Here is a 144,179-nt window from a genome sequence, read left to right as displayed (position 1 = left end):
CGAAATTGCCGCCACGTGCACACGGATGGAAAAATATGAGAGTCCAGACCTTGCTAGGTGTAACAAGTACGGTAGTATCTGTTCTGGAAGAGAGGAGATAGGATGGATCCCTTCAGCTGCGCACCACACACAAAAAAGCTTCCATTTCAACCTGTAGGTCCTATTGGTAGTGTCCGCTCTAGCTCTGGCTAGAATCTCCCTACATTCCGAAGAGATGTTTATGGTGGTGTACTCATGGAACTCAGGAGCCAGGCCGATAAGTGGAGAGATGATGGATCTGGATGTCTGACTTGGCCCCGGTGCATCGTCAACAGGGATGGCTTCCGTTTGAGCAGCACATGTGGCTGTTCCGAGAGCATGAGGAGCTTCGTGAACCACACCTGTCTGGGCCACCTCGGTGCTATTAATAGGAGGCGACAACCCTCCGCCTTCATCTTGCTGATGACTCTCGGTATCAGTGGGATCGGAGGAAAAGCGTAGGCATGAACGCCGGACCATCTCATCGAAAACGCATTCCCCCACGATCCTCTCTGGGGAAGCCAGCTTGCGTAGTAAGGGCATTTCCTGTTCTCGAGCGTGGCAAACAGATCGATGTTTGGTCTGCCCCATAACTGGAAGAGTTGGTCGAGAATTTCCTGGTCCAGTTCCCACTCGTGGTTGGGCGTAATTGTCCTGCTCAGCACGTTGGTGTGTCAATTAATCAATCAAAAAAAATTATAAAGCGCGCTACTCACCCGTGAGGGTCTCAAGGCGCTTGGTGGGGAGGGGGCAGGAGGGTCACTGTTCGAACAGCCATGTTTTGAGGTTCTTTCTGAAGAGCAGGTCGTCTTTGGTTTTGCAGAGGTTGGTGGGGAGGGAGTTCCAGGTTTTGGGGGCGAGTTAGGAGAAGGACCTGCCTCCTGTGGTGGTGCGTTGGATGCAGGGGACTGTGGCTAGGGCGAGGTTGGCTGATCTGAGGTTGCGGGTAGGAGTGTGAAAGTTCACTCTTTCATTGAGGTATGTAGGGCCGGTGTTGTGGAGGGATTTGTGTGCGTGGATGAGGATCTTGAATGTGATTCGCTTGTTTATGGGGAGCAGGTGAAGGGTTTTGAGGTGTGGTGAGATTCGTTCGTGGCGGGGGAGGCCAAGGACGAGGCGCGCGGCTGTGTTCTGGATTCTCTGGAGTTTGCGTGTGAGTTTGAGTGTGGTGCCGGCATAGAGGGCGTTACTGTAGTCTAGTCTGCTGCTGATGAGTGCATGGGTGACTGTCTTCCTGGTCTCTGGGGGAATCCATTTGAAGGATTCTTTTAGAGTGCGGAGTGAGAGGAAGCAGGAGGAGGTAAGAGCATTGATTTGCTGTGTCATGGAGAGGGAGGGGTCCAGGATGATGCTGAGGTTGCGTGCGTGGTTTGCGGGGGTGGATGCGGGTCCTAGGGCGGTGGGCCACCAGGAGTCGTCCCATATGGTTTTGTTGGGGCCGAAGATGATGATCTCGGTTTTGTTGGAGTTAAGCTTGAGGTGGTTAGTTGTCATCCAGTTGGCGGTGTCGAGGAGAGCTGCGTGTAGGTTGGTTTTGGCGGTGGTGGGGTTGCGGGTGAGGGAGAGGATGAGTTGGGTGTCATCTGCGTAGGAGAGGATAGTGATTCTGTGTGATCGGAGGATGTTGGCTGTGGGGCTGAGAGAGGACCCTTGGGAGACTCGGCAGATGATCTTGGTGGTGGTGGAGTGGAAAGGTGGGAGGCGGACTCTGTGGGTCCGGTCAGTGAGGAAGGAGGTGAGCCAGTCTAAGGCTTTGTGGCGAATTTCTATATTGTGGAGGCGTGTGCGGAGTGTGTGGTGGCAGACAGTGTCAAAGGATGCGGAGAGGTCTAGGAGGATGAGTGTGACGGTCTCGCCTTTGTCGACTTATGTCGTCAGTGCATGCGATGAGGGCGGTTTCCGTGCTGTGGTTCTTGCGGAACCCGAATTGAGAGGGGTCAAGAGTGTTGTTTTCTTCGAGGTAGTGGGATAGGCAGGTGTTGACTAGTTTCTCGGCGACCTTGGCGGGGAAGGGGAGGAGGGAGATGGGGCGATAGTTGGAGAGGATCTCCGGGTCGGCTTTGTTTTTTTTTTAGGAGAGCGGTGATTTCCGAGTGCTTCCAGGGGTCTGGGTAGGTGGCGGAGTCGAAGGAGGAGTTGATAATGTCGCGGAGTATGAGGGCGATGATTGGGCTGGCTTTGTTGTAGATGCGATGTGGGCAGGGGTCGGAGGGGGATCCGGAGCGGATGGAGTTCATGGTTTTTTCGGTTTCTTCATGTGTGGTGGGGGCCCAGGTGGTGAGTGTGGTGGGGGGATCATGAGTGGGGGTTGATTTGGGTGAGTGAAGGGTGTGTGTGGTGGGTGTGTGTGTGGTATGAAGCTGTTGTGGATGTCCAGGATTTTGTGGTGGAAGTGGTTGGAGAGGGCGTCACATAGGGGCTGTGTGTGTGAAGGGTCTATGTTGCTGGCTTTGGGTTTGGCTAGTTCATTAATGATGGTGAAGAGTTCTTTGCTGTTTTGAGAGTTGTTGCCAAGGCGTGTCTTGTAGTGGTCTCTTTTGGCAGTGCGTATGAGTTGGTGATGGGTGCAAATGGTGGCTTTGAGGGTGGAGAAGTTGGTTGTAGAGGGTTCTTGTCGCCATAATTTCTCCGCTTGGCGGCATTTGCGCTTGGAGTTCGGGGGTGAACCATGGGGCGTTCTTGATGTTGCGGGTGGCGATGTGTTTTCTGAGGGAGGCTAGTGTGTCTGCGCAGGTGGTGATCCATTTTGAGAGGTTGTGGGCTCCTGTGTTGGGGTCGTTGGTGTGGGGGGAGGTTGTGAGCCAGTTGGGAGTTCAGGCGTTCTGTGGGGATCTTGTCCCACATGCGGTAGGGTGTGGTGTGTTGATTGTGGTGTGCGGGGGGTTTGGCGAAGGAGAAGTGGATGCAGTGGTGGTCGTGTCCTGGCACGTTCTCCGCCTTTAGAGAAATGTTGTGCGCTATGGCCCATTTCCAGATGTTCTGAGCCTGCTGCGAGAGCTGTAGGGACCTTGTGCCACCCTGCTTGTTCAGATAAAACATGCTTGTGGTATTGTCCGTCCTGATTAAGACATTCGAGCCCTGAAGCCTTGGCAAGAAAGCTTTTAGAGCGAAATCTATTGCCTTGAGCTCCAGCTGATTTATGTGGAGCTGACTGTCCTTTGGAGTCCAGGATCCGCTGATCCGAAGATCTTGAAGGTGGGCACCCCAACCTTCGAGGGAGGCATCCATCGTCACTATATAGCAAGGTACCTGATGAAGAAATGTGAGACCGCTGGACAAATTTGCCGGTGTCGCCCACCAAGCCATGGCTGTTCGCATTTCCGATGTGATGAGAATGTTGGCCTCAAAAGAGCCCTGTACCTGGCACCATTGGACATCCAATTGCTCTTGCAGGGGCCGCATATACAGTCTGCAGTCTGGAACCAGCGGAATGCATGACAAGATCATTCCCAGCAATGACTTGTAAGTGCGAACTGAAACGCACTTTTTTGCTGAGAGGTTGCGGGCCAACGTGTTCAGCTTTAGTTTCCTTTCCTGAGACGGGTACGCCTTGCTTTGGACAGTGTCTAGTACCGCTCCTAAGAAGTTCAATGTCTGTGTGGGACGAAGATGTGACTTCCTGTAATTGACGGTAAGCCCCAGTTCGTCGAACAACTGGAGGCAGAGAGAGATGTGACGCACCACCTGGCCTTTTGAGGGTGCTTTGATGAGCCAGTCGTCGAGATAGGGAAACACCTGCATGCCCGACTGGTGGAGATGAGCTGCCACTGGAGCCAGCATCTTTGTAAAAATTCTGGGGGCTGATTGCAAACCAAAAAGAAGGACCAGAAACTGTAGATGCATACCAGCCACCTCGAACCTGAGAAATTTCCGATGGTTGCGGTGTATTGAAATATGAAAATACGCATCCTAGAGGTCTAAGGATGGCATATGATCTCCGGTACACAGGAGGCGCAAGATGTCCTGCAGTGTTACCATTCTGAACAATTGTTTCTTCAGAAACTTGTTTAGTGACCTTAAGTCCAGAATGGGGTGCCAGCCTCCTGAAGGTTTCTTTACCAGAAAGAAGCGTGAATAGAACCTCTTGTTCCTGTGAGGAACAGGGACCAGCTCTATTGCGCCCTTGCGTAGCATCACCTGTACTTCCTTGAGGAGTTGGGTTAATCGTGGAGGTGGAGGGCCCGACGGCGGGACGTCTGGTGGCTTTTGTATGAACTCCAAAGTATGCCCCCTGGTCACCACATCCAACACCCATCTGTCTGATGTTATGGCCTTCCAACGAAGGAAGTGAGAAGTGATGCGACCCCTGATCTTGGAGCCCCTGGTAGGGTAGGAAGCTGGTATGGCTAGCTGGTAATTTTTTTCTGCCGGTATCTCTTCCCCATGGCGCCGGCCTTCCCGTCGCTGGGTGTCTATATGCAGCGGTAGGTGGCAATCGATAATGCTGCTGATGCTGGCTGTATTGCTGTCTGGGTCCTGTCGCAGAGGACTGATACTAGGGTCTGTACTGTTGAAAGCCACCTCGAAAGGAATAACTTCCTCTACCCCTTGGCCCACGAAAGGGCTGCTTCCGGTACTGCAAGGTACCAAGCGATTTTGCCGTCTCAGTATCCGTTTTGATGGACTGTAGCATGTCGTCCACATGCTTCCCAAACAGACTTTCCCCATCATACCCCATATCCAGAATGTGGCTCTGGACCTCCGGACAGAAGGATGTAGACTTGAGCCACCCCTGCCTACGTAAGACCGCTGCTCCTGTGAGCTGTCGGAATCCTGTTAAGGAAATGTCTATTGCGCAGTCAATGATCTCCGCTGCGACTCGCTCACCCTCCTGCAGCACCTTCTTTGCTTCCACTTTGACATCCTCAGGCAAGAGATCTACGTAAGCAGACATGTCCGCCCACATCTGGCGATCGTACCTCCCTAGTATGACCCAGGAGTTGTCCGCCTTTACCGTGATCGCCGCCACCGAGGAAAACTTCTTACCAATATTGTCCAATCTCCTCCCGTTCTTGTCTGGAGGCGCTGCGATACGTGCTGAAGGGTTTTTTGATCGACGCTGCGCTGCCTGGGATATTATGGAATCCGGCTTTGGTTGTGATATTAAGCAGGCTGGAGTGTTGTCAGGGGCCTTTTACTTCTTTTCCAGCTTTGGCATTTGGGAAGGCACTGTAGCTGGATTTTTCATTGCCTTCAATCCCTCCTGCCATAGGAAATCCACTATCGGGATCGCTCTTACTGATCTCCTTGACTGCTCTTTGAAGTCATATAAGAAACAATCTGTTTCCTGAGAAATAATAGGCAAGTCGAATCTCTTTGCTGCCCTTTCCATTAAATTGTGAAAACCCCCGATGTCCTCAGGGGGTGAATCAACTGGTCCTGCCGGCGGCGGTGACGGTGTGGGAATGACACTCACTAGGAGGCGCCTCCGATATCTCTCCTTCTTCCCTCTCGTCATCCGTCGAGATATGGTCATCTTGTGGTTGGAGAACCAATGGGACCCTTCTTTGCGGTGTTCCCGGGAGACTGGTAATAGGGGTTTGCATAGGTGTCCGCTGACTGTAAGGTCTGGATTGAGTTACAGGCGTTGACGGTGGAAAACGCCGATAGTAGTCTTTTAGCATACCCTGGAGATCCGTCACCAATGACCTAGACATTGGGAAAGAAGATTCTTGTTCCCTCGTTGGGTATGAAGAGTCCCGGTGATATACAGTTGAGGAATAATAGAGCTGCTGCTGCCCTTCCTCCTCCTCATCGAAGTCCTGGCATTTTACATGCAGCTGTGATGGACTGCTGGCTGCACCAAACATTCCGTCATCCTGGGAATAAATGTCCTCATCATCATCCAGGAGATGTTGCGGGGAATATGGCAAGACTTTGCTTGGAGACTTATGTCTTGGAAGAATTGGTGATGTTCTTTCTCCCGTGGTGATAAACGAAAGAGGGAGGAATCTTGCCGAATCGTGCTGTACTCCGAAATCCCCAGAGGGGGGCATGATGGCCGACGATTGAGCCAACAAAATTTCCATCCTTGCCGTCGACAGTTCAGTTTTCGTCATCGACAGTCCCTTCGTCGACAGTTCTCTCGTCGACGGTGGTGCCGTCAACGGATCCCTCGTCGGCGGTTGTCTCGCCTATGACGCAGGTGTGCTCGTCGACGGCGCCTTCTTGATACTCGCCGACAGGTGCTTCGTCGACGATAGTGTCATTGTTGACGGATGGACTATTGCTGCTTCCGCTGTCGACGATGTGTTCGTCGACGATGCCTTCTTGAAGATTTTAGCGGTGATAATCGTCGTCGATGAAAGCGGCGATTATGTTATTATCATCGGAGACACCGCCGTAGTAAACGTCAACATCATTGTCGTCGTCGTGACCGTCGACACCGTCGTCGACGGACATTTTTTGGAAGCATCAGAGGAAGGACTTACCGGATCCCTCGTCGGCGACAGGGACAGAGAGGCACTTTTTGTGGGTGCCTTTTTTCCCACAGGGGTCGTAGGCTCTGAGAGAACCTTTTTTAAGAGTTTTGCCTGGGTCTCTGATCTGGAAGTAGCAGGTTCCTGGCGCCCCTGCTTCTCCATAGATGTATACTTTGCCTTTTTAACCACTTTCTTCAGTGGTTCCTCAGGTAGTCTTCCCTTCTCTCCAGGTCGTTTGAGGGAGCGAGATGATGTTTCACTCTCATCTGAAGATGGGTTTTCCATGGCCTTCTGTCTCTGCAGCCACAACAGAAGCCTACCCTCACAGTCCTTGAGGGTTTTCTGATTAAAGGTGCAACAGATTTTAAAGTCTCTCACCTTGTGGTCAGGATGCAGGCAGTAGATACACTTTTTGTGGGGGTCATCAACGTGAAGTCTCTTCTTCCCACAGCTGCCACAATCCCTAAACAGACCCTTCCTAGTCTGCTGAGACATACTGAGATTGTAAAAGTGAAATTTTCTGAGAGAAAAAATCCTGTCAGAAAGGTATACTGAGCAGAGTTCAGGGAAACTCCCTTCACACGACATGCAGTAGAAAATCTGAGGGAAAGAGCCTCTGTTGGGAGTGCTCTAGAGGGTGTGGACGCCTGACTGGCAGAGGTTCAACTTTGGGGCTTTTTTGCAAAACGACATGGATAGACTATTAAAGAACCTAGGGGGGCCCTTGGGGCCTATTGTGTAAATTGTCCTGCTATGTATATTTGAGGTTACCGTGAGCCTCCCACCTCGACGACTGGGATGATTCAAGCATGTAAATCTTGAAAGATCCAATACTGGAGAACTGTAAACAACTGCTTGCAAAACGGTGACCCAGAGAGACGCCTCAGGCACCATCGCCACGGCCCTGAAGGAGGGTCGTGGGCACAGGCTAGTGCCTACATTTCAATTTATGCAACTGTGGATTTGGTGGTGGCACTAAGGGAACACTTCACAAGGGGGGGAACAAACGAGGAGAGAGGGGAGAGGGGAGCATAGGGTATAAAATACAGCACTCACAAGGAAGATGATGGTATCACTTAAGAATCCTTGGAGGAAAAACAAATCACTAATTCGCTCTTCTTGGTGACCAGACCGTGGGAAGAAGAGGGAGAGCCATGTACGGAAACATCAGTCAGAACCAGGAGAAGCCGAACCCATAGCATCCTCTGAAACTGAACCACTGAAAGGCTTTGTGACTGAAATACCCTGACACCCTAATAAAACCCCCAGAAATATATCCCTGTGATTGCGTGATTTACACTGTATGCTAACAGGGTATTAATTTGGTCATTTTCTCAACAACAACAAAAGGAAAATTAATTTTGGCAATACAAACCTTTACACTTGCTATAAATGTATTCTATATTGCCCTTTAGATATGTTGTTATCCATATTCATTTGTATATTGATGAAATAAAATGTTCCAGAATTCTGCACAGAAGCCAGTCTATTCACTGTTTATGACTGACACTAATGATCTCACGAAGGAGAAGTAACCATCTCTGGACATTCGTAGTAGTGTTAGAAAAGGGTACAAAGGATAGTGGGTCAATTACACATTTCAGTCTCAATTCACAAAGATGTTTCTGTGAGTAGGTGTAAATTACTGCTGAAGTTTCAGGTTTAAATCACACCTATGCACAGTCACAAAGTTTTCTGAATCAGGTCGTATTTGTGGGGCAGAAAGAAAGAAGCATGCCTAGCAGCATTGGTAAAGCAGAGGCATTCTGAAAACCTTTGTGAGCATTAAACTTGGTGCAATTTGTAAGATACTGTAGCAGAGTGAAACATGGAAAAAACAGCTTCTAAACAAATCCCTAAGATATTATTAAAGAGGGAAGTCAACTACTCGAAACCTTATATTCCGCAATATAGACTAGACCCACCAAGCTGCTTCAGCATTTTGAAGACGTGATGGTATGGCCTACATTGCAATGGCGCTTATTTAAATTTTTAAAAAGCAATTACATAGGAGATGCACCGAAATCTGATATTGAATGAAACAACAGAAGGGTTATCAAAAGAAATTAGAGAACATAAAGTATTTGTGACAATTTGGAACATTCAAAGTGAAAATGACAAAATTACTCTTCAAGGAAGTATACAGAAAAGTAGATGATTAGTTCTAGCCTCATGCACCCATGTCGCAGTGGGATACTATAAGCTTTTCAATGAGGATTTCTGATTCTGGTGCTCAAAATGTTTCTTTCAATGTAGAAACACAGGAAATACGCAGAACAGCAAAATTCATGTGTTGTCCCACCTGAGCTTATCCATCCATCTACAAGAATCATTCTAGCACTAACTACTGCAGTTGACTAATAAGAGTGACTTGTGTTCAATGAAAATCATCACAAGCTACTAATATTTTAGTGTTGTAATAGTGACCACATCAGACACGTTTACATTAGTGGCCACTATAGGTGAAATTACTTGCAGTGATCATCTCAGTGCATCAGGAAGGGTTGCCAGCAGTAATGTAAACAATGCTTTGTCAATTTGAAATACCTCTACCTAGGTAATACAAAACAGCCATAGCTAAAAGGCTCCTGTCACAAAAGTAATGATAATAGTAATTCTTCCCATATACTTTATCACTCACAAATCAGTTTTAAATGTAATTTTGAAATTCAGACATTTTTCTCCAAACATCACCTCTGTGAGTTCTGAAAAGACACATTTTTGTCATAAATACAAAATCTTGGCATATATACATTAATTCAACTAAGAAAAAGGTTCTTAATTAGGAGGCTAGGGTGTGTGCAGGAGAGCTACTTACAGGCCACCTACCAGTAACTCACAAGCTACTCATTGAAGAAGCCTGAACTACTGTAACATAGATGTTTAGAGGAGATCGTCAGCAGAGATAGAAGGCGTGAGAAGCAGACACCAATCAAATGCCCTAGTGAGTTACAACCCAAATGTCATTCACACTGGTGTAATTTCGACTCTTTCTTCACAGAGGTAACAGCCAGCTGGAAAAAGTTGATTTAGAAACATCTCTCAAAACATCAACTAAAGAGGGCATTCGGCTGGTGGATATCTGCTATTCCATGGTCGCTACAAGGATAATCGGGTTGTTTTTTAAATCTGTGGTATTGATATTTTGGATTCCCTATAGGAGAACCACTTCAAGTAGTCTCCGACAGTGTTTCTTGCACTGAAATTTTTTAGACATAGTTGCACACCAGACAGTATGGATAGCAAATGTGACATCATGTGCCCTTCGACATCCGATATTACTTGTAGTTACATTACATGAAAGTCGAACCTGATAAATGATCATTGTGTGTAGCTTTCTTTATGGAAAACATGAGTCTGTAAGACGTTACAGAACAATAATTCACAGAAAGCACAGAGAAAAATACCACAACTAATGGCATAGTAGTTGTAAAATTGACCTTAGAAGTGTTGCAAACTGCAGGATAGGCACAGGGTAAGAGTTGCTGCTCTTCCCTAAATATGCAAATAGATACCCGATCACATTGCTGAATTGACCCTTTTCCTCACTCATGCCCTTCAACAGTTCCTATTTCGTGCTTTGAGACTAGGTGTAAGAGCCCTGTTTACCTTTTTGCCTCTGCCTTCATGATCTAAAACTAGGAGAAACAAGGGCAATGAGAGGGACGTCACAGGAGACGAGTAGCAGTCCTGCTGACCCATATATTACCACCATGTCAGGCATTCCTGAGCAGATTTTGAAGGAGGAAGTTGTTTGGATGACGTGCATGATTAATAGCAAGTTTGAAATTGAAATTACCAGAAGAGTCAGGCCCTAACCTACAAAGAGCAAGGCACTAGAATTCAAGCGAACCATCGTTCAGAAGATTACAGTTTTTTTTTTAAGGAGACACTATAGTAATCGCTTCTTATGGCATTTAAAATGTGTGGATGAAATATATGCCTCTATTGTGAACATGTCACTTGAATAGATGAAAGATCCATTGACTATAAATGTGGCAACACCTAAGAGCTACAGTACTGCTAAAAAAAAATAATTCTAGAAAATCGAAGCCCTGCCTCCTGACAAAAAGGTGGGAAGCTACCGGGACTGGTAATGTGGTTGCTGACGAACTAGTAGAGGTGCACTTCTTAACTGCAGAGATGGAGTCTTCTTTGTAGAGGGCATAAAGTAACACCATTAGTTTGAGAAGATTTTCCAGATCTGCTTCTTGGCGCAGATAATTCCCGACCAGATGCAGAAAGGATAAGCAGGACCTCGTGAGTGAAATACATTTATCCACATAGCAGATATGTTGGCATTTGTGGCAATAGGAATGTAATTGCTGTTGCTTACCCGGTCCCACATCTCTTCACCATCACTTCCAATCATCACTCGGAATTGGTGATAGGAAAGGTCACTGCTGATGAAAATGCAATCAATTGGTTCTGTGCTCGATTTTCCAACCGAGGTCGCTTTTGAAACCAATAACTGAAGTTTTTTTAAGTGTTATCATACGTTCACTGAGAAGACATGTGACACTACTCCAATAAGAAAACATACCAATAATGGTTCAGTGGGAAAATATTCCAACACACATCATCAATAGAGATTATGTCAAGACTGGCCCAGTGGGAGAACGTATCGGATAGGGTCCAGTGGGAAGGAGTATCAACATCAGCCCACTTGGAATTGATGTGAGCACCCAACACTGACTCATTGGAAGAAATGTAAAAATCGGTCCAACAGGAAGAAATATCAATGGAGAAGTGATAGGGAGAGATGACAACACAAGTAGGTAGAGTGGAAAGAGATAGAACTGTTGAAAATATGTCAACATCAGTCACATGGAAAGAGATGGCAACACTGATCAAGTGGAAAGAGAACAAAAAATGACAAGTATTTTCAGTCAATGCCAATAAATCAGTGGTTTCTAATTCTCATCATACTGGGATTATTTCCTACACCACCTATTTTCATATCAATATAAGGTGGGTTCTCTGAAAACATAGCCTATTAAATTGACAAGATGTGAATATGTGGGTGGAAGCTCTAATGACGTTTGTGTGTGTGTGTGGGTGTGTGGGTGTGTGCGTGCGCGCATGTGTATATATTCACAGAAAAAACAAAGGTTAAAGTAATGTTCTAGTTAGGTGAAGTGTGCAGTGTTCAGTAACAATGTAATGTTTTAAACTCTAAAAAACTCTGACATTCACCAGTTATAGTTATCTAAAGTAACTACATCTCGTGCCCGCAGTTAACTAACTCGTCCCCGCCATGCACAGTTTTCTTAATAATGTCACTGCAAATGTTGCAGTGCTATTATCAATGATGTCAAAGAAGATGCCATGAGTGAAACAATATGTGGGGTAAATAGCAGTGCATGGCATGGGCACGAGTTGTAGTTACCTTAGGGCGCAAGTTATAGCTGTCTGAAATAACTAAACCTATAACTGGTAAATTTCAGTGGTTTTTAGAGTTTAAAATGTTACATTGTTACTGGAAATATCACCTAACTATAATGTTACTTTAACCTTTGTTTTTTCCAGTGATTTCTATAATTTATTTAACGTAAAGTAATATTTAATTACCTTATGTTAATCCAACTCCCTGCGAAAGGCCGTGTACATGGGAGGGCACTCGGTGTTGGCTGCAGAACCTGACCCAGCGATTGACTGTAAAGACCCTGTCGCTGGAGCCATGATCGTGAAGAAAATGAGACATTTAAAATATCGGTGAGAGAGTATCGGCTGAGCATCTATCTGCTGAGTCTTATGAGCGCATAGAGAAATTGGAAGTTACAAAATTACAAAGTTACAAAAATATTCATGAGTCATTTTGTGTTAGGTGTTACCTGTAAGGAAATGCCTGCTTGGCATGGTTACCCCCTGACGTTTTGCCTTTGCTGATGCCAAGTTATGATTTGAAAGTGTGCTGGGACCCTGCTAACCAGGCCCCAGCACCAGTGTTCTTTCCCTAAACTGTACCTTTGTCTCCACAATTGGCACAACCCTGGCACCCAGGTAAGTCCCTTGTAAATGGTACCCCTGGTACCAAGGGCCCTGATGCCAGGGAAGGTCTCTAAAGGCTGCAGCATATCTTATACCACCATGGGGACCCCTCACTCAGCACATGCACACTGCTTACCAGCTTGTGTGTGCTGGTGGGGAGAAAATGACTAAGTCGACATGGCACTCTCCTCAGGGTGCCATGCCAACCTCACACTGCCTATGGCATAGATAAGTCACCCCTCTGGCAGGCCTTACAGCCCTAAGGCAGGGTGCACTATACCACAGGTGAAGGCATAGGTGAATGAGCACTATGCCCCTACAGTGTCTAAGCAAAACCTTAGACATTGTAAGTGCAGGGTAGCCATAAGAGTACATAGTCTGGGAGTCTGTCAAACACGAACTCCACAGCACCATAATGGCTACACTGAAAACTGTGAAGTTTGGTATCAAACTTCTCAGCACAATAAATGCACACTGATGCCACTGTACATTTTATTGTGAAATACACCCAGAGGGCATCTTAGAGATGCCCACTGAAAACATACCCGACTTCCAGTGTGGGCTGACTAGTTTTACCAGCCTGCCACACACCAGACATGTTGCTGGCCACATGGGGAGAATGCCTTTGTCACTCTGTGGCCAGGAACAAAGCCTGTACTGGGTGGAGGTGCTTCTCACCTCCCCTTGCAGGAACTGTAACACCTGGAGGTGAGCCTCAAAGGCTCACCCCCTTTGTTACAGCGCCACAGGGCATCCCAGCTAGTGGAGATGCCCGCCCCTCCGGCCACTGCCCCCACTTTTGGCGGCAAGGCCGGAGGAGATAATGAGAAAAACAAGGAGGAGTCACCGGCCAGTCAGGACAACCCCTAAGGTGTCCTGAGCTGAGGTGACTCTGACTTTTGGATCCAATGGAAAGATGGAGGATTCCCCCAATAGGATTAGGGATGTGACCCCCTCCCCACCGGGAGGAGGCACAAAGAGGGTGTAGCCACCCTCAGGGCTAGTAGCCATTGGCTACTATCCTCCCAGACCTAAACACACCCCTAAATTGAGTATTTAGGGGCTCCCAGAACCGAGGAAGAGAGATTCCTGCAACCTGAAGACGAAGAAGGACAGCTGACCTGAAGCCATGCAGAGAAGACAGAGACACCAACTGCTTTGGCCCCAGCCCTACCGGCCTGTCTCCCCACTTCGTGAAAAACTGCAACAGTGACGCGTCCCCCAGGGTCCAGCGACCTCTGAAGCCTCAGAGGACTACCCTGCATCTAAAAGGACCAAGAAACTCCAGAGGACAGCGGCCCTGTTCAACCAACTTGCAACAAAGAAACAACTTTTAAAGACCACACGTTTCCCGCCGGAAGCGTTAGACTTTCCACTCTGCACCCGACGCCCCTGGCTCGACCTGCGGAAAACTAACTCTCCAGGGAGGACTCCCCGGTGACTGCGAGCCCGTGAGTAGCCAGAGTTGACCCCCCCCGAGGCCCCACAGCGACGCCTGCAGAGGGAATCCAGAGGCTCCCCCTGACCGCAACTGCCTGCTTCAAGGAACCCGACGCCTGGAAAACACACTGCACCCGCAGCCCCCAGGACCTGAAGGAACCGAACTCTAGTGCAGGAGCGACCCCCAGGCGGCCCTCTTCCTAGCCCAGGTGGTGGCTACCCTGAGGATCCCCCCCACCTTTTGCCTGCCTGCATGGTTGAAAAGACCCCGGGTCTCCCCAGTGAATCCTATTACAAACCCGACGCCTGTTTGCACTCTGCACCCGGCCGCCCCTGTGCCGCTGAGGGTGTACTTTCTGTGCCCACTTGTGTCCCCCCCGGTGCCCTACAAAACCCCCCTGGTCTGCCCTCCGAAGTCGCGGGTACTTACCTACTGGCAGACTGGAACCAGGGCACCCCTATTTCCATTGAAGCCTTTGCGTTTTGGACACCACTTTGACCTCTGCAACTGACCGTCCCTGAGCTGCTGGTGTGGTAACTTTGGGGTTTCCTTGAACTCCAAATGGTGGGCTACCTTGGACCCAACTTTGAACCCTGTAAGTGTTGTACTTACCTGTGAAACTAACATTTACTTACCTCCCCCAGGAACAGTTGATTTTTGCACTGTCTATTTTCAAAATAGCTTATTGCCATTTTTGCCAAAACTGTACATGCTATTGTGATGATTCAAAGTTCCTAAGATACCTTAGTGAAATACCTTTCATTTAAACTATTATTTGTAAATCTTGAACCTGTGGTTCTTAAAATAAACTAAGAAAATATATTTTTCTATATAAAAAACGTATTGGCCTGGAATTGTCTTTGAGTGTGTTCCTCATTTATTGCCTGTGTGTGTACAACAAATGCTTAACACTACCCTCTGATAAGCCTACTGCTCGACCACACTACCACAAAATAGGGCATTAGATTTATCTCTTTTTGCCACTATCTTACCTCTAAGGGGAACCCTTGGACTCTGTGCATTCTATTTCTTACTTTGAAATAGTACATACAGAGCCAACTTCCTACATTGGTGGATCAGCGGTGGGGTACAAGACTTTGCATTTGCTGGACTACTCAGCCAATACCTGATCACACGACTAAATTCCAAAAAATTTCATTAGAAATTGATTTTTGAAATTTGAGCTATTTTTCTAAAATGTTAAAAGTCCTGCTAGGGTCTTGTGTTAGTCCCTGTTAGCATTTCTTTTAGAGTTTAAAAGTTTGGATTAAGTTCTAGAGATAGTTTTAGATTCTTAAAAAGTATTCCAACTGTTAGAGAAATAATGTCTGCTGTAGAAGAGATGGTGGTGGAGCTCAACCTCACCCCTTACCTGCATCTTAGGATTTCAGAGTTAAGGACTCTCTGCAAAATCAAAAAGATAAACACTGGTTCAAACCCTACCAAAGTACAGCTCCAGGAGCTCTTGGCAGAGTTTACTAAAAACAACCCCTCTGATGATGTCCTAACAGAGGGGGAAACTAGTGATGTGGAGGAATTCCCACCTTCAGTCCTAGTTAGGGAGACCAGGGTTTCTCCAACCCTGACTCCAGAAGTGATAGTCAGAGATGTTGCTTCTCTCACAGGAGAGTCCAACAGATCTGGAAGCATTGAGGGCAGCCTCAATGAAGATGGCCTCCTGTTAGCCAGGATGGCCATAAGATTGGCTTTGGAGACAAGAGATGGGCTTAGCTCCCATCAATGGTGGCAGCAATTTAAATAGGGTCAGAGATACTCCTGACATGCTAAAGATCCCCAAAGGGATTGTAACTAAATTTGAAGATGGTGATGACATCACCAAATGGTTCACAGCTTTTGAGAGGGCTTGTGCAACCATGAAAGTAAACAAATCCCACTGGGGTGCTCTCCTTTGGGAAATGTTCACTGGAAAGTGTAGGGATAGACTCCTCACACTCTCTGGAAAAGATGCAGAATCCTATGAACTCATGAAGGCTACCCTGATTGAGGGCTTTGGATTCTCAACTGAGGAGTACAGGATTAGGTTCAGGGGGGCTCAAAAATCCTCGAGCCAGACCTGGTTTGATTTTGTTGACTTCTCAGTCAAAACACTGGATGGTTGGATTAATGGCAGTGGTGTAAATGATTATGATGGGCTGTACAATCTGTTTATGAAAGAACACCTTTTAAGTAATTGTTTCAATGATAAACTGCATCAGCATCTGGTAGACCTAGGTCCAATTTCTCCCCAAGAACTGGGAAAGAAGGCGGACCATTGGGCCAAGATTAGGGTGACCAAGACTTCCACAGGGGGTGACCAAAAGAAAGTGGTCACAAAGACTCCCCAGGGGAAGAATGTTGAGACATCAAAGGGTAAAATTAAAGAGTCTTGTACAGGGCCCCAAAAACCTGCTCAGGAGGGAGGGTCCAAAGGCTCTTCACAAACCAATTTTGGGTACAAGGGTAAAAACGTTGATCCCAAAAAGGCCTGGTGTCGTAGCTGTAATCAGCAGGGACACCAAACTGGAGACAAGGCCTGTCCCAAGAAAGGTTCCACTTCAACTACTACTCCAGTTAGCACTGGAATAGCCAGTCTCCAGGTGGGATCAACAGTGTACCCAGAGCAAATCAGGGTTCACACTGAAGCTACATTAGTTTCTGAGGGTGGGGTGGACTTAGCCACACTGGCTGCCTGGCCCCCTAATATGCATAAATACAGGCAGCAACTCTTAATTAATGGGACTAGTGTAGAAGGCCGGAGGGATACAGGTGCCAGTGTCACAATGGTGACAGACAAACTGGTTTCCCCAGGACAATACCTGACTGGACAAACTTATCCAGTCACCAACGCTGACAATCAGACTAAAGTACATCCCATGGCTATGGTAACTTTAGAATGGGGAGGGGTCAATGGCCTGAAACAGGTGGTAGTCTCCTCAAATATCCCAGTAGACTGTTTGCTTGGAAATGACCTGGAGTCCTCAGCATGGGCTGAGGTAGAACTCAAGACCCATGCAGCCATGCTGGGTATCCCTGAACTGGTGTGTGTCAAGACAAGGGCGCAGTGCAGAGCTCAGGGTGAAAAAGAGGTGTTGGAGCCTGGAATAATGGCCCAACCCTCCAAGAGAAAAGGAAAGAAGACGGGGGAACCAGCTTCAACACAACAAAAGAAAAAGAACCTCTCTTCCCAGGTAGAAGTTCTGCCCTCTGAGGGAACTGAGCCCATGGAGTTGGAAACTTATCAGGTTGAACTCTTAGGGCCAGGGGGACCCACAAGGGAGCAGTTGTGTAAGGGGCAAGAAACCTGTCCCTCTCTTGAAGGCCTTAGGCAGCAAGCTGCTGAAGAGACCAAAGGAAAAATCACTGGAACACATAGGGTCTATTGGGAAGATGGACTCCTCTACACTGAGGCAAGATATCCCAAACCTGGTGCCACTAGGAGAGTGGTAGTGCCTCAGGAGTTTAAGAAGTTCATTCTGACCTTAGCCCATGATATTCCACTTGCTGGGCATTTGGGACAAACCAAGACTTGGGAGAGGTTAGTCAACCCTATTGGCCCAACATGCCCCAGAAAGTAAAGGAGTTTTGTGTCTCCTGTGCCACCTGTCAAGCCAGTGGTAAGACAGGTGGCCATCCAAAGGCCCCCCTCATTCCACTTCCAGTGGTGGGGGTCCCCTTTGAAAGAGTGGGTGTGGACATAGTGGGTCCACTGGAACCTCCCACAGCCTCAGGGAACCAGTACATACTAGCAGTAGTGGATCATGCTACTAGATACCCTGAAGCAATTCCCCTTAGGTCCACTACTGCCCCTGCAGTAGCTAAAGCACTCATTGGTATCTTTACCAGAGTGTGATTTCCTAAGGAGGTGGTGTCTGACAGGGGTACCAACTTCATATCAGCATACCTGAAGCACACATGGAATGAGTGTGGGGTGACTTACAAATTCACCATACCATCCACAAACCAATGGTCTTGTGGAAAGATTCAACAAGACATTGAAGGGCATGATCATGGGGCTCCCTGAAAAGCTCAAAAGGAGATGGGATGTCCTCTTGCCATGTCTGCTTTTCGCCTACAGAGAGGTAGGGTTCTCCCCCTTTGAACTTCTGTTTGGCCAGCCTGTAAGGGGACCACTAGCTCTTGTAAAAGAAGGCTGGGAGAGACCTCTTCATGAGCCTAAACAAGATATAGTGGGCTATGTACTAGGCCTACGTTCCAGGATGGCAGAGTACATGGAAAAGGCAAGTAAAAGCCTTGAGGCCAGCCAACAACTCCAGAATATGTGGTATGACCAAAAGGCTGCTATGGTTGAGTTTCAGCCAGGGCAGAAAGTCTGGGTTCCGGAGCCTGTGGCTCCTAGGGACTTCAGGACAGATGGAGTGGCCCTTACTCAGTGCTAGAGAGAAAGAGTCAGGTCACCTACCTGGTAGACCTATACAGGACCCCCAAAAGGGTGATCCATGTGAACCGCCTCAAACTCTTTCATGACAGGGCAGATGTAAACATGTTAATGGTTACAGATGAGGACCAGGAAGCTGAGAGTGAACCTCTCCCTGATCTCCTCTCCACTGACCCTAAAGATGGCTCAGTAGATGGAGTGATCTATTCAGACACCCTCTCTGGTCAACAGCAAGCTGACTGTAGGAAAGTCTTACAACAGTTTGCTGAGCTCTTTTCCCTAACCCCTGGTCAGACACATCTGTGTACCCATGATGTGGACACAGGAGACAGTATGCCTGTCAAAAACAAAATTTTCAGACAGTCTGACCAAGTTAAGGAAAGTATCAAGCCATTGGCTACTATCCTCCCAGACCTAAACACACCCCTAAATTGAGTATTTAGGGGCTCCCAGAACCAAGGAAGAGATATTCCTGCAGCCTGAAGACGAAGAAGGACTGCTGACCTGAAGCCCTGCAGAGAAGACAGAGACACCAACTGCTTTGGCCCCAGCCCTACCGGCCTGTCTCCCCACTTCGAGAAAAACTGCAACAGCGACGCGTCCCCCAGGGTCCAGAGACCTCTGAAGCCTCAGAGGACTACCCTGCATCTAAAAGGACCAAGAAACTACCGAGGACAGCGGCCCTCTTCAACCAACTTGCAACTTTGCAACAAAGAAACAACTTTTAAAGACCACACGTTTCCCGCCGGAAGCGTGAGACTTTCCACTCTGCACCCGACGCCCCCGGCTCGACCTGCGGAAAACTAACTCTACAGGGAGGAATCCCCGGCGACTCCGAGCCCGTGAGTAGCCAGAGTTGACCCCACCTGAGCCCCCACAGCGACGCCTGCAGAGGGAATCCAGAGGCTCCCCCCGACCGCGACTGCCTGCTTCAAGGAACCCGATGCCTGGAAAACACACTGCACCCGCAGCCCCCAGGACCTGAAGGAACCGAACTCCAGTGCAGGAGCGACCCCCAGGCGGCCCTCTTCCTAGCCCAGGTGATGGCTACCCCGAGGAGGGTGTACTTTTTGTGCTCACTTGTGTCCCCCCGATGCCCTACAAAACGCCCCTGGTCTGCCCTCCGAAGTCGCGGGTACTTACCTGCTGGCAGACTGGAACCGGGGCACCCCTATTTCCATTGAAGCCTATGCGTTTTGGGCACCACTTTGACCTCTGCACCTGACCGGCCCTGAGCTGCTGGTGTGGTAACTTTGGGGTTTCCTTGAACCCCAAACTGTGGGCTACCTTGGACCCAACTTTGAACCCTGTAACTGTTGTACTTACCTGTGAAACTAACATTTACTTACCTCCCCCAGGAACTGTTGATTTTTGCACTGTGTCCATTTTCAAAATAGCTTATTGCCATTTTTGCCAAAACTGTACATGCTATTGTGATGATTCAAAGTTCCTAAGATACCTTAGTGAAATACCTTACATTTAAAGTACTGTTTGTAAATCTTGAACCTGTGGTTCTTAAAATAAACTAAGAAAATATATTTTTCTATATACAAAAACTTATTGGCCTGGAATTGTCTTTGAGTGTGTTCCTCATTTATTGCCTGTGTGTGTACAACAAATGCTTAACACTACCCTTTGATAAGCCTACTGCTCGACCACACTACCACAAAATAGAACATTAGAATTATCTCTTTTTGCCACTATCTTACCTCTAAGGGGAACCCTTGGACTCTGTGCATTCTATTTCTTACTTTGAAATAGTAAATACAGAGCCAACTTCCTACATTACCCCTGAGATTTTAAGAGAGAGTGTTGGAATATGTGTGTGTGTTTATAGATACATATATTTCTTTGTGTTTCTCACATACTTGTTTCGTTTTTATTCTTGTTTCTTTTTTCATTATAAAGAGAGAGATGTGTTGCAGGCCCTGAGGCCAAGCCACCACATGCATCCAACCCCATGGTGCACACAGCCTTCGGCCAAGCCCTGGGGCACTTGGCCACAAGGCCTGGCCCCTGTAGCCAACCCCCATAAAAGCAGCCAATACTACACTGTGCAGTGCTTTTAGTCATGCATGGCTAGGCATTGGCATAGGGCCTGGCCTGCAGCCAGGCCCTGCGGCCAACTCCCCACAAGCAGCCATCTCCACACTGCACATGGCCTTCATCCGTGCTCAGTAGGAGGTTGGCTACAAGGCCTGACCCTGGGGACCTCATCCCCCAGGGACTTTTTTTTTTTAAGTGGAGGATGGCTGAGTGGTCCCCTTACACTAGCCTCATTGGGTCCTATCACCCAGGGCCATTTTTTTATTAGAGGGGAGGAGGGTATGTTGCCATCCACCTTAACCTTTTTAGGCCCCGGGGATCCCACCCAAAAGCCCCATTACTAAAAATAAAAGAGGAAAGGGAGCCATGTGGCCCTCTCCCCAAGCCTCATGTTATACTCTGGAGTCACGGGAGAAACCCAAGGCCCCCACAGCCCCAGACGGCTCTCTGCATGCAGCAGGAGACAGCATTGCTGCTTCCCAGAGGGAGTAGCTACTAATGTGGCTTGCTCTGGCCAGGAGAAATATTTTGATCTGTTTTCCTGCCCGCATCAGTGTGGGCAAGGAAACAGATCCAAAGTCTGCTCCAAGCCAGCAGGAGCATTGCCAAAGCTCCCACTGGCTTAGAGCAGATTTTGTGTTTGCTCCAGCGTGGAGGAAGAATAAAAAATGATGCCCTTGAGGGCAGGGAAACTGCTATGTCCCAGGGTGGGCTCCCGGTATATAGCTAGTTAGCTGGCTCTGGGAAATGTTTAGTGGCCTGCGAGACCTTTAGAGGCCCAGGAAGGGGGCTGTCAGCCCCATCCCCCTTTAAAAAATGCGTCTGGACCAGGGGATGCGGTCCCCAGAGCCAAAAGCATATTTTAAAACAATCTAGTCTTTGCCAGTCATTGAAAGGGGTGTACTATTAGAATGCTCAATGGAACAAAACGGAACACACACCACAGATGCAAGCAGCCACATGTAAAAAGAGATAATTTAGATTACGTATGTCATGTGAACCATATTACCTATATAAAATATATAAATATATATATATATATATATATATATATATAAATATATACACACACATAGATATATAAACATAAAATTATCTTTCTAAAAGTGCATAGAGGATGGAGGGTAAGAGGTTATTGGCTCACCGTATGCAAATAAATTACGTAATACTGCGTGTCCTACCGCAGCATCCATTCTGTCCGTAGCTTCCAGGCAGTAGTGCTGGGTAAATGTGTGAGCACGTGTCCATGTTGCCGCCCTGCAGATCTGGCTCAGAGGGACTCCTGCGAATAGAGCTGCCGAAGTGGATACCGCTCTAGTGGAGTGCGCTCTGACACTGGATGATAATGGCTTCCCTGCCAACTGGTGGCACAACTGTATGGCAGAAGAGATCCAGCGCGCTATGGTCTGCTTAGTAACAGCTTTACCCTTATTGATCCTTCCATAACTGACAAATAGTTGTTCAGATTTACGGAAGTCCCTTGTCCTTTGTATATAAAATTTTAAACAGCGTTTAATGTCCAGAGAATGTAGTGCGCGCTCCGCTGCAGTCTGTGGATTTGGAAAAAAAATTCTGAGAACCACTGCCTCATTTAGGTGAAAAGACGATGGAACCTTAGGTATAAATTTTGGATTAGTTCTCAAAATGACCACCTCTGGCTTGAATTGGAGGAAAGGTGGAGAAATTGTGAAGGCTTGGATATCGCTAACCCTCTTCGCTGACGTCAAGGCCAGAAGGAGGGCTGTTTTAAAAGAAATGAATTTGAGGTCCACCTTATGAATGGGTTTAAACGGATGTTTCATTAATTGGGAGAGCACAATGTTCAAATGCCACTGCGGTGAAGGACGGTGAATTGGCGGAAACATCCTAAACAAACCCTTGAGAAATTGTTTTATTATTCTGGACGACCATAAAGAAGGTGACTGAGACGTTAGTCGGAAACGGGATATGGCAGCCAGGTGCACTCTAATAGATGAATGTGAAAGGCCAGATTTAGCCAAATGCAATAAATATGGCAGAATCTGTTCAGGAGAGGACCTTAGAGGATGAACATTGGAAGTTGAACACCATAAGCAAAACCTCTTCCACTTGAACTTATATGTCCGGTTTGTAGACTGAGCCCTGGCACAGGCAAGCACCTCCCTGCACTCTGGAGGGATATCTAGTCCATCGAATTCATAGAATTCAGGAGCCAGGCTGATAAACGAAGAGATGTTGGGTTGGGATGACGAACCTGACCCTGGTTCATTGTTAACAAGTCCGGTATTGTCCTTAGTTGAACGTGAGGCTGTTCCGAAAGTAATAGAAGTTCTGTGAACCAGAACTGGCGTGGCCATCTGGGAGCAATTAATAGAACTCTGCATGGTTCCCTCTTCATCTTTTGCAGAAGTCTCGGGATGAGTGGAAGCGGGGGAAAAGCGTATGCATAAATCCCTGACCATCTGATCACTTCTGCGGTCGCCAGCTTGCGAAGTGTTGGCATTTCTTGTTGTCTCTGGTCGCGAACAGATCTAGACTGGGTTTGCCCCAACGACGAAAGAGACGGACGAGAACTGACTGATTGAGTTCCCACTCGTGGCAGCTGGTTCGGGTCCTGCTTAGGGCATCTGCCCAGGTGTTGGTGATCCCCGGGAGATGTTCTGCTCTGATGGAAATTCGATGCTGAATTACCCAATGCCACAGCTTCTGCGTTTCTAGTGATAATGCTCGAGATCTTGTGCCTCCCTGTTTGTTGATGTAATGCATGACCGTGGTATTGTCTGTTCTTATCAAGACTGAAGAATTCCTGATGTTTGTGAGGAAGGATTTGAGTGCCAAGGCAACCGCCCTTAACTCAATACATTTATGTGAAGAGTCGATTCCTGAGTGGACCATTTCCATCTCACTGAAAGATCCTGCAAATGAGCACCCCATCCCTCTAGGGATGCATCTGTTGTTATTATGTGCATCGTCTTGTCCTTCAGAAATGACAGACCTTCTGAGACGAGGGGAGTATCCTTCCACCACTTGAAAGCCTGTCTTGCTGATGGGGTTATTCTGATTACATCGTCGAAAGAGCCTTCTATTTGTTTCCATTGATTGTCTAACTGCTGTTGAAGTGTCCTCATGTGCAGACGACAGTTTTTTATCAATGGAATGCAAGACGAAAGCATCCCCAGAAAAGATTTGTAAGTCCGCACTGAAGCGGACTTTCTTTTGCTGAGACATGCTGCTAAGTCTCAAAGTTTCTTTCGCCTGTCCTGTGAAGCAGAGGCTTTTGCCTGGACAGTGTCCAAGATGACTCCTAGAAAAGTGATGTTCTGGGTAGGATCTAGGTGAGACTTGGGGTAATTGACTGTCAAGCCCAAAGCTCCGAAAAGAGATAGACATGTTTCCGTGTCTCTGGCAGCCTTTGATGTTGTTCGTGCCTTTATTAGCCAGTCGTCTAAATACGGGAACACCTGTATCCCTAGTTGTCTGAGGTGGGCTGCCACTGGTGCCAAAACCTTGGTGAATACTCTTGGGGCCGACCTGAGGCCAAAGGGTAACACTCTGAACTGGTAGTGAGTGCCTGCAACCCTGAATCGTAAGAATTTCCGATGATTGGGGTGAATGGGAATGTGGAAATATGCGTCCTGAAGATCTAACGATGTCATAAAGTCCCCTCGATTGAGTAGGCGCAGGACGTCTTGAAGGGAGATCATGCGAAAAGACTGCTTCTTGAGGTATTTGTTGAGCGAACGAAGATCTAAAATATGTCTCCAGTCCCCTGTCTTCTTCCGAATAAGGAAAAAGCGGGAGTAAAAACCTACTCCCCTCTGGCTCCTTGGTACGATCTCTATTGCTCCCTTCTTCATTAAAATAGCAATCTGATACATAAGCTCGTTGAGATGGGCTGGCGGGGGACCTCTTGGTGGTACAAGAGGGGGAGGTTGGTTGAATTCTAGTGTATGCCCTCGGTTGACAATATCCAGTACCCATTTGTCTGAAGTTATCTTGGACCACTGGTGCAGAAATTTGAAAATTCTGCCCCCTATTAGAGTGTTGATATAGGGGCTGGGTGCAGGCATTCGATGAGGGTCAGTGCTTTCTTGTCGTCTCCTTGGCCTTCTAAGCTGACTTTGCTCTCGTTTGTTGCCTGAAATGAATGGATGACTGTTGTCGAAAGGAATGCGGTTGTTGCTGGCCAAAGGTTGATCGAAATTGTCCTTGGTAAGAGGAGTATTGACGATACTGCTGAGCGCCTCCTCTATATGAAAAGGTTCCTCTCCCTCTCGCTCCCCGAAAGGGCTGTCGTTTGTATTGTAGTGTTGCCAGAGATCTGGCTGTCTCAGTGTCTGCTTTAATGGACTGTAACGCATCATCCACATGCTTGCCAAACAAGAGCTCGCCATCATACGGCATGTCCAGAATCTTTAATTGTACTTCCGGCCTAAAAGAAGTAGCTTTGAGCCACCCCTGGCGCCTGAGTACGGCCGCCCCGGCCAACTGGCGAAAACCTGTAGAGGAGACATCTATGGCACAGTCTATGATTTCAGCCGAAATCTTTTCACCTTCCAGTAGAATCTTGCGTGCTTCTACTCTACTATCCTCAGGTAACATGTCTATAAATTGTGACATGTCAGACCACATCTGGCGATCGTATCTCCCCAGGATTGCTAGAGAATTTGCTGCTCTAACAGTGGTGGCCGCCATAGTTGAGAACTTTTTCCCTATGGAGTCCAACCGACGTCCTTCTTTGTCTGGTTCCTGGACCACCTCTGAGCTGCCTGCGATATGACCGAATCTGGTTTAGGATGGCTAATCAAACATGCTGGAGAATTGTCTGGTGCCTTATATTTCTTTTCAAGTCTCGGCAAGACTGCGGGAATGGAGGATGGAGTCTGCATGACCTTTAGGCCTTCCTCCCAAATGAAGTCAACAATGGGTATGGCCCTTACAGACTTCCTAGTATCTTCCTTGAAGTCATAAAGAAAACAGTCTGACTGCTTCGATGGAATTGGCAGCTGGAATCTTTTCGCAGCTCTTTCCATAACACTATGGAAGCCACCAATATCCTGCGGTGGAGAGTCCACTGGTGGTGGTGTAGATGGAGATGGAGTTTGGATTTGATACTCATCCCATTCTGGAATGAGTGAATCAGAGTCCTGAATCTCACCTTCTTCTTGCTCGTCCTCGGATGAAGGTGGAGCAATATCCTGTGCAGATGAAGGTGCTGTGGTTGGATACGGAAATTCCGATGGTCTAGCAGGGGTGGACACTGGTGTCTGCGGAGGTTGTACCGGGGTAGAAGAACCAGGTGGAGGAAATCTCGAATAATAATCCTGCATCATCTGTTGAAGGTTGGCTATCAACGAGACAGGCATCTGAACTGTCTGTTCCTGTTGCCCTTGAAGTTGTAGGTGACTTTGATCTTGCTGGTCCGAATAAGGCTGGAGATCTTCCTCTTCATCCTCCTCCTGGCACTTAATGCGTAGTTCAGATGGACTACGTGCCACCGGAAAGAAACCATCATTAGAATAAACATCATCGTCATCATCTTCGTCAGCAAATAGATGCTGCGGAGGTATTGGTGTGACCTTACTGGGCGATGTATGCGATGGAAGTAATAGAGAAGACTTGCTCTTTATAGGTAGAATTCTCTGCGGCAGGTAAGGAGATGCTCCAAAATGAGGATATTTAGTCGTCGACGGAGCACTCGTAGATGGTGTTCTCGTCGGCGGTGTAGGCGTCGACGGAGCCGTCGTCGGTGGAGCCGCTATCAGTGCCGTCAGCGTCGACGAAGTTGGCGTCGACGGTGCCAATGTTGACAAGCTTTCCGTCGACGGGGCTGCCGCCGACGGGGGTGTCGTCGACGGGTGCGTCGTCAGTACTTTCGTCGGTGAGATCGACGGAGATTTTCTGAATTTACTCGTCGATGAGTGCGTCGACGGTAAAGATTTCAGCTTCTTACCCGTCGACGGCCTCTTTGTGATCTTCAGGGTGTGAGCCGACGATGGACCATACTTCAAACTCACTGACGTTATCGTCGTAGATGACAGTGGAGACGAAGTTACAATCATCGGAGATGAAGGAGTCGTAAACGTGGCCGTCGCTGTAGTCGTCGACGAAGGAAGGCCTGCCGTCGACGAAGCGCTCGTCGACGGTGTCGTCGACGGTGTAGATTTTCTGGACGCCGACAGTGGCAGTGAACTTGAAGGCTTTTTGAGCTTCCTTGATGAAGAAGCAGGTGTGGATGGCTCTGAGTGAACCTTGCCACACGTTACCTTGGATGTTGAAGGTTGCTCCTCTGGCTTGTCCTTAAATGCATGCAGCTTCTTAGCTGACTTACTGCTCTTGGGGGATAGGCTCTCCACAGACCTCTTCCTTTTCTTTGAGGTCACTGAAGTGTCACTCTCTTCCTCCTCAGAAAGAGCTTCTCTGGCCTTTCTTTTCTGAAACCAAAGTAGGAGCCTGGCTTCTCTGTTCCTCAGAGTCTTGTTGGGAAAGGTCCTGCAGATCTTACAGTCCTTGACCTTATGCTCTGGATGTAGGCAGTAGATACATTCCTTGTGAGGGTCCTCACAGTGAAGTCTTCATTTTCCACAGGACCACAAGGTCTAAATAAACCTTTTCTTACTGTAGACATGATGGAAAAATACTACAGTAAGAGCAAAAGTGAAACATTTTAAGATTTTCTCTTGAAGAGATAGAAAACTGAGCAGAGCTCAGGGAGACTCCCTTACACACGACGTGCGGTAGAAAATCTGAGAGACTGAGCCTCTGTGCTGAGGGTTCTAAAGGGGTGGTCACGCCTGATTGGCTGAATTTTGGGCTCTTTATAAAGAGGCTGATGGTTCTACAATTGAATGTGTTTTTTCATATTGACTTCAATGGAAAAAAAAAAAAAAAAGAGTTTTTCTCTATTTATTGCTTTCTATGTACCGTGGGACTCCCACTTCGACGACGGGGAATGATTCAAGCATGTGAATCTATGAAAGATACCCCAATACTGGAGAATAATAGGTTAAAAAGGAGGAACAGCGGGAGGGGGAGGTTAACAAAGAGAGCGTGTTAAACAAGAGTGGGAGGTGAGAAGTAGCACAAACGGAATACATGCTTTTGTATGGAGTGCGGTAATGGATTTATAAAAGAAGTACCCTGAAAGCGCATGGACAGGTGGAAGGACATCAACTGCCAGACAGTAGCCATCAACTGGAAACTGTACCTCGTCCAAGCTCAATGAAACAGCTGAAGCAGAAGAAAAAAGACAGGAAATGCAGCCTGATGGCGTGAGAAGCTGTTGCTGACCAGTGACAAGCGAAGCTACTAACGGTAAGTGATGCGTGGGCGGACTGTAAGTCCCTTTTAAGATTTTTTTTTTCACAAAAGATTTGCCAAGCACAGTGCACAAGCAAGCGTGCAGGCGAAACCTACAATTGTCTGAAAGCTGCAGAAATATGTGGAATATTGAGACTGACAAGGCCATTCTCCCTTGGATTAATCTAACATGAATTAAATAGAAATGGCATCTGCAACTGGAGGCACGGCTAGTGTTCCGGAGGATTGATAACAGAAACTGTGCAGGAGTTCCCTCTCCCGTCTCCACAGAGAATAACTGGCGGAGAAAGTATAAAGGATCTGAGGCGATGGGAAGGGCAGACACAGGGACTTATTGGCAAGGGGATATGCTGAGATGCAGATATCCCGCTAAATACCATGGTAAAGATGAGGAAGCCTCCATTCTAGAATCAGATTAGAGTTCAGTATTCAAAACTAAAGTTTCTGCTGTTAAGTCCAGCGATTGACAGTAAAGACTCTGTCGCTGGAGCCATGATCGTGAATAAAATGAGACATTTAAAATATCGGTGAAAGAGTATCGGCTGAGCATCTATCTGCTGAGTCTTATGAGCTAATAGAGAAATTGGAAGTTACAAATATATTCACGAGTCATTTTGTGTTAGGTGTTACCCCTGAGATCTTAAGAGAGAGTGTTGGAATATGTGTGAGTGTTTATGGATTCATATATTTCTTTGTGTTTCTCACATACTTGTTTAGTTTGTATTCTTGTTTCTTTTTTCATTATAAGGAGAGAGATGTGTTGCAGTGTGCAGGGTAAGTTAGTATGCGTGTGTAACATTGAATTGCAGGTGGTAGGCTCTCCTACATTTCAACTGCACAGCACTGCCAAACTCCTATTCTTAATCAAGGGATATTTCTGTTGTGGTTACCGGTAGGGCAGTAGCACGGTGGACTCTGCCTGAATAAATCTTCTGTTGAAAAATGTGTGAAATTTCGTTTATTAGCGCATACGTTTAGAAGCTATAAGTAAGAAGACTGCATATGCTTTTGAAACCGCAGACTGAATCACAGATCTGGGGACTTAGTGGTAATTTTATGTGCATATGGAAGGGCTGCAGAGGGTTTTGTTCGCCTCATGACGATGGGAAAGGTGTTGTGGGTGGGGTGGCCCTGAGTGGCCTGTAGGTTATGTTGCTCAAAGGGAAATCTATTTCTAGATATAAAAACTGCCGTGTTAAATCGGTCACAGATCTAGGAATTTTCTGACATAACTGGCTAGAAACAGATCGAAACAGGGTGGCATAAAATGGGAGGATGGGCAAGCAGGTTTAGAGCAGGTAGTGATAAAGTATGATATGATTTTGGAAAATAAGTGTGCTTTGGACTCACCAAGTATGGTCAACGTTTTACAGAAGTGTTAAGGAGTATGAATAATTCGAAGGGCTCTTTGCCATAAGGTGAACCATTTTTTATTGATTCTTATATTCTTTAAAAGTACTTTTTTATGGGGATGGGAGTGTGGTTACTGTGCATGACAGTACCCAATGCGCACAGCTGATGGCTCACCTAATGTCATGTATTTGATTTAGACTCGGCAACAATTGGCATTCTACGACTTACCGATCCAGTTCTTCCATTTTAAGTGTGAACTAAATTATTCTAGCATTAAAGGCGTTGCATTGCTGGCAGTTTAATGGCGAATTTAAAAACGATACGAGTGTATAATTTGATTATATTTACAAACTATTGAGGGCTCCAATCACAGACATTAGAAAATAAATTGGGGTGTTATTTAATCATTCAATCGATATGATTTCCAAAAACAGAAACAGATCGTTTAACAGGAAAACATTTTTGGGAACAAAATAGGTAAACAACGTGGGAAACTAATTAATTAAAATAGGACGAGTAGAAATTTTTGAAATAAAAAATATTTTTTGCATGAAGGTTTTGATTTGTGTTTGGGAGAAGTGCTGTGAAACGTACATGCTAGTGTAAGTTAAGCAATATACATTATTATAAGTATCATTAGAATTCATGTTTATGTACATCATTCTTTCTTTTTTTAACATGGGTCACAGTTGGAAATCATGTAGAAATAGCTCATCATTCCAACCAATCATGCCCTTTGCCTATACTCACGGATCTCAGGGGAAATGGTAAGCTTGAGCCTCTTTAGGGTCTCCTCAGCCCAGTTCTGGAACAGCTGCTGAGCAGCCCCACGGTCTCCTGCCCACCAAGTCTTCCAGTTCATGTTTTTCTGGTAGTAGGGGAACTTGTCCTTGAAGGCCGGGTCACACTGTAGACAAGCCCCAGCCAGGCTACTAGCAGCGAGAGCTAAGCAGAGCCAGAGCGGCCTGGCCAGGCAGGCAGTGCAGCCCGCTGCTCGCCGCCTCCTCATGCAGCGGGGCTGCCGTGCACTCTATGCCCGCCGCCAGCGTGTCTGCTCCAGGACTCCGCTGTTTCATGGGCTGCCTCCGGCTTTCACTTCCTTGCAGCCCTTCTTTCTTTCAAGGTAGAAAGGAGTGTGGAACCCCGCCGGTGTCACAGATGAGAGAAGGATATGTGTCATAAAGCTTGACGGCAGGAGGATTCTAACTGAGAGCAGACAAAGAGAGCAGACTTAAGCACAGAGAGTAATAAATATCAGTTGCATCACCTAACTCACTAAATCAACACCCGAAGCTATATTTAAGGGGACATTTACAAGACATTATAGTCTCAGTTACCTCATGAACATATATTAGGTAGGGAAATATCTATACAAACTAATCCTTCAGATACTACGCACTCAACCTGATGGAGATCCCTGGCTTCACAGAACACTACAAACACATACACTCACACACACACTAATGATGATCCTGTGTAAACAGAAAGCAGACCCCAGCATCTGTGGAATCCTCAGTACCAGGTTGGGAAGATACCCAAAACAATAGCCCTCTGTAGCATACTGATGGCAATAGAGCACTATACAAATCAATGTTTAATTAAACATACTCAATCTCCAACATAAGTTGCTGTGGAAGACTTGGGAACGTGACATAGGCAGAGAACTGATGCAAAAAGAATGGGATGGGGTACTGGCTTATCCACAGAAACGTTCCAAGCCACCAAGACCATATGTGGAGTGCCCCAAGGATCCTCACTCAGCCCCACCCTCTTCAATATTTACATGGCTCTGCTCGCCAGCATCGTCTGCCCCCACGGCCTCAACATCATTTCATACGCCGACGACACCTAGCTCATCTTCTCCCTCACGAGGGACATATCTACCGCCAAGAACAACCTACACGCCGGACTCCTCGCCATCGCTACCTGGATGACAGCAAGCCACCTCAAACTGAACTCAGGAAAAACCGAGATCATCATCTTCGGAGCCAACAAGACAGCATGGAACGACTCATGGTGGCGTGCCACCCTAGGACCACCCCGACACCCACCACCCACGCATGCAATCTCAGCATCATACTAGACTCGTCTCTCTCCGTGACTCAGCAAATCAACGCCATATCATCCTCCTGCTTCAACACCATCTGCATGCTACGCAAGACCTTCAAGTGGATTCCAATAGAAACCAGAAGAATGGTCACCCACGCCCTCATCAGCAGCATACTGGACTATGGCAATGCCCTCTACACAGGGCCCACAGCCAAGCTTCAGAGAAAACTCCAGCGCATCCAGAACGTCGCCGCACGTCTCATCCTCAACCTCCCTTGCCACGAGCACATGTCCGCCCACCTCAGATCCCTACACTGTCTGCCCATCAACAAAAGGATCATCTTCAAAATCCTAATCCACGTTCACAAAGCCCTCCACGACACCGGACTAGCCTACCTCAACAAACAAATCAACTTCCACACCCCGACGCGCCAGCTCAGCTCCGCCGACGTCGCCTTCGCAACAGTCCCCAGCATCCAATGCACTACCTCCGGCGGCAGATCCTTCTCCCACCTCGCCGCCAAAACCTGGAACTCCCTCCCCACCAACCTACGCAAGACCCAGGACCTCCTAACTTTCAGAAAGCACCTCAAAACATGGCTCTTCAAGCAGTAACACCCCCTGCCCCTCCTCCCCCCAGCACCTTGAGACCCTACCAGGTGAGTAGTGCGCTTAAGAAATTTGACTGATTGATTCCCATGATGCCAGGTTTCAATATATACCACCTAATATCCCACATAGGGCCTATCTCACCTCAGCACGTCTACACACTAAAATTAGATCTGACTCTAAGTGTCCCCAGTGGCAGGCACCAGGGACTGGCATGACTCACATGTTCTGGAACTGTCAAGTGTAGACACACTGACGGAAATAACGGGGCGCGATGCTCTTTGCACCATAGAGAGTGGAGTCCTAGGCCTGTTCAGAAGTTGGAAGGTAGGAAATGCAACAAACCGATTCATAGACGTGGCATTGCTTATAGTCTCCAGGTCCAATGCTATGGAATGGAAAGCTAGCACCTGAAACGGAACCCTGCCCGCAGGATAGAAATGTAGGAATAGGAACTGACACCCGGCAAATGCACAGACAGCCCCATGGAACAGGAGGGTGCACGTCTGGGGAAGTAACTCCTGAAGGCAAGACAAAAACATTGCTTTTCTTATTTTAGTAATTCTGTCCTGAATTGTAACTGTCGTGACCTAAAAATTATGTTTGTTTGTTCACCAGTTTATGCTTTGGACCTATTACCCCCTGTTGAATCCGTTATTCTGTCTTAAATGCGCATTTACCACAGTGGGATTCTTGCACCTGGCCATGTAACACAGATCAATTTGTTTGTAACGTGCTTCTACGCTGCTGTGATATAGAGAAATAACTTGCTGTCTATGATCCCAGTGATCCATGAGCAATGTTTCAAGAGGGCTGGTGGGTTGGGGAAATCTACACACGGCATGCTGAAGTGGTGAAAAAGTTGCTCGGTTCATCCAAGGCAGGGCTGGTTTTCATATAGTACAAAACGCGTTGGCTTCCGCGGCTGTTGAAAAAGTGATGTTTGCATATTAGAGTGTTATATATTGTTGACAACCTTTGCTATTGAATTTTCACATTCTAAAATTACTTCACGTGACTACGATTTTCAAACATATGTATATATACAGATTATCACGTTTTGCTAATTATTTTTGATTTCGTTGTAAGAAAAATTATTATTTTCACATTGTTCTTGCATAATCTACTGTCTTTAGATTCATAAGAATTTATTTTGATTTAATCCAAGTAAACGTTTTGAATATTTATTTGGGTCAACTGTGACTTTATGACTTGTACTAGGACTTTTTGACTTCTCACCACTTTGTACTATTACTTTAAAGTATGTGTCAGATGGATAAATGACTGAGTGGGAGACGGCACAGGGCCTTGATCCTTTGATTATCCATACGGTGATGTACTTGGGTTTCACATACCTAACAGAAGCATCAAAATCTCACCCAGACACTAGTGAATTGCTGAAGCCTCTACTACAAGCATCAATGCATCTCACAAACATCCACAGACTCAATGTCGCTTACCTTAGATTTTATAATGTATGTCAACTCTCCCTATTTAGAAGACTTCAGATTTTTGATCAAAAAATACCACCAATTCTAATGCAAATCTAATCTCTTACTAGCCATTTCAGAATATGGTGATAGAGTTAGATATCTGGGTCTCTCTCTTTCTTATTACAAGTGTCTCCACAGCCTGACTCCTCTGCAGTCGTGGTGGGATCTCTGCACTGCAGTTTCTCATTGCTGAGATCCTGCCACAAGTGCAGAGATCCACCCATGACTGCGGATGCTCTCTGTGAATCAGGCCCACAGTGAGGAACAGTACTCTAGCGCATTCTTACACCTCAGTTCTAATGTAATAGTTTTCCATCGGTACTACCTTATATTTAATTAGAAAGACAAAATGGTAATCGCGCCAAAATATAAACATTAAGAACTGTATGTGGGATATAGTACCAATGTACCTTCTACCCCAAGGATATATGGTTATTGTTTCATCGTGCTCTTTTTCTGTTTTCTGTTTAAGAAGAAAAAACGCGGCAGCATTCTGAAATCATTAAATTAAATTCATATATATCCTTACATGTTCTCCATCCATTACTCCTTTTCTAGCAAACCAATTCGTGTGAAGCAAGACACAGCTATCAAATGTCAAACTTCTATATTGAATGTAGAGAATTACCAGCAGTACACAATCAATGATGTGATAGTCTATTTAAACCGTCACAGAACACGGCTACAGATACAGGTAAGCTACAGCTTAAATCAAATGAACATCCAGGGTCAAACATTTTTCTCTTTTTGTAGATACTTTGCATACACTGCACAGCACTGAATTTTGAAAATATAACCCTTACCTTCTGCAAAAGTAAGATATTATTTTTGGGTCATGAAGGATCAGTGACATTTATGAAGGGTTTGGACATACTATTCTATATTAATATCTCTTTGCGTTAAGCAGCTGTAGTATTTCTCTTTACCAGCTTGGCCGAGCATCAATTCCATTGAACTAGTACCAAGTAGCTGCAGAGCCTTGGCTTATTCTTATACCGCCGACATGTTCTTACAACATACTGCTCCCTATCCTCCAGTCCATCGATACGGAAAGTCCTGCATTTGTAAATGGAGCCTTCAGGCATGGGCATGAACTAAGAAACAAAGGGGCCTTATTTACACTTTTGTGGATGGGTTATTCCATGATAAGTGTGGTGGATATCCGGTCTGAAATATTATAAGTGCATTATAGCCTATGGCAGGCAGAATATAAGTTGCGTTTCTAAATAAGGCCCAATGTGTTCTAGTCTCCCAAATTTTCAAATAGTATCCGACTGAAAAGCATTTAGCCTCAAGGGTTAAAATGGCAACATACCTATTAATCTACAAATCTAGGCTGCAGCAATGCGAGTGTGCAAATAAATCGAGGATTTAACCACGATCACATCGTGTTATATTCGAAAACAGTTATTAAAACAATGTACAAAATAAATATATTTCTTCAGACTTTAATTTCTTCAAGATTTCATTAAGTTTCGCGTTCAATGACAGGAAAAAATAACAAGCAGTGTCCAGATTTACAACAGTTTGGTCTCCAAAAATGCGGAGCAGGCTTCACATTGACTCCATCGGTGTCGTCACTGCAATGCATGATACACAGGAATATCTCGAACCCCTTATATTAACTCCAAATTAAAGGCAAACACGATCGTAGTTCATAAAGTCAATAAAAAATTAAAACGTTATCTACATGTTTCCAATACTGATACCTCATAGAAAAACAATAACGAAACAGTGAAACTTAAAAAAACCATTTTAAGTTGAGTTACACCATTTTCTTATACTAAAAAATGGTAATGAATTAGTTCCCAAGTTCTATCCTTAAGCATAAGACAAGACTGTTAGAAATGGGGTTTTTGGTTGGCAGTCAGGTTACCCCCTGTCCAAGCAAAAGCCCTCACGCTAGTCAGGGTAAGTCACACACAATCCAAGATTATCCTGTGCCCACCCTCTGGTAGCTTGGCACGAGCAGTCAGGCTTAACTTAGAAGGCAATGTGTAAAGTATTTGTGCAATAAATCATACAATACCACCATATAGCACCACAAAAATACACCACACAGTGTTTAGAAAAATATATAATATTTATCAGGATAATTGTAGGTCAAAACGAATAAAGTTGCAATGTGAATTTGTAGAGATATCACTGAAAAGTGATATAAAGTGTCTTAAGTCTTTAAAAAGCAAACAAAGTCTCTTTCAAGCACAAAGTACCTGGTTTGGAGTGGAAAATCTCCTCAGAGGGCCACAGAAGAAGAGATACGTGGAAAAAGGGTGTGTGCGTCGATTTCTCCCCAGCACACACGGACTCGCATCGTTATTTTTCACGCGGGGAAGTCGTGCGTCGTTTTCCGGCGCGCGGACAGTCTCTTTCTGTGGATCGCGGGGATTACCAGATGTCCTGGGTCTGTGTGTGGATTTTCCTGCTTGTTTTCCGGCTGCGCGTTGTTCTGTGGGGCTGCGCGTCGAAATTTCGATCTCACGGCAGGCGTTGCGTCGATTTCTCCTCTGGAGGTCGGGCGGCGTTGTCCTTGCGAAGCCGTGCGTCGAAGTTCCGGTCGTCCCGAAGGCGTCGCGTCGATCAGCGTCGGTGTGCGGCATTTTTCTCGCCGCGGAACAAGCTGTGCGTCGAAAATGTCTGCGCACGGAGCGTCCAAGTGAAAAAGAGAAGTCTTTTTGGTCCTGAGACTTCAGGGAACAGGAGGCAAGCTCTATCCAAGCCCTTGGAGAGCACTTTCACAGCCAGACAAGAGTTCAGCAAGGCAGCAGGCCAACAGCAAGGCAGCAGTCCTTTGTAGAAAGCAGACAGGTGAGTCCTTTGAGCAGCCAGGCAGTTCTTCTTGGCAGGATATAGTTTCTGGTTCAGGTTTCTTCTCCAGCAAGTGTCTGATGAGGTAGGGCAGAGGCCCTGTTTTATACCCAAATGTGCCTTTGAAGTGGGGGAGACTTCAAAGAGTGGCTAAGAAGTGTACCAGGTCCCCTTTCAGTTCAATCCTGTCTGCCAGGGTCCCAGTAGGGGGTGTGGCAGTCCTTTGTGTGAGAGCAGGCCCTCCACCCTCGCAGCCCAGGAAGACCCATTCAAAATGCAGATGTATGCAAGTGAGGCTGAGTACCCTGTGTTTGGGGTGTGTCTGAGTGAATGCACCAGGAGCTGTCAACTAAGCCCAGCCAGACGTGGATTGTAAGGCACAGAAAGATTTAAGTGCAAAGAAATGCTCACTTTCTAAAAGTGGCATTTCTAGAATAGTAATATTAAATCCAACTTCACCAGTCAGCAGGATTTTATATTACCATTCTGGCCATACTAAATATGACCTCCCTACTCCTTTCAGATCAGCAGCTACCACTTCAATACTATGTTTACCACTTCAGCCCCAATGTTAGCCTATGAAGGGAGCAGGCCTCACAGTAGTGCAAAAACGAATTTAGGAGGTTTACACTACCAGGACATGTAAACTACACAGGTACATGTCCTGCCTTTCACCCACACAGCACCCTGCTCTAGGGGTTACCTAGGGCACACATTAGAGGTGACTTATATGTGGAGAAAGGGGAGGTTTAGGCTTGGCAAGTACTTTTAAATGCCAAGTCGAGGTGACAGTGAAACTGCACACACAGGCCTTGCAGTGGCAGGCCTGAGACAAGGAAAAGGGGCTACTTAAGTGGTTGGCACAACCAGTGCTGCAGGCCCACTAGTAGCATTTAATCTACAGGCCCTAGGCACAGAGAGTGCACATTACTAGGGACTTATAAGTAAATTAAATAGTCCAATCAGGTATGATTCAAGGTCACCATGTTTTAAGGGAGAGAGCATATGCACTTTAGCACTGGTTAGCAGTGGTAAAGTGCGCAGAGTCTAAAAGCCAGCAAAAACAGTGTCCAAAAAGTGGAGGGAGGCAGGCAAAAAGTTAGGGGTGACCACCCTAAGGCTGTCAGGTCTAACAAAGACCTTTAGAATTGCTGAGTAAAGCATTAGTGATAAATAAATAAAAAGACAAAGAGCCTTCATAGAAACAGAAATATGCCAATATAACTCACAGAAACCGTTTAAATAAGATGCCTATGTCTCTAAAATGACACATTTTTTGAAATCTCAAATTTACAGACAAATCATCAAGGAAGTCACAGGCTGCAATACTGTGGCACAATCCCCAAATAACCTCCACCCTTAAGAAGTCCTTAACATCGCTCTTCTGCTTTACTAAGGACTGTAAATGAGAAGTGTTACTATTACCCAATTTAACTGTAATCGATTTACCGACCCAGCAAAAATTAAAACTCGAGTCAGGCTAACTAGATAAGCAGCCCTGCTCAAGTTTGAACAGTGGAAGCCTCCATGTATGTCTGTCCCTCCGGAATGGACATATTTCTATGCTTCACCTGAAAATTGGAAGAGATTCACTGACAACTGCACAAATATTTGAGGACAAGTTAATTTACTAACCTAACTCTAGTCCTCTAGTATGAAGAAGGTGTAGTTCTGGTTAGCTTGCCATAATCCTGGCTAAGAGGGAGAGCGAAAATAGAAATAAATATCTGCACAAGCATGACATTAGTTCACATCCGGGTACAGAAAGTTGGTTGGATTCAACTGACAGAGAATTTTGTGATGTATAGTTTATTTTGGTTCCAAAAACACTACACAGCTAATTAATAAAAATCTCATGAACTCACCTATTCGAAGACCTTGAGTAGTATCAGATTTAGATGGTGTATTTACTAATTTTATAACTGCGTGCGCTTATGGGAAATGCCTTGTGGTAACAGATTTACCTCTTCTACAACCTGACCTTTAATTTGGTTCAAGCTAGCGTCATTTTGGGGAAGTGCTGACTTGGCATCATCAGTTCTATTACCCAAGGTATGCTATTTCCAATGACTGTGAATCTGCTGTAATGTTTCCCGAAACAGAATTTCCCATAAAGGCATTTGATAACGTATAGAAAGTCCTCCCTTTCACAGATATGATAATGCCATAAGAACAAGTTACTTACCTTCGGTAACACTTTTTCTGGTGGATACACTAGCTACCTGTGGATTCCTCACCTTATGAATTCGTCCTTGCGCCAGCATCTGACGGAAAGTCTTCTTCCTAGCTGTCCACGTCGATGAGGACGTCATAATGGCACGGCTCCACTTGACTCCCTCTGATGTCACCGTGCCAATAAGAGGTCCTCGTCGGCGTGCTGACGTCAGTTTCACCCCATTTTTTATGTGCCTTTGAGGCGAACAGGTGAGAACCGACCCATAAAAAACTTAAAGAAAAATACATATACACAAGAACACTTCCCATAATTGCATATATTCACATGAAATATAAATATCAGATTACACACATATATACATATATACATAAATATATATAAACCTTTGCAACATATCTGTGCAATCAGGCAGGCAACGGGGAGGCGGGAGGGACCGTGAGGAATCCACAGGTAGCTAGTGTATCCACCAGAAAAAGCATTACCGAAAGTAAGTAACTTGTTCTTCTGATGGATACAACTACCTGTGGATTCCTCACCTTATGAATAGAGTCCCAAAGCCGTACCGCACTCGGTGGTGGGTGCCCGCCTGATTACACCAAGAAATCCTGCAATACCGAGCGTGCAAAATGGCCGTCCCTCCTCACCTCAGAATCCAAACAGTAATGTTTTGCGAAGGTATGGAGGGACGCCCAAGTTGCTGCCTTACAAATGTCCACTATTGGAACCTCTCTTGCTAGGGCCGAAGTGGCCGACTTAGCCCTAGTGGAATGGGCCCTGATACCCTCAGGGGGAACTTTCTTCGCCAGTGAGTAACAAACTTTTATACAAAGGATGACCCACCTGGAGATAGTTCGTTTCTGGACCGCTCTGCCCTTCCGCTGTCCAACAAACATACCCCACAAACAGCTGATCATCCAGACGAAAGTCTTTTGTTCTCTCCAAGTAGAAACTAAGAGCCCTTTTAGGGTCCAATCGATGGAGTCTCTCTTCATCTTTAGAGGGGTGTGGAGGAGAGGGTAGAAAGAGGGAAGGGTAATAGTCTGTCCCATATGAAAAGGAGTGACAACTTTTGGAAAAAGCTGCCCTGGTTTTCAGCACCACTTTATCAGGGAAAAACATGGTAAAGGGGGGTTTAATGGAAAGGGCTTGAAGCTCCCCAACCCTTCTAGCAGAGGTAATTGCAATCAAGAAAACAGTCTTAAGGACTAAGGCCCTCATTCCGACATTGGCCGGCGGCGGTCGCCGCCAGAATACCGTTCCGCGGTCGAAAGACCGCGGCGGTGATTCTGACTTTCCCGCTGGGCTGGCGGGCGGCCGCCTTCAGGCCGCCCGCCAGCCCAGCGGGAAAGAGGCTTCCACGATGAAGCCGGCTCGGAATCGAGCCGGCGGAGTGGAAGCTGTGCGACGGGTGCAGTTGCACCCGTCGCGTATTTCACTGTCTGCGAAGCAGACAGTGAAATACATTTAGGGGCCCTCTTACGGGGGCCCCTGCAGTGCCCATGCCAGTGGCATGGGCACTGCAGGGGCCCCCAGGGGCCCCGCGACCCCCCCTACCGCCATCCGGTTCCCGGCGGGAGAACCGCCGGGAACTGGATGGCGGTAGGGGGGGTCGGAATCCCCTCGGCGGCGCAGCTAGCTGCGCCGCCTTGGAGGATTCCTATGGGCGGCGGTACACTGGCGGGAGACCGCCAGTGTTGCCGGTCCGACCGCGGCTTTACTGCCGCGGTCGGAATGCCCATTGGAGCACCGCCGGCCTGTCGGCGGTGCTCCCGCAATCCTCCACCCTGGCGGTTTGAAACCGCCAGGGTCAGAATGAGGGCCTAAATATCTTAACGCGCATGAATGTATGGGCTCGAAAGGGCGAACCCATCAGAAATGTCAAAACCAGATTTAAATCCCACTGAGGCATGTGAAAGGGCGTGGGAGGAAACTTATTAACTAATCCCTTAATGAACCTATTTACAATCGGAGATTTGACTAAAGAAGGCTGGTCCGGAAGGCAAAGAAAAGCCGACAGAGCCGCTAAATAGCCCTTAACTGTAGCTACCGCACAGCCTTTCTTTGCTAAATCAAGTGTAAACAAAAGAACATCTGAAAGGTGGGCCTTTAAGGGATCTTTTTGATTCTCTCCGCACCAAACCACAAATTTTGCCCACCTACCGGCATAAATGGATTTAGTGGAGTGTCGCCTGGACGATAGAATAACATCCACTACATCCGGTGGGAGAGAAAAGGAACTCAGGTTGCCCCGTTCAATCTCCAGGCATGAAGGTGCAGGCTCTGGAGGTGGGGGTGTAGAACCTGCGACTGTGAGAGGAGGTCTGCCCTGAGTGGGAGACGGAGCGGAGGGCACTGAGAAAGTTGGAGAAGGTCTGTGCACCACACCCTTCTCGGCCAGTCCGGTGCCACCAAGATGACTTGGGCCTGGACTTGACGAACCTTCCTCAGAACCCAAGGAATCAAGGGTATGTGGGGAAACGCGTAAAGCAACTGGCCGCTCCAGGACATCTGAAACGCGTCCCCCAACGCTCCTTGCATCGGATACTGGAGGCTGCAGAACAACGGACAGTGCGCGTTCTCCCGAGTGGCGAATAGATCCACCTGAGGCGAACACCACATCCCGAAGATGTAGAGGACCAGGTCCGGATGGAGACGCCACTCATGATCTACTGAGTAGTGACGACTGAGACCGTCCGCACGTACATTCAGAACTCCGGCCAAATGATTTGCTATTAAGCAAATCTGATGGTCCTGAACCCAGGACCAGAGTCGCAGAGCCTCTCTGTAGAGAAGGTACGACCCTACCCCTCCCTGCTTGTTTATGTACCTAATCGCGGTAGTGTTGTCCGTCAGGACCTGAACTGACTGACCGCGAAGGGAAGGGAGGAAGGCCTTGAGCGCCAAACGTATTGCCCGCAATTCCAACAGATTGATGTGCAACATCTGTTCTGCTGGAGACCAATAACCCTTGATCTCCAGGTCCCCTAGATGAGCTCCCCACCCTAGAGTGGAAGCATCCGATACCACTGTGGCCACCGGCAGTGGTAGCGAAAACGTTTTTCGTTGGGAAAGGTTGCCGTCCACCGACCACCAATGAAGATCCGCTGCAGTGTCCCTGGAGATCCTTATCGAATCCCCAAGATCTCCTTTGTGCTGGAACCATTGCCTGCGTAGGCACCACTGAAGAGCCCTCATATGCCAGCGTGCATGAGTGACCAACAGAATGCAAGAAGCAAACAGACCTAGCAGGCGTAAGACTTTGAGGACTGGAACAGCTGCCCCATTCTGAAACATTGGAATCAGCGCCTGAATGTCCCGAATCCGCTGAGGTGGGGGGTAGGCCCGAAACAATGTTGTGTCCAGTACTGCCGCTATGAACAGGAGGCGTTGAGAGGGCTCCATGTGAGATTTGGGTACGTTTACAGAAAAACCCAGATCGAACAACAACTGGGTTGTCATCCGCAGATGAGAAAGCACAAGCTCTGGAGACTTGGCTTTGATTAACCAATCGTCCAGGTAGGGAAATACCGCTACTCCCTTCCTTCTGAGCTGTGCTGCAACCACTGCCATCACCTTCGTAAAAACTCGAGGTGCTGAAGTAAGTCCAAACGGACGGACCGCAAACTGGTAGTGTTGCGACCCCACCACAAACCGGAGATACTTCCTGTGCGACTTGAGTATCGGAATATGAAAGTACGCATCCTGCAAGTCGACAGACACCATCCAGTCTCCTTCGTTCAACGCCAATAGCACCTGCGCTAGGGTCAGCATTTTGGATTTCTCCTGTTTGAGGAACAAATTCAAAATCCTCAAGTCCAGGATCGGTCTTAGACGACCGTCCGCTTTGGGAATCAGGAAATATCTTGAATAACAACCCTGACCCCTTTCCTGCACCGGCACCAACTCTATTGCGCCCTTTGATAACATGGCCAGAACTTCCTGTTGTAACAACAGAAGATGGTCTTCTGAACAAAATGAAGGACGGGGGGGAAAGGGAGGAGGGGACTCCTGAAAGGGGAGAGCATATCCTTTTTCCACAATCTTTAACACCCAAGAGTCCATTGTTATCGACTCCCACTTGCGGAGAAAAAGACTCAGCCTTCCCCCTACAGGAGAGGTATGAACGATAAAGTGGGGAAAACTAGGGCTGCTTCTGCTGTTGTCCACCAGAGGAAGAGGATGATGATGAAGGCTGCTGGACTGCCCCTCTAGCTCTACCCCTACCCCGCCCTCTAAAGGAACGATAGGGTGGATTGGCAGGTTGTTGGGCCAAGTACTGGGGCCTCCAAAAGGCAGAACCACGTGCAAACCCCCTGAATCTGCGAAAAGGTCTATAAGAAGTAGCAGTGGTAGTCTGTAAGCCTAAAGACTTAGCTGTTGCCCGACTGTCTTTAAACCTCTCAAGGGCAGAATCCGCCTTTTCTCCAAACAACTTCTCACCATCGAATGGTAGATCCAACAAGGTGGTTTGAACGTCTGAGGAAAACCCGGAGGACCTCAACCAGGCGTGCCTCCTAGTAGCCACAGATGTCCCCATGGCCCTGGCTACCGAATCCGTCGTGTCCAGGCCAGACTGTATAATCTGTTGTGCAGCCACCTGCGCATCCGAAAAAAGAGATCCAAAGTACCTCTGTACATCCTGCAGTAGATATCTGACCATCTCCTTAGCAGAGTCCATAAGGGCGTGGACATACCTGCCCAGCACACAGGTAGAATTTGCAGCCTTGAGCTCCATGCTACACGATGAAAAGATCTTCTTAGAAGACTGCTCCATCCTCTTGGACTCCCTATCAGTTGGGACCACAGGGAATGTTCCAGGAGCAGACTTCGCGGAGCAAGACACCTGGACTACCAAACTTTCAGGAGTCGGATGGCGTGACAGGAAACCCGGATCCCCGGGTGCACCCCTATGTCTCCTCGCTATTGCCCTGTTCACTGCTGGAGTCGTAACCGGCTTCCTCCACAGGCCCAGAATGGGCTCAGTCAACGCCACGTCGGCAGTAAAGGATCGGCAGCGGACGTAGAGGGGTGCAACACCTCAGTCAGCAGATTGGTTTTCACCTCCGCCACAGACAAGGGCAAGTCTAAAAACTCTGCTGCTTTCCTGATCACTGTATGAAAGGTTGCTGCCTTCTCTGTAAACTCCACCGGAGATGCAATGTCCCACTCCGGGGAAATATCCAGGCCGCTTGCAGACCCCAAGCCTTGGTACTCATCCAAAGGCCCAATCTCACCCTCTTCTAACTGCCTGTACTCTTCCTCCTCCAGGAGTCGTAATGCCTTTCTCCGAGACCTAAGGCGTGTTTCCAAAGTCGCGTCGATAACGAATCCACCGACGCCGAAGACTTCGAATCCCGGTAGGGCACAGGAAGAGATGGATGATTCCTAGCATCACCCGGCGCCGGCGCCGACACGGACTCCAATGACGTCTTCTGCGGAGTCGGCCGGCATGAAGGCGATGGAGCCGGCCGGGAAGGGGACATCATAGACGTCCAATGACGTGGCGATGGCGTCGACTGACGCGATGATGGAGCCACAGACCCAGCTGGTGAAGATCTTCCACGAGGAGACAAACTCGGTGCCGATCCGACACCTTCAGCAGGGCAAAACGGCATAAACGGAGCCGCCTTATACGGCGTCGGGGAGCCCAAGTCAAACACCAATGGCCCCGTGGGACCCACCGGTGCACCAGCAGGAGCCATGAACTGGAAAACGGCATACATTGCATTTAAAAATGCTGCAGGATCCGCTCCTGGAGCCCGGAAAGCAGGATATTGCTGTCCATGAGCCTGCTGCACATCAGGCTCCTGCGAGGCCGGTGAAAACTGAGGGCTATGATGAGTCACCTCATAGACCAACAGCGCTGGAGATATCTCCGGACTCCTGGGCTGAGGCGTCACAGTAGGGCTCATCTCCCATGTCCTTTGGCGTCGAGAAGAAGGAGACCTCGATCGGCTCCGTTCAGACCGGCGCCGAGAGTCATGACGGCGTCGTGAATCATGGTGACGCCGCTTCTTATGCTTCTTTGGTGAAGCATGGGAGGAAACTCTCTTATGGCCCTTCTTCTTGGCTTTTGCCATGAAAAGCTTAGCCTCTCGTTCTTTTAGAGCCTTAGGTTCATACTCTGGCACGACCTACACCCTTTGACATCGTGCTCAGAGCTAAGACACCAGATACAATCCAAATGTGGATCGGTTACCCACATCCGACCTCCACATTCTTTACAGGGCTTAAAACCCGACTTCTTTGGGGGAGACATTGTAACCACCAAAATGCAACAGTAATCAATGAGCCAGGAAAGAAAAACCGTTGGCGTCGAAGGCACGGAAAAAAGGAAAACTGACGTCAGCACGCCGACGAGGACCTCTTATTGGCACGGTGACGTCAGACGGAGTCACGTGGAGCCGTGCCATTATGACGTTCTCGTCGACGTGGACAGCTAGGAAGAAGACTTTCTGTTGGATGCTGGCGCAAGGACAAATTCATAAGGTGAGGAATCCACAGGTAGTTGTATCCATCAGGACAATCACTTTTCTGCTCTGTAGCTGTCTATATATCTTTAAGATGATCTCTCCAGTTTAGTATGGCCAAATACTCACTTGAAGAGAATATGTTCTACATTAACATATTTAGTTAAAAAAATTTATTAACACTAGAGTATTCCCTAATAAGGTGCCAAAGAGTCATAATGACATTTTCGGTTTGTGCATGGAAGAAATAAGTTACTTACCTGTAACTGTAGTTCTCCAGTATTGGACACTTTCATAGATTCACACGCTTGAATTCTTCCCCGTCAAGATGGGAGTCCCCAGTGTAATACAGAAGCTATGCTCAAGGGCATATACAGATTAAGTGCATTAGGCCTTAAAATTAGAAACATATCACAGTAGTTTTGTAAAAAAGGACCAAACTCCAATGTCAACCAATCAGATAACACCACCCTCTAGAACCCTCCTGTGAGGAACTGACTTCCCTCAGATTTTCCAAGCACTAGTGCTGCAGTATGGATACTACTGAGAGAATGAAGGTGAGCTCCCTCGGGGAGGTGTGTGGGTCGCATGTGAATCTATAAATGTGTCCAATAGTGGAGAACTACAGTTACAGGTAAGTAACTTATTTCTTACTCCAGTACTGGAACTTTCATAGATTCACATGCTTGAATCAGAATAGCAAGCAGTGAATAACACATTTTCTACATGTTCAATAGCAACATAGTATTCTATATGTGAAAGAGCGTGACCACATTCTCATAAACGTTTCTTGCGGTCTATAGCCTGGAGACCATAAAGGTATTACTTTTATAGAAAATGTGACATAATACAAAACAAGCGGATGGAGGAAAGAAACAATGGCTCACCTTCATTGGAATAGATTTCTGAGGACTACTTGTCCAACTGCTGCATCTTGAAGCGACTCCGTATCCAGGAAATAGTGCTGCGTGAAAGTATGAGCTGTCTTCCATGTTGCAGCACGACAGATGTCCTGTATTGAACCACCTGCGAACACTGCACAGGATGTGGATATTGCTCTGGTGGAATGTGCTCGCACACTCGTATGCAATGGTTTACCTGCCTGATGACGGCAGAAAACGATTGTGTCCTTAATCCATCGAGAAATAGTTTGTTTAGTTACAGGTTGCCCTTTTCTAGAGGCACTGAAGGCTATGAATAGCTGGTTAGGCTTCCTAAAGGACTTCGGGCCAGATGTATGAAACTTTTTTGCATTCGCAAACGTTGCGAATCGCAAAAATCGGCCGTTTGCGAATGCAAAAACGTATTCTGCGATGGATGAAAGGCATTCGCAGACCAAAAATAAGAAATCGCAAAAATTGCGATTTTTTGCATTGCGACCTGGTTTTGCGAGTCGCATTTTGTGATTCGTTATTTCCAGTAGGAAATTGCGAGGCGCAAAATGCGATTTGCAAAATCCAAGTCGCAAATCGATGCATAAAAAAATCGCAAATTGCGATTTTTCGCAGAATGGCATTTTGCACATGCAAAATACCACTAAGTGAAACCAGGTGGTAACCAGGTGCAACCTATATAAAGCGGCCCAGAATGCCTCAGACTCTTTTCCACAATGGCTGCACTCTACGTCATGGCAAGGAGGATGAGGATCTTGGCAGGTTTGAGGAGAGGGAGAAGGAGACAGGAGCGCAATTTCAGAGTGCGCATTACAATTTTTGACCAGACAGAGGAGGAAATATTTGAGAGGTATAGGTTGAACTCAGCCATGATACTTGGTCTGATAGCTGAGCTACAACCCATACTGCAGCGCAGAACACATAGGACTCATAGCATCCCCACCCATGTACAGGTATTATGCTCCCTCCACCTACTTGCCTCAGGGAGCTATCAAGGGGTCATAGCAGAAGCTGGAGGGGTATCACAGAGTACTCTCTCTAGATTTTTCAATGCATTTATTAACGCCATGCTGAGCAGGATAAACCAGTACATCAGATTCCCCCACACCCCACAGGATATAGAGCAGACAAAAATAGATTTTTACCAGATAGCACAGTTCCCCCATGTCCTAGGTGCCATAGATGGTACACATGTTGCAATCTGTCCACCATCAGCCACAGAGTATGTGTACTGCAACCGTAAATACCAACATTCAATGAATATACAGGTGATATGCAATGCCTCATACATCATTACTGATCTCGTGGCCAGGTACCCAGGGAGCACACATGATTCGTACATCTTTCGCCATAGCGGCATTCACACAAGACTGCTAGCTGGGGAGTTTGGAGAAGGATATCTACTAGGTATTGTCCCTCTGTACACTGGCGCAATGATGGTGTGCTGATGTCAGATGGCTCACTTACTCATCATACCCTCTGTCCTTCCAGGAGACAGTGCCTACGCAGTGCTCACCTACATGATGACGCCCTATCTAAATCCTGCAACACCAGCAGAACGGAGATACAATGCAGCACACAGGGCGACCCGCAACGTGGTAGAGCGCACCTTTGGACTGCTGAAGAGTCGCTTCTGGTGCCTCCACAAAAGTGGAGGGGCACTACAGTACAGCCCAGAGACGACATGTAGAATAGTGGCTACATGTGCAATCTTGCACAATATAGCTACCACAAGGGGCATACCTGTAGAAATATGTGATACTGAATCTGATGAGGATGATGATCCCATACCACCCCTACAGTCAGCAGACAGGACCAGTGCAGCAGAGGGAAGGCAAAGGCGTGCTGACATCACACACAACTATTTCCGATGTAAGTATGAATAAGACAAATGCACTGACAAATGTACCTGTAGTGGAGTAAATTTATTACCTTAATGTCAGGTAATGTTAGTCCAACGAATAACAACAAAAGTGAGTTAAAAAATAGAAACAATAGAAGTTCAGAGTAAAGCACTATTACTTCATAGTGTACTCATTACCCCTCTGGCCGCTACAGTTACTTCTTGCGGCCAAGCACACCACTCGGGTGCCCAGTTGCCTCACTGGCACCTCTATTGTCAGCCTCAGTGGCAGTGCTGTGCCTGGCACTGCGCCATCTGGTGTCCATTGCGGGCACAACTAGGCTGCTGAGCCTGGAAGTGTCCTCTGTGTCCGCCAGTCCAAGCTCGCTAGGTGTGGCTGACCTGTGTCCCATGATGTTGTCAATCACATTTGCGATTTGGACTAGTCCGTGAGCCACATCCCTGCTGCTGTGTGCTGCCTCCACCTGTGCAGCCACTGCACGACGTGAAATCTGTGAGGTTGAATTAGCTAGCCTATTGACAGAGCGACAAAATCCCCCGAACATGTTCATGAAGCGTTGCTCCTGCCTGCGGTGGCTCACCCTGTCATGGCGCAGCTCCTGGCATAGTTCCCGCACAGCAGAAGTGAGCTCCCTTGTGTCCTGCGATGCCTGGACTTGTCCCTCATGCAGCTGTTCTATATTTGCATTCAGGCACTCCAGCTGGCGATGCAGGCCCCCCATGTTGGCATTATGTTGCTGCATCTGTTTTTATAAAGCAGTGATCTTTTTGTTCTGCAGGCGCTGCTGCTGCAACATAGGCGATTCCAGGCCACCAAAGAAGGAGGCTCCCTCACCTGCCTCATACGCCTGTGCACCTGCATTTGTAGCCATCCTGCAGGGTGCTGTGGTCTGCTGCGAACTGGCCTCCTGCATCTGGGTGCATCTGCCAGTTGGGGATGGTGTATGTGGGCCTTCCTGCTGCTCATCGGAGTCCTGACTGAACTCTGGCAGTGGCAGTGCTCTGGGCCTGCGTCGGAGTGGCGCAATGGTCAGAGACCCACTCGTGTTGGAGTCTGAGACTGGATGGGTGTCAGTCTCCCCTAAGCTGGCACAAGCTGTGGCTGCTGGGCCTGGCCCACCTGCAACGACAATATGCAGCATGTCAGTTATGTTTGTTACAAGTAAGGTCACACAATGGTAATAAAGGTTCAGGTACTTCTCTTCACTGTGTTGTGGGTTTTGTGTTCTTCTGGGTGTCGCTCTACTTAATTACATTGTATGTGCTACTTTCAGCTCTGGGTTGTGGACTGCCACTCCCATAATGCATTGTTGTGCTGCTTCTAAGATGTGGTATGGGCTACTTCTCACAATGCTTTACATTACTTGCTAATTCCTAAGGGGCTTTTGTGCATACACATATGGGGTTACAATTCAATATTGCACTTACCTTTGCTGGTACTTGGTGTGCCGGAGGTGTCTATCTCTGTGACCCCACTCACTGCTTCAGGGAGGAGTGTGGACTCCACTAGGTCCTCTAATGGGGTGGATGGTGACTCTGTGGGTGGACCGCCTCCTGTGCTCCTGTACCACCTCTTCTTCATTTCTTCGACTGAGCGCTGTGCCACTCCAATAGCGCAGATCTTTGTTTGTGTGTCTGCCCAGAGTCTCCTTTTCTCACTCTCCGGCACACGGAGTGAGCTTTTGCCAAAAAGCCGGTCATGGCTCCTGACCACCTCCTCTGTCAGCACCTCCAGCTCTTGCTCGCTAAATTTGAGCTTCCGCTTTCTTTCTCCCCTCTCCTTTCCTTGGGCTGAGGTGCTGCCTCCTTCAGAGTGTTGCTCAGTGTGGCTGGCTCTCTCTGGATGCTGGTTTGGGTGTGGCACCTGGCACCTGAAACTGCCTGGGATGACTCACTTCCTGCTTGTGATGTCATCAGGCTCCTCCAGGTGTGCTTTCTCGCACTTTCTCGCAATTTGCGATTTTCAATTACCGAATCGCAATTTGCGAAAATGCAAATTGCGATTCGGTAAATCGGCCTCGCAAACCACAAACAGCGAATTTTAAGAAATCGCTAATTCCGAAACGCAATTATGGTACATGGCCTATTGCGACTCGGAAATAGCAATTTCTTAAAAATCGCTATTTGCGATTCGCAAAGCCATTTCTTCATACATATGGCCTTTCGTTCTGTCCAAATAAAATTTTATGTATCTTTTAAGATCGAGTAAACGCAGGGTTCTTTCTGCAGCAGTTTGGGGGTTCGGGAAAAATGACTTTAGCACTACTGGCTCATTACTATGAAAATCCGAAGGCACCTTAGGGATGAATTTGGGATTGGTGCGCAGAATAACCCTATCATTTTTAAATTGCAAGAAAGGCTCCTGTATTGTGAAAGCCTGGATTTCGCTGACCCTTCGTGCCGAAGTAAGGGCGAGGAGGAGAGCCACCTTCCATGTGAGGTACTTGATGTGTGCCCTGTGAATGGGTTCAAAGGGCTCCTTCATGAGCTGGCCGAGGACGATGTTAAGTTGCCATGCTGGAGGTTGGGCTTTCACCGGAGGAAAGGATCTGAAGAGACCCTTCAAGAATTGCTTTAATAATCTCAGAGAACATAAGGATGGTTTGCCTGGTATTCTCCTATATCAGGAGATAGCTGCTAGATGGAGTCTGATGGATGCATGGGCAAGCGCTGAGTGTGCTAGCTGTAAGAAGTATGGTAACACTATTTCCGGGGCAAAGGAGAGAGGATGTATATTCCTGGCTTCCCACCACAAACAAAATTGTTTCCACTTGAGGCAGTACGTTTTATTCGTGCTATCTGCCCGTGCTTTAGCTAGTATGTCCCTGCAATCACTTGATATATGTCTAAGTGGCCGAAATCGTTAAATTCAGAAGCCATGCCGATAAGCTCAGAGACTTGGGATCCGGGTGTCTTACTCGTCCTTGGTTGATGGTGAGCAGCTCCGGAATTGGTTTCATTCTGATGGGTGGACATGAGGATAGTAGAAGTAACTCTGTGTACCAAGGTTGACGTGGCCACGCTGGAGCTATCAGAATTATCTGGCAGGGCTCCGACTTTATTTTCCTGATTACCCTTGTGAGGAGAGGAATTGGAGGAAAGGCATATGCATAAATTCCTGACCTTGCGATCGCAAATTCATCCCCCCCACAATCCCTGTTGGTGATGCCAAGTTGCGTAATATTGGCATTTGGTGTTCTAGGAAGTTTCAAACAGATCCAATGTCCGCTGATCTAATTCCCACTTGTGAGGAGATGTTGTCAACCTGCTCAACAAATCCACTATGGTATTTTGTAGGCCTGGGACATGCTTCGCTGTTATGTGCACTGAGTGCTGGATACACCAACTCCAAATGGTCTGCGCTTCTCGAAACAGTAGGTGGTAACACGTTCCTCCTTGCTTGTTGAGCTAGTGCATTGTGGTGGTATTGTCCGTTCTGACAAGTACCGTTGATTCTCGAATTCTCGGGAGGAAGGCTTGCAAAGCATAATACACTGCTCTCAGCTCGAGAAGATTGTTGTGAAAGAGATGGTGAGAAGGGGGTCATTTGCCGCTCACTCGAAGGTCCTGCAGGCATGCACCCCATCCGGTCAGTGATGCGTCCGTCGTTACAGTCACTGGAGGAATCTGTGGTAGAAGTGCAGACCTCGTGAAATGTTTTCGGGAACTGTCCACCAATCGAGAAAAGCTATCATGAGCGGCGTTATGTGGATCGTGTCCTCGAAGGATCCTTCTGTTTGCTTCCATTGTTTGTCCAGCTCCTCTTGAATTGGACGCATGTGAAGTCGACAGTGAGGAATGAGGCTTATACACGATGACATCATCCCTAGTAAGGATTTGTACTGAGGAACTGAAAGAAACATTTTTCTTTAGATTCGCTTCGCTAGGGAGATTAACTTGTTTTGCCTGTCCACTGTTGGGTAGGCCTTGGTCTGTTGGTGCACATATATAGCCCCTAGGAAGGCTAACCGAGTCGAAGGTTGGCGCAATGATTTTTCGCGGTTTAGAGAAAGGCCCAAGTCCTTGAAAAGACATAGGGTTGTCTTGATGGACTTGCGCGCTGACTGGATGTCAGGAGCTTTCACTAGCCAGTCGTCTAGATAGGGAAAAATCTGGTGCTTCTTTCTTCTAAGGTAGGCTGCAACTGGAGCCAAACGTTTGGTGAAGATTCGTGGTGCCGAATGTAGGCCAGAGAGAAGGACCTTGAATTGGAAGTGTCTGCCACATATCTTAGGAACTTCCTGAGTAGTAGATGAATGGGAATATGGAATAACGCGTCTTGAAGGTCCAAGGACGCCATATAGTCTGCTCTGTTTAGAAGTTGTAGGACGTCTTGTAGGGTGACCATCCGGAATGTTTGTTTTTTGAGGTATTTGTTTAGCTCCCGCAAGTCTAGGATTGGTCTCCATAAGCGAGATTTTTTCCAAAGAAAAAAGCTGGAGTAGAACCCTTTCCCTCTCAGGGAAAATGGAACAACTTCTAGGGCTCCTTGATCAGCATGGTTTACACTTCTAAGCTGATGCAGACGAAGATGTCTTTGTCGAGCCTGGGGTGGAGGCATTACCCGGGGAATCTGAATGAACTCTAAGAGGTGTCCAAACTGAATTACATCTAGCACCCATTTGTCACTGGTTATTTGCCACCAGCGCTGGATATGATGTTTTAATATTCCATGGAAGACTATAGGGGAAGAGTGGGGGGGGGGACCAGCTGGAGGCAGTCATTGTCTACGGGCAGTTTCTTTAGATTGTCGTCCAGGCTTACTTTTGTGATAGGGTCTGGTGTAAGCTGCTGGGGGCAGCTGTCTCTGCTGATACTGTGGTCTAGAAGTCTGGAAAGTGGTGGAGTATGATGGATATCTGTAGTGCTGATATCCTCCACGAAATGAAGGTTATCCTCTGACCCTGGCTCCAGAAAAAGGCACTTTTCTATACTGCAGAGTGCCTAACGATCTGGCTGTCTCAGTATCTGACTTTATAGCCTGATGCGCGTCATCGACGTGCTTCCCAAAGAGCGCCTCTCCGTCGAAGGGAAGATCTAAAATTTTCATCTGAAGTTCGGGTCAAAAATTTGTGGCAGCCCTGATGTCTTAAAACAGCTGATCCTGCCTAAAGCCCATGGTGGCGTTATCAAGTGCGCAATCGATGATTTCCGCGAAGAACGTTGTCCCTCCATGAGCACCTTTTTTGCCTCCATCTTGGAACTCTCCAAGAGCTTCTCAAAACAGTGAGACATGTCTGACCAGAGCTGTCTATCATATCTACCAAGGAGCACTAGAGAATTGGCAGCTCTTACCACAATGGCAGACATTGAGGGAAAACGCTTCCCAATGTTATCAAGGTGTCTCCCCTCTTTATCTTGTGGTGTGGTTAACGGTGTAGAAGCATTCCTGGAACGCTGTTGCGCTGCCTGTGAGATTACACAGTCCGGTTTCAGGTGGCCTGTGAGGCAAGCAGGAGCATCATCTGTGAACTTATATTTTTTGTCCAACCTAGGCAGCACTGCAGGTACAGTTGCAGGGTTCTACATTATCTTCAAACCTTGGCTCCAGACATGGTCAATTATTGGGATAGCCCTAACCGTTTTCCTCTGAGGTGCTTTGAAATCATACAGGAAACAATCCTGCTGAGTCGCAGGCATTGGTGGATCAAATGCTGTGGCTGCTCTTTCGATCAGGTTATGAAAGCCACCGATATCCTCCAGAGGAGACTCCACAACAGGTGTCACAGGAGAGGCAGGTGTTGGAATAATATAGTCATCCCATTCATCATTCATTGTATGGATCTCTCCTTCCTCACCATCTTCATCTGAAGAGGCTTGCCGCTGCGCAGGTGTAGATTGAGGAGAAGCTTGAGGCCTAGGAGGAGTTATAAGTTGCGGTTGTTGAAACTGCTGAAGAGTTGGTGGTATAGCAAGAATTGTCGTCTGATGCACCGATGTAGGCATTGGCAGAAAACACTCCCTATAATCCGCTAACATTGCTTGCAAATCCGACACCAAGCGGGGAGGGAGACTTACTAGCCCTGGTTGTTGCTGTTCGTAATAGTGCTGGTCATAGTAAGAGTCAGCATCATCCGAATGCTCCTGACATTTGACCCGTAATTGAGAGGAACTGCTGGCCACCCCATAGAGGCCATCCTCCTCGGAGTCATCTTCATCCAAGAGATGTGAAGGTAGTAGGCTCGAGACCTTACTAGGAGTAAAGTGATACTTTTTTACTTTCCTTTGACTAGCCGGGTCCGTCGACGAGAACAGAGCTAAGGTAGATGGTCTCTGTGTCTTTGCTGTTATCTTGATCATCGACGAGAGGTGAGATGACGTCGACAGTGGCGGTGTCGACAAAGTGATCGCGACGGAGGCATCGTTGACAAGAGTGCCGACGGAACAAGTGTCGCCGACGGCAGGAGCGTCGACGGTTGAATTGTCGTCGACGAGGCCATCGTCGGTTGAAGCATCGTCGACGAGGACGTCATGGGTAAGGTCGCTGCCATCAGTGGAAGTGCCGACAACTGTTCCGTCGACAGAAGTGTAGACGGGAGGATCGTCGACGAGACGCGTCAACGAAGACTGCTGTGACGGCAAAGAGATGGGGCGCGGCGTCGACAAGGATGACCAGACTGTCGACGAGGATTCAGTAGTTGCCGCTGACATAGACATTTTGACGAGAGTAGATGTCATTAAGGCATGGGCCATCCATAGTATTACCACCGATGATGGTCCTGTCGACGGTGCAGAGGCTGGCTTTTTGAAGGTATGTTTTAGCCTGAAAGGTAGCATTTAGGGCTCCGAGATAGTTTTCTTTCCAGATTTCAAATAATCTGAAGCCTTTGATTTCCCCTTTTCTGATGGGGTACATATTTTTGAGGACGCCTCAGATGACTTCTTAGAAGCTTTTTTAGGTGGTTCCTGAGTGCCTGACATTTCCTCAGCCTGTCTCTTCACAGGTATCTTGACGACAGACACAGAAGAGGAGGCACTGTCCTCATCAGAAACCAGATTGTCTCTGGATTTTAAATTTTGTAGTCAAATGAGAAGACCACCCTCTCTGTCCTTTAGGGTTTTAGTAGAAAATGTCCTACATACCTTGCAGTCCCTAGTTTTATGGTTAGGATAGAGACAGTATATGCAGTCCTTATTCTGGTCATCAACATGTAGCCTCTTCTGTATGCAGGCAGCACGGGGCCTAAAAAGCCCTTTTTTAGGTGTCACTGACCTGGTTGTCAGGTTGAAGCACCCACTTGTAAGAACTTTTGAAGAGAAAAATAACCCAAATCTCCTCAGAATAGAATATCTGAGAGAAAAACTGAGCAGAGCTCAGAGGAGACTCCTAAGCGCGACGTGTGGTGGAAAATCTGGGGGAAGTCAGCTCCTGACAAGAGGGTTCTAGAGGGTCGTGTGATTTGATTTGTTGACATTGGAGTTTGGTCCTTTTTTTACAAAATGACTGTGATATGTTTCTGATTTTAAGGCCTAATGCACTTAATCTGTATATGCCTGTAGGAAAATGCCTCTGATGGCATGGTTACCGCATAACTTTTTGCCTTTTGTTGATGCTAGTTATGGTTGAAAGTGTGCTGGGACTCTGCTAACCAGACCCCAGCACCAGTGTTCTTTCTCTGCACAACTGGCACAGCCCTGACACACAGATAAGTCCTTTGTAAATAGTACCCCCGGTACCAAGGGCCCTGTGGCCAGGGAAGGTCTCTAAGGGCTGCAGTATGTATTATGCCACCCTGGGGAACCCTCACTCAGCACATGCACACGGCCTCACAGCTTGTGTGTGCCGGTGGGGAGAAAATGACTGAGTAGACATGGCACCCCTCTAGCAGGCCTTACAGCCCTAAGGCAGGGTGCACTATAAACACAGGTGAGGACATAGTTGCATGAGCACTATGCCCCTACAGTGTCTAAACAAATTCTAAGACATTGTAAGTACAGGTAGCCATAAACAATATATGGTCTGGGAGTTTGTCAAACGCAAACTCCACAGTTCCATAATAGCTATACTGAGTACTGGGAAGTTTGGTATCAAACTTCTCAGCACAATAAATCCACACTGATGCCAGTGTGGGATTTATTGAGAAATGCACACAGAGGGCATCTTAGAGATGCCCCCTGTATACCAGTCCAAGTACTAGTGCTATGCTGACCAGTTTCTGCCAGCCTGCCACATCCAGATGGGTTTCTGGCCACATGGGGCGAGTGCCTTTGTCACTCTGTGGCCAGGAACAAAGCCTGTACTGGGTGGAGGTGCTTCACACCTCCCCCTGCAGGAACTGTAACACCTGGCGGTGAGCCTCAAAGGCTCAAGCTTGGTGTTACATCTCCCCAGGGCACTCCAGCTAGTAGAGATGCCCGCCCCTCCGGACACAGCCCACACTTTTGGCGGCAAGTCCGGAGGAGATAATGAGAAAAACAAGGTGGAGTCACCCTCCAGTCAGGACAGCCCCTAAGGTGTCCTAAGCTGAGGTGACCCCTGCCGTAGGAAATCCTCCATCTTGTTTTGGAGGATTCCCAACAATAGGATTAGGGATGTGCCCCCCTCCCCACAGGGAGGAGGCACAAAGAGGGTGTAGTCACCCTTAAGGACAGTAGCCATCCAGTCGGTGGCTGGCCCGAGAAGCCCCCATGTGCCCTGCCTGCATTTCCCAGAGTGACCCCCGGGTCTCTCCATTGATTCCTACCTACAACCCGACACCTACTTTGCACACTGCACCCGGCCACCCCTGCACCGCTGAGGGTGTATTTTGTGTGCCTGTTTGGTATTTACCTGCTAGCAGACTGGAACCGGAGCACCCCTGTTCTCCCTAGGCACCTTTGTTATTTGGGCCCTACTTGACCTCTGCACCTGACCGGCCCCGTGTTGCTGGTGCTGGGTGTTTGGGGTTGACTTGAACCCCCAACGGTGGGCTGCCTATGCCCAGGAGACTGAACTTGTAAGTGCTTTACTTACCTGAGAAACTAACCAATACTTACCTCCCCCAGGAACTGTTGATTTTTGCAGTGTCCACTTTTAAAATAGCTTATTACCATTTTTGCCAAAACTGTGTACATTACTGTTTTAATTCAAAGTTCCATACTTACCTGTGAAGTGCCTTGCAATTTATGTACTTACCTAAATTCTGAATCTTGTGGTTCTAAAATAAATTAAGAAAATAATAATTTTCTATATAAAAACCTATTGGCCTGGAGTTAAGTCTTTGAGTGTGTGTTCTCATTTATTGCCTGTGTGTGTACAACAAATGCTTAACTCTACCATCTGAGAAGCCTACCTTTCGACCACACTACCACAAAATAGAGCATTAGTATTATCTAATTTTGACACTATCAACCTCTAAGGGGAACCCTTGGACTCTGTGCACACTATCTCTCACTTTGAGATAGTATATACAGAGCCAACTTCCTACAATGCCCTTGAGCATAGCTTCTGTATTACTCCGGGGACTCCCATCTTGACAAAGGGGAAGGATTCAAGCATGTGAATCTATGAAAGTTCCAATACTGGAGTAAAAAGTATTATGAAGCCTGAACTTGTGACTGTCTTCCATTTGTAATACAGTAACTGCTTCCTAAGAATTTGCTTTACGCATTGTCTGATGTATACTATTTTATAAAATGTTGTCACTTTGTAAGAAAATTGGTGTACTATATTGGGGCTTTATCATGCAGTACACTCACATTTGTCTTCTTGGGTCCGGTCAGATTTATATACTTAACCTTCAGCTCAATCCTTTGGTAGCTACAACACAGAGCAGCAAGGTTTAGTAAAGGAACAACATGTAAAGCTTTTAACAGCACCAAACAACAAAATAAGAAACTCACCAAACAAGAAAGACACGACACCAATTTATAACAAGCATTGGCAAAGCCAATAGGTCTCGCCTAAACAAGAGCTATTGGCTTAGGCAATGTATTCTGCCATTTTGTACACCAGTGTGGGTGCTTTCCAGCATGGCTAAAAGTTAGTGGCGTGGAGTGTCAGAGCAGAGTGTTAGCATAGAGTGTCACAGAGTGGACTTCTTGGAGTGTCATAGAGTGAATTAGGGGGAATAGAGATCAGTGGTTCAGTGGCAGAGAGTTTAAAAGAGGAGTGGGCTGGAAGAGGAGTAGGGTCGAATAGGGTGAAGCGGATTGGAGTGGATGCAGGTAGTGAGGTGGACTTAACTGCAGCAGAGTGGGGTGGATTGGATTGGAGTAGAGTTGGGTGGACTGAGTGGAGTAGGGTGAATTGGTGTGGGGTAGATTGAACTGGAGTAGGGTGGATTGAACTGGAGCAGGGTTGATTGAAATGGGGTAAGGTGGATTGGACTGGTGTGAATTTGAGTGGGGTGGATTAGATTGGATTGGGGTGGGTGGTTTGGATTGGAGTAATAGGGCTGGAGTGGGGTGGTTTGGAGTGGAGTGGGGTGGACTGGAGTGGGGAGGAGTGAATTGGATTCACTGGATTCAGTGGGATGGATTGGAGTGGGGTGTGGTGTGGTGGGGTGGACTTGAGTGGGGTGGACTGGATGGATTGGATTGGTGTGGGATGTACTGAACTGGGATGGGGTGGGATGGATTGGGATAGAGTGGGGAGGACTGGAATAGAGTGTGTTGGATTGGAGTGAGTGGGGTGGATTGGGGTGGAATGAGGTGGATTGACGAAGTAGATTCAAATGGGGTTGGATGGATTGGGGTGTGATGGGTAGTGGTGGGGTGGATTGGACTGCAGTGGGTTGGGTGAACTGGATTGGAGTGGGGTATGTTGGACTGGAATGGGGTGAACTGGAGCGGGGTGGATGGATTGGAGTGGGGTGGGGTAGACTGAACTGGGATGAGGTGGATTGAACTGGGGTGGGGTGGACTGTAGTGGGGTGGCTTGGATCAGGGTGGATTGGACTGGAGTTTCCGTGGGGTAGGCTGGATGGATTGGGTTAGAATGGGGTGGAATGGTTTGGTTGCGGTAGAGTGGGGTGAATTGGAGTACAGTGTGGTAGATTGGCGTGGGGTGGATTGGATTGAAATGGGGTGGGTGGATTGGATTGGAGTGGGGTGGATTGGACTGTGGTTGCGTGGGGTGAACAGGATTTGAGTGGGGTGGACTTGAGTGGAGTGGACTGGAGTGGGGTGGATTGGATTGGATGGATCACACTGGGGTGGATCATACTGGGTGAATCACATGGGGGGTGGAGTGGAGTGAGGTGGATTAGACTGAGTGGGTAGATTGGATTGAGTGGGGTGGATTAGTGTGGGGTGGATTGGATAGGGGTGGGTGGATTGGATTTGGGTAGATTTGAGTGGGTGGGGTGGAGTGACGTGGGGTGAATTGGAGTGCAGTGGATTGGGGTGGACTAGAGTGGATTGGAGTGGACTGGGTTGGAGAGGGTTGAATTGGATTGGAGTGGGGTAGACTGGAATGTGGTGGATAGGAGTGGTGTGGAGTGGATTAACTGGAGAGGGGTTGACTGGATTGGAGTATGGTGGATCCATGTGAACTGGACTGGAGTGGGGTGGACTAAAGTGGATTGTATTGGAGTTAAATGGATTGGGGTGGTGTGGGTGGATTGGAGTTTGCTGGATTAGGTAGCGGTGGACTTGATTGGAGTGGGTAAATTGGTTGGATTGGAATGGTGTGGGGTGTACTGAAGTCTGTGGGTTGGACTGGAGTGGGGTGGATCGGACTGAAGTTGGGTGGGTTGGACTTGAGTCGAGTGGATTGGGGTGGAGTGGATTGGATTGGATTGGAGTAGGGTAGATTGAACAAGGCTTGATTGGTATGGATTGGATTGGTGTGGGGTGGACTGGATTGTAGTGGGGTGGATTGGAGTGCAGTGAATTGGGATGGAGGCGGCTGGATTGGATTGAAGTGGGGTGAATTGCTTTGGACTCTGTGGGCTGTTTGGGATTAGAGTAGGGAAGGTTGGAGTGGTGAGGTACTGGGTTTTTCAGAACCGGTACTGATCCGGTAACCCAGCGGTGCCAGGGTACACCCAAAGACCTCGGGTACTTTCCTGATTCAGACCACAGAAACTCAGAGTCTTCTAGGTAAAGTCAAAGATCGAATTTATTGGCTGCAACCAAGGGACAAGCGTCCTAGAAGTACAACAGCACGGTTTGTATGTTCTCATGAGACTGTGTGTCAATGCAAAATCAGGTTTCCTTATATACAGTTTTTTAAGCTTCAGGCAAACATTCTTGACATTTTGGTTGGTCATTCACATGTTTTCACTACAAAGGAAAAAACAGTGTCATGTTGAAACCTCATATTTCATGTCATCCAACCCCTAATAAATTACCCGGCAAGGCCTAGAATTTCACATCAGATAAGTGTGGACCCCCAATAAAAACGGGCACCTCCCCCTCGTAAAGTAAGAAGAAGAAAAGAGCAGGTGCAGGTGTGAGCAAGATTAGGCAGGGTGTGTTAGCGATAATAAGGGTTTTATGGCATGGTGTGCATTGATGCTATCTGATTCGGCCACTGGGAGAGGGACTGACCAAACAGGGTTGGCCTGAGGCAATGGTTCCAGCTTGCCCAGGTCAGAGAAAAGTCAATCAAGGTGTACGTGTCCTTGGAATCAAATCTGACTGTATTATAAGCCTATGTGAGGGCAACTTTTAAAATGGCTGCCGTGTATAAAATGGGAGCCACGAGTGCAGGACGAAAATGGCGATTTCGAGGTGAAAATGCTGCTGGAATTGAGCGAAAATGCTCATGCTTAGTGTACTAGTCATTATCGGTCTTTTGATACTAAAATCGTACTGCTGTGGCAAAGTAAATTACATGGGTCCAGAATTTTTAGAACCACAAACCCTCCTTTTGCCCTTACATAGGCAATAAACCTATTCTCATGTTAATCTGAGTCCAGGTCTATGTTTCTAAAGTCATGGAGATGTTGCTGGAGCAAAATTCTAGTACTTGGTAACTCTCTTTGGACAGGTCTCCTCGAACATGAAGTAGCACAAAAGGCCACATATGGGAGGACAAAATAAGGAATACCTCTATCTGCAGTAGGTGACATAAGATCACACACCCAACAATTAGTGATGTTCACTACTAACTAGTGTTGATGCAGAAGCTGTACAAAAGAATTGCTTATGAATTCTGATCTTCTAACCTGCTCATGTTCAGGAAAAGGGTGAAAAGAGTGCAAAGAAACAATAGTAGGAAAAGACATAGGTTGGGAAGTGGGTGCAGAAGTCAATTGAGTAGAGAAAAACAATCCCACCCATAAATGACAACGTCATGTTTAAAAGACACTAGAAAACACGTTATTAAGAACATATAGACAACGGGAGAAAGTAGTGACCACTATTACAAATGAAATAATAATTTTTCACAACCCTAACCAAAAAGCAAATCCTAAAATTATCTAGTAACATTTTTAGGGCTCCTCTGCATTTCAGTAATTTTGGTATGTTCAGGTGGAACAGTGGTGACTCATCAATGCTCTAAGGTGAAAAGGGGTACTCTTTCCACAGAAAATGGACTTTATTCTGCTTTTACTAAACAGAATAGTATTTTAAAACAATGCCAGCAAAACAATCAGTCTCCTAACACCTAGTCTATACAATCACACGGAAACTTCTTGTGAAACTAACTATGCCCAGAGTCCGTTCAAAAAGCCTCTCTGGCAGGCTTCTATTGTCCATAAAATTTTCTTTTGTTGTTTTCTTTCGCATGGGCCTCTCAATTCAGGCCTCTTCGTGAGAAAAGTTCTGCTTAGTTGGAGTGCCCTCCTGGCAAACACCCACAGCTCACTCGAAAGTCTCAATGTCTTAAAGCAATGCACCAGTGTCTCTCCTCTGTGGCAGACACTACAAACAATGTGCTCTTCATTGATCAAGGGCACAAATCATCTCGTGCAGACCCAAGCACCATTAATTGGGAAATAGCTCAAGCTCAGCAGCACTTTCAGACTCCAACACTCATTATTTAGTGTCAGAGGACGCTCAAGCTGCTCTTTCATGGGCACCACAATATAGTGCCTTTTTCCAAACTTGAAATCTCCGGTGCACTGCCCTTCTTCCGTTGGAGCAAAGAAAAGGGGGTGTGTGGCCAAAACTCAGGCCAAGGGGCTCAAGGGATTGCACACTGTCAGAGGTTACCAGCACATGACAGGTAGAGAAATGAAACCTCAAAACAGCTCTGCCATCAACAACAGGAATCCTTCTCTTTAGCTCCTTTACACTGAAACTTTGGTTCTGCGATGTCCAACGCCGTCTGATGGAGCAAGTACGATACCATGCGCTGGCGATCGCTGTCCAGCTTTGCTACTTTCTGGGTGCTGAGACTGTAGGGCCAAGACGTCCGTCTTTCATCTGTAGCTGTCACTGATGGGAATTAGGCTTAACTCAATGTCCTGCAGGTTATTATGACTGGATACCTGCAGAATCTAGTGACGTAGGAAATGTGCCACAGTTGTTAGTTCCCTTCAATTTAGTACAAAAACAGTTCATGGTTTTTAACAAGGGGACTGTAAGCAGGTGGTCTGCAATCTTCAAAGGAGTAGCCATACACCATGGGCATAAAATACAAAGACAAAGGCAGAAGGGCAAAACAGGGTCTCTAGCATCTTTAATTGGGTTCTCTCCATTATTCTCTGCCATCTATAGCTACATGAGAATTCTATCTGAATGGATTTCCTCACACAGTGGCATTGTCTAATGGGGTAAACACATATTTTCCTCAATGATTAAGTCTAGGTGTTACTCCTTATCTTAGAACATCTCAATAGAGAAATCACATGATACCGATTATCAGGGACATGTAGAAACCTTCCTTTAAAAACTGTGCATCAGGTGCACTATGCAATACACAGGCTAATAGTCAAATGTGCAAACAAAAAGACAAGAACTAGAGGGTCCTGATATTTGCATGATTAGGACACATCTGATCCCACCAAAAATTAAAGTAGCAGGAACAGAAGGGAACCGAAAACCAAATTAAAATAGACATTGAAAATTCGTCATGTTCAAAAAGGTAAACATAAGATATCTCCTATTGAAATGGAAAACTTGTCTTACTATAATATTGAGTCAGTTAACCAGTCTATCGCTACCCTGACAGTCAGGCTGGAAAACATTGAAGCAGGCCTAAGGCAAATTCTTGAAAACCAGTCTGGTCATACCAAAGGGAATTATACATAACATGGGGGTCCCTGGTACATCACTGCAGTCTGGAAATGTGAACCTGAACAATACATCAATAATAATAAAAGGGCTGACTGGTGAAAGGAATTCGAAAAAGAGAAATGGGACTAGGACATAGCTAAAATCTCAATAACTAAGCATGATGCGACATTGGTCAGGGGAAGTAACAAAAGAAAAAATCTATAGGAAGAACAAAAAAAAATATTTGGGTGATAGTCAGACATGTGACACAACACCGAGAGTACGGGTGATACACATTACCAAAGTTACACAAATTTTAACTCTACCGTTGGCGACTACACCATATACGGTACTCCTAGCTAATGTTTCAGTTCCTTCTTCAGGAAAAAATGAAAACCTGGTTTTCTTTTAAGGAACGAAAGCCATATGCTACTTAGGAAACAGAACATCATTAACTAATGTAATATAGAAATTAGGCCACCTTGAGTCACAGATCTATAATTTCATCCTTAGGTCCAATCAAGGCTACATAAATGTAGGGCTGCCTGTTCCTTTAAGGGAAGGGGCAGTAACGTGACTAACTACAGGTGACACACTTTGATCCTGTATATCTCTTTTTATTTTCCTTCAATACCATTATAGCCAAATAGACATGCACTGGTGAAGTGTTGTCTTTTATGTTCACAGCATGAAATATCATTATCTGTGGAATTTAGTAACCAGAACAAGTTCAACCAACTGTTGCGTAGCGATGGGCATCGTCATGACCATCCCCTCACAACACAGGGGAGCTTGTAATAGTATCAAAAGCAGCAACAAACATGCAAAAAACAAATAAAAAAAATAATAAAAACGCACAAAACGTCAAGCCATCAGATATACTTGCTGTGTATCAAGCACAAAAAGCATAGACAAAACAATAGCATGTGTGAATAAGCGGTGACACACAACACCATGTCATGTATTTTATGCACTATAAACCTGCAGCCCAAAACCCAATATTTGGGCCTGTTTAATTTGTCAGGTTTAAAATCCTTACCCTCCTTTTGACAGTAGATCATCAGGCAATGGAAATCTGCTGTCAAATATAACTTTACTGTTTCTCTTCTAACATACAGGACCAGCAAGAACAATTCATGATAGGACCAAATACATGAAAATAAATTTCCATTACTTAACTGTTACCCTCTTGTCAGTTACTTCGCAACATCAAGCCACCTTAGTTTTACCTTTCTAAAAGTAAAAATTGTTACACTGACACTCCATATTAATTTGGCACCTACAATTTCCACTGTGAAAAATAAGTCTTAATTGGTAAATCGTTCTCATTAAGGCATGTAGCCTTCAACATTTTAGAAAAGGGCTGCATCTTATTTTCTGTCTAAGACTTAAAGCAACACTTCGTGTTCTGTCAAATAAAAGCAACTAGCAGGCATCATTTTATTTTTTTAGAGCGGAGACACAAATGTATCAGTTCTGCAGAGCATTTAACATGATGTTGGGACTTTCGAAGAAACCCCTTTTTTTTATATTTTCCCTTTGGAATTAAGTTCTTTAATTGTATTGATGTTCTGCTGGAGAAATCAGAAATCCCACTTTTAGAGGCCCAGGGTCATTCTGCATTTCACAGAGACAAGGCCCTAATTTAAAAGGTCACAAGTGTCAACATGACAGCCTCCTCCATTGTTTATGGGAAAACTAAAGATAGCATCTCAGCAGCGTGACTTGAGCCAGCCTCTGTAGCTCTCCTAGCTTCTGCCACTCTGAATCTGTCAAAGACAGTAGGCCTTCCTATTTTCCTTCTAACCTGCAATAATTCACTCTATTTAAAAAAAAAAATGTTTCCTTTTTAGGCGCTTAAAAAATTATCTCTATTTCCAGATTATTAAACTACATTTACTGTGAATAATTCACAAACCTTAATAACACACATACCAGTTGTTAGAATAAATGCTTGTTGCAATCCCATGCAATGGTACATATTTCATCAACCTCGAATGAATGAACGTCTCAGTAGGCCCAGCTGAAGTTAGAACCTTCAACCTTGATATTAAAACAAGCCTTTGTACTGGCACATTGACTAATTGAATCATAAGAAGGCACAGCCTGCAAATATATATCAAACCTAAATGTATGCATTTACTGAAGCCTGAGACACTTTAAAAAGTACTCTGAATGAAAGAAAATGCAGTTTAAACAGTGCTTTTGCCCAAAATCGACTTTGATATTTTAGGCATTAAAAAATCAATATCCTACAATTTTCTTGCATAATATGCATTACCAGAATGTCCATTACACAATCCATGAGTCAGCCATTGAAAATATTAACTTATACTTTATAGAAATGAGCTTGTTTGCTCCTGCGCCAAGGGAAAATTGCACATACAAATGTCATTTTAGCGGTGCAACATAACTTAAATTAAATTTTAATGTTAGGAGGTCATAGTATAGGTATTAAGCTTTATAAATATTAAAAAACGATTTTGAAAGGAAACTTATTTTTTTAATAATTTTTCCATAATTAATCATTTTCTTTTTTTAAAAAAAATAAAAACCCAATTATTCTTTTTTTGTGATAATTCCACATATAAAAGCAAGCTGCATCCCTTGCCTATTATTTGGGATACATTAACTCACAAGCCTAAGCGCATAAGCCTAACTTGAAATGCGTCACATTTTTGCGCCACTTTCATTTAAAAGGAAGGTTATGCAAAATTCCACCCATGTTTAACTGGGAAAGTGCTGGCTGAATTGAACATTCCTATCAAATATACTGCAGCTGAAAAGTTTGCCTGTGAACATCTAATACAATGCATCTAAGAAAAATGCTGTAAATGTTTTTTTTTTTTTTTTGCAAAAATAGATAATTTCGTTTTTTTTTTGGGGCCCTATTTATATCTATTGAATGTGTTTTCTAATTTATTAAGCATTTAACAGCAGTTTTGTATATGTGCACAATTGCTCATTCTATAAATTAAAGAGCAACATATAGCTATGTTAGCACATCACATGGTTCATTTCTGGATTTTTTCTAAGTTTCTACTTAATATTAATTAACCAACATTTTACTTAAACTGTAAACATCAAGAAGACCCACAAACACACATTGAGCTCATTTCAGATATAAACAGAAAACACTCAGGACACACAATACAGCGCGCTTTAGCCATTTTTCATAAATAGCGCCGTCACAATTTACTTACAGAACCGTTTGCAGATCCTAGTTGTAAGTCATATTTACAAGAGAAAAGAAAACTTTTCTCAATTATTTCCAAGAATAGCGGACCCATACTTTATTAAACGTGATGGGGCCTACTCCGTGCTTCACATATAGTTCATAGGTTGGAGTTCCAATCGGAGGAACCGGACATGAGTCCTCCAACCGGGAGTCCCTTTTACAACCAAGACAAAACAAATTTCCAAGTCTGCTAAGACCAGGCATCTTCGCTCACTAGTCTAACTTCAAACTTCAAAGGATTATCGTTTACGATAGTCTCGTGAATACACGAGTCCTTCGGCTTTGGTACTTGCAAGTTCCAAATCAAAGTGATCCCGAAGGGATACCAAACCAAATGTCCAACTAAGGACCAAACCAAGTGTCCAACTAAGGACTGGGAGACGCTCCACTTATACTTAACTGAAAATATCGATGACGTCACCAGAAGACGCGTCTTATCGTTTCGCTCTACCAAACATCAAGGGTCCAAATCAGGGCGATAGCCAGGGCAGCAGTCCTTCGTAGCCGTCGGGAAGCGGGGAACCTCGCAGCAAAGACTTTCGGACCACGTCGACATGCAGGGGTCGATGAAGTGGCGGCCTTCCTCCAGAATTTTCACACGAAGCTCCCCATGAACCTCAGGCTTGGACCGGTACCGCTGGTATCGCCACACGTTGGGCGCCAACTGAGGTACTGGGTTTTTCAGAACCGGTACTGATCCGGTAACCCAGCGGTGCCAGGGTACACCCAAAGACCTCGGGTACTTTCCTGATTCAGACCACAGAAACTCAGAGTCTTCTAGGTGAAGTCAAAGATCGAATTTATTGGCTGCAACCAAGGGACAAGCGTCCTAGAAGTACAACAGCACGGTTTGTATGTTCTCAGGAGACTGTGTGTCAATGCAAAATCAGGTTTCCTTATATACAGTTTTTTAAGCTTCAGGCAAACATTCTTGACATTTTGGTTGGTCATTCACATGTTTTCCCTACAAAGGAAAAAACAGTGTCATGATGAAACCTCATATTTCATGTCATCCAACCCATAATAAATTACCCGGCAAGGCCTAGAATTTCACATCAGATAAGTGTGGACCCCCAATAAAAACGGGCACCTCCCCCTCGTAAAGTAAGAAGAAGAAAAGAGCAGGTGCAGGTGTGAGCAAGATTAGGCAGGGTGTGTGAGCGATAATAAGGGTTTTATGGCATGGTGTGCCTTGATGCTATCTGATTCGGCCACTGGGAGAGGGACTGACCAAACAGGGTTGGCCTGAGGCAATGGTTCCAGCTTGCCCAGGTCAGAGAAAAGTCAATCAAGGTGTACGTGTCCTTGGAATCAAATCTGACTGTATTATAAGCCTATGTGAGGGCAACTTTTAAAATGGCTGCCGTGTATAAAATGGGAGCCACGAGTGCAGGACGAAAATGGCGATTTCGAGGGGAAAACGCTGCTGGAATTGAGCGAAAATGCTCATGCTTAGTGTACTAGTCATTATCGGTCTTTTGATACTAAAATCGTACTGCTGTGGCAAAGTAAATTACATGGGTCCAGAATTTTTAGAACCACAGTGGGGCAGATTGTTTTGGAATGGAGTGGGGCAGATTTGAGTGAGATATATTGGAGTGGGGGTGACTGTATTAGGGTGGAGTGGGTTGGATGAGAGTAGGATGGAGTGGATTGGATGAGAGTGGGGTGGTTTGGATTGGGGTGGGGTGTATTGTTTTGGATTGGAGTCGGGCAGATTGGAGTGGGACAGACTGTTTTGGATCGGAACAGACCAGTGTCGGGTGGATTGGAGTGGTGTAGAATGTTTGGGTTGGAGTGGGGCGAATTGGAGTAGGGCAGATTGGATTGGGGTGGGTTGGGAGGATTGGAGTGAGGTGAGTTGGATTGGATTGGATTGGATTAGGGTGGGGTTGATTAGTGTGGGGTGAGGTGGGGCAGGTTATAGTGGGGCAGTTTGGAGTGGGGTGGATTGGATTGGGATGTACTGCACAATTATGTGTTAAAGCATCATTTCAGAAAATACACATAATAAACAATGTCACCATGCAATATTTAGAACAAGATAATCATCATCTTTTGAAACAGCGCCCACAAGCAAAAACAAAATAAAAGAAGGATAGCTATAAAAAATATTAAACTTTTCAATTTTGTTTGTCCTGCTGGGCACGTTTTTGACAGACACACACCTTCTGTTTGCAGGACACTAGAAGTTAAAAAGAACAAAAAAGTACCTCAATCATGTCAGGCACAGCAGAGGGGCATTGATTAGGTTGAATAAATCAGTATTTGCCCCCTGCTCCACACAGGGGACGGAAGTGATGCCAGGCCTGCAATGACAAATTATGAGGCTGTAAAGCAGAGTGCCACACAAGCCAACAAATGGTAAGTGACAGGTGGGCTCCAAGCCCTTTACTGTACACAACAGTCTCGCAAACGAGATGCACGAGTTAGCATATGCACTTGCAGGCTCAACCCTAAAAATAGAGCAAATTTGAATTAATTTTTAGAGTCCTCAATGACTAAAATCCACTGGAGGGTTTCGGAGATATTTAAAAGACTTTAAAAAAACTTTACCATCAAGCTCAAACAAGCAATAGCAAGTCTCAAACTTTTGAAAACTTTGTAAAAGTTTGAAACACTGAGTTCAGTGACTCTGACCTGGGTTGGGCACCAAATCCTACAGAATAGGGGGCTAGGAGTCTAAACAGAAAACTTTGGACAGATACCTAGCCACCAGAGTGTTTTTAATGCAAGTTCCAAACTTTACAGACAACCGCCATTCACTTCTATGGAGTGGTCCTGATGCTGAAGGATGCAGCTTTAAGGATGCTCCAGATACTATGCAGTTCACAGGGGTAAAGTCCAGTTGAGTCCTCGGTCCACAGGTGAGTGGGGGCGACTCCGGCCATGGATTTCGGGGTCCCACAAAGTCCTCTATGCAGGAGTCAAAGGGCTGCCAATGAAGACCTTTCCTTCATGCCTCACAGCAGTTCCGGTGCAAACCTTTGGTGGGGACTAGTGTCCCTTGGTGTGGACAAATACAGTCGCAACCAACACCCACTGGTCCAGCAGACTCAGGTGCCATTTTTGTCTATTCCCAAATTGTCCGTCGGAGTGTCCTTCGTCTGGTAGCGGCAAAACAACTGCAGTGGATGCCAGAATTGGGGCTTGGGCTCTTCCAGCTTTAATGTCCCCAGTGCCATTCTGGGTTGACAGACAAATGATCCTTGGATTCTCTGCTTTGGATTGGGGCTGGGAATCAACTCTTCCCCCAAGCCAGGCATGCAGAACAGGGTCCTAACTTTACTAGCCCAAAGTGCTGCAGGCGCAATTGCTCCGAAGTTGCAGCTTCTCCTTGTGCACTTCCAATGGGTGCACAGGGGTCTTCTTCTTGTCCTTGGTCTAAATCCAGTGAGTACTGGGGGCTCGGGTGCCAGGAGTCCCCACTATATCCAAGCAAAGTGCCTCAATGAGACAATGCAGTCACTAACCAATGGGCTAGTTGACAGAGTTGCATCTTGCAAACCACAACCAACATGGTTGAAGTCTTCCCAGAGTGTTTGGACCTTGGTAGCGAACTCCTGGGCATGTGGCTACTACGGGAAGCACGCCAATAGAAAACTGGTTCTGAAACCGGTTTTCCCTTCTTTGGCCTTCGCTCTATCCTGTTTAGGGGAATTATAAGTCTTCCTGGACATGAGTGTTGTCACAGCTGCCCTTCAAAGGCGGCAACACCCTTTGATGCCTGCCTTTTGGGCTAACACCTTTTGCAGCCCATCCCGTGGGTGGGTGGTGTCACACCTCCAGTGCGGCAACAGTCTTAGTTCCCGGCCTGGGGTTCGTTCACATGTCTCCCCAGATGGGCAGAACCCTGTTTCAGTCCCTGTGCTTCTGTAAAGTCACTGGAGTAGCTGGATCAGAGTGGCAACTTTTGCAAAAGTGGCCAGCATTAAATTGAACATAAACATCAACTGCACCATTGAGTTACATTTGATGTCCCCTTTAATTTGATACCTTATGTGGCATAGTTAGGGAGCCTCTGTCAGAAGTTAGAGTCATTGTAGTGCCAACCATTAACTCTGCAATGACCATATAAGGCTACTTAACGGTCCTCAGCAATCACCAACACTTTAGGTCTTTGCTGTGCAAACATATAAAAAATGTATGTCTTTCTTAACAATATACAGCTCCATGCCTTAAGGGACTAGTGGACTTTGACATTAGTGGTAATGGCAGTCATGTGTGCAGTGCACGCACCACCTCTTCAGTCTGCAATGGCAGCTAAAGGTCATGTTTTCACTTTGTCACACACAGAGTAGCATAACCAGTGCTGCAGCCCTTGTGTGGACAACTTGCCTTATGTGTCCTTCGTATGGGCACCATATTCTTGGGACTTAAACGTAAGTCAGCAAATGTCAATTGGGGGTACTCAATTAAACATAACGTTTTGACAGAAGAAAAAATACTGTCACTGAGATCTGGACAGCAGGCCCTAGGGCACTTTCAAAGTCCAAAAACCAGCAGCTAAAAGTCCAAAATGAGGCAAAACATTAGGGGAAACCTGCAAAGAAAACAGGCAACAAAGTGTGGAAGTCCACCATGCTATCAGTTTCAAATGTACCCTGAATGACTAATTTGTGAGAGTGCATCATATAAGCCGTTATAAAGGCAGGAAAGAGGGTGAGGCAAATTGGAATGTCGAAGCCAATTCCAAAAGAATGGATAACAACACCCAAGACCTCCAAGAGGGGTATAACTACTACTGTTTTCACTTGGAAAAATTCCAAGTTTGGTTAACGTGCAAAGGATCATGAAGAAGACTGGAAACCCGTATGGGTGAAGACTTATCTAGACATGGATGAGAACGTACAAATTAGCAACATCTGGATCTATTCAATAGGTGAAGAACCAATGGTTAGATACTGCCACATCTAATTCGAAAGGGGTTGAAGGGGTGGTGGATTTAGTTCATCTGGTGAATAAGAAAAATCTATGTGATAAACCATGATAGACTCAGGCTGGTAACACAGATGTCTGAGTAATATATGTCTGACTTTGTGCAAAAGAGGTGAAGGATGCTGCTCAGCCCCACACACCTTGAGTAGCTCCATAACAGTCAGGAAATAGCTAATTGCCCTGGGTTTGCTTTGAAATCCCTGGGTCTGTGAGGTAAGACCTCCAGCCATCCTAGCTAGAAGGTGCAAAGGGAAAAACATGCTCTGTGACAACCCCAGGCATTTTGCGCTGGGATGTTTAGATGGAGGTAGAGAAAGATATCCATAAATAATTTGCAACAAACCACCTTCTCTGCAGAAGCAAATTTAGGATGCTGCAGATTAATTTTGTTTAGTATTTTAATACGTGTTAATTCTGTTTGATGCACCCAGCTTTGTAACTATGGAAAGGGGCATTTGTTTTTTCCAAGGAACTAAATAGCATGTTTAAGAAGGCTCAAAGGACCTCGACAAACAGAGAATAGTAAATATAAATCAAAATGCTCTCTGACACGGTGGGGGTCAAGAAACATTAGTTGATTCAATTGCCCAGGGTATCTTATGCTCCAACAAGTGTCCAACAAACTGCAGACTCTGAAGAAGGCTTCCTCTCTTTGGGTATTTTAGGGTCAGCAAGGGCTTGGGGCCAGAACCACTGCTCTACTGCAAATCACAAGGTACAATATAATCATGTTCTTTTTTTTCCAGTACCCTGTCTTATCAATCCCTATAACCACACCAAGGCCTAGATCACACTCTCACATTGTATCCTCACAACACATAGACCCCAACCTCAAGGTCATCCCAATAACCATGACTAATGCTCAAACTACTGAACTTAAGTGCCACCTAATACTTATTCATGCACACTCTGCAGTACTCCATTCTCCAGAAACAGACCTCATCACCTTTCACACCCTTGAAACACTCTTCATTACAGGAACATGGTTCACTCCCACATTATCATACATCCCAGAACCCCTGCTCCCTGTAAGCTACAGCATTGAGTGTGCAGACCATATTCATAAGAAATGAGGGGGCCTCGGCGCCATCCATACAAAATTAAGCTCCATGGAGCTCCTCACATGCTACTTTCCACTTTCCAAAACAAAGCTTGCCAAATTCTACCTCATCTACAGTCCTCCTGGACAGAACAAGAACTTCATAGATTAATTCTTAGAACTCCTTGCTTGCTACCTTATGCTCCAACAAGCCTGCATTTTTTTGCAGGGTTTATATAGCGCAAACGTGTCCCAATTGCATCACAGCATTTTACATGAGCACCAAATTACATTAGACAAGGTCAGATTTCTTTTTTTTGTGCACAGGGAGATTAAGGCGGTCATTCCTACCTTGGCGGGCGGCGGTTGCCGCCCGCCTGGCGGGAACCGCCAGAAGACCGCACCACGGTCAAAAGACCGCGGCGGTCATTCTGTCTTTCCTGCTGGGCTGGCGGACGACCGCCAAAAGGCCGCCCGCCCGCCCAGCGGGAAAGCACCAGCAACGAGGAAGCCGGCTCCGAATGGAGCCGGCGGAGTTGCTGGTGTGCGACGGGTGAAGTTGCACCCGTCGCGATTTTCAGTGTCTGCCAAGCAGACACTGAAAATCAATGTAGGGCCCTGTTAGGGGGCCCCTGCAGTGCCCATGCCAGTGGCCATGCCAGTGGCATGGGCACTGCAGGGGCCCCCAGGGGCCCCACGACACCCGTTCCCGCCAGCCAGGTTCTGGCGGTGAAAACCGCCAGAACCAGGCTGGCGGGAAGGGGGTCGGAATCCCCATGGCGGCACTGCTTGCAGCGCCGCCGTGGAGGATTCACAGGGGCAGCGGGAAGCCGGCGGGAAACCGCCGGCTTCCCTTTTCTGACCGCGGCTTTACCGCCGCGATCAGAATAGCCCCAGAAGCACCGCCAGCCTGTTGGCGGTGCTTCCTCCGTCCCCTACCCTGGTGGTCTCGGACCGCCAGGGTAGGAATGACCCCCTAAGTGATTTTGCCCAGTATCACAGGATGGTGAGCCGGCACAGGGACTTGAAACTGGTTCCCCAGTTCCAAAGTCAGTAGTTTTTGTCGTTAAGCCATATCTTCCCCATGACCATCTTCAGTGACTTCAACCTTCCAGGCAACTCGAGCTTTCAAAACCCACAAGTCACACCTAACTGAAACACTCAAGATGGTAAAGTATGTCACCCAATCAACATGTCAAAGCCACATCATGGAAATTGTCTTATTAACTACACCAACCATCCAATGCAAGCCTCCTATATCCTAGACTGGACCAACCACCTAGCCATCGCATCACCATCATCGGTGTCCCACCAATACATAAAGGTCAACTCAAAAGCTAAAATAAAAGAACACCTGGCATCCCCACACTAACAAAGTCACTCCACACAACAACAAACACATCAGCCAAAGCCAAGCACTCTACCAACACCATTAATGAAGCAACGTAAAGAAGTATAACTGTTTCAAACCGATCACGCACTGCATAACCTTTCTACCCGATTAAAGCTGCATACAGAAGCAGAACAGTTTTCAAAACAATCATGCACTGCATCACCTTCCTACCTGATCATCCTATTCCAACCTCCACAGACATAGGAAATGCATTTACCACCTTCTTTAATATACAAATACAAAATATACAACAGCACATCAATAACACCAAACCTACTTCTCAGCTGGCACCCACTCCTTCTAGCTGCATCCAATAGTGGCCATCCTTCAAACCTCTGTCTCTCAAACACCCCATTGACATCCTCAGCTCCCTCATAGCCCAGCCTATGAAGATGATGTCTTACTCTCACCCGTCATTAAAGCCCTCGCTCTCTCACCCACTCACCATCATCATTTTCGCCCTCACTAAGGCATCTTCCCGGAAGCTCTCAAGACAGGCCAGATCCTCCAATTCCTGAAGAAAACCACAATAGACCCTGATAACCTTGTCCACTACTGGACAATCACTCAAATAACATTTATCAGCAAAATCACTAAAACGCAGTTGATGCATAACTTCAAGATCACTTCAAATCCCACTTGCCTCTATCTGTGCAGCTTATGACTGAAGCCAAGAAAATGCTGGCCTTGTTGGTGAAATAATTTAAAAGTTAAGGTAAATCCCAAAGTTCTGGCAGTGATTGAAACTCTCAAGCACGTTATCAGTTTGCTCTCCAGAAAATTGATCTGCTGCGTCCATGCCACCTGGGATAATGGATCTCAACGGTTCCCTTAGGTGTTCTGGTAACTGGGAACTGCTAGAGTTGCCATTTCCAAGTCACATGTATCTATGTATCTGGCCAACATTCAGTAGGCATTTGTGGCAAGTAAGACAATGTTGCCAACTGCAAATGCTCACAAAATCATCTAATTTCTTTTATTCTCTGTTGGGTGATCCCAAAGAAGTCTGTTCTGCTTAAATTGCACAGACAGTGCATGTAAGGTTGTGAAAAACTCTCAGATATGTTGGAGGGAGTGTGGATTAAAACAAAAAAGTAGCATTGGTGGGAAATGACATATATTTTTTTAATGCCGCTCTCGATACTGATGGCTAATGATGCATTTTTCCAGGTCTCCTTGCTATGGGGAAGCTATGCCTCATTAAATGGCAAGGCTGGCTCCAAAATGTGCTTGGCTGCTAGTATTTCTGTGACAAGAGTAGAATGAGGTGGGGTTCTGAGTGCCAGGGTATCTTTAAAGTTCCTGCCAGTCATTGGATAAACTCAGGATAGTGGACCTCCTATATAGTAACTAGACCCTTACACTTAGGAAAGTCATGCTACAGGAATGTTTCTTGATTGCTAGTCTTCTACATTGTGGCTTAGGTGGGAAGCTGTGTTTTACATTGGTTCCACCTTTATAACTCCTTTGTGGGCTTCATAGTGTCTGGTAATATTGAGAGTTACCAAAGTATTGAGTGAGGAACTCCCTACATCGATCATTTGGTTACTTTGGCAGCTGCACATTCTTTTGTGAACTGGTACCTGGATTTAGGGAATCTGAATCTTCCTTTGGATGCAATTCATACACCTCCTTGGTGGACCTCACTGCTTCTAGAAAATACTTATTTTTTCAGAAGCTGTGACATGCTCTGATTGCACCTCGCTGCTTTTATGTGAACCTTATAGTTGCACACCTTCCTTAGTTGTGTTCATATCACGTTGAGGTCAATTGTATAGTTTCTTCGTAATACTTTACTTTATCAAGAAAGCAGTACAGTCCATCTGTGGCACCTTTACCATTCCTTGGTGGACACAGGGTAATGCTATAACAACTGGATTTATGGACATGGTAGCTCACTTGGCTGCAGTTTCATTTCACTAGGGTGACTTTCACAGTCTTTGAAAATGACTGTGTATTTATCTGGAAAGTTGCAATTTTTTTTGGTTACAAGCACACACTACTGGGTGGATCTCTCAGTCTTTGAGTGATACTCTTGTAACGTGGGTTCAGTTAAGCAGGGCCATCAATGGAATGCTCCAACATTGCTCCTGGATGGGGCTCATAGTCTCTGAACAAAGTTGTGGCTTTATCTGTGAAACTGTACCTCCCGTTAATGGAACTTGGCTACTCCTTGGTGTACCCTGAGAGATTCCGGGTAAATTATGTTTCAACAGTGTTTTGAACACTGCACCAATATCATCTCTTGCTGCACTGTACTGTCGCTGAATAATACAGCTCTTTATCATACATACAGTACCTTAGTTTGGATGTTCCTGCATTGCCACTGAGTACAACTCTCATTTCTCCAAGTATAAGTGTAGTACATGGGTTGGTGAAAAATAGCCTTCCTTGGCTTCACCTACACTGCACCATGCTGGACTTCACAATCTCATGGTAATGCTATAGTTTTATTTAGTAAGCTCTGCTTTCTTTGGTTACTCTCGAGCTCCTATGAGGCACTTCATGGATTTCTACATATTACTGATGTAACTGCTCTTTAGGGGAACTGCGTGTTTCTATGGTGCACCCTTGCTACCACCCCGATGTACCTTATACTTCAGTAGGTACTCTACTAGCTCTACTAGTCCCCCAGAAACCTCTTCAGTTGATCTCACTCAAATCACTGGGTGGACCTAATGGTGTTTGGCTATTGCTGCTGCACTGTGGTGGGGAACCTAAATCTTCCCCTGGTGACACGTACACCTTCCCAACAAACCTCTATAGCTGGTGGAGATTAACATGCCTAGAGTTAGCCGCTGGTGAGTAGGAACACTGCTATATAGTAACCCTGAATGACTCTGAGCATGTACAAGTCTTTGGCAAAGACAATTATGCAAGTGTCCATTACTCCCAGATAAACCTACTTTGACTTTCTGGCACTCCATCAACCTTGCTCTGCCTCACCTATACATGCAAAAACAACAACACAGATCTGTGACTGGGGGTGAGTGTTTGACAATGTTCAGCATTCCGTCCATCACTTGTTTTTGCTTTGTCGCCCTAAGTGGGAAGGGTATGCCCAGACGTGGGTCCCGTGCTTCCCATGCCACTGGATTCAAGCTAGCCTGGCTGATGAAGGGTGAAACCCCGAAACCGGTCCCAGGATGCTTGTTTCTGGTCCAGTGAGGACCTGGCTTGGCAGTTCGGGCTGGACTGTTCCCATGAGGAACAGGGTCAAGACTGATTTGCATATGGCTGGCTCCAAACTGGGGTGGCATGGTGAGCAAAAGAACGATGGATTAAACCCAGATCTGTGACTGGGGGTGAGTGTTTGACAATGTTCAGCATTCCGTCCATCACTTGTTGTTTTTGCTTTGTCGCCCTAAGTGGGAAGGGTATGCCCAGACGTGGGTCCCGTGCTTCCAGCGGTCCCAGGATGCTTGTTTCTGGTCCAGTGAGGACCTGGCTTGGCAGTTCGGGCGGGACTGTTCCCATGAGGAACAGGGTCAAGACTGATTTGCATATGGCTGGCTCCAAACTGGGGTGGCATGGTGAGCAAAAGAACGATGGATTAAACCCAGATCTGTGACTGGGGGTGAGTGTTTGACAATGTTCAGCATTCCGTCCATCACTTGTTGTTTTTGCTTTGTCGCCCTAAGTGGGAATGGTATGCCCAGACGTGGGTCCCGTGCTTCCCATGCCACTGGATTCAAGCTAGCCTGGCTGATGAGGGGTGAAACCCCGAAACCGGTCCCAGGATGCTTGTTTCTGGTCCAGTGAGGACCTGGCTTGGCAGTTCGGGCTGGACTGTTCCCATGAGGAACAGGGTCAAGACTGATTTGCATATGGCTGGCTCCAAACTGGGGTGGCATGGTGAGCAAAAGAACGATGGATTAAACCCAGATCTGTGACTGGGGGTGAGTGTTTGACAATGTTCAGCATTCCGTCCATCACTTGTTGTTTTTGCTTTGTTGTTTTTGCTTTGTCGCCCTAAGTGGGAAGGGTATGCCCAGACGTGGGTCCCGTGCTTCCCATGCCACTGGATTCAAGCTAGCCTGGCTGATGAGGGGTGAAACCCCGAAACCGGTCCCAGGATGCTTGTTTCTGGTCCAGTGAGGACCTGGCTTGGCAGTTCGGGCTGGACTGTTCCCATGAGGAACAGGGTCAAGACTGATTTGCATATGGCTGGCTCCAAACTGGGGTGGCATGGTGAGCAAAAGAACATGGATTAAACCCAGATCTGTGACTGGGGGTGAGTGTTTGACAATGTTCAGCATTCCGTCCATCACTTGTTGTTTTTGCTTTGTCACCTATACATGCACCTTTGCCCCAAATCCACCTCACTTTATCTGACCACATCCAATTCCTTACCCACCACTACATGCTACAAAACCTCCAACCTCTATTACTACAGACACTCCTGCCAATTCGTACCAGTCCCTCCACACCCTTTACACCCTTCTCTGCTGTCACTACTCATCTTTCCCCTTCCATTCTTCACACCCACTTCACAGACTTCTCAGTCTACAAACACCTAACATCAACCATATTAAAAGATGACCCTATGTTTCTCAATCACATATTTTTAAAGTACACCTTTAAAAGAGCATGTAGGTAGGCATTTGAGCGGCTACTAGAAGCCTTTCCCTCAAGGAGTTCTCAGATGGAAGAGACACTCCTCAGTGCTAATTACTAAGATGAGGAATACTTTCTCTTGATGTGTGACGTTCTCATATCATTTGTCACGTAGAAAGGAAAAGAAGACGTCTCTTTGCCAGATATTTTGATACTGTGCTTCTCCTTAGATTAGGAGATTTATTGGGGGGATTAACACACATTGCATCGCTAATGCCATTTTTTTTCATACAGACTGCCAAGCACTAGAATATCCTGACATCCTGAACAAGAAAGCTTGCAATTCACCTTATGTTCTGGAAGGCAATACCAGGTTTGCAGCTACAAGTTTTGAGCACTTCCCTGGTCCTCAAACACAACACCGAATGCTTACTACATAGGCCACAACATCAACATACACTAGTGCTTCCAACCAATCAGATAAAGATTGCTCCGTGATCTGGGCCACAAAATTGAAATACAAAATCCTAATAAAGTGTTTGAATACACTGCAAATTTCCAGTGTTACAACAGCAGCATGTGGTATAAGAGAGATGTCTGCAATGCTGAGAAATGGTTTGATGCCTCAAGCCGTTTTACTTAATTTTGATTGATGGAATACTTTACTGCTGGATATAAAGAGCAGAATTAACTGAGTGGCTTAGATACGTGCCTTCTAACCTGAATATTAGTCTCAGCTTCTGCATTAATCTAAGCCTGTGTGCATTTTGGAAAATCCCTTTACCTTCCTCTGCTTCACACTGTAAATTACGTACAATAATATGGGGGTGATTCTAACTTCGGCGGGCGGCGGAGGCCGCCCGCCGAAGTTCCCCCACCAAAATACCGCTCCGCGGTCGAAAGACCGCTGAGGGTATTTTGGGATTTGCCCTGGGCTGGCGGGCGGCCGCCCGCCAGCCCAGGGCAAATCAACCTTCCCACTAAGATGCCGGCTCAGAATTGAGCCGGCGGAGTGGGAAGGTGTGACGGGTGCAGTTGCACCCGTCGCGTATTTCAGTGTCTGCTTGGCAGACACTGAAATACTTTGTGGGGCCCTCTTACGGGGGCCCCGTGGCACCCCCTACCGCCATCCTGTTCCTGGCGGGCGAACCGCCAGGAACAGGATGGCGGTAGGGGGTGTCAGAATCCCCCATGGCGGCGCAGCAAGCTGCGCCACCATGGGGGATTCTAAGGGCAGCGGTAAACCGGCGGGAGACCGCCGGTTTACCCTTTATGACCGCGGCCAAACCGCCGCGGTCAGAATGCCCTGCGGGGCACCGCCGGTCTGTCGGCGGTGCTCCCGCCGACCCTGGACCGCCGGGGTTAGAATGAGGGCCTATGTCTGCTATAAAAACCACTGTACCCAGAGCAAGCTTAAGGTGCCTGTATGCATTTGATTTACTTCTCAGCAACAAGTGGCTAACAGGTTGCAAAAAATGAACTTATCAATAGGCTTGATGTTAGAGGACTCTGGTGAGGAAGAGGGATGTACCTAGACAACATGTTGCGTAGCCTGCAGCTCTGAAAATCCTTGTGCTTGTGCTTACAGTACATTCTATTATAGTCTCAATTACGTGCTGTCATGTCTTCTCATGGATCACTGTGGTTTCTGTGATCTTGTTACAGCAGATCACCACACAGACACACAAACCTGACTACCGATATGAAGGTCTACTCTCAAAATTATGGTGTACCACTCTCTCCAAGCGCATGATGGAGATGTTATGTTGTATCTCTGTGACTATATAACACTGAGGAAACTTCAATAAAAAATATTTAAATATTAACATTTAATACTGTTTCCTTTGCTCAAAATTACCCGTCTGTAAGAGTGGGATCACCAAATCAACTGCCATTTTTGTTGCCACTCTAGTCTTTCTTTCTTCAGGAGAAGAGACTAAGGGGGTCATTCTGACCCCGGCGGTCTAAGACCGCCGGGGCCAGGGTCAGCGGGAGCACCGCCGACAGGCCGGCGGTGCCCCGCAGGGCATTCTGACCGCGGCGGTTCGGCCGCGGTCAGAAGAGGCAAACCGGCGGTCTCCCGCCGGTTTACCGCTGCCCTTAGAATCCCCCATGGCGGCGCAGCTTGCTGTGCCGCCATGGGGGATTCTGACACCCCCTACCGCCCTCCTGTTCCTGGCGGTTCGCCCACCAGGAACAGGATGGCGGTAGGGGGTGCCGCGGGGCCCCTGGGGGCCCCTGCCGTGCCCATGGCATGGGCACGGCAGGGGCCCCCGTAAGAGGGCCCCGCAAAGTATTTCAGTGTCTGCTAAGCAGACACTGAAATACGCGACGGGTGCAACTGCACCCGTCGCACCCCTGCAACTCCGCCGGCTCAATTCTGAGCCGGCGTAGTCGTTGCAGGGGCATTTCCTCTGGGCCGGCGGGCGCTCTTTTGGAGAGCGCCCGCCGGCCCAGAGGAAATGTCTAAATTGCCGGTGCGGTCATTCAGCGGCGGTACCTTGGCGGACGGCCTCCGCCGTCCGCCAGGGTCATAATCAGGCCCTAAGTCAGATGCAGACACGACCGCACTGCCTAAGCTGGGTCAAAGCTGCTCTGCGGGCCATACTTTCCAGGTGATTTTTAAACTTTTAATCCATTGAGAGGGTTTTATTTTAACTAATTTATAAAGTGGGAGGTTTTCATTTTAATCCTGTTTCCTTTGCTCATAATTACCCTTCTGTAAGAGTGGGATCACCAATTCAGCTGCCATTTTGTTGCCACTCTAGTCTTTTTCTCTTCAGGAGCAGAGACTATTTAAACTGGATACAAATGCAACCGCGCAGCCTAAACTGAGTCAAAGCTGCACTGCGGGCCATACTTTCCAGGTGATTTTTAAATTTTTAATCCAGTGGGGGGCTTTTGAAATCTTTAATGCAATGGGAGGTTTTCATTTTAATACTATTTCCTTTGCTCATAATTACCCATCTGTAAGAACGGGATCACCAAAAATGCCACCATTTTTGTTGCAGCTCCAGTATTTCTCTGTTCGGGGGCAGAGACTAATTAAAGCGGATGCAGGCGCGACCGCGCAGCTGGCACGCGGAAGGCAACCCGTCCGCACCTGTCCGTGCTGCTGGTTGCCATAGCGAGCCTTTAAGTTCTTCTACCAGCAGACTGAGTTACACCAGAGAACACCTGTTACATCTTGGTAAGTAGATTAATAGTCATACCCTGACCTCAGGGGGCATTAATGTGGAGAAAATGTCCTCCCACTCCGCTATATCGCCCAGCTCTCCAACATGTGGTGTAGTAAATGCGAAGCCCCTAATTAAGCACTCATCTGAAATTACCTTGTTATTGAGTGGAAACTGGGATTTCTTGATCATCACAGATACATGGACCATGCCTGATTCAGCCATTGATCTCGGCCTAACCTGCCCGCTGAGATATAATATCCTCCACAAGCCACGGACTACCAAGAGAGGTGACAGTATTGGAATTATTTTTTAAAATGCTGGAATTTGGTATCTCTTACTCTCTATGAACCTTCTGACCTTTATCTGATGGATTACTCCTTCCAATACAAAAAAGGCTGACTCACATCAGGAATTTTATGCACCACATCAGGTCCCTTGCTCACTGTGCCACTGGATTCAAGCTAGCCTGGCTGATGAAGGGTGATACCCTGAAACTGGTCCCAGGATGCTTGTTTCTGGTCCAGGGAGGACCTGGCCTGGCAGTTCGGGCTGGACTATTCCCAGGAGGAACAGGGTCAAGGCTGATTTGCATATGGCTGGGTCCAAACTGGGGAGGCATGATGAGCAAAAAAAACGATGGATTAAACCCAGATCTGTGACTGGGGGTGAGTGTTTGCATTGTTCAGCACTCCATCCATCATCCTTTTGTGTTGCCCAGTATCATACCTTCAGCCCTTTATAGGGGCTATTTCTAATATGATTTTGGCCCACTACAACTTTTTCATTCTAGGAGACTTTAATATGTGGGCAGAAGAGATGCCTCCTCCCCATCATACAAAGAATTTTGCAGCTCCTGCAACATCTTAGGGTTACACCAGCTCATTTCTGGTCCCACGCAGTCATGTGGCCCACACCCTAGATCTCATCTTGGCCCCACAGGGTCTGATTTCTGTTGGGGAAACTCTCCCTCTTTGTTGGACTGACCACGCACTAATAACCTTCCATCTTCGGACAGAGAACTTAATTCCACCAAAAAGGCAGCAGCAATTACATATATGGGTAGGTCACAGCATAAACTCAAGGGCATCCTTTCACAATTGGTTGTCTAATATATTGACTACTTTTGACGAAGAAAAATCAGTAGAAGAAAATTACAAACCATGGAGGGAAAAATTATTGAACTTCTTGACAATGAAATCCCAGTATAAGTCATGAAAAAGTGCAGGTGACCATCTGCCCCACGTTATGATCCTTCCTTAAAAAGGCTAAAATTAGGCTATAGGCAACTTGAGAGGAAATGGTGTAGCTCTTATAAAGAGGAGGATAAACTGAGGCTAAGATCCTCTCTATAAGAATACAAAACAGAGATTAATAAAGCAAAAGCTGAATATTATGCCACCGCCATTCTCGCTGCACCCAACAACATCAAACAGGTCTTTGCCATCATGCGGGAGGCCTTTAACCCAGACTGTTTGAAAAGGGACATTACATTGTCCCAAGACCCAAGTAATAACTTCATCTTCTTCTTCGGGGAAAAGATTGGCAAGATTCTGGATGACATTAATGATGCATCCCAGTCAACTTGCACATCCTTACTCGCTGCACACTCTGACAATAGCCCAAATATGGAGCTTTTTCCTCAACCTACTTTTATCTCACCTGAGACAGTCAATCTATGGGACAACTCTAGGTGTAGGTTAGATAATTTCGAACCGATCTCCGATGATTGCTTTCTTTCCTTAGCTAGATCCACTTCTTCTGGCTCTCCGCTGAACCCCTTGCGACACAGGGTCTGGAAAGGCACTGCAGAAGAGTCCTTTCTTTTGCTACAGCAGATCTGTCGTTACACTCTGGCACAGTACCACAGACTTGTAAAAAGGTCATTGTCTCTCCCTTTTTTTAAAAATCCTTCTTTGACCTGTCAGTCCTTAGTAATAATCGACCAATTTCACTGCTGCCTTTTCCAAAAACATTACTGGCACGCTAAGTCAGCTAAATACTCTCCCTCCATTTGGAACAACACACCCTATTAGAGAAGGAGCAGTTTGGATTTAGTCTAGGCTATGGTACAGAGTCGTCTCTACTCACTGTCATGGACAAGCTCCAGATGTTAGTCGATCGTGGTCTGTCAGCTATCCTGATCCTACTTGATTTAACTGCCACTTTCGACATGATAAACCATAACATTCTTCTGGACAGACTCGCCTTGGCCCGGAGTAGGAGGAACAGCACTGAATTGAATGTACTCATCTATCAGAGCGCAGCCAGGCTGCTGCTCTCCCACCTTTTAGATCTGCTTTTTGGGAAAATAAACATGGATTCCTCCAAGGGCCAGCCCGTAGTCCAATCTTGTTCAATCTGTATATGAGGCCACTACTGACTCTTATCAACTCTCATAACCTCAGATGATTCAATTATGCTGACGATACTCAGCTGATTTTGCCTCTGGATAGTGACTATCAGACAGCAGTCAATGTCTTTTACAACTATATGAAGGAGATAGCCACCTGGATGAACTCCAACTGTCTTGAATTCAATGGAGACAAAACTGAGTTCTTGTGCGGTTCAGCAAACAAAGTTCCTTTCAGTCTCCCTACCAACTTTTGGCCATTACCAGCAAATGACAAGCTTACACCTTCCGACTCGGTCCGTAATTTGGGAGTCATCTTTGACAATAGACTGTACCTCGAAAGTCACATTATGAAAGTAGGTGGGACATGTTTCCCGCTTCTTCAGGGTCTGCGAAAACTCCTTTCCATGCTACCGACTTATGTCAAACCTTGATTGTGCACAGTGTGATCCTGAGTAGGCTTGACTACTGCAACTCTCACCATTTAGGAGCCCCTGACTTTCTAATAGACTATATAGAGTTCAAGCGGCGGTGACCAAACTGCCTCTGAACCGGTCTAGAAGATCGTCTGTCTCGGACACTATGAAGGCGCTCTATGGCTACCAGTCAAACAGAGAATAGTCTTTAAATCGGTACGCTTTATCTTCAAAGCTCTCCGGGGTCTTGGACCAATCCCTCTGCAGAAAGGTTTGGAGATGTCTTCGTTCCTCATCAGGCAATCTTATTTGCATTCCTAAATTCAAGAAGACAAGACGGGGCAAGCTTTCGCAGTTAGAGCAGCCCAACTTTGGAATCAGTTTCCTGACTCTCAGCGCACCTTCTCCATTTTAGAAAAGCTCTGAAAACCTAGCTCTTTCCTCAGTAGTCCTGGCTCTCTCCTTTTTTGGCTGTGCAGCTTGTACTCATCCCGGTCTTAGGCAACTAGCGCCATCATACCTTTTTGGTGACTGTGCTTTATGCTCAGAAAACCTGCGTCTGCCCTCAGTAGTTTGTTATTGCTCCTTTTTTCGGCTCTGTAGCTTGTATTTATCTCGGTCTTAGGCAACAAGAGCCCTGATACCTTTTTGGTGACAGCGTGCTTTTTAAATATAAATACATTTTTTTAAAAACACACACTAATCTGTTCTGTGTTAATTAGCTTGCATTTGAGACGCTCTTGCTGCAGTAAAGTGAGAACAATTATTTGGAAGGTAGTAAGTCAATATTCGGAACATTCTCTGCATTGCAATATAATAAGGATTTGTGTTGTGTTAAGAACATTATAGTTATGGGGGTATATTGTTTATTAACTGCAAGCAATGGAAAAGTATATCAAAACGTTAAAATAATCCACATTCAAAGTTTTTTTGGCTCAGCAATTCATTGAATCTTGTTCACAAATTTAAGTATGCATCTAGGTGTTAGTTTGGCGAAAATGTTAATTTGTACTCATAAATAGATTTATGAAACAAACAAATTCTGCCAGTACTCCGAATTATTCTTGTGAATATAATTGCTCACATAGGAGGAGCATTCTGTGCATTCATTGGCAGGTTCAAATACCAAAGTAGATTAATTCATTCTTACTAACTCACAGGTCAGGTCGGAATGCCTGTCCCAGGCACCATACCTTTCTATATGCATAATTGATAACGCTTGTCAGTTTTCTAGGGCTTCTGTAACAGTCACTTTTTCCTTAGGAGTACTCCTGGAATGATTTGTGAAATGGGGGAAAGTTGGAAAGTTATTCAAATCGTTGGCAGGGCCTACTTGTAAATTTCAGACGTACAGAAATTCACGGGTTTCATGAATAGTGCCGAGTGGTTTCTTCATTTTGAAGATCACTGTTTGAATTAAATGTCACACCTTGGGTAAGTGTCGGTCTACAGGCTTCCTTCCCGTAACAGTGAAAACTCAAAACAGACTGACCGTGCTAAAGGGCACCTACTTGGAGCCGACGATCCAGAAAAAGAACAGAATATTCTAAACGAAGGAGCAGGTGACACCTTATCAATGATTCATTGATTAATAGCAGAAAGTATTCAGCGGGGAAATCTTATCCGCCGAGCTCGTAATCTCACCTCCCGCACACCAGTCATCATATGCTGTATATTCACAGCAGTCACAGCTGTGGTACCCCAAGTCAAAAAGGAAGATCATCCTGGAGTCATTCTGAAGTCATCTGATGACTTCAGCTGGGCTATTCCTGTAATTATCTGGGGAAGTCATCCCAAGCCATCCTGAAGTATGCCTATAGGGCGAAATATTTAAATGAGATGACTCTAGAGTCATCACAGAAACTACTCCAGGATGGATTCCCGATTACTTCAGTAAAAAAAATGTGATGATCATTTACTACTGCAGGATGACCCCAGGATGATTTCTGAATTAGGCCGGATTACTCAAGGATGGGCTCCTGATTACTTCAGTGGAAAACATGTGATGATCATTTACTACTGAAGGATGATTTCAGGATTAGGCTGGATTAGTCCAGGATGATCCTAGGAGTATTCCAGGATGGGGCTGTATTATTACAGAATGATGTTGTGATGACATAAAAATGAGGCTGCACTACTCAAGGATGGCACCAGGATAACTTTAGAATGAGGCCATATGAGGACTTAATGATGGAGATGTATTACCCCAAGATAGCATCTGGCTTTATTACTCCATGATGATTTCAAGATGGGGATGTATTACTCTACAACAGTGGTTCTCAACCTTTTGACTTTTGTAGACCCCCTTTTCATCATTACTGGAACTCGGGTAACCCACTGCGTTATTGCTGGAATCTGGGGGGCCCCCGATGAGCCATTGCTGGAAACCAGGGTCCCCAGCTAAGCATTTACGATTTGAGCTGCAAAACAATGCACAGAAAATACAGAAACAGGCATTTATCAACAAACACACAAATTATAAAATGTTTTATTCATTCACAAATAAACAAAATCAACCTTTTAATAGGAATGTTGGTGCTTTTCCAAATTAATTTAGGTCACTCATCGTCCATATGATACTATATTCTATTTAATGCAGCAATGCTGCCAAAAATAAATCAGAGGATTTACAGTTGTACATTTTGCTTCTTTATTTTAATAAGTTTTATTAGACTGTTAATATTTAAAAAAAATTAAGTAGTCGCAGTCCTCCTGAGCAAGTCCGCACCTCGACCACAGGTTAAGAACCACTGCCCTCAGATGATCCTGAATATTAATGGGTAAACCTTGTCAAAAATAATTTTGTCTGCAAAGCGGATCATGGCCACAAAGAATGCAAGTATCTGCTTCATGGCAGCGGTGACTGGCTACTGTAGAAGTGTGTAGTGAAAGTGGTTTTGTCAAGGGATACGAACATCATAGTATGGTGAGTGGTTAAAGTTAGTGGCGGAGATGAGATAGTTGTTGGGGTCATTACTCTGTGTTTGGATGATAGTCTAACTGATTGGGGCTGAAAGAAAGTGCTGTTGCAACTGCCTAAAGAGAAGTGAACGGAGTGAGTGACTGGTGTAGGAAGCGGTGCCGGAATCATGTGTCAGTGGTGTTCTGAAAGGATAAATGGTGTTAGGTGCAACAGAATGTGTGTTGTGAGGGGTCAGTGAAAGGGTGATGGAGGAAGGTGCTTTTGCTTCTTGTATGTATTTAGTGTCTCAAACTTGTGTAAGTAGATGGTGGGGAGTCAATGGTGTAAATCAGTGCAGTGAGTGGGTTATCAGTTTTGCTGATGTTGCTGTGTAGTATTCAGAGTGATTGAATGGTGCTTTGTGAGGATGTTATGGTGAGATGAGCGATTAGTGTTGGGAGACAGTTATATACGTAGTGTTATAAGTGAGTGGAATATGCTGTTAGCATGTGGATGACTGAGCTTTGCTGCACATGGCTAAATTACATTAGGGGGTGAATGCTTTGAACAGGTGGTTGCATGTACAGTTATGGAGGGTTGTTGTAGACGACTGATGAATTAATTTTGTAAGAAATTAATTTTGCAAGAGGGGGGTTAAATTTAAGGTAATCTATGCTGCATTTAAGGCATGGACCCAGGTTAAGCGCAAGATAGGTATAGGACGAATCTTCTACTACACTCCCTTGTGGATTACTCCCACGTTTCCGGCGATATTTGAAGACCACTATTGTTTGAGGTGGAGTAACCGGGGCATTCATAAAGTCGGGGACCTTTTTCATTTTGGCAGCCACTTCAAATCATTTGAGGAACTGAGTGTGGAATTTGCGTTGGAAAAAACTGACTTTTTTAAATTCTTACAGATTAGAGCTTTTCTACTAACTAGTATGACCCAAGGTTGGCACATAGACAAGATTAAACTAATGGAAGTTTCACGACACCCCACTAGCTGCGGCATTAAAAACCTGTATCCGTTGCTTCTAAATGCTATATTGGATGACCAGGTTTTACTTGTTAAAAAATGGGACGGACGGGTTGGAGCTAAAGAGATAGATGTTTGTGAATCTATGGAAATGGCACGGACTGTTTTATTGTCTGCGAGCCCGCAAGCTCAACATTTTATGGTATTGTATAATTTATATTATACACCTGCTAAGATTGCGAGCTGGGGTAAAACGATGGGAATCATGTGTCCACGATGTGGTTGCCCGAATGCAGATCTCTGTCATATGTTTTTTCAATGTGTAAAACTGGAAAGTCTGATTACCGGGATATCCGATATATTGAAGAAAATCTTGAAACAGACTATCTATCTGACACCTCAAATGGTTTTGCTGGGAGTTGATCATGCAGTCTGTAATAGTCGAGATAGATATTTCCTGTTCATAGCACTGTCGGTATTTCGCAGCTGCATAGCATCTCTGTGGCGTGATGTAGAACCCCCACGATTTAATCAATGGTTTTCACGACTTTTATCTATGTATCACTTGGAGAATAGCCTGTATGAACTAAAAGGAGCAGCGGACGGTCAAAGACTCACTAGAGTTTGGGCACCCTTTTCTGCATGGCTCTCGGGGCCTCGAGAATATGTTAATTAAATAAGTAATCTTATATGAGATCTTTAAAAGCAGAAACTATGACTACAGATTTAGAATAGAATGCATGTTTCCCCTGTATGACAACATTGATGTACTTACGACTTTTTTTTAATTATTTTTGTTTCTCATCTTTTATGTTGCAAACATGTAACCCGCTGTGTGTTCTAAATAAATTTAAAAAAAAAAAAAAAAAAAAAAGAGGGGGGCGCTGACAGTTATGTGGGTACAGTGAGCAGTGTCGAGGGTGAACAAATATCGAGTTAGTAGTGTGCGCAAGTGAAGTCTAATAGCTTCAGTGATGGTGAGTGAGGGATCATGTAAGTGGGTGACTTTAGGTAAGTAATGTTTCAAGTGAATGTGGGTGAACAGGGGTGTTGTGTAAGATTGTGAGCATGTACTAAGTGAACTGTGGATTGAGTAGGTTAAAAGGCTGTGGTTCATCACATGACATGGTAAGCACTGCATGGTTAGTTATAGCATTTTGATTGTGTGGTTGCGCTTCAGTCTGTGAGGGGTGTTGTAACTACTGGGAATGTGTGTGGATAAATGAGGTAGTGAGTGAGAGGCTGTGAATTATGATATGCCGTTTCATACTCTTCCTGCAATGGACGCTTCTAATTTTGTGTTGTGAAAGTTGACTCATGAGTGAGAAATAAAATTGGCTGTGGAGTGTAAATGATGTGCAAAAGATGCAGGGAGAAGGCTGGAAGAGAATAAGGGAGATAGAGGAGTGTGGTAAGAGGATAAGGGCTTGCTACGAAAGGACAATGTATTGCTTTGTGTAGGTATGAGTGATGGAGGTGTATAGAGCAAGGTGCATACACCAAGGATGTTGCAAGATTGATACACTGCTGATGCAATACGTTTTTTGGAAAAGAAAAACTGTTTTTCCATCACTGGACCGTACAGTGGTTCAAAGCAATTTAAACTAGACTTTAGAACAATAGGTGGGGGTGGACACCACATGCCTCTGCAACAAATCACCACATGATGTACCTACGTGCATACTTGCAAAACCTAGAACATGGCTCAAACACATTAGCAACACCAATAGCTCTTGCAAAGGCAAGACCTATTGTTTTTTGCCAATGCTTGCTTCAAAAAGGCAGTCACAGACATGGTAGCCTCCTGAATGCAGTAGGCCACCATCCCAGTGAGGGTCTCTAATCGGAGTAAGCCACAATTTGCAACCTCATGAATATTGAAGTAACAGATCAGATTGCGTCCCACTCTGAATTAAAACATGTAAACCAACTTATTTGAGCATAGATCAGTTCCAAGAATTATTTACTGGTCGCAAAAATACTAGCTGAAATTTGCAACCAGCATTCAACGAGCAGCAAATAGTACATCTTATTATCCATTCAGCTACTAAATCAGTGTGTCCAGCCAGGGAAGAGTTGGCAACCGTCACCACCTTCTCCTGAGTCCTGAGATAGACAAGAGATCTGGCTACTGCGACTGGTGAGTGAACCCATGCAATAAATACTTTGCAAGGGAGCTTCTTCATGTGTGGTGGAAGCATACAGAGGTTATCACAAGGAAAGTCAATAACAATGCATGTCTTAAGGCTACAGAACAAAGTATGGTGGCACTCTGCAGTGTTTGTTCTCACACAAGTCCCAGCTAAGGGTTCACTTACCACATACTATGTTAATGATAAGGGACTGGTATGTCCAGTAGCTACCTGTTAACTTGCACTCTTTGATAGCCACCAACTCCCAGACTCTTTAGTAACACACCTCAGCTCTTGGTCTTTGAATGTTGCAAAAGAAGGATCCATTGATCTTGCAATGCTGCTTCAACTTTGTATTGAAAAGTGTGGAAGGTGGAAAATAGTTTGATCAGAGATGGAAACTGGACTTATTTTCCTGCAAATTAACAGAAGACCCTCCTAAAGTTGTCATGACTTCACTTATGGATTCATGCCAAACACCCCTTTTTCAACCAACCCCAATGCCTGTTTACCATACCTTTTAGCCATCCCACCATCAATTACTGCTGTCTGAATTCAAAGCCCTTCATCGCAAACTCATTCTTCTGAGATTGGTAAATGGATTAAGATGCAACAGTGTATTAGTAACAGTATTTAAAAGATAAAGTAGAATTGCATTTTTAAAAAATGCCATCGCCTGCTTCCCCGTCACCACCTGAGGTCTTCAGTCACTTTAATGTGCTAATTCTGGCTCCCATCATCACCCACAGTAATCAAATGTTACTCAATCATAGCACTTGCCTCAACACATAGTGTTATCTGGATCAAGATCCACACTATCATTTTTCATCTCAATCCCACTTTGTGATTTCTTGTTAAGTTATTGTGGGACCAAAGCCATTGTTTCAAATTATGTAAACAGAATGCTATTTAAAGGGTTTGAAAACCTACACTCCCTCAGAAAATGGCTCATATATTTAAGGAAAAGGCTTTGGAAAACCTTAATACACAGTCACCTACCCGAAAGTACTCCAACCTGTTGATTTTGCTAAATTTCTATGTATATTATACCTACTTATAGAGGCTTTCAGCTGTTCTGTTGTTGCGTCATTAATATTTTTCACCCACTCACTGTAGCACAAAGCACAGGGAGTAGGTGAACCTACTGCAGCCATTAGCTAATTTCACTGTGAATGACAGCATTCTTCCTTTTCACTAGAAACACATAACCAAAGTAGTTCCTTAAGAGCTAACGACTACCATGGATGGCAAATTGTGCTTTTTGAAACCAAAAATACTTTTGTTTTTAGCCGATTAATTTTTAGATTGATGCGTGTCTAGCAGGTTTTTTGCAAAAAACAAGACAAAATTAAAACAATGACAAAGTCAAAGGGATGGCAGTCATGCCTTACTGTTGCTGTTTCATATTTTAGAACATCCAAACCCAGTCAGGAACACAAAATTCACTCAAAAAGTTAGATATACGTTAATATTTAACAATTAAAATGAGGGTGATACTACAAACACTGTCACTAGGTCACAGGGTTAAGGCTAAGCTGGGCAGAGATAGGTCTCCTACAGGATTTTTATAAATTTCAGGACAGGGCAAGACCACATGAGATTCCACCCGACCTATCACTTCGTGGCCCAGCTGTGACCATTGTAAAGCAATAGCTTTATCCTATGATCATTGCACTCATAGATCGGGCCTGGATTACAATGTGCAAACACGATTCTGGTGAAGGAGTATGAAAGAACTGTGAATAAGGAAGGAAGGAAACAGAAAGAGATGGAAACCATCAAGTATAGGTGAGAAGGAAAGACTGATAAAAAGAGAGAGTGAGGAAGGGGAAGAGATTGGAGGGTGAGCCAGAGAAAATGACAAGAGGAGAGCGAACTGGGGAAAGCAGAGCCTGGAGTGGAAGAAAGGAACATGATGAGAATGAAAAGAGGGGAAAGGAGAGGGGGTAAGGGAAAGGAAGAAAAGAGGACCTAGAAAAGAGAGCATTAATGGGGACAGAAAGGAGAATGGAAGGGAAAGACTGAAAAGTGAAAAGCAGTTAGTGAGGGGAGTGTAAAAGCAGAGCTTGAAAGGAGAATGGATAGTAGTAAAGGGGTGAGGTGAGAAGCGGAGGGAAAAAAAAAAAGGTGATAGTGAGGAAAAAGCGAGAAAGTGTGTATATCGCTGCTTCATAATACTTACAGTAATAAAATATGTAAAGCTGAAGAATGACAGGGCTGTATCATTCCCGGGCCTTCCTCGCCTAATGTGTAGCTCTGCTTTACAAGGCACGCAATAGTGATTCTTAGGTGATTCCCAGACTGCTAGGGTTTTTTGTCATCAAAGGATGTTTTCCTGGCATTAGTATAGGTATTCTGATAAAAGTGTCAGTGTTCCCATCAGAATTTTTTGGTGGAGAATTACGACGATGCTTTCAGATACCAAATCCCACTGCTACGTCTTTCGAAATGAAGTCCTACTTTCAGATAGACTCCCACACATGCATACTTTTGCATGAGCAAAGCATGAAATTTAACTAAGTCTGCAAACTGGTGTTCAGAGTCGAGTTCATTCGCGCCCTTAATAGTGGTGGGAGAGCCACTGACAGCTCAAGGCGGGCTCATGTTAGATGCCTGCTCTGGCTCAGATCAAAGTCCTTGTGAAACCTTGAGCCAAAAAGGAGCTGATTTTTCACACTAGGAGATGTGGTCTGGTGGCTAAAATGCCAACTCTGGTATGTAGGGAAGCAGCAGTGGCAGAGCCAGTGTGCCATGGGCCTGAGTGCAAGGAAGGAAGTGCCCCTGTGGCTGCTGTTTGAATTGGAAAATACAACAATAATCAAGGGTCAGTGGGCCCCTTGGTACCACTGTACCTGCTGCAACAACTAAAGAGACGCCCTTTGTGACAAGGTCCTGATCTGAGCCTTGGCATTACATTTTGTGTATACAGCCTACTGTCCCGGTGCTGACAAAAAAAAGTTTAACAGTCTGTGTTGTTGCCCATGATTCGCGCTATATGAAAAAAGCCAAAAAAGTGGTTTCTGGCAGTCACCAACGCTCTGTTCACATATGGCAACAATTAAAGTCAAGGTATTACTTTTGATGGGAAAAGATATACCCATCTAGTGGCCGAATTGCTCTGTGTGAAATCATGTAACTAGGATTAATCCCAGTTCCTTAACTGTGACCAAACTGTGATCCTTTGAAAATACGTGTTATGCATTATCAGTATGTGAGAAAGCAGCTTCAAATACTGGATCTGCGCTGCACAAAAACCTCTCCTGTTTGATTAAAATAACTATAATGTTGCCCTATGTATTATAAGAATCAATGCCACATATAGGGTACACATGACAACGGACTTGCCTCACCTCACTAACTAGCATTGTATCAGAGCAGGGGCAGTACTGTATGTTTCTCAGTCTATGTCACTTTAAATACTCATGAATGCAGCGGTATAAAACGATGTTCTAGTGGGAAACACTTTTGCATGTTAAATATACTTATCTTGGTATAAAAACATTATCCCACTGCAGCAAAATTGCTGCATGATTTACATACACCTTTTTTCAGTACTCGGCTCCTGTGTGAGTTCTAACAGCCAGCCACTCGTTTCTCTCTGCCACGGTTCTCCCTTTGTTAGCTTCCCCGAGTTTAACCCCCCCCCACGGAAGTGCCTCGTTCAAAAGTCCGTGCGGGGCTCCAAACAAAGTCACAGTCATGCAAGCCCACGGGTTTTGGGGTCCTACTCCCATGTCTTAAAAGTACTTGAAAACATTCTTGTTGAAGATCACAACGAAGAGATGGGCCTGAACATTTTACACCCTGCGTCCACCTCTTCCAAATAAAACAATACATTCAATGGCTGCATTTAAATGGTGGTTCCCGCCTTTCAAACAAAGAGCCGTGTTTGCCAAAAAAACCCGAGGGTGGAAAAGAGGTGGGAAATCACACCCGCCTCTCCCCGGTTTCCACCTCCCTAAAAAAAATACCGAACTAAATGGAACAATGCCTTCTCCTTCCCATCTCTAGTGAAGAGGACACCGGATTCACAGACTGGCACAGCTCGACACTTCACCACTTTCTCTCTCCCCTCACCCTCGGTCACAATCGAGCTACACTTCCGCTTCCGTTCCGATGCAAAACAGGTAGATAGGAGAAACAGAAAAGGGGCGACAACAAATGTGCGGTGCAATAATTAAACTGTCGGCCATCAAGCATTGGCACAGACAACCTGTTCCGAGCTTATACCTACAACATCTTTGCAGATGTGCACACCATCTTTAGTAGCCTTTATTTTTCTTGTTTGTGCAAACTATTGTGGAAGCAGACGAGACACTGCACAAATTACTATTTGTGTTGAAAGTACAGCAGTTTTATATAGCAAATACTTGACCGAAAAACGTAAACGCGCTTTACGTGAGAACAAGATATTTTTACATCTGGGAACCAGGCGTTACAATTTTTGGGGGGAACAGGGAAGTTACGTGATTTACTCACACAATGTTGAGTAGAGATTGGGATTTGAACCATAAAGTTGATGCAATGCTTCACTTGGAACCATATTCTTTTAATATAACTGCCACACAAATCGTTGTGGAACTGTGTATTCCTTTGCTATAACAGCTGTATTAGGATTTTTTAAGAGTACCTAAAATGATTAGTTTTTAAAAAAGAAACACAAAAAGTTTGTAAAGTTCTGCTACTTTATTACTATTTAGAAGTTACATATTTTTGGGATTATCAATAAATGTAAGGGTCCAATAATTTAAATCATTCTAATAACGTAGTAATGAAAATATATACACATGTGTATGTGTGTAAACACAACACAGATATATATATGTATATACGCACACATACTAGGCAGTAGATGGAATTATATGCAAAATAATAATTTACACATATATAAACAATTTTCAAAATGTTTACCCTTAGAGATGCAAAATAAAAGCACTCTCAATATAACAAACTGTGATGTAAAGTTACTCCCAATGTACTCACCTCAGTGTAATGGCCCCAGATGTAGAGCACTGCAAAATAACTACTCATTCCTATTTGCATGCATTAGCAAACTTGTGTAATCAGATACTTATCCTCAAATCATCGGGAACAATCTTGTGTTGTGAAGTAATCAGAAAGTCATTTTCAAATCATCATCAATGCCTCAAGAACAATCCCACCTTGTGAGGTAATCAGGTAGTCATTTGCAAATCATCCTCAAATCATCAAGCCTAGTTTCTACAGTTTTGCTGATGACTTCAAGAGCTGGATGATGTCTGATGACATGAAAATGACTTCTGGAGTAGTTGGATGATCATCCAATGACTCTGGGATGGCTTCTAAAGTAATCCTGTTTGACCTGGGACCCTTTCAGTTGAAGCTGAGATCTTCAAACTAAGAAACGGCCTTCCTGGGTTGGGGGTGCTTAACAGGACTGGAAACCCAAAGCAGCCCTGGAAAATGTTGTCAGACCAGCGTCCCCTGTATGGTGCGTAGCGAGAGAGCGCAGCGAGTGAGCCTGACCACTATAGGAAAATCTCACCCACCTCTGCCCCCAAGAAAGTTTTGGGGGGAGGGATGGCAAAAATGGTGCATTCTACAACACGTTTTTTTAATTATATATTCAGTTGTAATAACTTTCAAAGCATATTAAACTATGACCTTACAGTGTACCAGGATACCACAATCTTTGTTGTGTCCCTTCCATGATTCCTTCACTATTTCCCTCCAACCGTTTCTCTCATCTCTCCACAGTCCCTCTCTCACATGTATTTCATCTGTATTACCGCGCCTCTCAAACAAGTGTGGGTTGTCAGAGCACTTTACATCACACACACACATACATACGGAGACGATGAATTATAAATGTGTAACTCCGTGTATAGAAAATGATACAAAAAACAAATGAGACTACAAGGTGTAAGATTCACATGTCATACATACAGGTAAGCATTTTTTAGGAGTACCTGGTCTGGAGAAGTATAAACTCAGGATTCAGAAAGTAACACAGTGGTTACGGTTTGCTTTACTAATAAGAATGTATTTCCACCCAAACAAACCCCTTTCTCCAACATTAGGATAATAAAAGACTGGGAAAAAAAAAATTCTAATCAAAACCATGCAGTGTGCATGCAGCTCTTTGATGACCGTTCACAGCTCACTGGGCTAAATTATGATCGGAACTTATGAACTGCACAGTAACAAAAGGAGCTCTGTGACAAAAGCACTGAGCTATGCACATAAAATATTGTTCTTTGATCTGAATAGCACACTTTCTTTGCAGCACGCATATTAATCCTCTGCGCTACCTTAGGTGAGCTAAAACTGCCACTAGACTTAACTCCAAACTCTCTCCAGCAGGTACATTCATCACAATAGCTCTCTTGACACATTTATTGTTATCTGAAAACTGCTTGATATACAAGAAACTCTGCAGTGGGTGCTTTTAAAAGTGCTGCACTCCTCCAAACCTGGCCCCAGTAACAAAACTGTCTCCTCACCCTTCTATCATCCTGAGGAAAAGCCGGTGACCCGTAAAGCCAGACCAACCTTGGTGCTTAATTCATCCTAGGGTGGGCACTACCCAAGAGAGCCATCATGCTGATAAAAGTGGATTGTTTTTAGCATACAAAAAGAGCAACAATAAGCCACTCGGTTATGTGTCATCACTAATATCTTTTGTCACTCATAGCCTTACAGGGAGTAGGTGTCAAAGGGGGAGTCTCTCCAAGTAATCCACCCCCAACCCCACATCTCTGATCAAGAATCACACTGTAAATATTTTTACACTGTAATAAGACTCAGCTGACCAGATTAGTATGTTGGCATTCATGTATTTGAGGGATTTTTTTAAAGGGATAATTGAACCTAGCTGCAATTTTAAATATGGTTAGCAATATTTAAACATTGCCAATTTTCTAGAGTAATTGTGAAAAATATGTTTTTATTATATGGGACCCGATGATATATATATATATATATATATATATATATTTTACCAAAACAAAACCGAAAAAAGTAAAATTTGCACACTCAGGAATCAGGGCAAGTGAAAGCCAAGTTTAATCAAACACAACGCGTTTTGGCTGACACAGCAGCCTTGGTCACGTGATTTGCACCACCAATCAACCATTACTAAATACTATTCAACCATAGACATAAAAATAAGACAAACAACAGATACAAGGTACAAGATAGAAACCCAAATGTACACCCTTATACAATATTACATTATATCTGGATTATAATAACTGGTGGAATCTATACCAGTACACACAATTGTCAAGTATATAAATAAATAAATAAATACATATAAATATATAAATATATAAATATACAAATATACAACCATGTGACCGTATAAAATGAATATGTAAACAATATCATGGAGAGGCTGAAGGTAAAGATAATTAATATCAAAATGGAGAAACGGGCTATTATATTATAATAAAATATTATAAAATATTGTCACTTATAAGCCCAACGGAGAACTATACTTCACACAGTGCGAAGGATAATTAAAATAATTATTCCTAAAGCACAGTGACTGTGATAATAATAACCCTATATCGCTTCATACATGATTAATATTAATACACCAGACCAATAATATAATACAAAAATTCTTATAACATTTTCTTATCTTATAACCTGCACTGCCAACACCCAATAATGTGCAATACGACGAGAGCAGTGGCAAGTAGACATCAGCATTAATTTCAGCCGACCAATTAAATCTGAAAAAGACATATACATATATTTAAATAGGTGACCATAACTATCCAAATCTAAACAGCTACTAAAACCATATCTTAAACACTAAATTAATTCCGAAAAAAGGGAGGGAGAAAGAGGAAAGAAGAGAAGGAAAAGAAAAACAAGTAAAACATCTAATATTTGATATTAAAAAAAGTTAATACATTCATTAAATACTTTCATCTTTTAATAAATGCGCTAGTAATCATAACTACCCAAATTGTACCCTATTATAGTTATATTTCAATCATCATATAAATGGGTATTCAGTTCTTCCCCAGTATTCAGTCCTTTAGGTGTCTTAGTCTCTAGATCTAAGATATATTTTGACTCTTTCTTCCTCAATGTTAGTTCCCTATTACCCCCTCTATGGGATGAAGGGACATGTTCAATGCCAAAATAGGACAACTGAGTCCAATCAGAGCTATGTTTCTCTCTAAAGTGCCTTGCTACTGGGTAATGCTCATCTACTGAAGTTATGGCACGCATGTGTTCCAAGATCCATTTTTTAACACTATGGGGGTTATTACAACTTTGGAGGAGGTGGTAATCCGTCCCAAATGTGACAGATTTACCACCAGCCGTATTACGAGTTCCATAGGATATAATGGACTCGTAATACGGCTGGTGGTATATCCGTCACTTTACCATCACTTTTGGGACGGATTACCACTTCCGCCAAAGTTGGAATAACCCCCTATGTTTGGTACTTCCAACGTGCCATCTTTTGCAGGGGCATTCCAATATATAGATCACAAACGGAGTACTGCATGTTATAAACTGATTAATTAGCCTGTTTTTACCAGGTTTACATAGTGCATATTGTTTACGCATAACACTATTGCGGCATGCTTTACAATGCCCGCAAGGAAAGAAACCTTGTAGGCCATGTTCTCTAAGTTGAGATATAGTAGTAATATCATTAGATCTTAACATATCCTGTAAACTACGTCCTCATCTATACGTAATCTGAGGTCTATTTAGTATTGAATCCCCAATAACAGGGTCGCTTTACAATATCTTCCAATTTTTTGTAATGATATTCTTAATTTGTTTTGTATCATCACAAAAAGTCATAATCAGTCTGGTGTCGTCATTCTCATCCAACTTCTGTTTAGGAATATTGTCAAATAAAATATCAGTTCTTTTAGTTACCTTAATTTTATTGATTGCTTTTTTAATAACCCAATCAGGGTATCCCCGTTGTTAAAATCTCGAAATCATTTCTTTTTGCTCAATTGCAAAAGCTTCATCAGTGCTGCTAACTCTTTTAGCTCTTAGCAGCTCTCCATACGGAATACTCCACTTTAAATTTTCTGGGTGTCCGCTTGAAGCATGTAATAAACTATTACCTGCTGTACACTTACGAAAGAGTTCAGTATTAACCTTATTTTCATCAATCTTTATCAGTGTGTCCAAAAACTCAATAGATAGCCTACTCATTTTGTGCGTCAGTCCTATATTCAAATCATTATTGTTTAATTTGCAAACAAAATCAGAAGCTTCTTCCTCGGAACCTTTCCAAATGATAAAAAGATCATCAATATATCTTCGCCATAAGATAGCCTGACTGGTTTCTGGATATTTTTCTTCATCTTTAAAAATGTTCTCTTCCCACCAGCCTAAAAAAAGGCAGGCAAAACTTGGAGCAAAACAAGTGCCCATCGCAGTTCCGAGGATCTGCTGATAAAGGACCCCATTGAACAGAAAAAAATTATTCGTCAGACAATATCTTATCATGTCTATTAACATTTCAGTATGTGCCAAGTATTTTAGTGATCTAGCATCCAGAAAATGTCTGCAAGCTGCAATGCCCATATCATGACCGATAATAGTGTACAGGGAGTTGACATCTAAAGTTAATAATAGGAAATCATCTTCCCAAACATTTCCTTCAAGTTTACCCAAGAAATCCTTAGTATCACGTACATAGGATTTACTTTTTTCGGTTTTGTTTTGGTAAATTATAATTACCGGCTTCCTCGTGCCGGTTTTTGCACCACCCCTCTCGGGCCACACGAGCTCATTTAGAGCATCTGTTGTTTATTTAGTACATTGAGCTCGGTGGCCGGCCGCCAGAAAATATACGCTGCAACCATATTGATTTTCTTTTGAAGCGTCAGCACTGCTTTGATTTTGGTTCTTTACAAAGAGACTTGGCATTTCTTTCTGCGTCTGCTTTTTTCCTTACTTTGTGGCCGGACGGTGCCCTGTGATGATTCGCCGATTGTTTGGAAAATACCGTACTTGCTTCAGTTTCGTCGGCCCGCTGCTTTCATGGTAGCGTCCTCAACGCCGAACTTCAGGATAATTTTATTTCCGTAATTGACATCGGCGTTATTTCAACTGGGTTTCCCCGTTGTCAGTTATTTTCTTTGTAGTTACACTTGAACTACGGCTGCATATGAAGAAATGCTAAACGGGAATACAATATAAAAGACCCGTTTTTTCTTTGGAGTCTTACTTTCGGTTTGACCATTTTCATCGATATATGCAGATTGCGAACAGATGTGACCTCAATTGGTGTCAGATGGATTTGGAAGGACTGAGATACATATATTTTCGAGGTATGTGACTCTCCTCATCTATTTATCTTCTTTAAATCAACAATGGTGGTTTTTCCTTTTTCCTTTGTATATTTTGTATTATAAACTTTGCCACACTGGGCTCTCAATGCAGCTATATTACTATTAGTATTTTCTGGCTTAACTAGGCAAGGGGAACTAGGAATTTTTCCTAGGGGATTCACCGCTTTTGTTTTCCATTTTTTGATCTTATCCATTGCAATGGATGATGACAGAGAGAACGAGAGGCGGTTGGCAGCACAAACATTATTTTCGAAAGACACAATTAGGAAGAGTCCACTTATGCATCATCAGGAAAGTAATAAAGATTTGAGTGCTATACTAAAGAAATTGGAGAAATTGAGCAAAGCTGAAATATCTAAATGGTGGGAGGCTACATCTTTGCAAAATTACGTGGATCAACAGATGGTTCCAAGAGGCCTACGTATTTTTATTACCCCATCATACGAGACACCCAACCCAGAGATGTTAAGGGAATGGGCAGAAAATTCAGCTTTGAGCTCCAGACATATGCTTCAGATACTCATAAAATATGCATGGCAGGACCGGAAAACCCTATTAGGGGATATTAAGAAATTAAAAGATGATTTGGACTCACGTTCTGAAAAGGAAGTGATATTAAAATTCATTGAGACTATGACTATTAGATTAAAGAAATATGAGGAGGAAATCAAAATCAAGAAACAACAGAAACTACATAGAGACATAGGGGACTATGAAAGCGGAAGAATTCTGACTTTTAATAGGAAATATGACCATTTATACAAATCATCCCTTGTGTGTCTTCCTATGGAGGAGAAACAATCTTCCTTGGAAACTGACGTGGAAAGTGCAAGAGAATCTGATACTCCTAGTTCCACTGAGAGTGAGAAATCTATGGAAGAAGTCACCAGTAAACCAGCAACTTTTTTAGACGAATATCGCCTGCTGCGACGCGGCAGGCAAGTATCCAAAAACCAGCATGGACAGAGATCCGATTACAAAGGCAGGACATCAGGCCGAAGAGGAAGACGAGGCGTAATCAGAAGAGGCGAGAGAGAGTCAGAAATCGCAGTAAGAACAAATTTCGATATGGGTCAAGTGGGAAGAATAACAAGAAGCTCCAACATACTAACATAATGGATGTAAACATGGTGAATAAAACTATTGTGAATCTATCTAATTTTATGTTATCTGACAGTGATAAATATACACTATGTTTAGGCCTCTCTTTTTGCCCTACAGAACGTTTTAACTATGCTGAAACAAGGATTGACTTTTTTAAATTTATTAGAAAACTTAAACTGATAAAATGGTTTAAACAAAAGAACTCGCCTGATGTGAGGGTTGGAGGCCCCCAGAGGGATATTTTCCATGATGTTCTTAATATCAGTGATGTGGACTCTCTGATTGCACTGTACAAACTGGAGAACAATGTTGTAGACTCTAGTACAACCAGGAATGTCTATCAAATTCTTGATGATTTAGATATTACATATGATGTGGCTGTCCCCACTGGATTTAAGCCTAGATCTACATTCTTTCCTATCATGAATCATGATAATATCGATACATTTTATGATTTGGTGGTAAAAGATTTGATCCGATTTCGACATAGAACATGGTTCAAATCTAAATGTAATTACAATTTAACTCAATCTCAAAAAGATTTTATTATGACTTTGGCAAGCGATACAGAAACTATTGTCTGCCCTGCAGATAAGGGCGGCAATATAGTACTTATGGATAAACAAAAATACATTAAGGAAGTTATGTGCCAACTTAATAACACACATTTTTATAAGGTTTCCACTAAAGAAAGTTAAACAAACAGTATTGTGGGGATTTGACAGTTACTTATGGAATGGAAAGACAAAGGCTTATTACTGTGGGAAGAGTATTGTTTTCTCAAGAGAGATTTTCCCAAATTACCGGTGTTGTACATTCTTCCCAAGATTCATAAAAATAGAACCAATCCACCAGGAAGACCTATAGTATCTTCATGTGGTAGTGTATTAGAAAACATCTCCAAATATGTCGATTATTTTCTGAGGGAATTTGTTGTCAATCTTCCATCCTATGCACGTGATACTAAGGATTTCTTGGGTAAACTTGAAGGAATTGTTTGGGAAGATGATTTCCTATTATTAACTTTAGATGTCAACTCCCTGTACACTATTATCGATCATGATATGGGCATTGCAGCTTGCAGACATTTTCTGGATGCTAGATCACTAAAATACTTGGCACATACTGAAATGTTAATAGACATGATAAGATATTGTCTGACGAATAATTTTTTTCTGTTCAATGGGGTCCTTTATCAGCAGATCCTCGGAACTGCGATGGGCACTTGTTTTGCTCCAAGTTTTGCCTGCCTTTTTTTAGGCTGGTGGGAAGAGAACATTTTTAAAGATGAAGAAAAATATCCAGAAACCAGTCAGGCTATCTTATGGCTAAGATATATTGATGATCTTTTTATCATTTGGAAAGGTTCTGAGGAAGAAGCTTCTGATTTTGTTTGCAAATTAAACAATAATGATTTGAATATAGGACTGACGCACAAAATGAGTAGGCTATCTATTGAGTTTTTGGACACACTGATAAAGATTGATGAAAATAAGGTTAATACTGAACTCTTTCGTAAGTGTACAGCAGGTAATAGTTTATTACATGCTTCAAGCGGACACCCAGAAAATTTAAAGTGGAGTATTCCGTATGGAGAGCTGCTAAGAGCTAAAAGAGTTAGCAGCACTGATGAAGCTTTTGCAATTGAGCAAAAAGAAATGATTTCGAGATTTTAACAACGGGGATACCCTGATTGGGTTATTAAAAAAGCAATCAATAAAATTAAGGTAACTAAAAGAACTGATATTTTATTTGACAATATTCCTAAACAGAAGTTGGATGAGAATGACGACACCAGACTGATTATGACTTTTTGTGATGATACAAAACAAATTAAGAATATCATTACAAAAAATTGGAAGATATTGAAAAGCGACCCTGTTATTGGGGATTCGATACTAAATAGACCTCAGATTACGAATAGAAGAGGACGTAGTTTACAGGATATGTTAAGATCTAATGATATTACTACTATATCTCAACTTAGAGAACATGGCCTACAAGGTTTCTTTCCTTGCGGGCATTGTAAAGCATGCCGCAATAGTGTTATGCGTAAACAATATGCACTATGTAAACCTGGTAAAAACAGGCTAATTAATCAGTTTATAACATGCAGTACTCCGTTTGTGATCTATATATTGGAATGCCCCTGCAAAAGATGGTACGTTGGAAGTACCAAACATAGTGTTAAAAAACGGATCTTGGAACACATGCGTGCCATAACTTCAGTAGATGAGCATTACCCAGTAGCAAGGCACTTTAGAGAGAAACATAGCTCTGATTGGACTCAGTTGTCCTATTTTGGCATTGAACATGTCCCTTCATCCCATAGAGGAGTTAATAGGGAACTAACATTGAGGAAGAAAGAGTCAAAATATATCTTAGATCTAGAGACTAAGACACCTAAAGGACTGAATACTGGGGAAGAACTGAATACCCATTTATATGATGATTGAAATATAACTATAATAGGGTACAATTTGGGTAGTTATGATTACTAGCGCATTTATTAAAAGATGAAAGTATTTAATGAATGTATTAACTTTTTTTAATATCAAATATTAGATGTTTTACTTGTTTTTCTTTTCCTTCTCTTCTTTCCTCTTTCTCCCTCCCTTTTTTCGGAATTAATTTAGTGTTTAAGATATGGTTTTAGTAGCTGTTTAGATTTGGATAGTTATGGTCACCTATTTAAATATATGTATATGTCTTTTTCAGATTTAATTGGTCGGCTGAAATTCATGCTGATGTCTACTTGCCACTGCTCTCGTCGTATTGCACATTATTGGGTGTTGGCAGTGCAGGTTATAAGATAAGAAAATGTTATAAGAATTTTTTTATTATATTATTGGTCTGGTGTATTAATATTAATCATGTATGAAGCGATATAGGGTTATTATTATCACAGTCACTGTGCTTTAGGAATAATTATTTTAATTATCCTTCGCACTGTGTGAAGTATAGTTCTCCGTTGGGCTTATAAGTGACAATATTTTATAATATTTTATTATAATATAATAGCCCGTTTCTCCATTTTGATATTAATTATCTTTACCTTCAGCCTCTCCATGATATTGTTTACATATTCATTTTATACGGTCACATGGTTGTATAATTGTATATTTGTATATTTATATATTTATATGTATTTATTTATTTATATACTTGACAATTGTGTGTACTGGTATAGATTCCACCAGTTATTATAATCCAGATATAATGTAATATTGTATAAGGGTGTACATTTGGGTTTCTATCTTGTACCTTGTATCTGTTGTTTGTCTTATTTTTATGTCTATGGTTGAATAGTATTTAGTAATGGTTGATTGGTGGTGCAAATCACGTGACCAAGGCTGCTGTGTCAGCCGAAACGCGTTGTGTTTGATTAAATTTGGCTTTCACTTGCCCTGATTCCTGAGTGTGCAAATTTAACTTTTTTCGGTTTTGTTTTGGTAAATTATAATTACCGGCTTGCTCGTGCCGGTTTTTGCACCACCCCTCTCGGGCCACACAAGCTCATTTCGAGCATCTGTTGTTTATATATATATATATATATATATTTTTTTTTTACACTGGGGGAAGTACTGAAAAGTTTGAAGACCACCGATTTCAAGGAACTATCCGGACTTTTTATACTACAAATCTTCTATCTGAAGGGTTGGTTCAAATGGGACACCACATCAAAACCCTTGCCTATCATGATGATTACCGAATTTCCATTTAACAAAATTCTGTCTACAGGCTTTAGCACAGTATCATGAAAATACACACTTAAAAGCCATGCTTTTTGCTGATGGTTATTGCTGCTACACAAAATTAGTGGCAAAATAAAAAATAAAAAAAGGATATTGATGTGTATGTGCGCATGATTCATCGCACATATGCGCACTTATGTCATTACGCAGCTGACTTTTTTTTTTTTTTAGTTTAATGTTCCATGGCGGTAGATTAAACAACAAAAACAAAATGAGAGCAAAAGTATCTTAGAAAACTGCAGCTACTGAGCCATCCTAAACACAGTTAAAAAAAAGAAACAAAGTATTTGGATGGGGAGCAATGGAGGTATGTTGAAGGATCAAGTAAATGCTAAAGAGAGGCAGAGTTGGGAAGGGAAGGGGGAAGAAGCAATGGGTGGGAGATTATTAATAAAAAAAAGGTGACCATGATGGGAAGGACTCAGTGATGCAACAGATGAACTGGGAACTGAGGAGCAACATGGGGAACACAATGTTGTGTAGCCATTTTAGTTATAGCTTTGTAGACTAGGCCTGCCGCTGTACACTTTAACCTAGACATATTTTATTCAGCTTTATTTAATTTTTTATCAATAGCCATATTTTGCGGTCTTTGTTTTATTTCTCTCTATCTAGCTGTTCTTTGCCTAGGTCAGCACAGCATTCTTAAACAAGACATTTCTTTCACTCTGCTTTGCTCAAGGCAGCAGTAAGATAGGTTGCTGGCAAACATGGTAACGCTTTGTTTCTAGTGTTCATAGAAACATACACACTCTTACATAGGGATCCTTTCTTGGAACATCAGCTGTTTCATTATAAAAACACTACTTTGACCCATGTACATTAGAGGGAGATTCCAGTCAGATGACCACGACTGTATGCTGATCGCTGTGTGCTTCGCTACAGCTGTTATGTAGACTACAGGCCTCTTGCTCAGGTATGAAAGATGATGTCTTCCCAGGGGAACCTGAAGGGCAGAACTAGAGCTTAACATGCTGTGCTCTAACGTAGCCTAGGTAGGAATTATTTTAAAGATTCTAGTGACAATATGGTAGCGTTATTTGTATGCTTTACTCTCCTTGCCACAATTTTACTCCTGTCATGCTTCATCGTCCTAGTTCTTGCAGTACATGCTTTATTATCTAAGATGCAGTTGCTTCATTAAAACCTTATTCAAACGTAAACTTCCTCTGATTGTCCTTGTATATGTGAGACTAATGTAACTGAGAGAAACGGATGAGATCTGAGTGACCACGATTTCCCTGAGGAATCAATTGTGTCATGCACTTGGCTGCCCAATCATCCCTGCTCTTGGGTGTAGATGAGGCACTGCCAGTTAGCCGGAGAAAAACCCGGATTAGGCCGACAGGTGTCACCTGTAGTGGGTTCAGACTCAGTCCTCCACAGTGCAAGTGATTCTGCCACCCAAATCCAGTAGTCTCATTAGGATAATGAGAGCCTACGCGACATGGCGCAGCCAACATTTGGAAACTCTCTAATTTTGGGGTCCTCCTGAGTATCTCCGTCTCACTACATACAAAGAAACCTCAGTACTACATACGGAGTCGTCTGTGGGATTGAGGATTTTCCTCCTCAGCTAAGTAGGGAGTACCTAACGTTGTAGGTTGTTCAAGCTTGAACTCTAAAAGGATAATCCCCATTTGGTGAGCTTATCTCTGAACAAAAAAATGCCATTCATTACGGCGAATCTGCAACAGGTAGCAATCGCAGTCAATATGCGACCACCCCTTACTACACATTTACTGGCACACAGCCTAATGGCCCAGGGGGGTCCAGTTACATTTGTTGTTGGGGCTCATCCAGCCTATAGAATAGAAATGTTTTATTCTTGGGTCACATTTCCAGCTGCTGATGGGAACACAAATACATTTCATTACTACACACCTGCAAACATGCCTGCACAATACAAAGCATATGTATATCTAGAAATACCTCTATCTTATCAAGAACATAATAATTGGCTTGATGGCACCCTACCCCATAAAATTCTACATGTTAGGTTACGACCTCTAAGTAATGATGGTTCTACCTGGCCTTTATTGGCCACATATACACCTCACCCTGCTGCAGTGAACCTAATGGCAGCCGAAGTCCGTCGCTTACATGCTGAGCTTACGGCCACATATAGACGATTAGTACAGTTTGTAATGCAAACATTAAATACAAACCCAGCACGTGCTGCACCGACGCAACCCCATGCAGTAACGCCATGCATTAATCCGGCGACTGTACATTCGATCACGGGTAAAGTACTCGCCAAACGAGAAGAAATTCCATTTTGGTTAGCTCAAAAAATAAACACACTGGAAGCAGTATTTCCCCATACGGGACCTCAGGATAAACATAGGATATTAACTATGTGCTTGCCATTTGGGATGGTTCCCACAATAGATAAATGCAATACTTAGGGCACGGTATTTGCCACGCTCTACACTACCGCACATGGTACACCAACACTTACCAATTTACCGGAAGTGTTGAAACAAATGCAATCCAAATATGGGGCTGCCCTGGCCCTAGACTTGCAGATGCAACTAATGGGCAATTTTGCCACAGTATCCTCAATTATATTAAGTAACCTTAAAGTGAAAGCAGTTGCACTAGCAGTACGTATGCAGCTCCGGGACGTACCTCTACAGGATCAAGAACGTGAGCTGCCAAAGATTATCGCGGAGACCTACTCTAGTATTGGTCGAGATAGACTGGGGGCCAGACCTACAAAAGCACAATTTCAGGGTAAATCTAATAAATATTCTACCAAGCAAGCCCCTGAGGCTACTAAGAAATGCTGGGATAAAAAACAACAAACACTTAAAAAAGAAAGGGGAGAATCTTCGCATATGAAGACCCCACAGAATAGATATCTCAGAAATAGAGATAATATTAAAACGCCTGACAGATATCAATATACTGATACACGCCAATCTCGTTCTTCTCAGGACTCACCGGAAAAAAAGCAGTGAGATAGGTGGGCGGTCAGAGTGAAGAACTCAGTACGTGCAACCGAGACAGGAATCACAACGCTCAAAAAGAAGAGAAACTTCCCCAACAAAAACTCCAAGTCAAAAAGAAAAAAGTGGCAGCAGTTGCAGTTCATCATGCCACTCAAGAAGAGGGCTCTACTGAAGAACAAGAAGTGGGCATTAGCGCTATCAGACAGCACGGCAGGTCACAATAGTTCACCGGAATCTTCTAGGGCATATGGAGGTGAAAGCAACTGATGATTTCTTACAAGTTGAAACAGCGGACATGCGTGTCTCCACGCCTGTTAGGGCGTACAAAGTAACGTTACAGTTAGAAAGAGACATGGAACGCACAATCAATGCAATCTTTTGGGACCGCGTCATAAATATATATGATATTCTACTCGCCGAAAAGGATTGGCAATCTCAATTTGTCCGTACTTGCCCATATGGGGAAGATGTTATTAAACATTCTTTCTCGCCTCCTGTTCCCAATGAGATGGCAGAATCCTACGCCATCGATTGGGCATTGGCGCAGGCACCCACGTTGTATCACAACCACATAGGGTGGGATAAAGATTTCCCCTATCATGTAATTCCTATTAAAAATCAACCTGAACCACAACCCCAATACCCAATAAAACATGATGCAAAAGCACCTGTGAGGGAAATCCTCACACAACTGTAGTACCAGGGCGCAATAGAAGGCTGTGTCTAACCAATGAATAATCCTGTATTCCCAGTAGCTAAACCAGACCATTAGTACAGACATTTATACAGTCATACATGCACATACAATATACAAAACTCACATAGCACAGCACTCATGAACAACATAGTGTGCAAAAAAAAAAAAAAACAACACTGGATATTTCCAATGGCAGCGCCTGAGAGTAGAGACTTAACAAGTTTCAGCGCACTAGGGGCCAGATGTACCAAGGCGTTTTACCCATTCTGTGTCTATGGAAAAATGCTTTAGTATATATGGCTCTAGGCTCCCAGAAAAACTTCTGTTGTGTACCCCAGAGGTATAAGAAGAGTCAAGGACTGTTTGCGGCTCGTGTGACTTCAATATTGCAAAACATTGACTCTGAAGCATTGTCCTATGTAGAAGATATCTACCTCACGGATGATGAATTACTGCAACATCTAAGACGGGGAGCCTGCATCGTTGTAGGATTTGTCGAACTTGGCTATAAATTAAATTTAAAAAAACAAAGATAGCCTTCCTTAGCATCCTGTTTTTGGGATACGAGTTATCAAGTAAAGGAAAGAGCCTAGCGCCACAATTCGTCGAAAAGTGCACACACTTACAACCTCCAAATACCATTAAAAAACTTCAATCACTATTGGGTTTGCTATATTTTGGATTTACATTCTAGATTTACATTCCAGATTACAAATCAAGCATAAACCCTTTAAATGACTTAATACATCCTGACTTTTCCAGTAAATTCTGGACAGCCGAACACATACGCATTCTTGGAGCTTTGCAAACGGATATGCTTGCAGCACAACACTTACACACAAGGGACAACTAAAAACATCTGGTCATCAGAGGAATTTCTGGTGCCCTTGGTTTCACCTATGTAACTTTCATTGAGGGTGAGGCAGTCTTGATTGCATACAAATCACATTTGTATTCAGCAGCAGAACAACGCTTTGCTCCCATTGAGAAAATTCTTACCGCTGTTCAGATGGCTGTCATTAAAGAAAGACCACTAACCCAGGGAAAACGCATTATTGTCATGTCTCTAATTCCAGCCCCTGAAGCTGTTACCAAAGCCAGTGTTCCAAACGCAAAAGCATTACATCCATGTTGGATTCAATGGGCAATGTCTTTGACAGCCACTGATGTAGACTTAATTTTCGACCCAAAATTACAAACTCAAGAATTTTTGCAATATGAACTAGAATACCCAGTACTGGCAAATACACTGCCTATTGATTAATATCAAAGAGTCATGTATACTGATGGCTCAGCACAACCAGCAATAGGCACAAAGCATCAATTCTCTGCTGCTTGAGCAGTCTTAAGTGGCTACATGGAGGATAATAAATTTTGTCCCCAACATACATACACGCAAACCCTAGGGAATTGCACAGCACAACCAGCAGAGCTAAAGGCTCTGGTGATGGCACTGGAACACACGGATCCTGCACAGCTAACACTGATCGTCTGTGATTCGTATTAGTCTCCAGTCCTTCAATGAATACTTGCATTACTGGTGCCTGAATGGGTTCAGGGATTCTAAAGGCAACACCATCAAACACAGACTTCTGTGGGGGAAAGTAGCGGATCTGAAGGAAACGTTATCAAACATCCATGTTGCACATACACTTAGACACCAGCGTGTTGGAATACACGTTGCTGAAAATACACTGGCTGATGAAGCAGCCAAATCAGCAGTAGCTATTGCTGCTGTTGCTGCAGTAACTCGTTCTGAAACTAAACCGGCCGATGACATATGGGCTGCCGTGAAAGCTACGGCTGAAGGCACACCCTATCCAAAAGCATTTCCTGCTAAATATTCCTTTTGAATGGGAGGCTTCCTTGACGCGGAAATGAAAATACCAGGTGTGGGAGTTCGAGTAATTCCCAACAAAGACATAAGACCAGAGTTGATAAAAGTAGCGCATGAGGGGGTTGTTTCTGCCCATGCTGGTGTGGCGGCTACAATATCATTATTGCAAGCACATTATTGGTGGCCAGGTCTATACAAACAGACCAAGCAGTATGTCCTCTGCTGTGACATCTGGCAACAAATTAAAGGCTCCACCGTCAAACGACCACCACAGACACCCCCCCCTAATTTCAAACAAACCTTTACAATGTGTGTACTTGGACCATTGTGGTCCCCTAACACTGGAGAGTGCATACAAATACATCTTAGTCAATGTCGACTCTTGCTCCAGATTTCTATGGGTGTGGCCACAATGCTCAACTGACACTCGGACTGTTATTAAAGATTTGCAAGTCTTTATCGGAACATATGCAGTTGCGGCTTTCCACTCGGACCAGAGCCCTGCCTTTGCCTCAAGGGCATTCTGGGCCGCCATGGCTTTGTTAGGGGCCAACTCCACTACTCGTCTCCATTTCATCCAGAGGGAAAAAGTGTTGTGTTGCGACTAAACCATGATTTAAAGTAGTCCTTAACAGCCAGAATATTAGCTAGGGGTCGTAGTTGGCTTAATCACCTGCATGGAGTCTAGAAAGCACTTAATAATCTGCATAGAAGGTCCCTGGGGGTGGGGGGGGGGGTCGTTCTTCATACGAGTGCCTGTTTAGAACTCAAATGTATGTTCCAGATCTTGAAGTCTTGGCGTGGAGGCGGCAGAAACACCTTTTGACATAAATTAACATGTCACTGTCTTGCAGGAATTACAACAGTTCCGTGACGACAACGCTTCTGCCAGTGCTGCCTTCGCAGGAATTAAAGATGTACCAATAACATCTATCGGCTGGATTCCAAAAGTTGGGAATCTAGTACGTAAAAAGGTTTCTGTGAAAAAAGAATTTGGTTGTTCCTATCGTGCACCGGTCCCTGTCTTGGGAAAACACGGTACCAGAACTGTCATTCTACCACCATTGCCTGGTGCTAAAGAAAACCTCTTTGTATCTATCGACAATGTCAAGTACACCATGTGGCCGATCCTGCACAGCAGATCAAGAGGAGGAACCAGTAGTACCCGAATCCCTCTCACTACTGGTCAAGGTGTCCCTCTACAAGTTTTGAGCAGCAATGCTGACGTCTCTCCGAGCTTGGGGAGGGTGGAAAATGATATTGCATTAGTTCCACTAACATCTGTTACAACAAACAATATAGAAATTACTGATCGATTTTACACAACTTCAACACAGACAGATTGCGTAATTTACTGTGAACCACCGCAGGAGACCCCGACAAGTTCTCCTCCTACGAATACGGCGCCAGCTTTTGGACGAACTGCTTCTAGATACTTTGCCGACATCAACAGCACTTTCTCGGACTCGTTGCCTCTGCTACATCTGAACTGCCAAGAACGTGTAAACTGATAAACTGTCTTAAAACAAATTACTTTATTCTTCCGTGGAGTTACCTGTGGCTTTCCCTGACTGTATTGGCTTTCCTCCTTTCTATTGGCTTTGTCATAACATTCTTTCTATTAATACATGGTCATTTTCTTCCTGAAAGACTAACAGTTGAACTGGTGGATGATGTCCTAAAGCCCCATTTTTCTTCTCACAAGGTCTGCAGAGACTTGTCTTTAGTGAAAATTTCCGCTATACCAATTCCTGATGGGATTGTTTGGGATAAAGTCACATTTGATATATACGGCCCCACGGAGGTCATTCAAATACCGTATGTGTTTAAACTTTCAATAAACTACGTAATAATACCCGGGGTTGTTTCTGATGACTGGGATGTAAAAACAGCTGATTGCATGATGACTGAACTGCAGTATTTTACTGTATTTGAAAGTGAGGATGTTTATCAATCTAAAGAGAATTATGGTGACATGTTTTGCTATAATTTTTATAGGCACCATTTCATCCACAGAGCGAGTACCCCAAGACTATTTTACACACAATGGGAACATTGTCCAACCCTACCACAAGGGAGTTCTAAAATATATTCTGAAATAATTGCATATTTTTCTGGGCACAATGTTAAAAATGCTGAGTCATATTATTTCAAATTGCCATTGATGGAAAATGTACACATATTATTGACAGATACAAAATTCATTTATTCGGATTTCTTTGTTTCCCAGTTGGCTATAGAAGGCTATGAATATTGGCTAAAGTCGCTTGACTTAAAAGTGTGTGGGTAACAAGAAATTGGCAAATAAGGGGGAAGGAAGCTTTATTTAGAGCATGCCTGGTACCTGTTCAAATGAAATGTATAAATGAAACCGTACAACAGACAAGTTGTTTAGGCTTAGCAAAGATTAAGGAACTGAAAGCGGCCAGTATTCCTGCCCCTGTTAAATTTTACAAATAGCAAAAGTATATACATGCAACTGAAGATCAGCTCGATGAATGGGTCCAGAATGGTACGTTTAATGCTTCACTGTCACGTCCTGGTCGGTGCCTATTGTGGCCAATAGATACCAATGGGTGTCATAAACGTTTTATAAACTCCACTGGGGTCTTTAGAACAAGTAGGCCTGCCCCTTGCTGTGTGTCATCCGAACATGCGGGTATAGCAACAACATACAGTGTATGGAAACTATGCCAGCGATGGTTGAAGAGTTCCTAATTAGATGCTGTTAGAGAACACCTCAGTCTCTTGTCTAATAATACTGACTTGCATGATTTCCCCAGAAAACAACGCAGAAAGTGCTTCTTATATGCAGTCTATAATGAAATTTGGAAACTTTCTCAACAATAAGCTACTGCCCGGTTCAGGCAAATAGATCAGGAAAACTTACAGAAGGCATTAGCTGTTGTAGATAATGGGATTAATACCCTGTCCGACTGGATATACACCTTAAACAACATTGTTTCTTCTGCAATAGACATATTACAAAGTGATATGTCTTCTTTACATCATGGACAGAGTCAGCTAAGGTCTATTATGCAGTTGGGTTGGACACTTCAACCCCTGAAGGCAGGTGGCGTTCCCTGGCAACACGTTAGCACAAGGGACATATTTTCAACATTCAATTTAACGCGACAACTAATGGTTAAGAAAGAAGTGACTTATGTCATGTTAAATATTGAAAAGTTAGAAAGGTTGCCTTTTACCTTGGCTGAAATACCATCTGTTGAGTGGTTAATACACAGGGTTATTAATCTGCCTATTTCAATACTTCAATTCACGTCCTGCTTAAAACACATTCCAGTAGGCAGATATGAAAAGCTAGGAGATAGTTACATCCATGAGGTGTGGGAGCTACCCTTCTCGTACAAATGTCTCAGTGGCATGAAAGAGGTCTTTCTTAGCGGTAGTGAATGTGAGGCTTCTGTCAGTCATTCAATGGTTTATAAACTGCTGTCCTTGGACGGGGCGTGCAACGCTTCGGCAGTGAACTTGACTTGGTATCTGAAGGGAGTTCTAGTCCCCTTGATTAGACCTGCGTTCCAGGTGCTCTCAAATGGCAGCTATGTCCTCCTCAATAGTGAAAACTGTTGTGGGATGCGAGCCAGAATAGTTTATGTTGTTTCGATCTCTAAGATTGTTACATGCTACGGGAACATACTTTTTCCTCCCACAAGACAGAGGGAAGTAGCTGAGACTTGGCCCCATATCGCTACTTCAAATGTGAATTTTGACAAGTTGAGCAGACTGAAGGCTTTATTGTTCCAAAAACATGTGGCGCTCACCTCTGCACGTGAGACCTATGCGCTTCAGGTGGCAAGGTCATCAGCAGAGATACAGTCTCTTTTAGGTACTAACTTTCCAAGACACTTTGGTGAGCTTGTGGGACGAATATTTAATGCGTCCAGTACTACTGGAATCGCAAATTTCTTTAAGGCTGTTGGTTTTGGTTTCGTTAACACCTTTTCCTCTATATTCGGTTTGCTACCATCAGCCATCCACTCAATATTCTCCAGTATTTTGGGGGAATTTCTGTTAACTTTGGCTATAGTAGGTGGCATCTTGCTATTGCTACTTTTTCTGCGCTATGGCTGTCCCGCCACAACAAGGATGAATGAAAGCGCTCCCACCAGCGCAGCTGTGTCATGAACGCATGATGCAGTACTTTGGAGCAACACTCCTGGAGCAATTGGAGTGTGACTGGTCTCTGTCATTCAGACCGGTTTCGCATTGTGAGCAGCCCATGTTTCGGTGCCTCTGGTGCTCATTCGAACATGCACTGAAAGTCTGTCTTTCTACGCAGCACTTGCTTTCATTTGACGCTGATCTGTTGATGTTCTCGCTGAGGGCTCATCACCAGATATGCGTGTTGAGGGTGCGTTTGCTACGGGAAGCTGCTTATGAGTTGCTCTTCATGGAGGATGCAGCTCTAAACTCATTGTTGGGCACACCACGGAATGCTGCTGCCTTGGCTGGAGCTCAGGCTTTGGAACACAAATGCTCTTTGGTGATGAACTTCCCACTTTACCACCTGCTGAAGTGGAAGATTTCCTGTCCTCAATTATCCCGGATTCGATTGGCAACTTCCAAAATGACTCTGACTTTTAAAATTCTGCCCTTTTTATGCCACAATTACCATTTTAAATTGTCCTTTTTACACATGCTCAAGTGTCCTTTCAACTTGTCATTGCCATTTTTATATATGCCTTAGGTTAGTTTTAATAGCTTCTATATATAATTAGGCTTTTAACCACCTTTGAACCGGTAAGGGGAGGATGTTGTGTAGCCATTTTAGTTATAGCTTCATACACGTTATTTTAGTGAACTGGGTCTGCCGCTGTGCACTTTAACCTAGACATATTTTATTCAGCTTTGTTTATTATTTTAACAATAGCCACATTTTGCTGTCTTGTTTTATTTCTCTCTATCTAGCTTTTCTTTGCCTAGGTCAGCACTGCGTTCTTAAACAAGACATTTCTTTCACTCTGTGCTTTGCTCAAGGCTGCAGTAAGATAGGTTGCCGGCAAATGTGGTAACGCTTTGTCTCTAGTTTTCATAGAAACATACACACTCTTATGTGGGGATCCTTTCTTGGAACATCAGCTGTTTTATTATAAAAACACTACTTTGACCCATGTACGTTAGAGTGAGATTCCAGCTAGATGACTACAACGGTATGCTGATCGCTGAGTGCTTCACTACAACTGCTTATGTAGACTATAGGCCTCTTGCTCAGGTATGAGGGATGATGTCTTCCCAGGGGAACCTGAAGGGCAGAGCTAGAGCTTAACATGCTGTGCTCTAACGTAGCCTAAGTAGAAATTATTTTAATCATTCTAGTGACAATATGGTAGAGTTATTTGTATGATTTACTCTTCTCGTCACAATTTTAATCTTGTCATGCTTCATCGTCCTAGTTATTGCAGTGCATGCTTTATTATCTAAGATGCAGTTGCTTCATTAAAACCTTATTGAAACATGTACTGTCTCTGATTGTCCTTGTATATGTGAGAGTAATGTAACTGAGAGAAACGGATGCGATCTGAATACCACGATTTCCCTGAGGAATCAACATGGTCATGCACTTGGCTGCCCAATCATCCCTGCTCTTTGGTGGAGATGAGGCACTGCTAGTTAGCCAGAGCAAAACTCGGATTAGGTCGACAGGTGTCACCTGTAGTGGTTTCAGACTCAGTCCTCCACAGTGCAAGTGATTCTGCCGCCCAAATCCAGTAGTCTCAGTAGGATAATGAGAGCCTACGTGACAACAGGAGACCAAGGGAGTGAAGAAGGACGCAGCACACAGGGAAGAGAACAAGAAAATGCTTCAGTGGATGGATACAAATCATTCAATCAAAAGGATGGTAAGAAAGCTATGTTCCAGCTGAGGGGAAAACGCAATACAGTGAAGAAAAGCAATCAAATAAAAACCAAGCATATGTGGCTGAAAAGCACGAACAATGATAACCAATGGACTGATTCAAAGCCTACTGCCATTATAGGTTTTGTCCAAAAGAATTAAAAACGAATTCCTTGAATGTAACTGTGGCTGAACACAAGTCATCCAATTAAAAGAATGGTAAGGGGGCTATATTCCAAGAGAGAGACAAACACAATTCAGAGAAGAAAAGTAATCAAATAAAAAAGAAGCTAACAAGCTAGAGTAAAGGCACTTTGCCATCACCTTGTCTGGGTGGGATTTGCTGACAACACTTCTCCCTGTTTTGTTTTTATTCAGGTTTGCAATATACTGTGGGTGATCAGATGCACCTCTAGCCTTGATGAAGTTACCAATAGAACATAAGGCATTGAAGTGCGTTGACTAGACATAACTAACAGGTCGCATAGACACAAGTGTTTTTTTAATAATGTGCCTAGGTGCACTCAGTAAAGCACAGATGGTTACCGGGCTACATTTTTAAACAATCATAAAACACAGAACGTATGTGTGTTTTTGTAAACAGAGTACCGACATCAAAGCTGGGACATGGCCTGACTAGATCACATAGCTCTGACTACTACCATGAGAATTCACTAGAGGCCGAGTTGGATTGACTTACATTTAGATGGACAGTCACTTACGCCTGCACTCAGGACCACCCCGGTGATGGGAAACCACTGGAACTCGAATGACTATTCAGTGTATTCTGGATGCTTATGTGAGGTGAATCTGACCGCCTTGTGATTTCAGAAAAGAGACACAAAGTGTAACACCTACATTACACACAAGATGCTGGTGAAGGGGTGCATTGTGTTTGCAATACTTGTAACCAATGTCTAGAGATGTATGAATGCTAACACTTTAAGATGGTGCACTTATTTTCCATTCATGACAGCCAGAACAAACCTTCACATTCTCATGTTGTTTACAATATCCAAACACCCTTCTGAAGCCATGCATCCTATGTTTAAGAACTATAAACTGGCTGGTTAGTGGGGCATAGATATTTATACATGTCTTGCACACTGAACCCCCATCTGATTTGCAGATGTTTGGTATAATGGAACAGCAAAACAATCTTTCAAAAGACGAGACATGTTTAAGATCTCTAGTTACAGAGGAAGCCTGTAAATATTTAGAGCAATGTTTTCTAAGGATATTTTCGTGTGGTAACTTTCCTGTAAAAATAAAAATCAATTTTCTATGGAACTCCCTCGGGGACATATTGTCACTTCTGGGGCTGGCTATCTCCAAAGTTACAGAGCTGCACTGGGAATGGCTCCCTTACCAAAAACGATATTGTCTGGCTGGATTTTGATCTCATCAAAAGGGCATGTTTAGGAGACGTTGGAGTTTCAATTATCCAAAATGTACACTTGATCAATGGACTGTACTACATCTATATGCGGCCATCACTCAGTGGGTGTATGATCCCTTTACGTTGAGGCACACTTACTAATCACACACATTTCCATTCACAATTGCCCTTAGTAAGCTCATGCTGTTTGCCTTTGTCAATGTGAAAGTTAGAAAATCACATTGGTCCATTCGTTGCACACTGTATTGCTGTTAAAGTTCTTAAAAATCTCTTTTAGTAGCCAGTTGTTTCCAAAAACACTCTTTTTTTGCCTTTGGAGGTTAGATGTGCAATTAATGATATCAAACTGAGCCTGCCGCTAATCATATCAACCTCTTCAAATGTGGTTTTCAGTATACGCAAGGTCTTGCATTGTTCCTCTGTCAGATGTATCTTTCATATTGTCACCATTTTTCTTTCTCCTTTTCAAACAGTTTCCTCTGGCCACGCCTCTCTGCTTCAAATTATTTTCCACTGTGCTATTTATAGTCGTCTGGTTGCTAGACTTGGCATAACTTAGCAGTTCTGTTATGTATTAACTATCCATTGTTTTAAAAGCACCATTGGGAGATGTGTAATAGACAACGTTTATTGGATAAATATATTTTCATTCACATGTAAACACATTTTCATTCATCTTTCCACTCAAAGCTTTATTCTTCCCCTCTCTCGTTTTCATTTTGATATTTGGCTCCTCTTCCATATCGGATCCGACCCATTGGTGGCCTTCTGAAATGGGACACCTCCCAGTACCTTTGACCTCTGCGAAAAATGTGGGGGTCAAGCTATACAATGTCCTTTCATTTAAGCCTTTCCACGCTACTGCTGGAGTCTGTTTCTCCCTTTTGAAACTTTAAGAAAGATACTCAAATTCCTGTTGGAACATACCAGAAAGGTTGTTGTTCATGAATTGATCACGTCTAGACTTGATTATACCAATGGTTTCTTTTGGGATCTCCCCAAGCATTGTTAAACAGATTGCAACGGGTTCAGAATGTGGCAGCCAGACTGTTGCTGAACATTCCTAAAAGGAAATCTATTTGAAATGGCTTAAATAACCTCCACTGACTTCCCATCAAGCAAAGAATAAAGTTCAAAGCCATGACAATAACATTTAGGGCCACTCATTCGAAAGGCCCGTTGTATATCTGTGACACAATCAAAAGATGCCTCCCTCGCGGAGCTCTACGCTCAGGTAAACACAACTTGTTTTCCATTCCCAATATTAAAAAGACCAGAGCAGGAGGGCGCTCCTTCTCTTTCTTGGTCCCAAAGCTCTGGAATCTTCTAACCAATCATATTAGGTGCGCCACATCAGAGAATTCTTTCAAGAGACTTTTGAAGACCCATCTTTACAGAGAGATTTTGGCCTGATCCCTCTTCTGTTGACTCCTCCTAGTTGCATCTTACTATTTATGTAGCGCTGGGGTGCTCCTTTTTGTAGCTCAGCTGTTTGCTCTTTATAAATTTATTTTACTCATTTATGGTCATTGAGTCCAGTGTGAGAGGTATAAAATAATTCTAAAATAAAAAGTGGCAAAGAGACCAAACATTTAATGAAAGCCAACACTTGAATGGCAAATTTAAAAAGAAAAAACAGAAAATGGATACTGGAACTTACAAACGAAGGCTCTAAATTGATGAACAGAGTTGTTTTTTTCAATAGAGGAGAGGAGATGTATTAAGGTTACCTAATATATCCATATCCAGTTTTCCTTCTACAATGCATTGTCACGTGGAACCTTGGTCCCATTATGATGAAACAGAACTACTACTCCTAGAAGGTACTGGATTTTGCACATAAAACCCAGGAACATTGTGTCTCCAGTGACATTAAGTCATATAAAAACCTTCATGAGAACAGGCAAGCATGTTGAGAAGTGGAACTGGTGGCCTACAAACTAAAAGTGCCCCTATGTGCACATGAACATAATGTGGATATAACCCGGTGATGAGGGAGCATACTATTATGCTGTAGTAAGGCACAACTCTAAGGTTAAACTGTTACTGGAAGTTGTCCATTTGCATGATGTGGCACTGGCTTCAATAACAGACCAACTTCAATGCTCTTTGCTACAGCTTTGAAGTATGGTTTTAGCAATGTATTCACTTTCCTTCATTTTTATTCCACTGAGTAATCAAAAAGGTACAGAAACTAATCAACACCATAAGATCTCTGACAAAAGCTTTTTTTCTAGAACATCAACAGGTGAGAAAACCACGCATTTAATGCCCAATTCGATGGAAATGGTTTCAGTACAACGTGGTGGCACACTTATTTTTTTTTACTTTATCATTCAAAAATACAGCAAGTCAAATATAATTTTCTGATATCTTTTTTATGAATATAAACAATAAAATCAAACACCCCTTGCACTGCTCACCGGCTACACCTCCCACTCACATCTTCTATTCTCTGCCGTAGCTCAAAACAGCATTAGAATTCCAACCATCACAACCACTAGCATCTAGATTTGTATCTCTGTTCAGTGACTATGTTGTAAATGTAGCCCAGATGCCTTTAATATGGAAAGTAGGGTTCAACTCTTTCAAATATTCTTCTTCAAGCTCCTTATAGTTGATAAACTCAAACACTCAGTATTTGGTCCTTGGCCTAGACCTCTTTCCACAGAAAAACACAATGCTATACTTTGCCATCAAAAAAGTCAAAGTAGTCAGTTTTCTTGTGCTCTTAAGAAATTCTTTGTTAAACGTACCAGCAGAATTAACACGTCATTGTTGTACCAATGACAGTCTCTACCGCACAACCTCCTCCCAAAAGGCCACTATGGTCAGGTTGCTCAGGACCAATTGCATTAAGTCTACTCTCAGGTATGTTTTATTATGCAGGTTTATAGTGTGCACTCTCACTCTGGTGATATTCTGACATGGCCAGGTGTGAGCCTAGCCAAAACTAGGGCGTAGTGGGACTACTCAAAAAGCCAGGTCGTCAACCTCTTACAGTATTCAAGAAGTGAGGAGGAGGCTTTTTTGTGTAGTGGCAAGTCTTTCCATGCTTTAGGAAGGATCTAGGGAAAGGCTCAACCGCCAGATCTGCTTTCGTATGCATGGGATTTGTGCAAATAGGACTCTGGACAAGTGGAGGCGTCAAGTGATGTGATTCTTGAGTTATGCTGGACCAGTATTATATAGTTATTGAAAGTGTGATTGAGGAGGTTTAACAGTGCTCCTTTTTGTATTGGGAGCCATTTGAGCTCCTTCAGGTGTGGTGTGATGCAAGTGTGGCATGGGAGGTTGAAAGTGAATCTGGATGCCATGTGCTGCAGCCTTCTGGTGAGTTTTTTGTTGAATCTAGCACAGAAAGTGTTCCAGGACTCTAGGTTGCTTGTGACCAGGGAGTGAGTGACAGTTTTTCTAGTGCTAATTGTGATCCATTTGAAAATCTTCCTTAGCTTCTTCAAGGTATGAAAGCATGAGGCTGTGATCATGTTGACTCGAGCGGTCCTGTTGAGTTTGCGGTTGATGACAATCCTGAGGTTCTTGTTGTGGGGGTAGGTGTCAGTCCTAGCTCTGTTAGCCACCGTGGAGAGTCCCAATGTGAAGTGCCCTTCCCGAAGCTCACAATTTTGTTTTTGTCAGTGGTGAGCTTCAGACAGTTGATCTGCATTCAATGGGTAATTTCAGTCATGATGTCTTGTCAGTGAGGGAGACAATGAGTTGAGTGTTGTTAGCGTAGGAGAGGATGTTGATGCCATGACAGCAGATGATGCTGGATATAAGGATCACATATGCGTTGAAGAGGGTCAGGCTCAGGGGAGGATCCCTGAGGCATTCTGCAGATGACTTGCAAGTGTCTGATGTTTATGGTATCAGCCTGACTGACTGGTTCCTCCCAATCCGGAAGGAACAGATTCATCTGAGTGCGTGTTCTTGGATTCTGATGTTTGTAGCTTCTGGGTGAAGATTGGGTGGGACACTGTGTCAAATGCTGTGGAGAAATCCAGGAAGTTGAGTGTAGCCTTGTCTCCTCTGTCCTGAGTCATGTGAATGTCATTGTTGGCAGCAATGAGGAGAGTCACACACCTACCAGACCAACCCGATCACACAATATACATCCTCTGAAACTATTGGGGATGTAGTACACTTGACAGAGGTACCTGAAGTGTATTAACCTATTCTATAATTGAATGATATCAATTTAGTTGCTTGCACAAATATAACTGTAGCATATTTACTAAGTGCAAATCAAAGAACACAGTATACATCATCAGAAGGCGTGCATGGGAAAAACCTGCCAGAATATCGGAAAAATTATTATTCCCCACAAAGTCAAGGTAAGATGCCAGACAATGTCATCATCTCTCGTGAAACACTTTGCACAAGTAGGACAATCTGGAATTAACCTCAAAAAGCACCCTTGAGATATTGGTGGGAACCTGGCAATATTATTAAAGAACAAAGGAGCATGAATCTATATGCACTGGGGAAAAAAAATATGTCTCTTTAAATTTGGTGTTATTTATGTTCTTACAGTAATATTAAATTTTATTCATCGACCAGAGCATGTCACGTAAGCATATGGTGGCAAGTTTTGATGATATATTGGTCTATCTGATAGGCACATATCAAATATAACCACTGGTGATTGGTGACAGATGCTTCTGCCACAGTATTACACATGCCCTACTTTTAGCGCTGGTTTCACATACGAACCTAGGACCCAGTTTTTATACAGAGTTGAGACAAGTTTCCTCTCACCTTTTACCTCAAAATCCCTCTCTATGATATCAAATGTGGTGGGTGGTTATGGTAAACTTGGGAAACCCCAGCTCAAACCTTACCCAGTGGAACAAGAAAATATCCTACAACCATCCTCAATAACTAGCCTTGAGGTTCTCCAAATAGAAGGATGCCCATGAAAAGGTTGGCCTGTCGCCTAATATTTTACTGATATTTAAGTTCTGTATTAGTTTATTTTACTCTGATTCAAAGTTAACCAGAGGCCAGGGGATATTTACACTGAACAGAAACAGAGAATATGCCAACTTCACACTTAATTTACTTGCCATCTTCTTTTATATCTGCCCATTCTCTGATAAACTATTACTCAAGATTTCCCCCCCCCCATAATAAAATTATACACTCATCATAATCATTCACCTTACCTTCCTTCACCAAACAATCCAGTTCCTTACTTGATAGGTCTACAAAATCCTCCCAAGACTAGCGTGACTGTTTCTGGCTATCCCTAAGCTTCAGGCAATACTCCTCTGGGGTTAGACCAAATTTGCTTGTGAGGGAGTCCCTTGTGGGAGCATACTGAGCTTGGTTAGCTGCATCTGGGGCCTAGTGTATACCTGCCAATAATCAACATATGCTCTCACAGGCTAACCCACCCGTTCTCTTCTGGGACTCTATACATGCGCAAGGCCACCTCATAAGCTGCAACTCATTTATCAATGTGTTCACGCTCCACATAACTAGGTACCAGGTCTTTTGGGATGTGGACCCTATGTTTACCTCTACTAGGGAATTCTGAATAGCTGCCACCATCATTAAGTGGACTCTGATGCCCTTCGAGACATCAAATCCATCCTGAGCAGGCTTCTGTCCTTGGCCAGCAGGGCCTTCTTCTCTTCTAAGGTCAAGGTTTTTTGTTTTTTAACTCCTCAGCAGCCAAGGCCAAATTTTTTAGGTCGAGCATGCAAGAGCTTGAGACCTGTTGTAAGTATTCAGTGGGCTTTTAACGAGGCCCATCTGACGCCCATTACGTTCACTCATTTGTGGGCTTGCCTTTCAAAAATCCCTATGTCATTGGTAAATACTATATGCTTGTCCAGCCTTGGGGAGGTTTTGTTACGGCCTTGTAGACTGATCCTGTTACATGGAGTATTGCACAATTGCTGATATGTTTTACTGTGAGCAAACTATTTATTTATTTTGTGACTCTCTTTCGCACTCATGGCGGCCATGGTGCTTTGAACTGTCCCCCAGCACCACCCGCCAGTCCTTCAGTTTCCTGTTCATGTCTGCCCATCCCTACCACCCCTTGCACGTCTTTGCTTGTTTTGTTCTGCTACCGAGTGTTGCTATTTGGGAATTTTAATGAGTCTGTAGAGAGGGGCTAATTCAGGTTGTTGGGAATGTCATGTATGTTTGGTTCATCAATAGAAATCCTTTATTATTAAAGTACTTGTGGTGGTGGAGGAGTAACGTTTTCGGACCCTCAGAGGCTCTGGCCTCCACTTTTGATAAATAATCTAGATATTTTGACTGCGGAAAGTGCAGAGTTTTTTCATTATTCCGGAGGGCTCTCAATAATATAGAAGCGTGTGCTGTGGCGCCCTGTCGCTCTGCTCCCCTGTCTCTTCCAGTTAAGCATCGGACAGGGCATCTATTTTGGTGCCTCCGGAGCCCGCCGCGGCGAGGCCTTGCCATTTTAGCCTCTGCGCATCACTTAGCTGTGCTGTCGGAGGCAAAGTAAACCGTATGAAGCAGATTGTTGCCATTCTGCACGGAACGTTGACATGTTCAGAGCTCAGGGTCTCCCATTTTTCTTGGAGTGTCGTCAGTGTTTTGATTAGGGTAAAAAAGTGTTGTCGTTTTCCATTCTTTGTTCATTAAAATAAAAAATAAAAAATTGCTCTATCGCTTGTTGAAGAGTGGTTGATTTTTTAAGATATGGAAAACACAGGCACATCCAGCAGTGGAAATTACATATTGTTTTACTTGAAGCTTTGAAAAGTATTACTCAGATAGATGGGGGTTATGCATTTTTTTTAACAGATTTTTAATTATTTCCGTGTAAAAGTAGTAAAATAATATTGTATTATTTAAATTTGCAGGAAAACTCTGGTTGATGAAGCATTTCTGGAAGCATTTGTCAGATTAAACCTGAACACGAGTAATGCTCGAATTAATACCTGCTTTTCATATATTGCGCTTGGTACAACATTTCTCCTGGTTCCAAACTGTGCTAATAGCGGGTATTATTACTATTACCCAGTTTAATCGACTGGAAGAGAGGGTGTAACATTTACTAACTATGCAGTTGTTATTCACACTTAGAAGTACTCATTTAATGCTGTTGTTTCTGCTCCCTGGACAGAGTGGATGTAAGTAGTGCAGAGAGCGAAAAAGTGTTTTTTTGTTATTGTTAATTCGCATTTATACCGTGTTCACAATCTGGTATAAGCATGGCTTCACATCGCTTTTTTAAATCTGGATTATGGCCTTCTAAACATTTTTTGTGGAGTCTGTGGCAGGTATGGCGATTATGCCACAATAATTTGTAAATTGTTTCGTAAGGCTTGCTAAATATTTCAGCAGAATTGAGCGCTGACTGCCTGACAAATTTCTTGGCTGAGAATGCCACCTCCTTGTGACTAGGGCCAGAATTAATATTTTAGCTCGAAATGCAGCAACGTGTGCTTGTTTTGGCGCGCTTTCGTTGACAGCTACAGTTTAACACACACCTGCATGAACGGTTGACTTGTAAAATCATTTTACTTAGACAATCTTTAGCATTCTTCGTACGTTTTGGAGTCTTGCTTGACAAAATGCAGATTGCATTTATGATTGCCCCAAGGTCACAGCACTACGTTTAAGTGCTCTGCAAACGCATGCATGGCTTTTGTCTGCCACGTTGCCCGGATTAGCAGGACCTATTGTTGCAGGCAGACAGCCTATTATGTAATAGTGGAGCAGAGTGTACATAAACCCCAGCCACTTCTCTGTTACAAAGCCTGGGGAAGGAGTCGGCCGCAATATCGAGCTAATTTTGGCAACCAGACAGCAATATATTACATGCACGGACTTATTAAGGTTAATATGCTGCTGTGTCAATACCAACATTGATCTTTTTTAGATCAAGCGCTCTCTCCTCTGCATCACTCTTGTGGTTCTCTCCCTTATCTCTACAAAGTACTGTCAGCAGATAGGGGTCTTTTCATGAAGTGTTACGAATGTATTGGAGCGCTTTACATTACCACAAGCTACATTACACAAGTTTACGTTCATTTTCATTTTTTACACACAGGGACTCCTTCGTGGGCTTACACCTGGGAGTAGTTTGTATTTTAACGGCCTTCTTTAACCCCTTCGCTGCCAGGCCTTTTCACCCTCCTAAAAAACACATGTTCCTCACATTTCTGTGGCAGAAAGTTCTGGAATCTGAGAGGAGCCACAAATTTCCTTCCACCCAGCGTTCCCCCAAGTCTCCTGATAAAAATGATACCTCACTTGTGTGGGTAGGCCTAGCGCCCGCGACAGGAAACGCCCCAAAGCGCAACGTGGACACATCCACATTTTTGGAAGAAAACAGAGGTGTTTTTTGCGAAGTGCCTACCTGTAGATTTTGGCCTCTAGCTCATCCGGCACCTAGGGAAACCTGCCAAACCTGTGCATTTCTGAAAACTAGAGACCTAGGGGAATCCAAGGAGGGGTGATTTGCGGGGCTCGGACCAGGTTCTGTTACCCAGAATCCTTTGCAAACCTCAAAATTTGGCTAAAAAAAAACACATGTTCCTCACATTTCTGTGGCAGAAAGTTCGGGAATCTGAGAGGAGCCACAAATTTCCATCCACCCAGCGTTCCCCCAAGTCTCCCGATAAAAATGATACCTCACTTGTGTGGGTAGGCCTAGCGCCCGCGACAGGAAACGCCCCAAAGCGCAACGTGGACACATCCACATTTTTGGAAGAAAACAGGTGGTTTTTGCGAAGTGCCTACCTGTAGATTTTGGCCTCTAGCTCAGCCAGCACCTAGGGAAACCTACCAAACCTGTGCATTTCTGAAAACTAGAGACCTAGGGGAATCCAAGGAGGGGTGACTTGCGGGGCTCGGACCAGGTTCTGTTACCCAGAATCCTTTGCAAACCTCAAAATTTGGCTAAAAAAACACATGTTCCTCACATTTCTGTGGCAGAAAGTTCTGGAATCTGAGAGGAGCCACAAATTTCCTTCCACCCAGCGTTCCCCCAAGTCTCCCGATAAAAATGATACCTCACTTGTGTGGGTAGGCCTAGCGCCCGTGACAGGAAACGCCCCAAAGCGCAACGTGGACACATCCACATTTTTGGAAGAAAACAGAGGTGTTTTTTGCAAAGTGCCTACCTGTAGATTTTGGCCTCTAGCTCAGCCGGCACCTAGGGAAACCTACCAAAACTGTGCATTTCTGAAAACTAGAGACCTAGGGGAATCCAAGGAGGGGTGATTTGCGGGGCTCGGACCAGGTTCTGTTACCCAGAATCCTTTGCCAACCTCAAAATTTGGCTAAAAAAAACACATGTTCCTCACATTTCTGTGGCGGAAAGTTCGGGAATCTGAGAGGAGCCACATATTTCCTTCCACCCAGCGTTCCCCCAAGTCTTCCGATAAAAATGATACCTCACTTGTGTGGGTAGGCCTAGCGCCCGCGACAGGAAACGCCCCAAAGCGCAACGTGGACACATCCACATTTTTGGAAGAAAACAGGTGGTTTTTGCGAAGTGCCTACCTGTAGATTTTGGCCTCTAGCTCAGCCAGCACCTAGGGAAACCTACCAAACCTGTGCATTTCTGAAAACTAGAGACCTAGGGGAATCCAAGGAGGGGTGACTTGCGGGGCTCGGACCAGGTTCTGTTACCCAGAATCCTTTGCAAACCTCAAAATTTGGCTAAAAAAACACATGTTCCTCACATTTCTGTGGCAGAAAGTTCTGGAATCTGAGAGGAGCCACAAATTTCCTTCCACCCAGCGTTCCCCCAAGTCTCCCGATAAAAATGATACCTCACTTGTGTGGGTAGGCCTAGCGCCCGTGACAGGAAACGCCCCAAAGCGCAACGTGGACACATCCAAATTTTTGGAAGAAAACAGAGGTGTTTTTTGCGAAGTGCCTACCTGTAGATTTTGGCCTCTAGCTCAGCCGGCACCTAGGGAAACCTACCACACCTGTGCATTTCTGAAAACTAGAGACCTAGGGAAATCCAAGGAGGGGTGACTTGCGGGGCTCGGACCAGGTTCTGTTACCCAGAATCCTTTGCAAACCTCAAAATTTGGCTAAAAAAACATATGTTCCTCACATTTCTGTGGCAGAAAGTTCTGGAATCTGAGAGGAGCCACAAATTTCCTTCCACCCAGCGTTCCCCCAAGTCTCCCGATAAAAATTATACCTCACTTGTGTGGGTAGGCCTAGCGCCCGCGACAGGAAACGCCCCAAAGCGCAACGTGGACACATCCACATTTTTGGAAGAAAACAGAGGTGTTTTTTGCGAAGTGCCTACCTGTAGATTTTGGCCTCTAGCTCAGCCGGCACCTAGGGAAACCTACCAAACCTGTGCATTTCTGAAAACTAGAGACCTAGGGGAATTCAAGGAGGGGTGACTTGCGGGGCTCGGACCAGGTTCTGTTACCCAGAATCCTTTGCAAACCTCAAAATTTGGCTAAAAAAAAACATGTTCCTCATATTTCTGTGGCAGAAAGTTCGGGAATCTGAGAGGAGCCACAAATTTCCTTCCACCCAGCGTTTCCCCAAGTCTCCCGATAAAAATGATACCTCACTTGTGTGGGTAGGCCTAGCGCCCGTGACAGGAAAAGCCCCAAAGCGCAACGTGGACACATCCAAATTTTTGGAAGAAAACAGAGGTGTTTTTTGCGAAGTGCCTACCTGTAGATTTTGGCCTCTAGCTCAGCCGGCACCTAGGGAAACCTACCAAACCTGTGCATTCCTGAAAACTAGAGACCTAGGGGAATCCAAGGAGGGGTGACTTGCGGGGCTCGGACCAGGTTCTGTTAACCAGAATCCTTTGCAAACCTCAAAATTTGGCTAAAAAAACACATGTTCCTCACATTTCTGTGGCAGAAAGTTCTGGAATCTGAGAGGAGCCACAAATTTCCTTCCACCCAGCGTTCCCCCAAGTCTCCTGATAAAAATGATACCTCACTTGTGTGGGTAGGCCTAGCACCCGTGACAGGAAACGCCCCAAAGCGCAACGTGGACACATCCACATTTTTGGAAGAAAACAGAGGTGTTTTTTGCGAAGTGCCTACCTGTAGATTTTGGCATCTAGCTCAGCCGGCACCTAGGGAAACCTACCAAACCTGTGCATTTCTGAAAACTAGAGACCTAGGGGAATCCAAGGAGGGGTGATTTGCGGGGCTCGGACCAGGTTCTGTTACCCAGAATCCTTTGCAAACCTCAAAATTTGGCTAAAAAAAACACATGTTCCTCACATTTCTGTGGCAGAAAGTTCGGGAATCTGAGAGGAGCCACAAATTTCCTTCCACCCAGCGTTCCCCCAAGTCTCCTGATAAAAATGATACCTCACTTGTGTGGGTAGGCCTAGCGCCCGCGACAGGAAACGCCCCAAAGCGCAACGTGGACACATCCAAATTTTTGGAAGAAAACAGAGGTGTTTTTTGCGAAGTGCCTACCTGTAGATTTTGGCCTCTAGCTCAGCCGGCACCTAGGGAAACCTACCAAACCTGTGCATTTCTGAAAACTAGAGACCTAGGGGAATCCAAGGAGGGGTGACTTGCGGGGCTCGGACCAGGTTCTGTTACCCAGAATCCTTTGCAAACCTCAAAATTTGGCTAAAAAAAACACATGTTCCTCACATTTCTGTGGCAGAAAGTTCTGGAATCTGAGAAGAGCCACAAATTTCCTTCCACCCAGCGTTCCCCCAAGTCTCCTGATAAAAATGATACCTCACTTGTGTGGGTAGGCCTAGCGCCCGCGACAGGAAACGCCCCAAAGCGCAACGTGGACACATCCACATTTTTGGAAGTAAACAAAGGTGTTTTTTGCGAAGTGCTTACCTGTAGATTTTGGCCTCTAGCTCAGCCGGCACCTAGGGAAACCTACCAAACCTGTGCATTTCTGAAAACTAGAGACCTAGGGGAATCCAAGTAGGGGTGACTTGCGGGGCTCGGACCAGGTTCTGTTACCCAGAATCCTTTGCAAACCTCAAAATTTGGCTAAAAAAACACATGTTCCTCACATTTCTGTGGCAGAAAGTTCTGGAATCTGAGAGGAGCCACAAATTTCCTTCCACCCAGCGTTCCCCCAAGTCATTAGATAAAAATGATACCTCACTTGTGTGGGTAGGCCTAGCGCCCGTGACAGGAAACGCCCCAAAGCGCAACGTGGACACATCCAAATGTTTGGAAGTAAACAAAGGTGTTTTTTGCGAAGTGCTTACCTGTAGATTGTGGCCTCTAGCTCAGCCGGCACCTAGGGAAACCTACCAAACCTGTGCATTTCTGAAAACTAGAGACCTAGGGGAATTCAAGGAGGGGTGACTTGCGGGGCTCGGACCAGGTTCTGTTACCCAGAATCCTTTGCAAACCTCAAAATTTGGTTAAAAAAAAACATGTTCCTCACATTTCTGTGGCAGAAAGTTCTGGAATCTGAGAAGAGCCACAAATTTCCTTCCACCCAGCGTTCCCCCAAGTCTCCCGATAAAAATGATACCTCACTTGTGTGGGTAGGCCTAGCGCCCGTGACAGGAAAAGCCCCAAAGCGCAACGTGGACTCATCCAAATTTTTGGAAGAAAACAGAGGTGTTTTTTGCGAAGTGCCTACCTGTAGATTTTGGCCTCTAGCTCAGCCGGCACCTAGGGAAACCTACCAAACCTGTGCATTCCTGAAAACTAGAGACCTAGGGGAATCCAAGGAGGGGTGACTTGCGGGGCTCGGACCAGGTTCTGTTACCCAGAATCCTTTGCAAACCTCAAAATTTGGCTAAAAAAACACATGTTCCTCACATTTCTGTGGCAGAAAGTTCTGGAATCTGAGAGGAGCCACAAATTTCCTTCCACCCAGCGTTCCCCCAAGTCTCCTGATAAAAATGATACCTCACTTGTGTGGGTAGGCCTAGCGCCCGCGACAGGAAACGCCCCAAAGCGCAACGTGAACACATCCACATTTTTGGAAGAAAACAAAGGTGTTTTTTGCGAAGTGCTTACCTGTAGATTTTGGCCTCTAGCTCAGCCGGCACCTAGGGAAACCTACCAAACCTGTGCATTTCTGAAAACTAGAGACCTAGGGGAATCCAAGTAGGGGTGACTTGCGGGGCTCGGACCAGGTTCTGTTACCCAGAATCCTTTGCAAACCTCAAAATTTGGCTAAAAAAACACATGTTCCTCACATTTCTGTGGCAGAAAGTTCTGGAATCTGAGAGGAGCCACAAATTTCCTTCCACCCAGCTTTCCCCCAAGTCTCCCGATAAAAATGATACCTCACTTGTGTGGGTAGGCCTAGCGCCCGCGACAGGAAACGCCCCAAAGCGCAACGTGGACACATCCAAATTTTTGGAAGAAAACAGAGGTGTTTTTTGCGAAGTGCCTACCTCTAGATTTTGGCCTCTAGCTCAGCCGGCACCTAGGGAAACCTACCAAACCTGTGCATTTCTGAAAACTAGAGACTAGGGGAATCCAAGGAGGGGTGACTTGCGGGGCTCGGACCAGGTTCTGTTACCCAGAATCCTTTGCAAACCTCAAAATTTGGCTAAAAAAAAACATGTTCCTCACATTTCTGTGGCAGAAAGTTCTGGAATCTGAGAGGAGCCACAAATTTCCTTCCACCCAGCGTTCCCCCAAGTCTCCAGATAAAAATGATACCTCACTTGTGTGGGTAGGCCTAGCGCCCGTGACAGGAAACGCCCCAAAGCGCAACGTGGACACATCCAAATTTTTGGAAGAAAACAAAGGTGTTTTTTGCGAAGTGCTTACCTGTAGATTTTGGCCTCTAGCTCAGCCGGCACCTAGGGAAACCTACCAAACCTGTGCATTTCTGAAAACTAGAGACCTAGGGGAATCCAAGGAGGGGTGACTTGCGGGGCTCGGACCAGGTTCTGTTACCCAGAATCCTTTGCAAACCTCAAAATTTGGCTAAAAAAAAACATGTTCCTCATATTTCTGTGGCAGAAAGTTCGGGAATCTGAGAGGAGCCACAAATTTCCTTCCACCGAGCGTTTCCCCAAGTCTCCCGATAAAAATGATACCTCACTTGTGTGGGTAGGCCTAGCGCCCGTGACAGGAAAAGCCCCAAAGCGCAACGTGGACACATCCAAATTTTTGGAAGAAAACAGAGGTGTTTTTTGCGAAGTGCCTACCTGTAGATTTTGGCCTCTAGCTCAGCCGGCACCTAGGGAAACCTACCAAACCTGTGCATTTCTGAAAACTAGAGACCTGGGGAATCCAAGGAGGGGTGACTTCCGGGGCTCGGACCAGGTTCTGTTACCCAGAATCCTTTGCAAACCTCAAAATTTGGCTAAACAAACACATGTTCCTCACATTTCTGTGGCAGAAAGTTCTGGAATCTGAGAGGAGCCACAAATTTCCTTCCACCCAGCGTTCCCCCAAGTCTCCCGATAAAAATTATACCTCACTTGTGTGGGTAGGCCTAGCGCCCGCGACAGGAAACGCCCCAAAGCGCAACGTGGACACATCCACATTTTTGGAAGAAAACAAAGGTGTTTTTTGCGAAGTGCTTACCTGTAGATTTTGGCCTCTAGCTCAGCCGGCACCTAGGGAAACCTACCAAACCTGTGCATTTATGAAAACTAGAGACCTAGGGGAATCCAAGGAGGGGTGACTTGCGGGGCTTGGACCAGGTTCTGTTACCCAGAATCCTTTGCAAACCTCAAAATTTGGCTAAAAAAACACATGTTCCTCACATTTCTGTGGCAGAAAGTTCTGGAATCTGAGAGGAGCCACAAATTTCCTTCCACCCAGCGTTCCCCCAAGTCTCCAGATAAAAACGATACCTCACTTGTGTGGGTAGGCCTAGCGCCCGTGACAGGAAACGCCCCAAAGCGCAAAGTGGACACATCCAAATTTTTGAAAGAAAACAGAGGTGTTTTTTGCGAAGTGCCTACCTGTAGATTTTGGCCTCTAGCTCAGCCGGCACCTAGGGAAACCTACCAAACCTGTGCATTTCTGAAAACTAGAGACCTAGGGGAATCCAAGGAGGGGTGACTTGCGGGGCTTGGACCAGGTTCTGTTACCCAGAATCCTTTGCAAACCTCAAAATTTGGCTAAAAAAACACATGTTCCTCACATTTCTGTGGCAGAAAGTTCTGGAATCTGAGAAGAGCCACAAATTTCCTTCCACCCAGCGTTCCCCCAAGTCTCCCGATAAAAATGATACCTCACTTGTGTGGGTAGGCCTAGCGCCCGCGACAGGAAACGCCCCAAAGCGCAACGTGGACACATCCAAATTTTTGGAAGAAAACAGAGGTGTTTTTTGCGAAGTGCCTACCTGTATATTTTGGCCTCTAGCTCAGCCGGCACCTAGGGAAACCTACCAAACCTGTGCATTTCTGAAAACTAGAGACCTAGGGGAATCCAAGGAGGGGTGACTTGCGGGGCTCGGACCAGGTTCTGGTACCTAGGGGAATCCAAGGAGGGGTGACTTGCGGGGCTCGGACCAGGTTCTGTTACCTAGAATCCTTTGCAAACCTAAAAATTTGGCTAAAAAAACACATGTTCCTCACATTTCTGTGGCAGAAAGTTCTGGAATCTGAGAAGAGCCACAAATTTCCTTCCACCCAGCGTTCCCCCAAGTCTCCCGATAAAAATGATACCTCACTTGTGTGGGTAGGCCTAGCGCCCGCGACAGGAAACGCCCCAAAGCGCAACGTGGACACATCCACATTTTTGGAAGAAAACAGAGGTGTTTTTTGCGAAGTGCCTACCTCTAGATTTTGGCCTCTAGCTCAGCCGACACCTAGGGAAACCTACCAAACCTGTGCATTTCTGAAAACTAGAGACCTAGGGGAATCCAAGGAGGGGTGACTTGCGGGGCTTGGACCAGGTTCTGTTACCCAGAATCCTTTGCAAACCTCAAAATTTGGCTAAAAAAACACATGTTCCTCACATTTCTGTGGCAGAAAGTTCTGGAATCTGAGAGGAGCCACAAATTTCCTTCCACCCAGCGTTCCCCCAAGTCTCCAGATAAAAACGATACCTCACTTGTGTGGGTAGGCCTAGCGCCCGTGACAGGAAACGCCCCAAAGCGCAAAGTGGACACATCCAAATTTTTGAAAGAAAACAGAGGTGTTTTTTGCGAAGTGCCTACCTGTAGATTTTGGCCTCTAGCTCAGCCGGCACCTAGGGAAACCTACCAAACCTGTGCATTTCTGAAAACTAGAGACCTAGGGGAATCCAAGGAGGGGTGACTTGCGGGGCTCGGACCAGGTTCTGTTACCCAGAATCCTTTGCAAACCTAAAAATTTGGCTAAAAAAACACATGTTCCTCACATTTCTGTGGCAGAAAGTTCTGGAATCTGAGAAGAGCCACAAATTTCCTTCCACCCAGCGTTCCCCCAAGTCTCCCGATAAAAATGATACTTCACTTGTGTGGGTAGGCCTAGCGCCCGCGACAGGAAACGCCCCAAAGCGCAACGTGGACACATCCAAATTTTTGGAAGAAAACAGAGGTGTTTTTTGCGAAGTGCCTACCTGTATATTTTGGCCTCTAGCTCAGCCGGCACCTTGGGAAACCTACCAAACCTGTGCATTTCTGAAAACTAGAGACCTAGGGGAATCCAAGGAGGGGTGACTTGCGGGGCTCGGACCAGGTTCTGTTACCCAGAATCCTTTGCAAACCTCAAAATTTGGCTAAAAAAAACCATGTTCCTCACATTTCTGTGGCAGAAAGTTCTGGAATCTGAGAAGAGCCACAAATTTCCTTCCACCCAGCGTTCCCCCAAGTCTCCTGATAAAAATGATACCTCACTTGTGTGGGTAGGCCTAGCGCCCGCGACAGGAAACGCCCCAAAGCGCAACGTGGACACATCCACATTTTTGGAAGAAAACAAAGGTGTTTTTTGCGAAGTGCTTACCTGTAGATTTTGGCCTCTAGCTCAGCCGGCACCTAGGGAAACCTACCAAACCTGTGCATTTATGAAAACTAGAGACCTAGGGGAATCCAAGGTGGGGTGACTTGCGGGGCTCGGACCAGGTTCTGTTACCCAGAATCCTTTGCAAACCTCAAAATGTGGCTAAAAAAACACATGTTCCTCACATTTCTGTGGCAGAAAGTTCTGCAATCTGAGAGGAGCCACAAATTTCCTTCCACCCAGCTTTCCCCCAAGTCTCCCGATAAAAATGATACCTCACTTGTGTGGGTAGGCCTAGCGCCCGCGACAGGAAACATCCCAAAGCGCAACGTGGACACATCCACATTTTTGGAAGAAAACAGAGGTGTTTTTTGCGAAGTGCCTACCTCTAGATTTTGGCCTCTAGCTCAGCCGGCACCTAGGGAAACCTACCAAACCTGTGCATTTCTGAAAACTAGAGACCTAGGGGAATCCAAGGAGGGGTGATTTGTGGGGCTCGGACCAGGTTCTGTTACCCAGAATTCTTTGCAAACCTCAAAATTTGGCTAAAAAAAACACATGTTCCTCACATTTCTGTGGCGGAAAGTTCGGGAATCTGAGAGGAGCCACAAATTTCCTTCCACCCAGCTTTCCCCCAAGTCTCCCGATAAAAATGATACCTCACTTGTGTGGGTAGGCCTAGCGCCCGCGACAGAAAACGCCCCAAAGCGCAACGTGGACACATCCACATTTTTGGAAGAAAACAGAGGTGTTTTTTGCGAAGTGCCTACCTGTAGATTTTGGCCTCTAGCTCAGCCGGCACCTAGGGAAACCTACCAAACCTGTGCATTTCTGAAAACTAGAGACCTAGGGGAATCCAAGGAGGGGTGACTTGCGGGGCTCGGACCAGGTTCTGTTACCCAGAATCCTTTGCAAACCTCAAAATTTGGCTAAAAAAACACATGTTCCTCACATTTCTGTGGCAGAAAGTTCTGGAATCTGAGAGGAGCCACAAATTTCCTTCCACCCAGCTTTCCCCCAAGTCTCCCGATAAAAATGATACCTCACTTGTGTGGGTAGGCCTAGCGCCCGCGACAGAAAACGCCCCAAAGCGCAACGTGGACACATCCACATTTTTGGAAGAAAACAGAGGTGTTTTTTGCGAAGTGCCTACCTGTAGATTTTGGCCTCTAGCTCAGCCGGCACCTAGGGAAACCTACCAAACCTGTGCATTTCTGAAAACTAGAGACCTAGGGGAATCCAAGGAGGGGTGATTTGCGGGGCTCGGACCAGGTTCTGTTACCCAGAATCCTTTGCAAACCTCAAAATTTGGCTAAAAAAACACATGTTCCTCACATTTCTGTGGCAGAAAGTTCTGGAATCTGAGAGGAGCCACAAATTTCCTTCCACCCAGCTTTCCCCCAAGTCTCCCGATAAAAATGATACCTCACTTGTGTGGGTAGGCCTAGCGCCCGCGACAGGAAACGCCCCAAAGCGCAACGTGGACACATCCACATTTTTGGAAGAAAACAGAGGTGTTTTTTGCGAAGTGCCTACCTCTAGATTTTGGCCTCTAGCTCAGCCGGCACCTAGGGAAACCTACCAAACCTGTGCATTTCTGAAAACTAGAGACCTAGGGGAATCCAAGGAGGGGTGACTTGCGGGGCTCGGACCAGGTTCTGTTACCCAGAATCCTTTGCAAACCTCAACATTTGGCTAAAAAAACACATGTTCCTCACATTTCTGTGGCGGAAAGTTCGGGAATCTGAGAGGAGCCACAAATTTCATTCCACCCAGCGTTCCCCCAAGTCTCCCGATAAAAATGATACCTCACTTGTGTGGGTAGGCCTAGCGCCCGCGACAGGAAACGCCCCAAAGCGCAACGTGGACACATCCAAATTTTTGGAAGAAAACAGAGGTGTTTTTTGCGAAGTGCCTACCTGTATATTTTGGCCTCTAGCTCAGCCGGCACCTAGGGAAACCTACCAAACCTGTGCATTTCTGAAAACTAGAGACCTAGGGGAATCCAAGGAGGGGTGACTTGCGGGGCTCGGACCAGGTTCTGGTACCTAGGGGAATCCAAGGAGGGGTGACTTGCGGGGCTCGGACCAGGTTCTGTTACCTAGAATCCTTTGCAAACCTAAAAATTTGGCTAAAAAAACACATGTTCCTCACATTTCTGTGGCAGAAAGTTCTGGAATCTGAGAAGAGCCACAAATTTCCTTCCACCCAGCGTTCCCCCAAGTCTCCCGATAAAAATGATACCTCACTTGTGTGGGTAGGCCTAGCGCCCGCGACAGGAAACGCCCCAAAGCGCAACGTGGACACATCCACATTTTTGGAAGAAAACAGAGGTGTTTTTTGCGAAGTGCCTACCTCTAGATTTTGGCCTCTAGCTCAGCCGACACCTAGGGAAACCTACCAAACCTGTGCATTTCTGAAAACTAGAGACCTAGGGGAATCCAAGGAGGGGTGACTTGCGGGGCTTGGACCAGGTTCTGTTACCCAGAATCCTTTGCAAACCTCAAAATTTGGCTAAAAAAACACATGTTCCTCACATTTCTGTGGCAGAAAGTTCTGGAATCTGAGAGGAGCCACAAATTTCCTTCCACCCAGCGTTCCCCCAAGTCTCCAGATAAAAACGATACCTCACTTGTGTGGGTAGGCCTAGCGCCCGTGACAGGAAACGCCCCAAAGCGCAAAGTGGACACATCCAAATTTTTGAAAGAAAACAGAGGTGTTTTTTGCGAAGTGCCTACCTGTAGATTTTGGCCTCTAGCTCAGCCGGCACCTAGGGAAACCTACCAAACCTGTGCATTTCTGAAAACTAGAGACCTAGGGGAATCCAAGGAGGGGTGACTTGCGGGGCTCGGACCAGGTTCTGTTACCCAGAATCCTTTGCAAACCTAAAAATTTGGCTAAAAAAACACATGTTCCTCACATTTCTGTGGCAGAAAGTTCTGGAATCTGAGAAGAGCCACAAATTTCCTTCCACCCAGCGTTCCCCCAAGTCTCCCGATAAAAATGATACTTCACTTGTGTGGGTAGGCCTAGCGCCCGCGACAGGAAACGCCCCAAAGCGCAACGTGGACACATCCAAATTTTTGGAAGAAAACAGAGGTGTTTTTTGCGAAGTGCCTACCTGTATATTTTGGCCTCTAGCTCAGCCGGCACCTTGGGAAACCTACCAAACCTGTGCATTTCTGAAAACTAGAGACCTAGGGGAATCCAAGGAGGGGTGACTTGCGGGGCTCGGACCAGGTTCTGTTACCCAGAATCCTTTGCAAACCTCAAAATTTGGCTAAAAAAAACCATGTTCCTCACATTTCTGTGGCAGAAAGTTCTGGAATCTGAGAAGAGCCACAAATTTCCTTCCACCCAGCGTTCCCCCAAGTCTCCTGATAAAAATGATACCTCACTTGTGTGGGTAGGCCTAGCGCCCGCGACAGGAAACGCCCCAAAGCGCAACGTGGACACATCCACATTTTTGGAAGAAAACAAAGGTGTTTTTTGCGAAGTGCTTACCTGTAGATTTTGGCCTCTAGCTCAGCCGGCACCTAGGGAAACCTACCAAACCTGTGCATTTATGAAAACTAGAGACCTAGGGGAATCCAAGGTGGGGTGACTTGCGGGGCTCGGACCAGGTTCTGTTACCCAGAATCCTTTGCAAACCTCAAAATGTGGCTAAAAAAACACATGTTCCTCACATTTCTGTGGCAGAAAGTTCTGCAATCTGAGAGGAGCCACAAATTTCCTTCCACCCAGCTTTCCCCCAAGTCTCCCGATAAAAATGATACCTCACTTGTGTGGGTAGGCCTAGCGCCCGCGACAGGAAACATCCCAAAGCGCAACGTGGACACATCCACATTTTTGGAAGAAAACAGAGGTGTTTTTTGCGAAGTGCCTACCTCTAGATTTTGGCCTCTAGCTCAGCCGGCACCTAGGGAAACCTACCAAACCTGTGCATTTCTGAAAACTAGAGACCTAGGGGAATCCAAGGAGGGGTGATTTGTGGGGCTCGGACCAGGTTCTGTTACCCAGAATTCTTTGCAAACCTCAAAATTTGGCTAAAAAAAACACATGTTCCTCACATTTCTGTGGCGGAAAGTTCGGGAATCTGAGAGGAGCCACAAATTTCCTTCCACCCAGCTTTCCCCCAAGTCTCCCGATAAAAATGATACCTCACTTGTGTGGGTAGGCCTAGCGCCCGCGACAGAAAACGCCCCAAAGCGCAACGTGGACACATCCACATTTTTGGAAGAAAACAGAGGTGTTTTTTGCGAAGTGCCTACCTGTAGATTTTGGCCTCTAGCTCAGCCGGCACCTAGGGAAACCTACCAAACCTGTGCATTTCTGAAAACTAGAGACCTAGGGGAATCCAAGGAGGGGTGACTTGCGGGGCTCGGACCAGGTTCTGTTACCCAGAATCCTTTGCAAACCTCAAAATTTGGCTAAAAAAACACATGTTCCTCACATTTCTGTGGCAGAAAGTTCTGGAATCTGAGAGGAGCCACAAATTTCCTTCCACCCAGCTTTCCCCCAAGTCTCCCGATAAAAATGATACCTCACTTGTGTGGGTAGGCCTAGCGCCCGCGACAGAAAACGCCCCAAAGCGCAACGTGGACACATCCACATTTTTGGAAGAAAACAGAGGTGTTTTTTGCGAAGTGCCTACCTGTAGATTTTGGCCTCTAGCTCAGCCGGCACCTAGGGAAACCTACCAAACCTGTGCATTTCTGAAAACTAGAGACCTAGGGGAATCCAAGGAGGGGTGATTTGCGGGGCTCGGACCAGGTTCTGTTACCCAGAATCCTTTGCAAACCTCAAAATTTGGCTAAAAAAACACATGTTCCTCACATTTCTGTGGCAGAAAGTTCTGGAATCTGAGAGGAGCCACAAATTTCCTTCCACCCAGCTTTCCCCCAAGTCTCCCGATAAAAATGATACCTCACTTGTGTGGGTAGGCCTAGCGCCCGCGACAGGAAACGCCCCAAAGCGCAACGTGGACACATCCACATTTTTGGAAGAAAACAGAGGTGTTTTTTGCGAAGTGCCTACCTCTAGATTTTGGCCTCTAGCTCAGCCGGCACCTAGGGAAACCTACCAAACCTGTGCATTTCTGAAAACTAGAGACCTAGGGGAATCCAAGGAGGGGTGACTTGCGGGGCTCGGACCAGGTTCTGTTACCCAGAATCCTTTGCAAACCTCAACATTTGGCTAAAAAAACACATGTTCCTCACATTTCTGTGGCAGAAAGTTCTGGAATCTGAGAGGAGCCACAAATTTCCTTCCACCCAGCGTTCCCCCAAGTCTCCAGATAAAAACGATACCTCACTTGTGTGGGTAGGCCTAGCGCCCGTGACAGGAAACGCCCCAAAGCGCAAAGTGGACACATCCAAATTTTTGAAAGAAAACAGAGGTGTTTTTTGCGAAGTGCCTACCTGTAGATTTTGGCCTCTAGCTCAGCCGGCACCTAGGGAAACCTACCAAACCTGTGCATTTCTGAAAACTAGAGACCTAGGGGAATCCAAGGAGGGGTGACTTGCGGGGCTCGGACCAGGTTCTGTTACCCAGAATCCTTTGCAAACCTCAAAATTTGGCTAAAAAAAAACATGTTCCTCACATTTCTGTGGCAGAAAGTTCTGGAATCTGAGAAGAGCCACAAATTTCCTTCCACCCAGCGTTCCCCCAAGTCTCCAGATAAAAATGATACCTCACTTGTGTGGGTAGGCCTAGCGCCCGTGACAGGAAACGCCCCAAAGCGCAACGTGGACACATCCAAATTTTTGGAAGAAAACAAAGGTGTTTTTTGCGAAGTGCTTACCTGTAGATTTTGGCCTCTAGCTCAGCCGGCACCTAGGGAAACCTACCAAACCTGTGCATTTCTGAAAACTAGAGACCTAGGGGAATCCAAGGAGGGGTGACTTGCGGGGCTCGGACCAGGTTCTGTTACCCAGAATCCTTTGCAAACCTCAAAATTTGGCTAAAAAAAAACATGTTCCTCATATTTCTGTGGCAGAAAGTTCGGGAATCTGAGAGGAGCCACAAATTTCCTACCACCGAGCGTTTCCCCAAGTCTCCCGATAAAAATGATACCTCACTTGTGTGGGTAGGCCTAGCGCCCGTGACAGGAAAAGCCCCAAAGCGCAACGTGGACACATCCAAATTTTTGGAAGAAAACAGAGGTGTTTTTTGCGAAGTGCCTACCTGTAGATTTTGGCCTCTAGCTCAGCCGGCACCTAGGGAAACCTACCAAACCTGTGCATTTCTGAAAACTAGAGACCTAGGGGAATCCAAGGAGGGGTGACTTGCGGGGCTCGGACCAGGTTCTGTTACCCAGAATCCTTTGCAAACCTCAAAATTTGGCTAAACAAACACATGTTCCTCACATTTCTGTGGCAGAAAGTTCTGGAATCTGAGAGGAGCCACAAATTTCCTTTCACCCAGCGTTCCCCCAAGTCTCCCGATAAAAATGATACCTCACTTGTGTGGGTAGGCCTAGCGCCCGCGACAGGAAACGCCCCAAAGCGCAACGTGGACACATCCACATTTTTGGAAGAAAACAAAGGTGTTTTTTGCGAAGTGCTTACCTGTAGATTTTGGCCTCTAGCTCAGCCGGCACCTAGGGAAACCTACCAAACCTGTGCATTTCTGAAAACTAGAGACCTAGGGGAATCCAAGGAGGGGTGACTTGCGGGGCTTGGACCAGGTTCTGTTACCCAGAATCCTTTGCAAACCTCAAAATTTGGCTAAAAAAACACATGTTCCTCACATTTCTGTGGCAGAAAGTTCTGGAATCTGAGAGGAGCCACAAATTTCCTTCCACCCAGCGTTCCCCCAAGTCTCCAGATAAAAACGATACCTCACTTGTGTGGGTAGGCCTAGCGCCCGTGACAGGAAACGCCCCAAAGCGCAAAGTGGACACATCCAAATTTTTGAAAGAAAACAGAGGTGTTTTTTGCGAAGTGCCTACCTGTAGATTTTGGCCTCTAGCTCAGCCGGCACCTAGGGAAACCTACCAAACCTGTGCATTTCTGAAAACTAGAGACCTAGGGGAATCCAAGGAGGGGTGACTTGCGGGGCTTGGACCAGGTTCTGTTACCCAGAATCCTTTGCAAACCTCAAAATTTGGCTAAAAAAACACATGTTCCTCACATTTCTGTGGCAGAAAGTTCTGGAATCTGAGAAGAGCCACAAATTTCCTTCCACCCAGCGTTCCCCCAAGTCTCCTGATAAAAATGATACCTCACTTGTGTGGGTAGGCCTAGCGCCCGCGACAGGAAACGCCCCAAAGCGCAACGTGGACACATCCAAATTTTTGGAAGAAAACAGAGGTGTTTTTTGCGAAGTGCCTACCTGTATATTTTGGCCTCTAGCTCAGCCGGCACCTAGGGAAACCTACCAAACCTGTGCATTTCTGAAAACTAGAGACCTAGGGGAATCCAAGGAGGGGTGACTTGCGGGGCTCGGACCAGGTTCTGGTACCTAGGGGAATCCAAGGAGGGGTGACTTGCGGGGCTCGGACCAGGTTCTGCTACCTAGAATCCTTTGCAAACCTAAAAATTTGGCTAAAAAAACACATGTTCCTCACATTTCTGTGGCAGAAAGTTCTGGAATCTGAGAAGAGCCACAAATTTCCTTCCACCCAGCGTTCCCCCAAGTCTCCCGATAAAAATGATACCTCACTTGTGTGGGTAGGCCTAGCGCCCGCGACAGGAAACGCCCCAAAGCGCAACGTGGACACATCCACATTTTTGGAAGAAAACAGAGGTGTTTTTTGCGAAGTGCCTACCTCTAGATTTTGGCCTCTAGCTCAGCCGACACCTAGGGAAACCTACCAAACCTGTGCATTTCTGAAAACTAGAGACCTAGGGGAATCCAAGGAGGGGTGACTTGCGGGGCTTGGACCAGGTTCTGTTACCCAGAATCCTTTGCAAACCTCAAAATTTGGCTAAAAAAACACATGTTCCTCACATTTCTGTGGCAGAAAGTTCTGGAATCTGAGAGGAGCCACAAATTTCCTTCCACCCAGCGTTCCCCCAAGTCTCCAGATAAAAACGATACCTCACTTGTGTGGGTAGGCCTAGCGCCCGTGACAGGAAACGCCCCAAAGCGCAAAGTGGACACATCCAAATTTTTGAAAGAAAACAGAGGTGTTTTTTGCGAAGTGCCTACCTGTAGATTTTGGCCTCTAGCTCAGCCGGCACCTAGGGAAACCTACCAAACCTGTGCATTTCTGAAAACTAGAGACCTAGGGGAATCCAAGGAGGGGTGACTTGCGGGGCTCGGACCAGGTTCTGTTACCCAAAATCCTTTGCAAACCTAAAAATTTGGCTAAAAAAACACATGTTCCTCACATTTCTGTGGCAGAAAGTTCTGGAATCTGAGAAGAGCCACAAATTTCCTTCCACCCAGCGTTCCCCCAAGTCTCCCGATAAAAATGATACTTCACTTGTGTGGGTAGGCCTAGCGCCCGCGACAGGAAACGCCCCAAAGCGCAACGTGGACACATCCAAATTTTTGGAAGAAAACAGAGGTGTTTTTTGCGAAGTGCCTACCTGTATATTTTGGCCTCTAGCTCAGCCGGCACCTTGGGAAACCTACCAAACCTGTGCATTTCTGAAAACTAGAGACCTAGGGGAATCCAAGGAGGGGTGACTTGCGGGGCTCGGACCAGGTTCTGTTACCCAGAATCCTTTGCAAACCTCAAAATTTGGCTAAAAAAAACCATGTTCCTCACATTTCTGTGGCAGAAAGTTCTGAAATCTGAGAAGAGCCACAAATTTCCTTCCACCCAGCGTTCCCCCAAGTCTCCTGATAAAAATGATACCTCACTTGTGTGGGTAGGCCTAGCGCCCGCGACAGGAAACGCCCCAAAGCGCAACGTGGACACATCCACATTTTTGGAAGAAAACAAAGGTGTTTTTTGCGAAGTGCTTACCTGTAGATTTTGGCCTCTAGCTCAGCCGGCACCTAGGGAAACCTACCAAACCTGTGCATTTATGAAAACTAGAGACCTAGGGGAATCCAAGGAGGGGTGACTTGCGGGGCTCGGACCAGGTTCTGTGACCCAGAATCCTTTGCAAACCTCAAAATGTGGCTAAAAAAACACATGTTCCTCACATTTCTGTGGCAGAAAGTTCTGCAATCTGAGAGGAGCCACAAATTTCCTTCCACCCAGCTTTCCCCCAAGTCTCCCGATAAAAATGATACCTCACTTGTGTGGGTAGGCCTAGCGCCCGCGACAGGAAACACCCCAAAGCGCAACGTGGACACATCCACATTTTTGGAAGAAAACAGAGGTGTTTTTTGCGAAGTGCCTACCTCTAGATTTTGGCCTCTAGCTCAGCCGGCACCTAGGGAAACCTACCAAACCTGTGCATTTCTGAAAACTAGAGACCTAGGGGAATCCAAGGAGGGGTGATTTGTGGGGCTCGGACCAGGTTCTGTTACCCAGAATTCTTTGCAAACCTCAAAATTTGGCTAAAAGAAACACATGTTCCTCACATTTCTGTGGCGGAAAGTTCGGGAATCTGAGAGGAGCCACAAATTTCCTTCCACCCAGCGTTCCCCCAAGTCTCCCGATAAAAATGATACCTCACTTGTGTGGGTAGGCCTAGCGCCCGCGACAGGAAACGCCCCAAAGCGCAACGTGGACACATCCACATTTTTGGAAGAAAACAATGGTGTTTTTTGCGAAGTGCTTACCTGTAGATTTTGGCCTCTAGCTCAGCCGGCACCTAGGGAAACCTACCAAACCTGTGCATTTCTGAAAACTAGAGACCTAGGGGAATCCAAGGAGGGGTGACTTGCGGGGCTCGGACCAGGTTCTGTTACCCAGAATCCTTTGCAAACCTCAAAATTTGGCTAAAAAAACACATGTTCCTCACATTTCTGTGGCAGAAA

This window comes from Pleurodeles waltl, chromosome 12 (assembly GCF_031143425.1).
Source record: "Pleurodeles waltl isolate 20211129_DDA chromosome 12, aPleWal1.hap1.20221129, whole genome shotgun sequence".
NCBI lineage: Eukaryota > Metazoa > Chordata > Amphibia > Caudata > Salamandridae > Pleurodeles > Pleurodeles waltl.
Note: the sequence above shows the minus strand (reverse complement) of the source record.